The sequence below is a fragment of the Chionomys nivalis genome, chromosome 22, assembly GCF_950005125.1.
Source record: "Chionomys nivalis chromosome 22, mChiNiv1.1, whole genome shotgun sequence".
NCBI lineage: Eukaryota > Metazoa > Chordata > Mammalia > Rodentia > Cricetidae > Chionomys > Chionomys nivalis.
In genome coordinates, this window is record NC_080107.1 from 5,197,592 (window position 1) to 5,341,770 (window position 144,179).

The window sequence follows — 144,179 nt, forward strand, 5'->3', positions numbered from 1 at the left end:
TATTTCAGATAATTTTCTCTGTTTATTTGTTGTTTGCCTATGTAAAACCATAGCCAAGAAACCTTGTAAATATTACAGAATCATTTCAGGTAAAATCTCCGTGTATGCAAAACAGTATTTTACTAGAATGATAGGATGTGTCTCTTCCCTTACTCAAATTACCCACTCTATACCCAGCCCTTGGCCAAATGCTCACACAAGTGTGGTTAGTATCTCCTCCTCCTCTTTCAACCGTGTTGCTTTCTGAGAAGGCTCCCCTAAAGCCCACTGTGAAATCCTAGTGCTCCCACTTTCTGTGACCAGTTTGTTGAACATTTGGGGCTGCCTAGGGTTTGACTTTTTCCAACAACCCCTCCCATGTTTCTCTCTTTTCTTCCTTTTTTTTTTTTTTTTGTTCTTTTTCTTTGTTTCTCTTGGCTAGTATAGAAATGCTAGATAAGACCCTATCTCCTCTTGTTTGCCGACTATGTGTCTTCTGGTGCAATTATGAATTTGCATGTTTCTTTTTGCCACTTCCTTCTTTCTCAAATCACTTCCTGGAGTTCAAATCACTTTACCACCCATGTTTTCAGCTCAAGCTTCCTTAACTAACTGTATTTATATGAAATAAAAGACACCTCTGGGAGCAAACCACACCTTCTACATGCCTAGTTCCATTTATTTGCTCATTTCTGTGCGACCTGGATAGCTAGGGTCATCTCTGAAACCTAGAAGGCATGTTTGTTCAACAACAAATTCAAGGACTAGGTATGCACCGTCCAGATAGTCTTGACATGGCGATCCTGCTCCAGTTTGTAATACATTTATTTGAGGAACACTTCTCATAAAAACGTACATCAGCTTGTGGTTGGCAGTCATTGGCCAGTATAGAAAAGCTGGGGGCAATGACATTTGAGAATGGAATCTCAGCAAGGATGAATTCTCTTGGTCTGAAGCCAGGGCTTCAACATTCATGCCATATTAACTTCCTGCACAGCTTAAAGTGAACCAACGTAAATTAAAATGAAATGTACAACCAACATCACAGATGTGTGCTTAAGTCTAGAGAAACTCTGTCTGTGGTACTTTTCTGTTGCAGAGGAAACCAGGTTCAAATTCCGACCCTTACATTATATACTTCCTGGGCAAGAGCAAAGGTTTAGCTACAGTTAGGTTCATTTTAGTGCCCGAGAATTAGAAATGCTTTGTCCACGTAGATGCGGCTTATGGAAGAATAGGGATTTTTTTTCAGAGCACCAAAATTATTCACTCATCAAGTTCTTTATCTAGATCAAAATTTGTAATAAACATGTGTTACCTGTAGCCATGCATTACATAAGTTTGTAACTGATAAACATGTATCATCTGTAGCCATGCATAAGTTTATAACTGATAAACATGTATCATCTGTAGCCATGCATAAGTTTATAACTGATAAACATGTGTCATCTGTAGCCATGCATAAATTTATAACTGATAAACATGTATCATCTGTAGCCATGCATTACATAAGTTTATAACTGATAAACATGTATCATCTGTAGCCATGCATAAGTTTATAACTGATAAACATGTATCATCTGTAGCCATCCATAAGTTTATTACTGATAAACATGTATCATCTGTAGCCATGCATAAGTTTATTACTGATAAAAATGTATCATCTGTAGCCATGCTTTACATGTTTAGCCTTCATAGGGCAACTGTGAAGAAAAGCTTTCTTTGCACTTTCTGCACAACATATTAGCACATGTAGCTGTAGTGTTCTAAAACTGTATGTGAACCTCGATTTCTAACTTTCTTCTGAGATATTCCATGCTTGCATTTAGCAAAGAAGAGGGTAGGTTTGAATGTTGACTGAGACAGAAAAAGGCAAACGAAACTGGGATTAAGTGATGGCAGAGAATAGTTTTCCAAACTACTTTATCATGTTAGATAACGAATATACGGGTTGCACTGTAAAACAGCAAAAGGTTTCCTACACGTAGATTTCAAGAGATGCATTTTCAAATGTTTCGCTTTAAAAGATTTCTCCACTCAGTTGTAAAGAACATTTCTAGTAACATGCATGTTTGTCTTAACTTTTGAGTTTGGTGATGCTTTTCATAACTGAACTCACTTGGCGGGCGTCTCAGTGAAACTGCCCTCCTGGCCCTCTTGTTCTAACTCTCTTGGCACCTGTTCCTAGTTATCAACCAGCAGATACCATCAGTACACAGGCACAGTTTACAGAGAAACTCGTTCTACTCCGTCTTCGATAAAGCCTGCATAAACGGAATCCACATTTGCGAAGTTCTATCACATGAATAGAAAATGATAAATCCCAGGGGAGTGACTGCAAGGTTGGTAGGTCAGCAGCATCTGTAAGGAGCATTGTCTTAGCCTGCTGCCCATCAGTGAGCTCTGAGAGCACTGTGTGGCGGGAACGCTTAAACACAGGACAAGAAAGGGCCCTTAAAGTCTTTATCTCGATTACTGAAAGTCCCTAGCTGTGACCTGAGGCATACATGATGAAAGTTCATTGTCATTGCTCAGATTTTCCTAGCACCGACTTTCTCTGCTAATAAGATTGAAGTACATGATTTGTGTTTAAAGTCTGAAAAGATTGCAAAAGAGTAAACATATTAGAATTTGCAATTAAGCAAAACACTAGGGTGTTGAAGCAAAACCCTAGACTCTAAAATTTTTAATTAACTTTTTAAAAAGAAGTCTCTTCAAAAGTTAGAGTTGAGATCTAATATCTGTACTGCCTTCTTCAGAACACACTCAAATTACAATCGCAAATTCATAACGAAAGCAAGTTTCACCTTTGCTCAACAGGCGCGAACTTTCCCCTTGAGTCTAATCTGTAGGTTTTCAGTAAGCTGACATAATTTCAGAAGTCTAAGTTTGGAATGATACTGCTACCACAAGCATACAGCACAACCATTCTGCCTCCGAAGGCAGAGGACACAGGGCAAAGCCTCAGCCTGTGGAAGGGCCGCCATGATCGGATGCTGCCTGAGCCTTTCAATCCAATTGAAAACAAATTAAAGGATAACGAAGAAGGATTCTTCAGTTCACATTTCTTGAGCTACCCAAGTTCACATAATCAAGAGACGACACCCTAAACAAATGATTGTCAAAGCCTAGCATTTACCATGAAAGGAAACAAGTACGATTTGCTGCTGCTTAACAGTTAGAACGCATGCACGTCACAAACACAGAATCCTTTTGTTATTTTAATTTGTAACTCCCACCCCATTTTTCTTGTGCATATTATGTGTATTCTTGAGAAAATGATAAAATTTGGACTTGTAATTGTTTTGATAGGGGAAATTATTTTTTTAAAAAAATAAGTCTCAGGAAATGAACTCCAAATTTATTCTGCACAATTTCAGAACGCAAACAACTTAGCAAAATAATGCTAAACTAATTTTATAGTGTCCCAAATGAGTCAGGACACAAATGGCTCTGTTTTATTGTTCTTTTCCAAGTCATGTCATTTATATTCCCCCTTTTAAATAGTAGTAAGCTGTAAATCCTATAATGTCTGCATCGTAGCAAAACTAGTATGTTTTCTCAAATCAAAATCACCATGAAATGTGATTTTCAGGAAACTTAAAGGTAGAAGTAGCTTTCTGAATTATTCTATTTAAAGTGTATATGTCTGCCAAAACATCATCATCAACGTCGATGAAGAAGAGCTGGCAGAGAACGCAACCACGAGGTCATCGGGAGCAATGATAAAAGGGGTGTCTCATACCATGAAATATGGGTTTTCTGCCTACAAGTTATATTCTTAATTGCTCAAAGCATTTATTTTGCCTCATTCTTTTCACGTGTTTAAGACAGTGCCGTTTTCGTTTCAGAAGTTTGTGGAACACAGTACCACGGACTCAGTGCTATCTTCCTCTCAGACACTTCCCGAGCTCCAGATTGCCTTGTGTAGAATGACTCTGCCGGTCTCAAATGCCCCCCGGAAGAGCAGGTGACGGCTGTAACAGCACTAAGGACTCTTGACATCAGAGTAAGGATAAAGCACATCAGTAAACAACAAGGGTCCCCTAACCTCCCTAGAGAGTTCAGAGAGATTCCAAATGATAAACACAGAACACTGAACACGCTGTCGGGAACCATGATTCAGCAGAGCAGAGATTCTCGTGGAACCCCAGAGATGCATTAATAGTGAGCCGAAGCTGAACACACCAGTCACAGGAACAGTGGGGAAGGAGGAATGTCAGCCTGTAATTGCTGTAAAGTTCTGCGTTGGCCAGACCTATTATATCTACTTCTGTATCCCTGCTTCTTCCTCACTAAGCTTTGGAGATGTCAAGCTAATAACATCCTTCTCAACTGCATATGCTCATGTCGTTGTTAGACTTCACCTAAGTATCCTTGTATAGCTAATACTAGTTCGTTCTCTCTCTCTCTCTCTCTCTCTCTCTCTCTCTCTCTCTCTCCCTCCCTCCCTCCCTCCCTCCCTCCCTCTTCCCTCTCCCTCCCCTCCTCCCTTTCTTGTCTCTCTCCTCTTCCTCTCTCTCCCCTTCCTCTTTCTCCTCTCTCTTTTGTTTTTTCTTCTTTCCTTTCTCCTTTCCTTCTTCCTTTGTTTTATTTAGCCTTGTTTTTTGCTGCTGCTGCTATTCATTTGCTACTAAAAACCATACCTATGTTTAATGTTCTTTTCTTGCATGTTTAACTCCTGGTCAGCACAAAGCCCCTACACTCTTTAGATCCTAGTGGATGGGACAGGTACCATTTTACTAAGCAACAGGATGATAAATTTTTATGAAGCTAAAGGAGAGGATGGTAAGTTACAAGAAAGTTGTTACAATAGACGGTGTGATGAAGAAAGTTGTGTTTGATAAAATACAAGATCAGAAGCCTGAAAAACTCGAGAAGTAAAAGCCACAAGAAGTTCCACAGGGTTGACGAAATGGTTTGAAAAGCGGGCATATACAGGGTGATAATAATGAATGGGGACGCCATTGTGAGTGATGTGCCCTGAGACAGAGGCTGAGAAGGTGTCAGACTTTAGCCAGGGACGCAGCTTGGTAAGTGCTTCAGGAATTGCTGCAGCAACATTTGCAGGTATTGCTAGGTCAGTCTCTCACAGGGGCGCTCATTCACCAACCTTCGGTCCATGAAAACAGGCTGAGTGGCTATGCCCAGTTGGGTTGAGCATCTACAAAGCTGTCTGCCAGCCATTTGAGTTTGTTTTTGAACATCTACTCATACCTTGGATACTATTATAAAAGCTGTAGGAATGTAAATATTTCCTAGAGTCTGCTCAGTATATCGGGATATTAGATCCACCACCAGGAAGCAGGACAGTTTCACAAGCCAAGAAATTCTAGTATGATCTCAAATCCAGTAACGCCTGGAAAAATAATTGCCAAGGCTAATTCAGATTAGCTTAGCCAACGAAAAGCTATTGGACAAAATACATTGCTGAAAGTTCCACTGTAAATCGGTAAGATAAAATTTTCTATGTTTATGGTAGATGGAAATGGTCTTGCAAATAACTTATGTTTCTCAGTTTACAATGGAGTTACTTCCTCATGGACCATGTTCAAAAAACTGAATTATTTATGGGAATGCTTGGAAAAAGGAAAGGGAGTGGTGAATAATATAATATAAAAAAACTAAAAATATTGACTATATTTGACATAGTTACTTTTATATACAATGCATACAATATATAGGAAGCCTCTTAGTTTATTGCATGCATATTGAAAATGTATTTAGTTTATACGCCTGCCCCTCCAAGCACCTCAGCTTAACAACATAGTGCTTTGTTTGGACCAATGCATGGCTCATCCTCTTCATCTGATGGCTATTTCCGGTAGCTCCAGCCACTACCAGCGCCATGAACATCCTGCCACAGGTCACTAGGCTGAGAAATGCAAAACGGTCACGATCCCAAGCACACTTCTACTCAATGGGCGCTGCTTTTGTAAGGCTTCCTGATAAATTGTTGAACTTCAACTATAATCATTATAAAGCAATTTAAATCAGCAAATACACCCACAACAAGAAAAAGGAGGAGTTTGTGTTCGTAGTGGCCATGAAACTTGCTTCAAACCCAGAGAACTTCCTCCAGTCTAGTCAAGAGAGCCTGCTCCCATTTCGCATGGGATACTTCAGAACCCCAGGATCCGCCTCATGTCACGCACACCCTACGGGATGCCACATAAGCCAGACTGGCATGTCCCTAGCACACCCCACAGAGGGCCCCTGCAAGGCTCTTCCTATCTGTGAGCCAATGCCTTCACCAGATCCCACTTGAAGATACCTTCCGCCCTGCTTCCTTTTCACTTACCCTTGTGAGGTCTCATCATCCCCGTGACCCTGGCAGTGGCTTTGGGTGTTGGCTGAAGAGAGAGCAGCAGCAGTTAGGAGGTGATTTCCTGTAAAGCAAGCAATTAAACACAGGTCACCGTACACTCAAACTGAGAAGTCATCGGCGGGGCAAGTCAGGCTGATGAACTTTTTTGCACCTGCAGTGGAACCTCTGACTGCGTCCCTTCCTACTCACTTTTCAAACCCTATTTTCCAATTGCAAATCTTTTCTGAGAGACTGCTTTCTGTCCATTACCCAGGAATCGCTACTTGTGCCGCTCGCAACAGAACGGACATTTAGCGAAAGGGTGATATCAACTATGAAAGATAACTCATGGTTTTTGGCCGGGAGACTTCAAACATACCCTGGGCTAGGAAAGGTGGGGACATTCTTTGGTTCTTACTTGTGCTTACTAATTAGATGAAGGAGAAGGGAGGGTATCATTTATCTTACTCAGATGAGGAAAATACGCTGAGCTTAGTGAGTTAGAAAATGCCGTTCAGTTTCAAAATTCTAAGTGCCAATCTTATTGACCGTCAGGATTTGGGGCACTTAGTTTAGGTTTTCAGTCCTTTGTAGAATCACACTAAAATCTAAATAAATCATCTTAGGCTTCAACACCCTGCCTATTGAGGATGGTAGTCCAGAGAAAACAGGAATGGATGTAGTCTAACGTATGGGTTTGGATTTGTCAGGACAGGAGCACCAAAGCAAGTCTATTGCAGGGGATTCAATGGATAAGGAAAATGTGGTACATTTACATAGTGTAGTACTACACAGCAGAAAAAATAATGACATCTTGAATTTTGCAGGCAAATGGATGGAGCTAGAAAACATCATTTTGTGTGAGGTAACCCAGACCCAGAAAGACAATTATTGCATGTACTCACTCATAAGTGTTTTTTAAAACATAAAGCAAAGAAAAACAGCCTACAAATCACAATCCCAGAGAGACTAGACAACAATGAGGATTTTAAGATCTAATCTACATGGGATACATAGATCTCTACATAGATCTAGTCTACACAGGAAGTAGAAAAAGACAAGATATCCTGAGTAAATTGGGAGCACGAGGACCTTGGGAGAGGGTTGAAGGGAAGGGGAGAGGCAGGGAGGGGAGCAGAGAAAAATGTAGAGCTCAATAAAAGTCAATATTTTTTTTAATCCAGAAAAGTGTTCGTGCCACTTGTTAAAAAGTTCTATCTAGCTGGGCGGTGGTGGCGCACGCCTTTAATCCCAGCACTTGGGAGGCAGAGGCAGGCGGATCTCTGTGAGTTCGAGACCAGCCTGGTCTACAAGAGCTAGTTCCAGGACAGGCTCCAAAACCACAGAGAAACCCTGTCTCGAAAAAAACAAAAAAAAAAAAACAAAAAAAAAAGTTCTATCTAGTCAGACTGGATGAAGACATGCCCACTCCCACCTTCAGCTTTATATATGATACATTTGTACATACCATTCAAGAACACCGAGTTGCAAACAAGCATTTGAAACAAAACCTGATTTGCTAGAGATGGCTTGCAGCCACTGTATCTAGCAAGTTCAATGCTTTTTGACTTGTTTGTACTTGTGGGTACATTTTCAAATGTAGATTTTGAATGTATCTCTAGCCTTATTTTCATGAGTCCCACAAGAAATAACAGAGTTTGATTAGTATCAGTTCAAAACTTCTCTAGGAGTTGTCTTTTATTCTCTTAGGAAAAAATAAATTGAAGTAGGTCTAAGCCTACCTTTTTCCTGACACAAATCCCACACCCACCGAGAGGTGACACTTCCAGATCTATGAGTATTCTTTGCAATGTCAGCCTTATTTATGTTCATTTCTGAATTGACGTTAAAAACTCCCTTAGTTCACCGTGAACTAAATCACCACATCTGGAAACAGTCCTGCAAGTTTTTTAACGTTTAGTACTTTATTCTTAGCTAGAATTATCTGTTGTCTGAACTTCTCCAGGGATGAAGCAAACAGATCCCTTCTTACAACAAACAAGGGGACTGAGGACAGACCAAGTCCAGCGAGGCAAACCAGTGAGCTTATCACACTTATGGAAGAGGACATGTCGGTTTGCTTACAGGAGCATGGGTAACCCCTAAGCATCCCAACTACACTAAAAGGCTCCACCTTTTGGCCCAGAAACTGGGCACAAGGCTCCAGTGCTCCCTCTACTCTTTACTCGGAGCCTACCCTCTGTGTGTGCCAATGCTAGAACTGTTATTCAAACCCATTTAATGAAAATCTGTACATCGTTTCTGTTTGCTTAGATGGTGTGTTAGCAAACAGAATCATGTATTAAACACACAAAACAAAGAGAAGGTTTGTGATTCAGTCTGACCGTAATAAAATGTTAACCCAAAGTATTCTTCTAATTTCTTTGTTTCAAGCAAAGAAAGATTTAGTTTTCAAACAGCAAATAAAGTCCTTTTCCCAGGGTGGTGGTTAAAAACAATGGCTAATTAAAAACTATAATAATAATAACAATGAAAGTAGAACCAGATAAACACACTGACTTATTTCTATCCCAGATCACAGCTACTTCATCTTAGTGTGGGAAGATTATGTGAGCATACATCCCCCTGAATTTCTCTTCATTACTGGCTGAGTGAATGGGAACAGAAACCCTCTTGCCTGCTCTTCCCGCCGGCCTGCTCAGACACAATTCTTGCAGAATACTCTGTAAGGCAAGAGAGTGGGTGGCTTGCCAATCCTGTTTTACTATGGAAACAGTAGATGTTGCCACATTTTTTGGCCATTCCTGACAGTGCTGTGAGGAATTAAACAATGACATTAATGGACTACAGTTAGACTAGGGAGACCTGCTCACCAGTTTAGGCCCCCCGTCCTCCAGAAGGCGGCAGGTAGAGATGCCCTACACTAATGGCCTGAGAGAGCTGGAGGCTCTGGCCGGTAGACCAGCATTTACAGGGCTTTTGTTTTTTCTTTAATTCACCAGGCCATATGCTGCCAGGCTTTTATGCAAATAGATAAAATTATAAATAATAAAGAAGAACCAACTGTTTTAGTGGTCAGCTGTTTTCTGTCCTCATTGCCATCCATGTGAGAGGTCAGTTAATGAACGAGGGGTCTTGGACTTCCAGGACACCAACGTAAAGGGATAAATGCTTCAAAAGCCAAGCCTCATTCACAGCATGTTAAACCTCTGCCCTGGAGTACAACCATGCCAAGTGTCTATTTGGCTGGGAAGCAAAGATCCCGGCCCTCCAGCTGGCCTGGACACGGGGCACGAGACTCAAACGCTCCCTGCAGCTGAGGCCCATTGTCCACTGATGTGGGAAAAGAGAAGAGGTTAAGTTTCATTCAGGCAGGGTTGAGGCTCATGGGTTTATCAGATGTATGCATTTCAAATAATTGTCTTTAGAAACCGAAAGGATTAGCCAATGCCATTCCCAGTTCTAAAACTACAAGAAATTCAGCAATTATGGACTTTTTCGAAATCTCCAACTCTTTAGTAGCAAAGTCTGCAAGAAAATCTCTCCAGGCAGACTCTAAACCCTTTCCTGAAACACTTGCATTTAAAACTAAAATGTTGTTAAACTTTTGAATAATTTCTGCTATCTCTCTCCTTATTACCACGTCTCCCAGTCTGTACAAATGGAGAGTTTCACACCCTTGATAGAATTCACACATTTGTTTCCCATTTTAAAGCAGTAAACCTCTAACCGAAAAAAAAAAAAAAAAGCAGACCAACTGAATTCCTATCTATGTGTGTTTATTTAAAATAGAGCCATTCCAGAGATGTTATGCTAACGTTCATTTACACCTCAATCGGGTCACTTTGAGACAATAATTTACACCTTTTAAAAGATGCTCCAAAGCCAGTTGGAGTCAATTAGTGTGCAACATGTTGCAGTTTGAGAATTGTCAAAATAAAGGGATCAGAGAAATACATTCAGATGCACGTGTGTCTCCTGCAGCAAAGAGCGGGTATGCCTAGGAGAACCCCAGCCTGCAGAAGCCAAGGCAGACAAATGGTCGCTACACTGTCCACTGTACCATGCCACCAGACTTTGGTGTCTTCTCAGGTTTGATTTGCTCTGCTGGCTGACTGTCATCTAGCCAGGAAGGTCAACTGAGCTTGGCTCTGTTGCCAAGAATGGTGACTAAGTCCGCCAGGCACATACCATCATAGGTGATTAGAACTTAGCCCTCACCGGGTCCTCATTCACACGCCACCAAAATGATTTCAATGAGGAAAATCCGTTAGTACATAGAGGAAATTAACGTTCCCAAGGAAAACTAATCCACACTGGAGATGAAGGAGGAGCAGAATAAATTCCCAAGAAACTGTCTTAGAGGCTCCCACAACTGGAAGTAGAGTCTTTCACTGTTACTGACACTCATGAGCCTGTGTTCCTCGTGAATTGAAAATTTCTCCCAATGTCCAAGGGCTTGCTGCGCTGGGAAAGGGGGCTCCTCCATGACGCCTGCTGCACACAGAATGGCCTGACTCTCTACTTCAAAGTTGAAAAAAACAGAACCCAAATTGACTCCTACTCAAGTGGATGTGAAAGTCAGAAGTATTATCATAGTTCCCAAGGATAAGACAAAAATTTCAGATATTTTTATGTTATGGGAAACCAAGCAAGCCAGGCGTGGGAGACCAGACAATGATCTCCTGTGTCATGGGGGCACTTCAAAGTCTAGTACTTTTGACACGCGGAACTTACAGTTTGCTTTTAAAAGGGGTAAAAATCCTTCTGTTACAGGGCAATCCATGTCAGTAATAGGCAAGTTTATTTACATGGTGTGAACTAGATACTACTGTCTACTAAAGTACAATGGTACTCACATGTGGACACATGAGTGTTGTGTGATGTTTTACCCTTTTGACATTTGAGGGGGCCACCACCCAGCTCCCAAATAAAATCACACACACAGGCTTATTCTTAGTTATGAATGTCCGGCCTTAGCTTGCTTGTTTCTTGCCAGCTATTTTTAAATTATCCCGACTACCTGTTGACTCTGGGCTTTTATCTTTCTGTATACCTTTCTTCTTTCTCTGTGGCTTGCTGTGTAGCTGGGTGGCTGGCCCCTGACACCCTCCTCTCCTTGTTCTTTTTCTTCCTCATTTCTTCTACTTATCCTCTCTGCCTGCTGGCTCTGCTATCCTTGCTCCTGCCTTGCTCTTAGACATTCATCTCTTTATTAGACCATCAGGTGTTTTAGACAGGCAAAGAATCACAGCTGCAGTTAAACACATGCAGCGTAAACAAAAGCAACACACCTGAAAATAATATTCCCCAACACGTGAGTAACCATGCATGCACACAAAGAACAACTGCTTGAGAAGTTAGGAATTGTCTCAGATATGTGAAGCTGATACCATTCTTGTGAAAAGCACAGACTCATTGACTTATGAAACACTCCTCGATTCACAGTCTTCACCCAGCCAAACTGGGCCCTTAGAAACCATTCGACATTGTTGCCTCTTCGGGTCTGTGATGGAACTGAAGTCTGAGTGGATCATGTGGCTTATCTGATGTACCACAGCTCAGTAGGCAAACCGCTGTCACTACTGAGAAGCAGCAAACATTGTGTACGTGAATCTGCTTTCTAACTCATGTTAGTGGAACCTGCATCTAAATGCCACTAGGAAGTCTTTCAGTCCACTTCAGATGGGAAGTAAATGTAAATAATGGCCTATTTAATGAGACCACTCAAAACGCTACATGGTAAACTCACTAAATCCCTGCCTTCAAGTTCCCACTCTCAAAACATAGTTTTCTCTTTCCAGAGTCAAGAAAAGTCAATTCCCGGAGTACTATACATATATGCACATGTGTAGAAAATTGGTAACCATGTTTTGGACATTACAAGATGGATCACCGCGACAGCATAAATCTATATGACTAGGCTCTATATTTAATTAGCCACACTAGAGAAATTAAAAACCACATAAATACCTGCAAAGCACTGTGACTGTTTCCATAATCCAATTTGTTCTTCAGATAAATTAGAATGGTATGAGTAGAAAAGCTATTATAACTCTTTTAGGGATAAAAAATAGGTTTAGAAAATGTGAGGGGCCTTGTCTAAGGTGACAAAGACAGCACCAACGACAAATGAAATCCTTGCTTCTCATCTCAGCCTGTGTGTTTTCTCATGAACGTCTGACCCTCCACACAGAGTCAGTCATTGGGTTCTTAAGCTATTGACGCCATCAGTGAAGCCATGAAGAAAAAACCTCATTCATTGCTCTTTAGAATTTTTAACATAACTGTAAACATGACTGTGTTCACACACACACACACACAGAGAGAGATGGTTAACTTACACAAGGAATGAAAGAAGCATGTCCCTCTGTCCCTCTGTAGCTGGTCTTTCTGCACAGTGTCTCCCTTTCAAAATGTTACTTCAGTATATTCCCAGCCCTTTCAGCTTCCAGTGTTGGACGCTGGCTGGCTTAGCTGGTGTGGGATATTACTGTAACTATGGAAAGGTGTGTTACATTTGTTTACGTTGTGGAATATTACCGTAACTAAGAAATGTGTGTTACATTTGTTTACGCTGTGAAATATTACTGTAAGTATGGAAAGGTGTGTTACATTTGTTTACATTGTGGAATATTACTGTACCTATGGAAAGGAGTGTTACATTTGTTTATGCTGTGGAATATTTAACTATGTAAAGGAGTGTTACATTTGTTTATGCTGCATTTGTTTAACTAGGCAAAGATGTGTTGCTGCTTTACCTTGCCTGCCTATTAGACACCTGATTGGTCTAATAAAAAACCGAATGGCCAGTGTCCAGGCAGTACAGCAGTAGGCAGGGCTGGCAGGCAGAGAGGGTAAGTAGTAGAGGGATGCTAGACTTGGGGAGAAAATGAGGAGTAGAGAGAATGAGCGAGAAAGAGAGGAAGACACCCAGGGCCAACCTGGCAGGTGGCAGCCAGGCAGACACAGAGCAGGACATGCAGAATGAAAGGCAATAGCCCTGAAGCGAAGCACAGCTGAAGAGAAACTAATATAAGTCATAAGAGCTAGCAAGAAATGAGCCTAAACTAAGGCTGAGTATTCATAACAAACAATACATCTCTGTGTCGTGATTTGAAAATCGGGTAGTGGCCCCAAGTGTGACAAAAGCCTGCCACACTTCTTTTTTTGCTTCTTACAGATACTCCAAAAAAGTCCATGAGCGTAGTTACAACAGAACAATTTGCTTCAGGTGGAAATCTAAGTGGAATGTATTTAAAGTATTACAGATAACCAGAGGCAATAGGAAATAGGCAGATGCCCTGGGCATCCAAACTGTTTCATTAACCAGAAAATTTGCACTACTGTGGAAAAGAAGTTCATGACTTGTAGCTAACATCACTAATAGGTGAGGTTGGCTCAGCTCAAGTCCTGACACAAAGAACTTTACCCTGGGATTGCCCGTGACTTCTCATAGACTTGTATACAAGCTCCACTCTGTTAAGTCAGATGGTTCAGAAGCCTTCATAACCCTGACTTCTAGACAAAGCATGGATAAATAATTAGGCTGACAAACCCCATTATTTTTATACTCAACCGTATCATACTAAGTTAACAGGCAGAGAACATGTGTGGTGCCACGCAGTTCCCACTGATAAGCGTTCATGCAACATTACTCCCACTCCCACGTCCTTGCCTTCCATGGGCTGGACTCCAGTGACTAGCCACTGGCCCGCCATTCCATCAGCCCTCGGGTTCTTGTTTGTTTTTCCCTAACTGGGAAAGTTATTTCTAGCCATTCTCACTGGTGTGCTCTGATGTGCTGGGAAAGAAGCTGGAAGGAAAAGGAAATATTAGCAGGAAGGAGACAAGACACAGAGCTGATACCCTGCATGCCCAAGGATGCTCAGTGTGTGTAGGAGGAAGTACCATGTTGGCGGAAGGTGGAATAGGAATTTTCACTGTACCCCGTGTTTTCAGAAGGGCTGTTGTAGCTTATAACACACTGATGGTAAAGCAGGTACCCTTTAGGGAAGAACCAAGAACATTCTTCCTTGGTCTCTGCATTCTAATTAATTGATCTATGCATTCTCACGTTGATACACTGAAAAAAAAATCAAGCTTAGAAGTTCCCTTATCAGTAGTGTTTAGTATTGACACGTACAGTGCAACTTGCACTACTGAAATCACAACTGGAAGCAGCTGTTTACACTAAGCAGCTGGTAAACAAAGCCTCCAGAACAATGCCCCGTATTGGGACATATTCCCAGGGGAGCAGGTTTTCAGATGTCTGATGCTATCAGTTTGGGGAAGAAATCATAAAGACATAAATGGCTGTGGCCATTTGCAACTTAAATACAGAATTTGGCAGTTTGGTTAATTTGAATATTTGTAAGGCAAAAATTTTTTCCTACAAAACTAGAAATAGCAATAAAAGAAAATCTTGTCTCCATAATACTTTATAATGATTTATTTCTAGGACAGCTACTAATCCATTGTATGAGAGGCCATTTTCTGTTGCTGTGTAGAAAAAGTTCATCCCAAATTATGGTCTGTCTAAATTATACCAAAATAGTTCCCTTTTGAAAATGCCCTTCTACTGATTAGATAACTCAGCTTGCAATTATGTGGACCCTGCTCCAGATAGCAAGTGTTTCTTGCAAATCTCTGTGTGGCCCCACCTCCTTCTCCAGTTTCCTGTGATGCTGATTTACAAATAGATCAACCCTTGGTTTGCCAACAGACGTTCCACGCCTAGACCAGCACCAGCTTTGTGTGCCCAGTGTGGGCCAGCGCTGCTGAAATCATCCGAGGGTTCCCTCCGATCCGTTTAAGGCAACTGCCCGAGACACCGCTCTAGGCTCTGTCTTGCTGATTAACTCTGTCGTTTACTGGAAAGCCACAGGCTTCTCCCTGTCAACTCGGGTTTGTATACAGATAAGTCATGTGTTGAAAGCACACGGAATGCCACCCTAGCAGATGTCCAGAGCATGGAAAATATAGAGGTCAGTTTTTAAAAGCATCTGGGGAATGAAGTCATTTACTATGACTGTCTTAGGGGCCTACTGAGGAATGCAAACTTCCTTTGTTTGCAGAGCTGACTGAGTTTGTCAGAACTGGACTCCCAAATTATTTCAAATGTATCACTAGAAGAATCCCCATGTGGAGGGCTGACCTCTTAAGACAGCAGAAATGACTTGACATAGTGACATAAAAAGATTCATTTGAGGTCGCCAGTCACTCAAGATTGCCTTTTACTGACTTAGAGAATAAAGGTGCATTCAGCAAATTTTCGTGTAACAGAGGATACGGGAAAGATTATGCAGCAAGGATGGGGGCCACAGGCAAGCTCCATTTTACATATTAGGGCTGGCCTCTGGTTATAAAGAGGAAACTGTGTAAATTAAGATGTAAACATTTTCCCCACATTAACACTCTTGAAGCAAGATTACTGGTCCAGATCATCTGTAATGCTCATTTTCTCCCCTCCCATTTAAGTTCTCATAAATTAGATGTGCTTGGGAAAAATCAGTCTACATAAGAATATTATACTTTGATTTGCATCTTCCTATGGACTTTCACTATTATTGTAAAATAAAAGAAAAAAAACTGTTTCTCCATTTAAAGATCACCTGGAAAATGCTAACGTTGGCCTTCTCCTGCCTGAGATAAGAAATTCCAGTCTCCGGCTGGGGTGTCACCACTGCTGCCAATTGCTGCTTCTCTCTTTACCCTGCACTGTTTCCTGTCCTCCCAGCTTTGACTTTCAGCCTACAGGATCTACCAGCTCCCTCTCTGCCTGCAAGGCACCAGCCCACTTCCTTCTTCTGCTGTTGTTTTGTAGAAATATTCCTAGTTAGATCCCCAAACCTTGTTGCTGAGTCAGAGTTTAGGTTCCCTAACTTACCTAGATTTATCTTTGTTCCCCTTTTAATGAAATTTGGCGATTCCCATTTGTGCGTGTGTACGTGCGTGCGTGTGTGCGTGCATGCGCGCGCGTGCGCGTTGTCCACCAAGCGCTCCGTGTTCCTCCAGTACTTTGAGTCACTTGAATACCTTGTTACCATACAGCTGCTGCCCAGTGAAGCTGGATGGGTCGGAAGCCGTGTATAGCCATTAAGCTTCTCAGTGGTGCTCCAGGTCTTCAGATCGGTCCAACCAACAGGCCATGGTGTCCACTCGCTCTAAATTCCTCCAGGTCAGGCACCATGCACGGTTTTCGCAAGTTTCTATCTCCAATGACACTCAGACTGCTGAGCATATCACAACACACGATAAATGCTTCTTAAGTGATTGGCTGGATGAATCAATAGGTTACCGGTGTGCCCCGGCATTTAGAGACGTCTACTTCAAGAGGTTATTTTTAGGCCTCCACACTGTTTTTGTTCTTAACTGAAACTGAGTTGAAGACAGATATCCCATTATATTTTATCTCCCCACAGAATCATGCGTGCCCTGTGTCCACAGGAAATGGACACTGAATATAAATAGTAAATAAAAACTAATAAATAAACGAGTTGATTTAAAAAAGAGATGTATCCGGGATAGTTTGTATGTGGGGTATCAGGAAAACCAGCCATGTTTTTGGGTGGAAAACCTCAAGTCCAATGAAGGAAGATGGAAAGGATAGGAATATTCAAATGAGCAACCAGGAAAAATGGTCTTTTGTAGACACAGACACTGTCTAATGAGAAAAGTGCTTCGGTTAGTTGAAATGCCAAGCCAGTGGTTGATATGCTTGGGAATAAAACCAAGCATTATCACAGGGGTAGGCAGATGGCACATTTTCCCTTAATTCAAAGCTTCACTTTTGTAAATAACAATGGAAATTGAACAACTGGCACATTCCGAGCTTTGCAGACTACATTAAGAGTTCTCAGGAAACAAACCTTCTCAGCCATTTCTGCCTTTGGAACATGTAATTACGTGATAGCCTGCAGGGCTCTTGAGCCAGCGTGTTCAACTATGTGGGCTAGATCTGTTCCCATGCAGGCTGTAGCCAGGGGCAGAGACCTTAGCTATGTATGTGCTAAGTGTACAGGGATGCTTGTTAAATAAGGAGCAGAACTTGGTTCCTGATATGGCTCTGAAATCGAGGAGAGAAGAGTACAGATGGGCCAGCAAACAGAAGTCGGGGCACGGCACATGAATGGATTCTCAGACTAGAGATGGGAAGCCACAGACAACAGCTATCGATTTCTTTCTTTCTGGCCTTTTCTTTGTTTTGTTCCACTATATTTATAGAAGGTGAATCAGCTTTCAGTTCTATCACGGCTGGCTCTTTAGAAGACTATCTGGGAACGGTGGAAACTGCCATTTCTGAGGCTTTCATAGCCATTTCACCAAGTATTGAGTCTATCACCAGATTATTATAAGTAAGCTAGATGAAAATAATTTATCAATAGAGGCAATAAGCTTTTGCCTTTTAACTATATTATATTTGGCAGGAAAGTAACAAAGGCATACATAGTCTATTTACATATAGAGAGTCATACACATATGAATGGTACGGTAACTATACAGTTTGAAAAAGATGGTCGATATGATGATATTAATCTATTAACTACCTACCTATTATATAATTACTGAAAGGATTATGCTTTGATTTTTGTCTGAAGCATGAATTCTTGCAGGAACATAAGAACTTCTTATATGTAGAATATTTAAAACAGAATGAAATTAGCAGTCTGTAACTTAAAATTATACATAACATTTAGCTTCATTTAAAATTAAAGCAGTAGAAGGAACAGATTTTCATGGCATTTCCATTATGCAGAGAGGTAAACAACAAACAAATATGCCACACATGAATATGAAATTCACAGCGCGGTAATTGCTGTACTCGGTTGGCGTGTACAATATTAAATTCTCAAATAAACACTTACTTAACCTCATTCTCACACACGCCTATTGCATTTCTCAGAGGCAGAACCAACTGAAACATTCACACTAACACAACATCCCCCAGTGAGGTACAAAGTCGACAGGAATCACTGCGGTTCCCCAGAAATTTCAGAAGTATGTCTCCACCAGCTTTAATATGGCCAGGATTTCTAAGAACCAGGGGCAGGAGGAGTGGAAGTCAGTTTGAAAAATGCAGCTCTCCCGTGATTTTTTTGCCTGTCCCACCATCCTTAACTCCTCTGCTGATGTTCAAAAGCCTTAGGCAAATCATCAGCCTTACCGCCATACCAAGAACCTCTGCCTTCCTGCGGAGACCACACCCCAGCGCTCTCTTTCTCTAGCACGCATTTTATCATATTTGTCCTGAAAACTGTAAGCCCCATTTTCTACAGAGAGCAGAAACTCTTTTATATGCTTTCAATAATAGCTAACGTCTATCTTGTACTCTGGCCCCAAACTTGCCCTAAGTTTAACCCTAAGCGATGGTTCTCTGTTTTACTCACAGCCTCGAACTGACTCATTTATGAAGAGGCCTCTGCTAACCCTGGAGTTTTTTAGCAGGCAAGGGTTAAAAGGTCAACCATGGTGTCATTTCTGTCTTTATGAGTAGACAACTGGCCAAATTCAGTTATGTGGAGGTAGCATGCTAAAGATGTCATCATTTTCCGCAGTGTGACCAACGGTAAGGTTCAGAAGAGATGCATAGTTTGGGTATGCGTCTCTCAGCAGGAGACATGAGTGACTTCTTTAGAGGCTAGGAACCAGAACACAAATTGATTAAACTCAATTTTAAAATAGAAGCCAGAGAAGTATGAAATCCAAAGAAAGGAACTGTGTTGCTCCACATAAATACCTTTAGAATTCATCAATTTTCATTGTCCTGGTGATGAAATTAATACATCTTTGTTGATCGAAACTTAAATTTGACTCGATGGGTAAATTCAAGCCTGAGGCTTTTATGCCATTATCAGAGGCTCTGTCAGTGAGAGCTTTAACCTAATTACATTGGATGCAGCAAATCAAGAAAACCACTGCTGGTTATGACCTCTGCCAAGAGCACTCACGAGCTAGACAAATGGAGCTTAAGATGTTATTAGTTGTTCGTTGCAGAGTTCCAGATACAGCCCGACAGGAGGCTGCTGCCTGATGTGGGCATGCACCCTCCAGATGGTACTCTGCACTGGCTTGTGGCAAGGCTCTCGGGGATGCTGGCACATTTTCTCTGTCAAAATGAAAGTTTTCCAATTACAAGGAGATAATGTGAGGAGATGCAAACTTAATCTCTTGAACAAAAGGTTGCAAGCTGTGTAGCAGCCATTTCGGGGGGGGGGGGATTTCACTAGAGTTCAGTTGATTTAAACATTGCAGATCACAACATGGGCTTTCTTTCCTAAGAAAACCAAGACCCAGCCGCAGTGGACCTACTTCGTGGAGCAGGGTGCCAGTGGGCTCATCATCTTAGGGACTGCTTCTCTTAACTCAGTGTTGTACTCCTGAATTCTAGCCAGTGATTACCTTTGTCTTCTCTTATGTGTGAAGGAGTAACAGGAAGCCATTTCCTTTTAGTTAAAGAGCAAATGTCTAAATGAAGGCTTCCAGGTGTAACAGTGTAATACCGCTACGAGATAGCAGATCACAGAGTTTCATCAAGACATATTAGGGTTAAGAAAGGATCATTATTATCAAAACCCTTCAGACAATTAAAACGATGGTCTTTTTTTTCTAAGTCAGGCAACCCTGATACAAATGGGGTGATAGGCCTCAACACTTGCTCCTGAATAACTGACTCGTTGAAGAAAGTAAGCCCAAACTTGAGTAGAAGGATACCTCTCAGGAAGACGTGCACTTGACAATTGACAGGAACAAACTGTCACAAAACAAGAAGGCATCATATACCCGTCCCCACAAGCCAAACAGGGACACTGCCAAACAGGAGAATGAATGTGCTCCCTCTGCACAGAACATTCACGGTGTGTGTTGTGTGCCGAGAGCCCGGGCCTGTGCTGAATGCATTGAGCTGATTTCCTAAAGTTAAAATGCTTGGTTTATCATGTAGTTCTAATATAAGCAAGATTCCTTTCTTCTGTGATTTAAGAAGAATTTACCAATACAAACTTTCACAGCACAAATTTCATATATTCTCACAGGGAAAACACATAGCCCTAAAAATTAAGGCAATTTGCATGCAAAAAAAATGCTCCTACAATAAATTCCAAAATATTAAAAACTACATTTTAGACATTGAGATGATGGATTAAACATATTTGTATAAATCTCTGAACTGCAGCTGATCAGGCAAACCATAGCAAGGAGCTGCCTTCTGTCATTTTAGGGATAGCACAGAACTGCCACTTCTTCACTGGAATTCAGTCAACTGAATAAAGCAGGACTGGAAATTCTTAGTAGTCTCAACTGCAGCATTACAGAACCTGTAAACCAGTCAAGAATGTAAGCAAGCCCTCCAACTCACTCAGGAAACTTAACAGCTTCCCACTGAAGAGTTAATATATGCAGGCAATGAGCGTTTTCAAAAAGTCTCCCCATCAGCATCAACTGGTCCACAGCAGGTGCTGTGGAACTCAACATCCGTGTTATGTTGGCTCAACTACTAAGCAGCGATCACAATGATGTCCCTTAGGAGGCATTTAAGGGCCCAAGGGTATAGCAATTTAAAAACTAAGCAGGAAATCAAAACTAATACCTAGTCTGTTTACCAAATATTTCTCCCTGTGTGCTCGTACCACCATCTAGTGGCTGCGTCTAGGGTCTCAGTCTGATCGTTAATAGGAAAGTGATCCGGAGGAAGAGGAAGAGAGAGAAATGAAAAAGAAAACCAGGAGAGAAAAGAAGAAAGCAAAAACCCCAAAATGCGGGTGTACATAATTTCCAGATCTTAAAATCTAACTCATAAAACACACAGGGCCTTGCCAATTAAAACTAAGACATTATGTAAAACCGTTTGCTTTGTGTATTTATCTAGATATGAAAATTCCATAGTTGATATAACAGATGCCTTATATTTAAAAATACAGCTGAATTCCCAAGGACTTGTCCAACAACATAGAACCTACAGGAATGTTTGCCTGTGCATCTACCGATATGAATACAAGATCATGTGACTGTTAGTAGACTCTTTGCATAAAGTATGGTACTTTACATCCTGCTTTCCAGAGTGGTGGAAGCATTTCACTCTCCGATGAACACTGTGGATTGATCAGTTTCTCTGAACTCTTGCCATCATATGGTGGTGTCACATGTCCAGCTATTGATTTTTCTTTAAAGTATTGCATTTTAGGGTTCTTAGAAATATGAAGAACATATAATTATCAGATATGCTTGCAACTGCTTTCTGACACATAGATGGATGTGCATACACACATGTGAATCACATATGAACATGCACATGACACACACCAAGAGACATTTAGCAGTCTAGCAAACAGCTTGGAAGTGTATTAACAATAAGAACATAGAAAACTAAAGTCAAAATCAGTGAATTTTAGAAAGACAAAGTTGAAAAGGAAAGGAAATGCAATTAGTATTCTATATTGCTTTGCTTTAGGTTTTTTAATTGTCATAATAATGCAACATTGCATGCATTTTTTTCCACCAAATGTGACATGATTTGAGAGGAATATGATGAGGGAAGATGGGAGAAGGTATGGTAAGGGGCACAACAGAGGCCTGGGCAGTGTCTCACAAGATCGCTAGTTCTGCTGCACTGTAAATAAACACTGGTGTTAATTTGTTTATTAATTTGAAAAATAATGGCACTCACAATTCTTTTTGAAGATATTTGACCAAGAAAGTGCAATGCTGCTCAAAACACAAGCGCCTCCTGCTGCTTTCTTCCCTCATAAAGGAACCTCTTCAGTAAAGAGTCTAATCTGTACACTTGCATGTATTTGTACACAAGATGGATGTCTAAGTAGTGTAAGCAGCTCAACAGTAAGTAGCTATGGTGGTTAAATGTATGCAGCGATAATGTTAGATTACTCTTTCCAGAACTTCGATCAAATACAATTTTGATGCTCTCTGAAGCTAATTTTGTGATAGGATTAACATTTAAATCAGTAGATTCTGAGTGAGGCAGATTACCCTGTATCACGAGATAAGCCTCTCTCATCAGTTCAACACATTCAGAAACAACAGAAGGAAGTGTCCCCAAGAAAGGTGGAATTCCGCTTCCAAAGTGTCCTCAAGCTCAAGCCACACCTGTTCTCTGGGTGTCCAGTCTGCAGGATGTGCTGAACTTGCCAGCCCCGTAATCGCATAAGACAAAGCCTTGTAATTAAATTATAATTCACGATCACAAGGGTGTTGAAGAGAGAAGAGAAAAGAGAGGGCAAGGGGTTCAATTTCCCTTCCATAGTATGTAAGGACACACAGAGAATAGATTCAGACTTTAAAATGGATGAATATGAGTTTTCAGTAAGTTAACTAGAGCAGGCTGGTACAAAGGCCTTAGAAATGGAAAAATCAGCTGGCAAAGGTGCTTTCCATGAGCACAAATGCATATGGCTTAATTATCAAGGCATGCTTGTTGAAAGTCTTAAATGTCAATGGTATCATGAGAGATGCTATACGGGTAAACCTCACAATAATCTAGTTGTAAAAAAAAAAAAAAAAAAAAAACTTGAGACACGTAAGTTGTAGAAAATAGGAAGGAGGCCTGGAGGGATGGCTCAGCCGTTAAAGGCTAGGCTCACAACCAAAAATATAAGAAAATAGGAAGGAATCACACTAGCCTACTTTCAAACTTCGGAAAACAGCTTCAAATCCCTACTGTCCTGAATTTGCTGTCTTATCTTGGATGCGTTATTTCATTCTTCCAGTGCTGCGTTCCTACAGCTCTCACAATGGGGACAATTACGCCTCTCATATGGCTATGAGGATAATTAAGTAAGAGGATGTATGTGAATATAAAACCCACATTACGCTGGACAAGAAGCCATTAAAGAGTAATGAGTATTAGTTGCTTCCAGGGAGCAGTTTAAAGGACATCAGGCTTTAAAGTGACTCTTCCTGACAGAGTGAGTTTAATCTATCCCCATCTCAGAGGAGAGGGGAGGGAGAAAGGAGAAAGAAAGACAAGGTACTGATCTCTGAGAAAGAAAACAGCTACCATGGGGGTGAGGATGTAGCTGGAGCATCCTCTTCAGTGCAAGGTCCACCCACAGGAGCAAGACAGGGGAAACTGGAAAAATAGATTTGTTTCTCATCGACTGTGCAATAGGGTTAGATGTTTAATATTTCAATACTTGGCACCAGAATTCCTATTAGGAAGGAATTGTCTTCATTTAGGAGTAAACTTTGGTCACTCTCCCCACCATGGTGCAGAGCATAGAGGCCCGTGACAAGCACGGCATCATAAAGACAGAATGCTCCTTTGTACAAGGGAGGGATTTCTTTTTCTTGTCTGTTTTTGCTTTGTTCCGTAGTTGCTGGATAAAAGAGGTAGACATGTGTAAAAATTGAAGAAAAAGATGAAAGATGAGAAAGAAAACAGAAAACAAAGCTGCCTGGAAAGAGATCAGATGAAGAATCAGGCGAGTCCTCTTGTCTCAAGGCGTTGACAAAACACAGTGTTGATATTCTGTAACCTCGCCCTGGCTCACCACGGCTGGGCACACCCTGAGGCTTTCCTATGTGTGAGGTACTTTCTAATATGTTCCCCTAGGACAGAGGTGTCATCTACAAGTCCCAAGGAATCTACAAGTTATCAATGCATTTACTCTCTAATCTTATTTCTTCTCAAATCACACACCCCTGTCACCATCTTAAGCAGAGCTGCCAAACACTGTATCTTTATCATCAGAGGCGCTGCCACCGTCTCCTCCACCTCCTGCTCCTGGGTTCAATCTCATCCAAGATTTGGCTCAGGATCCTTCTTCTAGGAAGCCATCTTTGATTACTCCAGACCAAAGCTACTGCCTAGCCCCAACTTTAAATATTAGAATATGCATATATCATAAAGCTGACAATTCTTTTTTTTCCAATTGGAGTGAGCTTTATTTATGGGGTGCACCTGGGACTGGCCATTGTGGCTCCCTTTCCCTAGGTCAGGATGTCAGAGAGCAGCCCCTTCCAGCTGCTTGAGGTCTGTTTATAGGAGAGATAGTGTTCACAGGGGCGAGAGAGTCGACTGTCATCCATTGTTAGGAAGATACAATGAGAGGGAAGGGACAAGGGTAAAAATATACATCATAGGAAAGGGTCACAAGTACAGTGTAGGTTCAAAAACATGCTTTGCCGTTTCCCTCAGACCTAAGAAACAAGAACTTATTCTTAGTTACAAATAGAAACCTTAACAAGCAAGAACTTGGCCCAGGACAAGCAGCAACTTATTCTTTAGCTACAAACAGAAACTTTAATCTGCATAGGACAGAGTTCGGGGATAGTCAGAGCTATGCAGAGAAATCCTGTCTTGAAAAAAAAAAGCATGGTGGAAAGTGACTGATGGGAACACCTGACATCAGCTCCTGACCTCCATATGCATTTAAGGGCATGCACATGTGTGCACTCACGTGTACACACACACACACACACACATGATGGGAACACCTGACATCAGTGCCTGACTTCCATATGCATTTGAGGGCACGCACATGCGTGCGCTCACGTGCACAAACAAACAAACACACACACACACACACACGCATACACACATGACCAGGTACACAGACACATAAAATTCATTTTAGAAGAGTTTGACAACGAAAAAGTAACATAATTAGTATAATAGTATTATAATAAATATTGAAACTACTGAAAAATTCAGAGAGGAATAAAACATTACAAATGTTTAATATTAAGAAATACAAACTGTGAGACCAAAACAGGAACGATATGATTTGCAGGTTAAGGTTTGTATTTGCAATTAAGACAGCGAAGAACTTGATGACATTTTAATCTTCTCATACGAATCTGTTTTAATGATTGTGTGACGTGACAGTTTACACATGTAAGTGATATGTTCTGGTTGTTCTCTCCCCGGCACCCTCTTGTCTCTGTCCCATCCCTGTCAATCCACACCCACCCTAACCCCTATCAATCCCTTTCTGGGATTCATGACTCCTGGTTTTGTGATCCATTTAGTTTCACCAGGGCCGTCTGAGTGTCAATTGGTGAAAACTATCTACTGGAGACCAATGGAGCAGTGTAACAAGGACAATGATTTCCCTCTCCTTAAAACTATGAGTGACTAACAGTTCATCATGAGGAATGGTCCCCGAGTTCCTCTTCCCTGCCTGCCTGAATATTCTAGATCAGACCCAGTGCAGGCATCCACATTAGAAGGGCTGCGAAATACTATATGTGTGTGACCTTTGACCTCTAAAAGAGTCTAAGCTTCTTTGGAGGAAAGGACTAGTTAATTCAATAATTCACTAGTTAATTCAGTAATTCACTAGTTAATGAAAAAGTTGTTTGATATGGCTGAGGTAAATAGCAAAGGATGTGTCTATGGCTTTCACCTTTCTATATTTAAATCGGAGGAATTTTTGCTGAAAATCATAAAACATGGTTACTTCTTTGAAATTATATACTAATTATGAACCACAGTGGATATAAACACTAATTCAATTTCATTATAAACTACAAACAATTTAACATTAGAGCCATAAGGTAGTCTCCGCCAGTGAGTAAAACTAGCTATTGTGATTATGTATTAAAGATTATGACTAGTTCTTCCTAAATATTTCCTGCTTGCAGAGGAAATATGAAAACAACATATTTTTGAATGGGTTCTCCATGCAATGACAGCTTACTCTTTAACTACATGAAATGAATCAATTATTACACTGATTTCTACAAATAGTAAGGTCACTGGATTCAACAAACCAATCCCTATAAATAATTCACTCTACTTCTTATTGGTCGTTCACTTTCTGTTTCCAATGACACTGGTCAAGAGAGCAGAATGTTCAGTGCACATGTTTTCCTACAAGACACTCTCCTGTTTTCATTGACCAAATATTGTATTGGGACACTAGCTAGCAGCTGAACAGTACACGGTTTGGGAGAAAAATGCTGTTGGCTGACTCCATCAGAAATTACTGCACTTTACCACTACAAACATTCAGAAAGCATAAAACCACGAAAATTTGAACCCTTGTTTTGTATGAAATAATTCTTACTGACTTCTAACCCCCAGGAGAAATCAGTTCATAAGGTTATCACTATGGTGTGTTAACTGCTGCTGGATTCTTTTTTTTTTTTTTTTTTTTTTGGTTTTTCAAGACAGGGTTTCTCTGTGGTTTTGGAGCCTGTCCTGGAACTAGCTCTTGTAGACCAGGCTGGTCTCGAACTCACAGAGATCCGCCTGCCTCTGCCTCCCGAGTGCTGGGATTAAAGGCGTGCGCCACCACCGCCCGGCAGCTGCTGGATTCTTAGTAAGTGAAAATGATGATTTTTTTCTAGTATCCTGATCTCAAGATACACAGAATAAAAATAAACCACCAAGGATGGTTCTTGTCTGTAACCCTGTAAGAAAAACCTCTGTATTTTTGCATTGTGCTGCAAAAATAACTTGTCTGTATGTCAACCAATTGTTTAAATATTAGTGTGTGTGGAAATCATATTGGGTGTTTATTAAAAGTAGATCTTGGGGTAGGAGAGAAGGCTTCGGCTTAAAAATACTTTGCCACACAAAGGATTTGAATGTGGATCCCCAGAACTCATACAAGTAAGACATGTAGCCTGGGCACATGTAATCTCAGAACTCCTATGGGAGATGGGAGGTAGAGGCAGGAGAATCCCTGGAAACTCATGGGCCAGCTGGACAAGAGATTGCCTCAGAAAAGGTGGAAAACAAGGAAAACACCCAATGTTATCCTTTGACCTCCACGTGCACGCCACAAATGTGTGTATATGCAGGCATAATCACACACACAAAGTAGATTCCTGAATTATTTTATAATGCTGTTAAAATATATTTTTGAGTGGGGCCCAAACATTTATATATTAGCTAGCAACTTAAAAGATGAGTGGTTGGATCATGTTCTAAGAAACACTGCTTTGATCTTCCATGGTGTAGGTTTCATTGTCTCTGCAATGGGAGGAAGAAAAGATGCTGATGAGCATCCCCCACAGGACCAGAGCCAATCTGGGCCCCAAGGCAGCCAATCACATCCCGAACAGCTAGGTCAAAAGGGACATATGATTTTAAAATCCCAACGATGTGGGTTATGCCTGGCATCTACCACAGCATTAGGGAAGGTTGATATTCGGCTTCTATGTGATCAAATTTAAAATGAACAAGACAACAAATCAAGGCTGTACTTTCAGTATAGAGTAGGTGAAATGCCTAAGTTCCTCTTTAAATATTCAGAATTTGGCCGAATGTGTCTGGGTAGGCTGCTGTAGACATGGCGTCCTTACCGTGACAGTCAGGTTTTGGTGCAGCTGATCTAGGAGATTCTGCCTGGTCTCATCTCAGGGCACAGCACTGACAGTGTAGACCGTGTCCTTACCTAGAGAGTGTTTATGAGTCTGGTCACCAGAATGTTGTAACAAAAGGCTGCTGATTTTGCATTTATGGCCCAGGTCTTAAATTCCAGTTTTGTCACTTTAGTTTTATAACCTACAGTGTCAAAACCGTTTATAGTGGGACTTTGGAAGGACGAGCGGGAACCCCACACATAGACGGCCAGACACAGTGGTAGCAAGTTCTCTCTCTGCCTCTGGCTCTTACTCGCTTCCCAGTGATGATTCCTCCATGGACTCATTACTCAGAATAACTTTGAGCCTCATCCCCATCTTCGTGGCCCTGCTTCAGTAAATCCCAAGCTGACACACTCCACTCCCACAAGCCTCCCTAGGTGCCACCCACCTCATCAGGCCTGTACCTTCGTGAAATTCTGGATTAGAATTCCCTCTCCTGATCCTCCACATTCCTGAAAGGGTCTCCTGCCTCAGAATGTCCTTTGACTATGCAGTGCTGCACACTTCCTCACAGGAACAAGCTAGTCGCTGACATATGTGAGAATCCAGGAAACGACCATGTTCCTTTATGTCCCTTGCGGTCTAGTATGAGCATCAATAATCCTTTGCCCACTAAGACCACAGATATACTTTAAAGGAAAAAAAAAAGGAAAAAGGAAAAAGAAAGTCCATTACTTATTACTCCCCAAAGATCAAAGATCACAATTATCTCTTTTACAGGCAGGAGACATTAGATGGAATCACTGTTTAAATGTATTTCAGCATGTTTAGAACTGAAACCCAGACAGAAAGAGGAACTGCATATGTTAGAAATGTGCTTAGGGAGGGGGCTCATTCAGTAGAATGCTTGCCAAGCATTCATGAGGATAAGTGTGATCCCCAGAAATTATGGAAAGAGTCAGGCACTGTGGTATGTGCTTCCAGTTCCAGTCCTGGGAGGCAGACCGGCAGATCAAGTATGTTTAGGACTCACTAATGATTTGGCTTATTAGATACAATCTCTGAGACGCAGACAGGCCTAGCTGAAGAGCGGCAAGAAGGCTTTTCAGGACAGATGTGAGACTCCACCTGCTCTTACCTTAAACTTCCCACAGCACGTCTTCAAAAGTCCATCAGGGCTGGAAATCCATTGGCCCAACAAAAGGCACTAGGTATAGATTCAGTTAAGCAAGAGGCTAGAGCAATGGAATGAACTTGATGAGTTAGACAGCCAAAGAAGTAGGGCATTTTCCTGAAAATAAAGACTACAAGGATCTATCTTCAATCTTTTATGTTTGGTACAACCAATATCTCATTCCATTCTACACGGTAACTGCTATTGATGTTTGCATTTTACAAAGGGAAATTTAAAGTACAGAGTTGAGCAATTTAGCCATGGCTAAACAGCTGGTATGGCTTTCAAGCCCGTGGTGGCAATTAGCATACTGCATAGCAATCTTCCTATCAGAAATTCCACCTCAGCAAATATGGTCTGTTTGTGAGAAACCAGAGAGAACTTTTTGGAAGCGTAAAGATATCTATCAAGCCATTCTTCCTCTCTCTTGAGCACAAAAGTGAAGTACGAGTCCAGTTAGTTTTTTTTTTAAAGCACTACAAAATACTAGGTTCTTATTGTCTCATAACAGGCTATTATGCTCAAAAGAAATATATATATATATATATAGTACAAATGATTCAAGATGGTATGAGTGTCAAACGTGATTAAGACATCTTTTTGTGTTAAAGTCACTAAAACATATTTCAACTACAACCCCAAAGAATAACAATATGAAATGTAGGAATAAGTTTGATGCAAAACATTTGCTTCCCTATATTCCCTTGATGCCCCATTTTAAGAAATGAATTAATGCTTTCATGGGAACCTATGCCAAGGAGTGCACAGAACCAAGAGCACATGAAGAGGACAGAGTCCTAATCCTGTCAGGTTTGGGTGGAGAGCAGAAACAAAGACCTCAGAGGCAGTAGCTCCTGGATGATCCTTGGGTTAAGAAGAGAAAAAACACAGCTGGAACTCTCAAAATCCTGGCACCAAAACAAAGCATCCTTCAAACACATGTTGTTAGACAGAATTTATAAAGAACGAGAGCCAGTCATGAGGTTGGACACATGAAAATGACAATCTTATTTTTGACTTGATATCTAAGGTAGACAAACAGGAGGGTCTGCAGCAGTCCCAAGAGAACAGTGGCTCCTGGGCTTATTGGGAAATGGAACCAGAAGTGTTTCAGGATATAGAGAAGTTGCACGCTAACCTTCAGCTGCCACCACCTCCATAGCCAGGCAGGCAGTTCTGTGTTCAAGGCGGAAAGTACAGGGTGGAGCTGGGAGGCAGCTCTCAGGGCTCCCTGGAAAGTCAGTGAGAGGCAGTCAAAATAGAGACAACGCAACAGAAGATGGCAGTTGGGAGATTTCAAAGCAATCACTCGCTTCTTCGCTAAAGTAAGAAAGGGAAATTTGAGGGACAAAAGCAGAAGAAAACAATTGGTGCATTTTCTGGTTGGCCCCTAGGCTGTTGGTATAGGACAGTGCTGCTGCTGTAAAGAAATACAGAGAAACCCTTGATACCAAATGCCTACCAAGCCTTTACCGAGCTCCCAAGACCTCTGGGCTCCTGTGGTCATATACTTCAGAAGGTAACCAGGAAGACAACTTAACTGGTCATCCCAGTTACAAGGAGGACCTGGCTATCGTTTAACTAAGGAAACTGGCCGAAGTGGGGGGGGTGATGTAAGTGGTTTCCCAGGGAGAGATCCTTGCTGGTGGTGACAGAGCAGCTTGGCCCATCACTGAACTACTACGCTTAAAGGTAGCTAGGGAACCCTCCACTGCAGTAAGAGATCTCTGCTGGGAGAGGAGCTGCTCAGGACAGTACTGACAAGCACACCAGTTCGCAGAGATGAATGTTTGGTAAATAGTGCAGTTTTCTTTTCTTTTGTTTTCAACTTGTAAGGCCAAACAGCTTTAGCCTTTTTGGATACAGGCTTATTAACATTTGTAGAAAATATTGGTTATTATGCTTTAAAGGAATAAACATTTTATTTTTTAATTTTTTTCATGTTTTGGTCATGTTTTCCCCTCCCCTAACCCCTTTAAATCCTCCCTACCTCCCTATCCACAGAACCTCATGTTCTTCCTCTCCCCTTCCACAAAACAAAACACATAAAACAAAAATCAAAACAGACAACAAATTAGAAACAGCCTATGTGTTGATCAACTGAGGGATCATGAAATGTGGCATACTTACACAATGGCATACTATTCAGCTGTTAAGAAAATCTCTCCTCATTGGCTCTGGAGGCTTCTCCAGTGCATTTTCAAGTTCTTAAGATATCTCAAAGCAAGCCTTGAGAAGATTTTATAAAGAAAAGCCTGCAATATTTAGTACTGATGCTGTCTTTTGTCGAACAGCTCTAAGTGTGAAATGTCTAACAATACATCCTACTACGGAAAGGAATCGAATTTCCAAGTAATTTTGAGACCTTGTGCCTACGAATATTTTTAATCCTCTTGACAGTATGACAAGCAAGCAACACAGGACTTCTAAACTTGCAAAGATGAGAAGATACTTTGAGAGGTTGAACGAGAAGCTTCTCCGGCTAACACTTTTGGCAAAAACGGAAATGCTGGCTTATCTTTGCAGCCTGTCAATAGCTCTAAATTCAAAATACAGGTCTCTGCCACCTACTGAGGTCCTGGTCAGGACTGCAGCTGCCTAGGCTGCGCTGTTCCTCACTTGGAGCCGAGCAGCCAAGCATCAGGTTAGGAATACAGATTTGTAAGCCTTTCCAACTTTGCCGAACTTTGCCTATTTTAACAAGCCAGTCTAAGTCATGTTCCAGAATTTCTCAAGATCCTAGGTGATGAGGACAGGACTTGAAATTGAAACAGATGTCTGTCCCCGCGCACCAGAATTATGGACTCCCCTGGAAGCTCAGTGGACAAGCAGATTCTGCCTTCCAAGCCACACAGATCAATGTGTACATTTTACCAAGCTCCCCAGGGAATTCCCTCAGAAGTTCAAGTTGGAGGCTGAAAGGGGCTGACATGCCCTGTTCTCCTAGAGGACTTTTCCATGAGCAGTCAGTTCCTTGGGGGCCTGTTGTATCAGGCAGAAGCTGAAATGCTTTGAGCACCTTTTCACGCTCTCAGTCAAAATCCCTACTGCTTGCTTCAAAGCAGATAAGGGCAGTGAGAGTTTTATGAGCGAATGAGCTGTAGAGTCACTAATAAAACTCAACTGTGACCAATTTCCGTTACAGCCACATTAAAAAGACACTGGGCAATGACTGGATTTTAAGCTATAGAATCTCTAATGACGAAATTCTAGGAACAATGAAAGAGGCATACAAAGGCCTGTGAGGTTTGGGGCTGTAAACAGATCAGAATCAGAAACGCCACTGACTGGCTTTGTTTGGTCTCAACTGAATCCTTTCCCTCCAGATTTAACAAGAATTGACTGGATAAAGAATCTGCCTAGAATGACTTGTCACTTAGATTTGCTTCAACCACGCACCTGCAGACTAGCCTGAATTTAGACGTCTGTACGCAAGCCAGTACTACTTCACTGGCTTGATCAGTCTAAGAAATAAATCTGATCTGGGTATAATATATCTGGTGGGTTAGAGTCAGGAGTTGATGTCAAAGTCATAATACACCTTACAGCCCCTAACCACTCCCAGTGTACCACTCTAACTCCATGCCCACTCCTACAAGTCAGGAAACCCAGGATTACAAACATCACAGGACAGAGAGGATGGTTAAAGATCACAGAAATATAGCTTTTAAATTTTCTAACCAATTCGGATTCACATACCCAACTTCCTGAACTGACAGTCACTAACCAGCGGATTTTACACATAATCCTATGGGAGCTACCCTGTCAGTACTTGAATGAGACACACTTTCACAGTTTTCTTTCATACATACATACACAACGTTATTATGTGCCTTAATTTGATGAATGCAGTATTTGCTACATACAACTTCTGAATCAAAACATATCTTTATGTGAAAGTCAATAGTAATTTCAACTTTGCTAACTTTTCTACTTTTTTAGCCATACACCATCTTCCACTTTAAACACACCCTTGCCAATATTTACATAATCCCAAGGCACTGAACATTACTGCAACATTTTCTTGGATCCAAATAACCTCTATTCGAAATTGACATTGCTTGAAAACCTGACCCTGAACTTCTTCCTGTTAAATAATAATTACAATTATTTAAAATAGACAAACTACATTAATGCCATCTCCTTGGTACAATCCTATTCAATACAACTGACTGATACGAATAAGACCTTTCATGGGTGAGGCTGTGCCACATTTCTGTAACATGCACAAAAGACGTTTCTGTCTGTTTATACATTAAAAAATACTTAATTCTCCAATCACTTTATCAATCAATCAACCAATCATTCTTACAAGCAAACTACATAGCTGCAAGTTATGTTATACAGCAAGGGAAAAATTAGTATTCAAGTTGTAATATTAGAATTAAAGATGAATTCTTTTAAGAAACTATTGTAAACATACAATATATAATAGGCACAACAATTCATCAAATACCCACCAGTTTGAGCCTTCATCCCAAATTACAATTTCCTTTTCCATTTCTCTTAAATGAATTAAGAGGATACTCTTGTTGGCCTGCATTCACTATCTATAAAAATACTATAGATGTTTTTTTCATAGATGCTTTGCATTCTATGTGGTCATGGTTAAAATTTAAGTTTGGGGTATAAATATTCCCAGGTTGTCCTCAATCTGACTGATATTCTTATGCCAATCTTATTGTTTAGTCCAAAGGACTAGGCATGGATGCAATGCAGACACCAAGAGATACATAAGTCTTAGGGGACCAACCAGGTTCTGCTGTACGGCAACTTTACCATCTCAGGTCAGACAGGGTGCATCGAAGCAACTTGTTACTATACTGTGAAGTGAACATGTTTAGTTTCTTTGGTCCTATTATATATATATAAAAATGAGTGTATGCAAGCCTCTGAAGTTTTCAAATAAAAGGTAGAAGATCCCTTATTTGAAAACAGAATAAGAACCATTAGAAAAACAGCACTTCTTATTAACCAGCTTCAGTAAAATGCTTTTGTATCATTCTGAATGAGTTCACCCTTACAGGTTTCGGCAACAGTTCTGGAAGGCTGGCCTGGATTCCTTTGGTCACACACTGACATCTAGTGGAGATTTATAGTGAGCCTTGGGCCACCTTACACCCTAAAAACAGTTCTCAACCTTCCTAACGCTATGACCCTTCAATACAGTTCCTCATGTTGTGGTGACTCTTAACCACAAAAATATTTTTGCTGCTACTTCATAACTGTAATTTTGTTGTTAGGAATCGTAGTGTAAATGCCTGATAGGTAGTATATCTGATGTGCAACCCTTGAGGAAGGGTTGTTCAACACCCAAAGGTGTCATGGCCCACAGGCTGAGAACCACTGCCCTAAAAGAACTCAATCTGATAGGAGCAGACAAAAGCAAAACCACAAGTTTTTATTCAAAGCATCAAGAACAAACACAAAAAGATTAAGTAAAGGTATATCTTCTTCAAGTCTTGATTTTGATATTGGCCAGTACACAAGGCAGAAAAGCAGTTAGGAGAGTGGAGGTGAGGGTGCTGAAGACCTGTTTGGTACGAGATGTTGGAGAGTTCCACCAACCATCCTTTAGCTTATAACTCGAAAGGACACATAACTCTACTCAGCTGCTCTTTTCAAGAGTGGAAACCAGCAAGCAAATTTGCTTAACAACACAGGTAAAGGAAAATGGAGAGAAGGTGAGAAGCATCCCCAGGCTTCCTACCACATCCCATGAGTTAAAATTCCCCATGGTTAGATTTTATTAATTCCAAACAAGCACATGTTATGTGTATGCTTACACTATATCACTAAGTATTTATCTAAACCTATTTACTCACCACACTCTGAAATAAAATATATACAACATTTATTCTACTTTCCCAAGCTTTCAAAGTATGCAGCACTATCAATAAAAGCATGGCATTTTCCCTAAGAAATAAAACTGAGGGTCCAGGAGGAAGTTGATAAAACACCTTCATACTTTATTTAATATACAAGTATCCAAATCAAGTAAAATTAATATTTAAAGATTGTTATAATCACACTTGTATCTGTTACACACTAAATTTAAACCATGTCCCCTCCACCACCTTGGTGAAGCTGGAAAGGACCGAGTAAATGGTCTGATCCACATCAGGCTACCTCCTTGTTCTCCATTTGCTTCAACCATGGGACGGGCTTCCTGGTTCCAATGGACAGGAGAAGTTGAAGAAGAGGCATTCTGGAAGCTGGAATAAAGAATATATATCTACATGGCTGTGTGCTTAGTGTCTGTCTGCTCGTGACAGACTTTCCATCACATCACTTCTGGGGGGGAAAAAACAAGAAACATAGAACCAGAAAAGTGAAAACCTCCCACTGTTGTTCTGGAAGGAACAGTACTAAGACAAATCCTCAAAAACTATGCATGGCACAGATTTCCTCCTGAGAAGAATGTAGATGAGCTTGCTGCTGCTACATCCAAAATAATTCTAATTCCTAAAATGTTTCCCCTCTCTCATTGCTTCTGTGACTCTGAATTTTCTAGAGACGACTGGCAAGACCAGCACTAGAGTGTAACAATCCTATGTGAGCCTTAAGGCAGCCACGTTACATACATAAACTATCCATCCTTAAACAGACATAATTGTTGGCACTCTTGAAGTGTGAAAGAAATAACAAGGCAGAAAGAAGTTCGGGGAGAGTGGCTGTGTGGGTGGTGAAGAGCTGTTTGGTGCTGGGATGTTGGAGAGCTCCCCCAAACATTGCTTTAACTCAGTTCTAAAGGACACATGCCATGCTCAGTTGCTCTGAGTACAACATCCCAAACTGATATGCAGGTCTTCAGCAATTAACAGAGAATTCCAATGTTGAAAGCTGAGACAAAAACCAAGCGAGCAAGCAAGCAAACAAGCAAACAAAACAAAGAAAAAACAGGACACAGCCAGAGACCAAGCAAAACCATACTCTATAGGGAGGTGTCATACTGCATAGAACTTAATGGTATTTTCTTAACGTTTATTCTCCAAGTAATTCACAATGCACATTGTTTTGCCACTAAATGTTCTCTGTCACTACATTTTGCAGGGTTGTTCATTGAAATTAGCCCAATTATGTAACTGAAAAAAGAATTCAGATTCTAAAAAGTAGGGGAAAAAATTCCAGTTACAGAACAAGATAGCAAATAAAACCAGTGGTGATTGCTTGGCTGTGAAGTTCAGCTTACGAACCCAGCAATCTGAACTTAGATATCAGTTATCATTAGAATATTTTATTCACTAGCTATTAAGATAATTACTTAGCTGGTTTACTGAGAACACACTGAAATTTTTAAGTTGTGATTCCCATATTTGTTCTTTTTAAAGGAAAATGTCAAAAAAAATGATAATTTTATCAATGTATATTTTGACTTTATGATGGTAGGTTTTGATAGCAGTATTTAGAGTCATGGGCAGGATTCCAGCTTTGAAACTAAGGCTACTATCCCTATTTGATAAAAGAGCAGATTCTGGTCATTTTCAGAAGCTGTAAATCATTGGGAGGGGGCAAATTCCCCACCAAGCTGGTTTCCCAGCTCCAGTCTCTGGGGATACTGTGTTATGGAACGGCTTTCCAGATGGGCTCAGAGCTGTAAATACTAAAGGAGGTAGCTGTTAGAAGACCAGACCATAGGATGTTCTATGAGAGGCATCTATGTGGGGTCACAGCACCTGTGCACAATGTATTTAATCTCATAAAAGGAATCTGCAGTAGCAGCATAGAACGGATAACTAACACTTTCCAGAACCGCGACCCTTTGGGACCTGGGCTTCCCTGGACATCAAGAAAATACAAAGTCTGACGTGGAGAAGCAGAGAAAACTTTATTGATCTCTTTAACCTTCCAGCAATGAGAACAAGCAAGACAGTATTTCTAACTCAAGCTCAAAAGAGTACACCTTTTTCCAGAATGTAAATGGGTTGGGTGGTTTTCCCGGTGTAGTGCCTCCCTAAATCACACCGTCTGGTCCACCATCACCAAGGCAACACACACACCTTAGTGCCAAGGGGACTGTGTCTGTACTTTCTCTCTAGGAGGCCCCACTGGAGCACTGTAACTTCCTGTGGGCTTTTGGAATTCCATGGCAATTTATACCTAGTATTCCTGAACGATAAACAGGGTTATGTAAATTCTGCTTTTAAAATACATGAGGGAAAAAAGATACATTGAGAAGGATGTAACAAGCTGCCAGTCAAAATACAAAACCAATTTCCAACTTTAGTTAGCAAGATACAGGACTTCAGAAATGCTAATGGATTTGTGGCATGCCCTTCTATAAATAAAGACTTTTTTAATTGCGATCCTTCAGCCCAGGCATGGACGGGAAGGGCAGTGTAAGCAAAGCATTTGAGAAGAGGCACTGAAGGGAATAAACCGGAATAGAGGGTGACCACTGCGCTCCTTCCCATCACTGCAGGGTTATGTGATGATTCCAGATTGCCATGAGCTTCTTGAACGGTTCACTTTAAGTCTGGGAGATTTTGTGTGCACAATGAGATACAACCAAGTACTAGCCAGTCTTACTAGAAACATCACTATGATGTCAAAACAAGTGACACATGCCAAACTGCTATGTAGGACATCCACCGTTAAGAGCTTGCCTACTCGCAAAGCCTCATTTTATGAAGGTGCCCACACATAGTTAAATGTGGTTATATGTAGTTTGCATCTTTGGAAGCTAAGATTTCCAAATACTCAAATTCTGAGGGAAGGAAAGTACAAAGTAGCCCACTCATCACTGAATTATTTTGGACTAAACAGAAAGCTCAATTTTAGCACTGCCAAATGCTCTTAGGTTCAGACAGCAATGTGCCACCTCACCATCTGTCTTGAAGCATCAAGTCCACATTTAAAACATGAATGTGCCCAGCAAAGGATCTTAAGCAATGCTAGCATTTGTGCTTAACCGAAACTTAAACATGGTCAGGTCACAGGGCTGCATGTATCAACGTCTAACTACTACAGGGGAAGTATAGAAAGATGTCAGAGTATCCAGAATTGCAGTGTGATGAGCAGAAGAAAGCCTTGAAGAATCCACAGATTAGGAAGCTACCATGTGCCACTATCATTATTTCTCTAAGTATTTACGATGGATGGTGGGTAGGCTGCTGTTGGCAAGAGTGGCCCTTGAGTTTCACTGCCAACAACCACCTGCAGTGGCTGACACGGCCACTGCTTCATTAGAGCAGCACAGTGAAAGAAAGCCGCAGAATGCGAACCTGCATCTATCTGTTCAGTAACAGGCAGCCGCTAAAGTCCTATGAGCAGGAACTGCAAGATGGAGCTTGCATGGGAGAGAGCTATGTGCTCAGAACTGTGAAGAACGGCCTGGAGTCTGCCTATGCACAGGAAGGCATTCTCTTAAAGTTCATGCGGATAAGGGACAGCCAAGCACTGGATTTAAACAATAAGGCTAGAAAGGAAAGCAAATTGACCCTAAGGCCTTCAAAAATAAGGAAAATAAAGCAATTATCAAGTTGCCTCTACATGAAATATGTTAAAGAATATTACAATTAATTTAATAATACCTGGGGAAATAGGCATAGCCTATTTTAAGTTCAGAAAAAAATTTACATGAAGTTGTACATGAACAATTACAGCCAAGTGTTTTTGTTTTTGTCCTATGGTGTCTTCTACAAGCTTCAAGCTTGGACCTAATCAGTCTTGAACAAAACCAAACCTGTAAAAGTCATCAATGCAAAGCATTGATAGCTAATGAAAATGACCATTCGAGTTTTTACTTGATTCCTGAAACGCCATCTGATGCAGGAGCCTTTCTGCCATCCCTTACTCCTCACGTCTTTTCCAGGTCCTTCCATTCTCCTGGGTTCCTCTTCTGGGGTTTCCTGTGATACAGACCTGAGTCCTGGCAGCAGGCACTGCTGGACAGATAAACTGAGGCCTCTTTACAGTGCAAATGCTTCATCCTCACAAACACACAAGCCTAGTCCAGACCTGATTGCAACCCAGATTTACACACCCATGGTCTCGAAACACCCACTGCAGTGTTTAGTTGGACACTTCAAAACCCAGGCTGTCAAAAACAAAGCTTTTAGCCTTCCCCTGACCCGGGTCCATCTGGATTCCCCCATATATTCTTCTTGTTTCTCAAGTCCCACGCACTGGTTATTTTCCCATAATGCCTGGTCAGACTTCATCAAATAGCTCTATCTTCAGTCCAGGCACAGGCAATTCTTATGAATAACACTTTCCCCAGGTGGGTCATTGACATCACTTCCCTGGACTACTGAATGACTCTGATGATCATGTTCTCAGATTTCCATACACTTGTTCTCTTCCGAATTTACAACCTCAGTCGGCGGCCGGGAGGTGGTGGCACATGCCTTTAATCCCAGCACTCGGGAGGCAGAGGCAGGTGGATCTCTGTGAGTTCGAGACCAGCCTGGTCTACAAGAGCTAGTTCCAGGACAGGCTCCAAAACCACAGAGAAACCCTTTCTCGAAAAACCAAAAACCAAAAGCCAAAAAAAAAAAAAAAAAAAAAAAAAAAAAAAAAAACCAACCTCAGTCGGCCCTTTTTCTTTCCCCTAACAGTAATCAGAGATCCTAACAAAACCTGCCACGCCCTGTAACTTTGGGGAAAAAATGCCCTTAAAGAGCGTCCCTTAAAAGCTGAGGCAAGACCCCCAGATCATGCCATCCTCATCATGACCTGGCCCCCTACTCCTGGTCTAGGGCTCACCCTACTTGTCTCACACGTTGATCCCTCTTAAACTTGAGTGCTCTCCTGCTACGGAGTCTTCCCGCCTGCCTTTCCTCTATCCTTCAAGTTCAGCTCTTTCCAGCTCTTATTTTTCTGTCCATGTCTTTCCTGGCTACCCTAAACTGAGCTGCTGGGCTTCTAAAGGGGCAGGTTTTGGGGGAAAATGAAGACAACACACAATCTTAAATAATTAAGATGTACAAGGATCAGAAAATTCTACCTCCATGTCTTTGAAGAATTCAGACCATGTTACAGGATACTACCTGCTTCATATGTGAATCCCGACTTCCCTTCTCCCTCCTACACCCACTCCCTCTTTCCTTCTTCTGCTTCAGTTTGCTTCACACTACCTACAATATAACACTTTTCTTTAGGACTCCCAGAATTTTAAAGTACTTAAGGATAAGGATTTTTTTTTTTTCTGAGTTCTAGTCTCTGCTACTACTCAGCATCCAGGACAGTATTAATTTGCCCAAGTACACAAATAATAAAGTACTGACGGAGTAAGATAATTTGATACATTATTTCTGGAAGTCTCATTAATGGAGATGATATATACACATACAAACAGAATGCAATATGCATTTTAAATGTGCCATTTAAAACCAATAGAAAACTTTCTCATATATCCTTCATCATTGTGTTAAGATATAGATATATTACAACCCTCACTGTTTGATCAGAACAAATTCAGACAATGAAGGAAGCCACTAACGGGAGTCGGTAGCTCAGTCTCTTTTCTCCCCTTAGCTCTTTATAGTCCACAAAAAATTATTTCCCTCACTTCATAGATAATAACATGAAGCCGAACATCAGTCTCCCAAACTCAAATCACTAGAAACTGCTAAACTTCCTGCTGTGGGACAATGTTCTTATACACTGTAAAGATTTGTCACCCGTCTTGGCTTAATAAAACTCTGACTAGCCAGTAGCCAGGCAGGAAGTATAGGTGGGCCAACCAGACTAGGAGAGATCTGGGAAGACGAAAGGCAGAGATGCAATCAGCAGCGAGATGTAGAGGAAGATGCGAAGGCCCTACTGAGAAAAGGTAAAAAGCCACGTGGCTGACCACAGATAAGAATTATGGGCTACACCAAGGCCAGCTGGTCTGGGACTGAATAAGCATGGGTTGAAACTGGACTCTCTGAGCATGGCGGACAATGAAGGCTGATGAGAAGCCAAGGACAATGGCACTAGGTTTCGATCCTAATACATGAACTGGCTTTGTGGGAGCTTAGCCTGTTTAGACGCTCACCTTCCTGGACGTAGATAGAAGACCTTCGTCTTCCCGCAGCGCAGGGAATTTTGACTGCTCTTCAGTATCGAGAGGGAGAGGGAATGGTGTGGGGGGGGGAGGAGAAGAGGAGTGGGGATAGGGGGAGGGGAGTGGGGGGGGGCAATACTTGGGAGGAGGGGAGGGAAATGGGAAACGGGGAGCAGGTGGAAATTTTAATTAAAAAATAAAAATTAAAATTAAAAAAAAGAATCATGGGCTAATTTAAGTTGTGAGAGCTAGTTAATAATAAGCCTGATTTAAGAGGCCAAACAGTTTATAATTAATATAAGCCTCTGTGTTCCTTTGGGACTGAACTGCTACGGGACAGAAACTCCCATCTACAACTTACCCTGGGTTCTTCACTGTCAGGCTTCTGGTACCAGCTCTGTTCAACCAACCATTCCTCAGAGGGTTTCCTTCCATCCCTTATCACACTGAGGTGGGCTCAGTTTGCTCAGCAGATTTAAATATTCATAAGTGAGATAACTGGAATTAGACTTTCCAATTAGACTTATTAGGAAAATAACTGAGCAAGAGTAAAAAGCAGGCTTTTGATCTGCATGTTACCCCATCTCCTCTTTTCAGACCCTGCACATAGGAATCTCACTAAGGACTTTCCATGTGCCTGGGCAGCTTCCTACTACAGAGCAGCACACAGCACATTATAAACTTCTACCTAGTTCTTCCCCTCAAAGCACTTTTTGTTAAAATGATTCTCTCAAAGACCCCCCCCCCCCACTTTCCTAAATACTGGTACACAGTCATTACGACTCTTACAGAGGGAATATCCTTTGAGAAATGTGGCTCTTGCCCTTCCTCATCGTAAAAACATCAGAGCACACTAGGCTACACAGAGCCCAAGAAACACCTCTGTGTAATGCAGCCATCGAGGTGCTGGCACCCAGTACACAAAGTCTACATCCGCCTCTTTGTGACGCTTTCTCTTTACCAATGAAAGGGGTTAAGAACGTACGCATGATGGGAACCTGTGCAGTCACAGCAAAGAACGACTTCTGGTGGACTGGTAAACTTCTAAAATCTGAAGATTAACTCATCCTTCATTCTAAGTCACTGGCAAGTGCTATTACTTGGCCCATTTAAACATGAATAATCTAAGCAGCATTTACCATGTACAAAGCACTGCAATCAGTGTGCTAGGAATTAAAGAAGACATGCTTTTTATGTAGACAAACGCCATATGGTGTGGGATAGCCTTAAGCTGAAGATTTACCTCCATGATAAAATAATCATCCCATCAGCACTCACATTAGATACCAGGCCAGGTATTAGACAGAGGAGGATATGTCTTCCCAGGGCACCAGATATGGTGTTAAATTGAACTGGGTAAAATGTCAAAATAATAAGAGTAACCTTAAAGACTACTTTTCTCATTTTGTGTATATGTATATTATCGAGGAGGAGGGGCAAGAAATGGAGTGTGTTTTGTGTGTATGTATAATGTCTAGGAGGAAGGACAAGAGACGGAGTGTGTTTTTGTGTGTATGTATAATGTCTAGGAGGAAGGACAAGAAATGGAGTGTGTTTTTGTGTGTATGTATAATGTCTAGGAGGAGGGACAAGAGATAGAGTGTTTTTGTGTGTATGTATAATGTCGAGGAGAAGGGGCAGGAAATGGAATATGTTTTCTCTTTCTACCTTTAATGTGTGTTCTGGGCTCACTCAGATGGTCATATTTGCATGGCAAGCACTTTTATCTGATTAGCCATTTTTCTAGCCTAAGAATATTTAAAATGTCAGCTAGTACTAAGTATATTGAGTATTATATAGATTGAGTAAATTTATTAAACATTATGCAATTGATTTTATTGATATATCAGCAGGGACATCTGTTTAGCTTCTTATTCAGCAGAAAACTTTTTTTTTTTTTTTTTTTTTTTTTTTTTTTTTTTTTTTTTTTAACCAAGACATGTTTTTCTTTTGCTATGGAGAAAAACCTATCTGGACAGGAAAGTGATAAACTACCTAATAAGGATGTGTAAATGTATTCATCTCTGTATGTTTCATATTCTAAACAAACTAAGCAATTATCAAGCATTTAAACTTTGAAGAACAAACTCTCAATGTACATCAGTTAATGGGTTATACAGTATATGTGTCTTCTAACCACTACCTGCCCACCCACTCCCTGTGTTTCCCAAAAAGAGAAAGATAAAAAGGAGTTCTTGACCTTTAGAGAGGACACCAGGCTTGCTGCTGAAAGTGGAAGACAAATGCTCGCTTCTCTGAGATGCAGACGGTGTCTGAGGAAAACAGACGGACAAACTAACAGGTAAATGAGAGCGGTGCGACATCAGTGTTCAAAGGGTGGACGTGAAATAAACTGAGGAGACCTGCGGGGAACACCTTTCAGTGACCTGTGTGAGACAGATCCACGATTACGGTACTGTCTACATGCCAAGCTTATTTATTTTGTTATGTTCTGCTCTACCTTAGAATACACCCAGGACTAAGCTCCAGCGCTCTGTTGCCTAACCTACACCTAATGACAAAGACTAAAGGATGTCTGTAACGACACACACACACACACACTTCGGCTTCTTGGCATTTATGTATGTTGACATTGGGAGTTCTTACTTAAAATTCACTCTGGACTTCCAGTGCACACACAAGCAGTTGCAAACACAGCAGGTGGCAAACTGGAAGATGCTGGTTCCAGGGCATTCCCTGCAGGGAGCTGCCTGTGAGTTCAACAGTCAGAAAGGAAAGAAAACTGCAAAAACAGATGTGCGCATGCCTGGGACAGATGTGCATAGGTCTCAGTTCTAGGATAACAGGGTGGACGCTGTCTGACAGTGAGCAAGGCTTTAACACTCATTACTACTGATAGCCAGTTACATAAGCCACTCAGCAATGTACCCTGTAACCATTCTGGAAGCACTAACAGTCCACTGTGCGGAAATGCTCCACTGCACACTGGAGACAAACAATGAAGAACTTCCGAAGGAGAAACTGAGGAGCTAGTGAGATTTGACTTAAATAATTGGTATGTACTAAAGTGTAATTATTATTACTGGAGTATTGCTTGAAAAAAACTAATGAGACTTGATATAAAACAAAGAGGCTTGTACATTTACTTACTCTGAATAAGGAACATTAAATGAAGTATAACAATAATGCAATTACTGTAGGATTAGTTTCTTAAGGTGGATTGACAAAACATAATTGATGTTTCAGCGCATACTTAAATGATCTGTCCAAAGCCCACAACTTAAACTGCAACTAGCAATGTGTTAATAATCTATACATTACCATGATGCTAATCGCAGTCTCGGGACTAAACGGCCTCTCATACTTATGCCAGTCATTCTTCTATTACTTGTGAACACCACTGAAAACCAGTGGACTGACTAACGTTCTTTTACAAATCAGAGACAAAACTCAAAGCTCTTCTGAGAAAAGGTAGCATGGTAAAAATACAAATTTTTATTCCCACAATTAGTTAAGATTTCCTAGTTCAAAAGAAAAGGTCATGTCCATGTAATTAAAATAACATATCTGATACGCTTATCAGTACAAACTTTTAGATGTGGTTATGTCAAACGCTTATCAGAACAAACTAACTTTTAGATGTGGTATGTAAGGTGGTTTTTAGTATTACTCATCTCATTTTCAAGTTTTTAAACAAAGGGAACTATCCTAAGTGTTCTGGTAACGAATACTAATAAACTACCTTGTATTCATTAGAAATAAATTTAAAACTAAAATTGGTTCTTCAACATCTACTCAAATAATTTATCTAATTTTAGAAATTATAATAATCGATGAATAATTCTTTTACAGGCAACAATTACAACAGGTATGCATATCAGACACAGCCCATGGGGCTCCTCAGAGAGGGTGCGATCATTACGCCACCACAGGTCTGACAGGATACATGGTGGCTCGGCCACTCTCACACATTCACAAATTACAATTGGAAGGGCAACACAATAACACCCCAAGGCTCGGGATGAAAGCTTCCGAGACCAAAAGAAGCTTATTACTCTAGGGTAGAATGACCGATCTCAGCAGTGGGATGAAGTCCTTTCCACAGCTTACCATGATTAATGAAAATGATTTTAACTATCATGCACAGCCTCCACTCTCATTATATTGACTTGAACTGCGGATTTTTAATTTGTTTAAAATAAGAATCAGAAGTCTTCTGAAATAAAGCTTAAATCTTCTAACATCAACATGTTGTTCACTGTGTGTGTGTGTGTGTGTAGCACTTGTAGAAATTAGAAACCTGTTAAATTTAAGTTTTTCCCTGATTTAGTATTTCTATCATCAAATCTTTGAGCAGAAGCCCATATTTTAATAGTGGTAGTCTATGTAACTAACATGACTCACTTCCCTAAAGAAATGTCTGTGTCTATGTACGTGTGTGGTGCTTGGGATGCCAAGGTAGCCTTAACCACTGAGCTAGCATTCCCCAGCCCAAAGCAATACTTACTCTTAAATTTCTATAAATTTTATGATGGTACTGTATTACCATATTCAGGATCGGAAAAGAAACTGACCACAGATAATTTATTCCAGGCACAGGGGAAAAAAAATAGTACAATCATATTGTTTACAATTCTCTTAAGAAAGCTTAATAATTACAAGCTAAATAGTACACTTCATAATTACAGTTAGAAGTTATTTAAGCTCTACATCCTTACAACAGTATGTCTTCAACCAAGAGTGCCACATCTGCACATGAACACACCTTCTACCTTAAGGGAAACAGGGCCTTTGCGCCTCTGGCTACACTTGCTGGCCATGGATTACAGTAACAGTAATGCACCATAAAAATTCAAGATCAGGATTAAAGGGAAAAGCACCATAGAAAAGCAGTCACAGAATAGCAATTATCTGACAGTATTGCCCAATTGTTAATAGACATCACCAATTTGGAAACAAAATGCTCTGTAAGACATGGAGAGGATCATGAATAACTCAGGACTTCATTTTCAACTCAAATATTACATCATCAATGTAGAATTCATGTTTTTTTTTTTTAAAGACCAATGGTTTAAATCCAGCTTCACATTTAAGCCCACTATATGCTCTCCTTAAAGGAAAAAACTCTACACACTTAAGATTTTTAAATGCTTTCAATTTAATAATTCATCCATTTGTACTAGTCCTTAATAATCAATCTTCATAGCCACATCTTTATTTCATCAACAATCATCTCAGACACACCTTCTGACAAGACTTTCAACATTACGACAAGAAACTATGCCTTCAGGAGCATGTTTATTGTGTTTGAGATGATACATCAGTGCTCTCTGAGCTACAAAGGGTAAAAGGAAATCCTCTCATTACAAACTGACAAAGGGGGAAGGTAAAACATCTTCACAACAGCATGAACCACATACTCGGAAATAGATCTGGGCTTAATACAAATGACATAATTCCTAGTCATCTACAGCTACTTTTATAACTTCATACAGATAATGAATTAGGCTAAAATGCACTATAATATTTGGTAGACTTCAGGACCAGTATCCTTAGTACATCACAAAATACATTTTGATATCCCAAAGAAGCAAGACTTGCAAGTAGGCATTTTAAACGTAACTAATCTACAGCTACAAAGTTCTACTCTTGATAGCATTTACCTTTTGGGGGAGTCTCCCAGTCTCCAAAGGATAAAGGCAGAGAGTAGAATCAGTATAACATATACACAGAAGTCCGTATTGTAAAGGCTATAAAGATCCGAAGCACAGTGGGAAGAGGCCTTCTGCTCCTTCACACTGCATACAAATTATGAGAATTATGTTGCGTATCTCTTGGTCCACTGTCTGGCTATCCTGTCATGTTCTGCTCTGTTGGTCAAATACTGAGTGGCTATGCTTCCAACCAAAGGATCCGCTGGAAAAGTGAAAACAACATTAAGACATCATGTGTGCTTTACATGTACAGTTCTAACATGGTATTACAGTATAAGTTATATTTTAATACAGTATGCTTTGATTTTTCCAAAGAAAATAATCTACGATGATATAAGCCCCTTTTACTGAAAAAATCAATGGTAAATTAACAAAAATTTTAAATTTTATTGGGAATCATATATGACTACTGTATTTACATTATTTTTACTTGCATCTCTCCCTGAATCATTCACTCAAATTCAAAACATCTGTTATTATCATTGTTACACGTATGTATACCCTCCCCCACTCGTAGGTTCATGTGTTTAGGGTCGACCACTTAGGGGCTCATCTCTAGAAAAGACATATTCTTGCTCCTCAGCAGCCACTGATTGTAGTTCTCTCTCTCTCTCTCTCTCTCTCTCTCTCTCTCTCTCTCTCTCTGTCTCACTCCTCTCCTCTCCGTCACACACACACACACACACACACACACACACACACACACACACACACACAGCATGTCAATCGCTAATGTCACTGTGCAGGTCTTCCTTCTGCAGCCTAAGATATTCTGTTGCGATATTATAGATGCAGCTTCTCTGTCACGTTATTCTTGACATTTTGTTCAACTATGAAAGTGGAATAGAAGGTGTATTTTTGTCTTGTTATGCATCTTAACATAAGTTTTACATAAAGCTTCCATCTTATAATGCTATTCAGAATGAAATGTTCCCTGACAGTCATACAGTTATGTCTCTAATTGTAAACACAAGCCACACAAAAAAAAACCTTACCTGTCATTTCATTTTAAATATAATTTTAAAGTAAAAGTGAATCTGAGATAAAAACAACTTTCTTAAGCAAAGTATGTGCACATCGTGCAGGAAGTGTTCCAAACACAGCATACTGAAGAGTAAAGGCTTTCCCTTTTAGACTCCAAGACGCACAACCCTCTCCCTGGCAAACAACTACTAACACCTTTAAATTATTTTTTTGAGATATTCTATATATGCCTTAGATCTAAAATAACAGTATTTGTGAAGTATGGATATATCTTTTCAAAAATCTCTGTATCTTGATATACTAGATCTAAAAGACTAAAGTTCAGAACTGTTCCATTCTTCAATAGCTACAGTCTCTTTGTGGACACTCAGGTTATTTCCACTTGTTAACTTAAACAAATGCACAATTATCTCTTCTCCTCTTTCTCCTTGAACACTCTCAGTCTAATAAACAAGCCCTCATAGTAGCGACTTGTAGGTCTAAACATGACTCTAACAGGTTTGCTACCCATGTTCAATTTCTTAGGAGGCATTTCAGAAGTCATTAACTATACACTAATAACTGAGTTTCTACATAACAATCTAGACTGACTGAGTAATAACTGCAATATCCGTTACTGCTCTATTTAACAGTTAAGTTTTAATACAAAAAGGGAGAAACCCCCAGTTCCCGGGTGAGTACATAAAGCACATGGCAACATGGAAGGATGGAAAAGGAATCATGGACACTGCTCAGTTCTGACAGAAATGATCTGTACAGTCCCAGTTTAGGAAGTAGAGGTTCCATAGCTGATAGTACAAAAATCATCATGGAGGGGTATGACACTGTTGTGGAATTTAACTATGTAAAGATATGTTACATTTGTTTATGTTGTAGATTTTTTTTTAAGGAAAAATGTGTTACATTTGTTTTGCTGTCTTTTTAACACTGCAAAGACTTGCTACATTTGTTTGTGTTGCATTTGTTTAATTATGTAAAGATGTGCTGCTGTTTCATCTGCTTGCATAAGGCACTTGACCGGCCTGATAAAAACCCGACCTAGGTAGTAAAAAGTGACTAGGCAGTAGAGGGATAGGTGGGGCTGGTGGACAGAAAGAGTAGGAGGAAGAATCTAGGTGAGAGAGCGAGCAGAGAGGGGAAAAGAACAAGGGAGAAAGAGAGGTCCATGCCCAGGGCTAGCCAGAGACACACAAGAAGCAGTGAAAACAAGATGTACAAAAAGAAAGGTAAAAAGCCCCAGGGAAAATGTAAATAAAGAGAAACATTCAAATAAGAGCTAAGGCCGAGCATTCCTAGCCAATAATTTCTCCATGTCATGATTCAGAAGCTGGTTGGTGGCCTAAATGAGATTCTGCTACATGACAATAATAAACTAAATGAATATTAAGAAACTTTTGACTGAGTGTCTAATTGACATGATATTGGTTTCTTCATAAGTCTTTGGTGATTTTAAGAAAGGGTTTTACCAGATAGCCCCAGCTAACTCAGAAGTATGCATGAGAAGTCAGCCTCAGATTCACTATTCCGCTGACTCAACCTCCATGATTATCCCTCAAAACAAATCTTATGCTGATCATCTAACATTTATTTCCTGATCAACATTAAACTAAGAAGCCTTATTTATAGATTTAAAAAGATTTGCTTACCAGGGTTGCAGTCTGTCAAAAGGGAACAAATAGAGAGCAAAACCTTTGAAATAGTCAAAGCAGGACTCCAGTTGTCTTTTAGAATATCCAGGCAGATGACTCCCTGACTGTTGATGTTGCAGTGATAGATTCTGGTGCGGAAGGTAACCTATACACAGTCACATAGAAACAGAAGAAAATAGGCCGTGTCACCAATTCATCTCAGCAGTCCCATGTACCACATGATGCTGACAACAAATAATAACCAGGTGTAACAACAAAATTGAATAGTTTAATTTGATTTAGTTAAAAATACTAGTTTGGTTTTGACTTAGTATAGAAAGAACTATATTTGGCTTAGGTTTTGTTAAGTTTGTTTTGGTTTTAGTTGCTATTGTTGTTTGGTTTTAGACATGAGGTGTCTAGATATGTAGCTCTGGCTGGCTAGGTTTGTTTCAAACTTACTGCAATCCTCCTGTCTCTGTAGTGCATGCCTATAATCCCAGTTGTCAAGAAACAGAGCAGGAGGGATCACAAAGACCAAAGTGGAAAGCATGAGGCCTGCATGAATCTGAATCAGATCCTCTCTCTATATGCTATGGCTGTTAGCTTGGTGTTTTTATGGAACTCCTATACTTGAAGCAGGCGTGTCCCTGACTCTTTCCCCCTATTGGGTTGCCTTGTTCAGCCTCTGTAAGAGCTTTTACCTTTACTTACTGCATCTTGTTTTGTCATTTTTGGCTGTCTTCTCTTGAGAAGCCTGCTCTTTTCTGAAGAGGACTGGAAAGAGAGTGGGAAAGATGGAGGGAGGGGGGATTGGGAGGAGTTGAGTGAGGGAAACTGAGATCTGAATGTAGTGTATGTATGAGAGAAGATTCTATTTTCAATTGAAAAGGAAGGGACAGAGGGAGACACAGATCATCCTGTTTTTAATTTGAGGTGGGACTTTGTTGGAATGTGTTTGAGAATACTTTTCAGAAAATGTCGAATGTCCTTTCTAAAAGCCAAGTAAGTCTTTACAGATACAGAGAGATGACAGGACAGACAGACACACGGAGAGAGCGCTGAAAGATGGCCAATGGATGGATAGATGAGACAGATAAACCGATATATATGTACATACATGTATCACTGAATCATTACATATTTTTAAAGTTTTAAAATTTAAAAAGAAAAGCAATTCATACAAAGAAATACCATTTTTTTTAAAAGAAAGAACAGATTTTCTTAGCTTTTTCTACTTGTTTATCTAATTTTATTATTTTAGATGCCTGTTTGAATTTCAGGGAGAAAGGGTGTGGATGTGGGTTGGTAGGGAAGTAAGGCAGATCTGGAAGGAGTTGGGGGAGGGGAAACGATAATCAGAATGTATTACATTAAAAAAAAGTATTCAGCCGGGCGGTGGTGGCGCATGCCTTTAATCCCAGCACTCGGGAGGCAGAGGCAGGTGGATCTCTGTGAGTTCGAGACCAGCCTGGTCTACAAGAGCTAGTTCCAGGACAGGCTCCAAAACCACAGAGAAACCCTGTCTCGAAAAACCAAAAAAAAAAAAAAAAAAAAAAAAAAAAAAAGGATTCAATTAAAAAAAAGGAAAAGCACTTTCCTAGCTGGTGGCCATGGTCCTGACAACCTTCCGGCACACTGGAGTCCTCTGTGACAGACTCAGCACAAAGGCTAAGCTCCAGGGTTATTAGATGAGCACAGTGAGAAGCCAGAGGAAGAAACCCTTCAAGTCAGTATATGTTTTCTGTTAGCTACCCAGCCAGACACTCAGCTTAAACAAATTAAGGAAGCAGGTAAAAGTGAGCTTGCCATTCTTAATCTTATATTACACTCAGAGAAGGCACAAAATGAATGTGCAAGTCATAGTTTTTCCTTTTTTGTTAATTTTCTAGTTTTTGCTTACCTATAAATAAAGATAAAATCTTTTAACCTATTTCTGAAAGCTGTCAATAAGGTTTATTTCACAGAGGGAGTTTTGCATAAGTTCATATTTATGTTTTATTCAATTTAGTTTTATTTGCTACTAGCAAACTATACTGAATACAAAATTATTTTTAAAAGGCACAAGTCAACAACTTTTTGGTTTCAAAATAATTGGTTCCGAATTTTCATATTAATTCATGAACAATGATGAAATAATAGTTATTACATTAATATATGTATAAAATTTAAAATACCTGGGTTTGGGAGAAGGATATTTAATCAATGTATATACAGGTTCTTACCTTTGGTGGCTTAAATGGATAATCTGAAGAAAACGTGATATCCAGAAAAAAAACACCACCTTCATATACAGAACCTGGTGGACCAAGTATAGTCGACCTCCATTCATAAATGTTATCTCCTTTAGGCCCAGCACTAGTTAAAAGAAATCAAAAGTCAATATACAGATTTATAAATACCTATATAAACACCTGTATACACATCTATAAAAATTTAGGTCAACATCTTAAGATGAATGCAATTCATTAATTAGAATAAAATTAAACAAGCAATCTAAAGCAACAAGTCTAACCAGATGTACTCAAGCACACGGGCATACACTTTGAAATATTCCAAATGAAACACAAACACTATATAACTTTACCCAATGCCTCCTGACATTTGTTATACCCCCTCCCCTACCACACACACACACAAAGTTAATACTGTGATCCTTTCCATGTGCTCCTCCAAAAAATAATTTACAAGTCAATACTTACAATTCCAGTAACTATGTCAACCACAGTAGTCTATAATCTGCATGATAAAATTTTCAACTAATCTGTAATAACCCCCATCAATAAGACCAAGCCTTGGGGTCATGAAAACTTTATTATCTTATATACTTATAATCTATTTCTTATAGGAATTTATTATGTAACCCCAGGCTGGCGTAGAACTTGCAATACTATTGCCTTCCCAACTGTATCACTGTAACTGCAGGCATAATCCACCATGTGCACCTCATCAAATCTATTTATGCTGTATGCTTTAACGTTCCTTTATTTAATATTTCTAACTTTTATTTGACAGAATATAGTCCCTTAAAAAAACGTGCTGTACTTTTGAGTCTGTCTGTGGTTCTTTCATAATAAGACTCAAATAAACACACTTCTCACCGGAGAAGTAAGTGATGTGCCATTGGAGGTCATGACAGTTTGAAGGCCAGGATATGATGTCCTGCTCCTCACCAGTGATGTAAGCTTCAGTCATAAACGTGTGCTCCAGATTTCCTACTGCTTAGTTACTGTCTTTTCCTGCAGCCAGTAGGTATTCTTTGGTCAGACTACAACCATGCACATAAGCTACTCTTCATTCAAATTTCTTCTCTAGATTTAACACTCACTTGGAATCCTCTGAACTTTACTATGACACATTGGCATAATCATGAATTTTCAACTCACATTTGACATCTGTCTTGAGCTCCCTCTTGCCCTATGTGTTTATATGAATGCTATGTTATTGATATGGTCTCATAAATTACTATTTCTTTCCAATGCTTTACAATTTACTACTGTTTGTAATCATTTTGCTGTTGGAATCATCCTAGATTTGCCCAGTGGGAGAGCCTACAAAACAGCTCTGACATGCTTCTAACATGCTGGCATCATTTTAGAATATATTCTCCCTTTTTGGCATGAGAAACGCTCAACTCTTCTAGCCTGGACTCAGTCTCAGGATTGATTCTGGGTCCTTGTAGGGGAATGTTAAGAAATCAAGACTTGAATTCTGTTGAACCACATTAGCATTTCAAGACAATGTGCTCAACATCAGTACCACATATGTAATAAAAATATAACAGTTCAGTATAACCTAAACTCACAATTTGTGGCTAGCACGGGAACTCTAAAATTCTTGTAAACACTGCACACCTGTTACAAACTGTCATTCTCTATTGGTTTAAATTTTCACTTTTATTTTTAATCATGTGTATATGGGTTGGGGTAGGCAGGGAGGACATGTGCACATGAGTGAAGGTGCCCACATAGTCTAGGAGACAGTTTCAGATCCTCTGGAGGCTAGGGCAGCTGATATAGGTGCTGGGAATCAAATTCAGGACCTCTGCTAAGGCAGCACATGTCCTTAATAGCTGAGACATGTCGCCCACCCATTTGCCTCTAAGTTTTTACATCACAAATTATCCTGGATTTTTAAATGTAAGTATGCAAATACTTTTGTTTTTTAAACTACCCATCAATGTAGAAATGATCTGGAGGTCCTATTTAAATAATAATGGTGAAACAGTACTGCAGCCATATTAATAACACAGGCGTCATTTTAACATGTTATTAATTCTGCAAAAATGACACTACAAAATTAGAAAGCTTAAGAGACAAAATCTCAACAAAGGCTATTCTATACTCCCAAATGCTTTCTTTGTTTCTGTAACTTCACTGCGACTACTTCTGCTCTACTGACAGACGTTGCAAATACTTACTTGTGTAAGTACCCAAATATATATAACCAACTTTCAAAGAACAATTACCTCAGAACACTTATATTTCAGATGACTGAATAGAAAGTAAGTTGAGGTCAATGCGTTTTAATGGACTGTACAATTACAGACTGAAAAGATGGTTCTTTGGACAAATCCACCAACCCTGAGGAAATAAAGATGGACAAGGTGAAGAATCCATCTTAAATCCTGTTATTTGGTAGAAGGCCAAAGATTCCCACTGTGAAACTAAATTCTCCCCCTCTTATGCTGCATGAGAAGGAGCTCATTTAACCCTATTCCAGCAGGACATTAAATGTAACAGAAGCACCTGGCCTACAGGTTCTCTATTTACATTAAGGCATCACTTGGAAAAGAGGCTGAAGCAGACCCACCAGGAGGTATGAAAGAGGAGCTTCCGAACTAAGTCCATTAACTCAAAGCATCTCATAGGACAGCAGGAGACCTGCCACAGAGGACTCAGCTGAGCAGGAAGTGGGGGAGGGTGGTAAGAACCAACCATTTTTCCTGACTGATCTCCATTCTTTCTGCTTCTGTCCCTTCCACAGTGCAGAACTCCACAAACATCCACTTTGCCTTACACTGTACCAGTTCCCTCTCAGGTGAACAACATCCACAAGAATCCAGCAATGCCATTTTCCGAAACTTGATTAAAAAACAAACTTCTGTTTCTCTAACCCTTCCAGCTTTCACCTTAAACTACTGTTCTCTTAATAGAAAACCCTCCTTCAAAGCTCTGTCTTTATCAGTGTCTCCAATTTCTCTCTGTTTTAAGAGTTTCAAACTGAGCTCCTTTCCTCATTTTTCTATAGAAACAACTGTTATCTAAGGTCAACAATGACATCACTTGTGGGCCCAATGGTCATTTATCATGTATCAATTAGCTAAATTTAAAAGTAGAAAGTCAACTGAAAACCCAAGAAAGCAGAGGAGGGAAGAATCAACAAAATAAAGTATATATGAAAATCCCATATGAAAAAGCTGTTGATAAGTTAATATAAAAAAATAAAAGTAAAATATTAATAAAACAGGCAGTTTGAGACTCAGCAGTTGAGAGCACTGGCTGCTCTGCTGAGGACCCAGGTTCAGTTCCCAGCAACAGATGGTGACACAGTAACCATTTGTGATTCCAGTTTCTCAAGTGTCAATGCTCTCTCTTCAGGCCTTACTACATGCACATAGTACATACACATAAATGCAGGAAAAACATTTGCTTAAAAAATAAAAGGTGAGCATCCAATCAGCCTAGGCTGCCACAAAGGCAGTACGTGCAGTAGGATCAAAACTCAGTGCCATTGATCTTGACTTCTCAGCAGCCCTCATTATCCATTATGTTCAGCGAGTCCGGTTTTATCCCATGCTTCTTCAGACCCAGTCCAGCTGGTCTTGGTGAGTTCCCGATAGAACATCCCCATTGTCTCAGTGTGTGGGTGCACCCCTGACTGCTCTTTGGGCTGCCAAGGGACGGGGAGTTGATTGGGGGAGGGGGAGGGAAGTAAGAGGTGGTGGAGGGGAGGAGGCAGAAATCTTTAACAAATAAATAAATATAAAAAAATTTAAAAATTAAAAAAATAAAAGTAAATAAATGTTTTAAAAGATAAAACCATGAAACTAATTAAATAGATACTCTGCATATCAAATTCATAGGGAGACTAGTGCCAAATATAAATTTTTCCAACTTCATCTATGGATCAATGCTGCTCCTGCCCCCCCCCCAAATTGTAGCAAATTATTCTGTGGGTATCAATAAACTGATTCTAATGTTTATGTTGAGAAGAACCCAGAATCTTTACTCAGGAAGGTGAAAACAAAGAGGGAAATTACCCAACTTGAAGATTGACAACACAGCTACTGAGAGACAGAAAAGGATGTCAGTGTGCACAGTGAAAGAGAAGAGCAAGAGAACAGAACAGAAACCCAGTGTCCCTAACTTCAGTTAATCTCATTCGATGCAAAGGCACAAAGGTAACAATCGGTACAGAGCTGCTATAGGAAAGCAAACTGACAGAGGCAATGCAAAATGTGTGCATTTTCCCCCACTTTGCCTGTGGATAATTTACTTTGGAAGACACTTTGACAGTTTCTTACTAAGCACATCTTAGCAAATGATCCAGCAATCACATTGTTTTTATTTAACCAGGAAACTGGAAACTCAACACAAAAAAAACCTGCGCATGGCAGGTATATTCAAAATGGTCTAACGTGGAAAGCAACCAAGATGATCTCAATAGATTAATATATGTAAAATCTGTAACAAAAGGGGGGGGAATGGATGGGATAATAGGCAGATTAGTGTGAGCTTACTCACGCTAATAATAATAGTGAGTAATAGTGTGATTACTTGTGAGCTATTATTCATAGACAATTTATACTGGTGTAGATTCTTATATATTGATACAAATTCAGATTATATTTATTATACTGAATATGCACCCATTTCTGTTAACAATATTTGTGCACATATGCAGACTTATTTTGTCATACTGTATGCATGCATGCTTCTACCTCTGCTAAGACATTTTGGATATTGATGCAATTTTAGGATATATTTGTCATATTGCAATATACATTCCTACCTCTGATCAAGATACTTATACACTGTTTACATTTTGAGGTCATTGTCCTCATTTGCTGCACATTTGTTTAAAGACTATTTCATTTTTTTTAATATGAAGTCTTAGTCTTTAAGCTATATATGTATTAAGAATTATAGGCCAATAGTCACCCATGTTTTCCATACTTAATCAGGTTCTTTAAGTGCACAGAGATTGTATTTCACATAGACAGATAATTTTCAAACATTCCAAACATCTGTAGGATATGACATTTAAATAATTTAGGATTCTGTTGACGTGAGACACAGTTGCTACTGGCAACACCCATCTATTTCCTAGGGAATGTTGGGCACCAAAGACAGCCCACTTGGAGCTTGTTTTCTTCTTGGCAAAACTGGCCTTTGGGCAAAGATCTGCCCCTGCCTCAACTACTGACAAAATGCACGATGGCCAGACTGGATGAGCAGTAAAAAGACTGCCAAGCCTTGCCAAGACACGGTCAGACTGTTTTGAAAACTTTCCTGCCTCTGAAAATGGTCTGTCAGTCACTCTAGGCCTTAGCCAAAGTTGGCTGCTCCAATGTTGCAAATGAGACTTTGGGTGATTGCCCAGGTAGCCAGCTGTCTTTGTCATCTACTGCACATTTTGGAAGCTCCTTGATTGCACTTCCTGTCTACTAAAGTAATATTATCTCCTTTCTCAGGCCTTTGATGGGGTTGAAGACTAGATAGTCATAATTACTTTCCTCTTATGACTTAGCCAAGCCATTTTTAATTTAAGATTTAGACTCCTTAGGATAGGATAACTATCAAAACACTTAGCATCTGTTTCTTGTTTCATTTTTGTACATGCTGGTTGTAATTCTAATTTTTATGTATATTTTTGCCTCTTCTTTCCCCTGGACAATACTTGATATTTGTTTGTCTTATATATAGTTTTGTATTAGGCTTAGAACTCTCTTATTTAGACAAAAGGGGGAGGTGCTGTGGGAATTCCTTCAGCCAATAGCCTTTAAGATACTGGCCCATTTTGGGTGTAGTCTCATGTACTATAAATGCAGACAAAAAGCATGTGTGGTTCTCTTAACTGCTGGCTTTAGTTCCAGTTCCCAAAGCATGCAGAAGACTGCGGATCACTACCTTTACTGTTTGTCCCCAAATAAATGAAGCTATGTTATACTCCATTCCAGGCTATCGTGGAACTCTTTTGTATGCCAACAGTTACATATAGATGATGAAATACTACTTCGTACAAAAGAGTTATCAAGCCATAAAAAGACAGAGATGTACCTTAAATCCACATTACTTGGTCAAGAGAAGACAATTTCAAATCTATATACTGCCACACACTTCAAGATTCCTAACATACATCCTAAAACAGACAAAACTATGGAGGAAGTAAAAAAAGTTAGAAGGTGCCATAGATAGAGACTGATTTGACAAGCTAGATGTATCACTACATATTTGTCAAAATCCATATAGCAGCAAGAATGAGGGACGTAAACTAGGGACTTTATGTGGCAATGAATGTTCAAAGCAAGTTCATGAACTGAAGTATACAACACTCACACCACTGTGGTGCGGATGCCAATGAGGGTTGCATGAAGGAGGCAAGAAGCAAAGGACTACATGGTAAAGCTGTAGTTTCTATAAATTTTGCTGAGTCTAAAGTTGCTGTAGGAATAAAGTAAAACATATTAATTCAGAAGACAAACTATGAAACATAAAAATTTGCATGCTAATGCGGTAAGTAGTAAATATTTTTCAAGTCTTGGCTTATATAAAGGGTTTCTAAATTACAAACAGATGTACTCCAAAATTATGTCTTAAACCTAGGTATTTTGGACTCCGGAAACATTTTAACCAAAATACTATAAATGAAGCTCTCCACACCTGGCCATCAATATTAATGTGAACCACTTACCCCCACAATAGTAAATGAATAAATGCACGTAATTTTTTTTTTAGTAAGTAACACTAAAATTCAATGTTTACTGTGCCATCAGGTTAGGCATTCAAAACTACATTATGTACACTACCTCAGTTTAACCAGCATAGCTTCAAGTTCACGTAGTTGGCAAATATGCACTTTGGCCTCTGAGATTTTGTACTCTTCCAAACACAACTTTACAGCCCAGAACCAAAGAGACAAAAAGATCCTAGTCATAAAGAATAAAAGCCCAAAAGAAAAGATTATTCTTATTCAATGATTAGAAAATGAAAGGCAGAGGACACAACATTGTCAGAGGGACATGCGGGCTGTGAAGAGGGAAGGAAACGAGCCTATCAATCGGCCTAAGACGGGAAAGTGGTCAAGGAAAAGGGACAGACCAGCAAACATGTCGAAGGAGTTTTTCTACTGTCACTCTGTGACGGTAGAAGAGATAAAGGAAGCAGGAAAAGACAATAATGAAGGAACAGACCCTGGCAAAGAGCAGGCACATCCTTTGCGACTAAGATGAGGACTGAGTCTTGGGAAGACTGTAAACTGAGACCTGGGTTATAGTCAGGAAGGAAACATCTATAGCTATTAGTCAACCAGTAAAAAATTATCAGCCAATGTTACTGTTCTGTGTGGAAAGTTGATATAATGTGTGAAAAAATACATACTCTTACTGCTGACTGTTTCTAAAAGCACTCAGACCATTTTCAGATATCCTTTTAAATTAAAACATTTCTAGAAGTAAGTTAGCATATAACCTAGCAGTTTAATCAATGCTTCGAAGTTAAGGCAAATCCGTCTTTGTTTCTTACGTGTTGAGATTATAGGAGTATGCTACCACACTAGGCTTTATTTTATGGGGGGATTAAACCTTGATGGTAGCCTACACTGGCCTCAAGACCACAGCAATTTTCCTCAGTTTTGAGATAGGATTTTAATGAGGTGTTACCACTTCCAGCTTAATCTGTTCTTGATATCACCAAGATTCTGTTAGTGTCATTTAAAAAATCAAATTTCAGCAAGGCATTTCAACTTCAAGCTTAGTTATCTTAATGGGTATTTTATAGTTTTGAATATTGCATTCATTTTCATGTGGAATGTGGCTTGTTCTCAACTACCTTTCTACATCTTAAAAATCAGGTATAATTTAGTAATAATCATAAATAGCTAAAGAAAAAAAGCACGCTTCACAGCTATAAATTGGCCTTACCTAGGTTTAGAATCACATAATTTATACACTGCCCATAATTACACAGAATTAAACTAGTGATGTGGAACTATACCTACAGTTTGTACCATACCTGAAAAAAATTTTACTTAGAAGATGTATAAGCTTCAAAATAAATAACTGAGCGTGTGGCTAATTCCCTGAAAAACAAGTTCAGAGAAGGATCATTAAGGCTATCTCATCTACTCATTACAAATAAATACTTCATATATATATATATAATGTATAGGAATATATGAATATAATGTATAGGAATAAAATGTATAGGAATAAAAATGTATCTGTCATTCATTTCAGAATTAGCTCTCTAGTGGCTTCATTGCTTTGTTTTTCTGATTTTCAGGTTGAACCCCAATATCTATTTCTGAGTTTTTATTATTAGTGCTACATCTGGCACCGAATGTTTGGGGTGCAATTCATGAAAAAGTTTTTTGCCTGAGACTTTTTAGCCACCGGCACAGGCTGGAGCTATACTTGGGGTTCCAGCTCCACCCAGCAAGGTTTTCTTTATTTTGCTCCCCAAGACTCTGAGAAAGTTTGGGATGTTCCTGTTGTAGCCTCTCTGAAATAGTCTCCAGCTGCCACCCACATTTTTTAATGTGGGGTAAAACTCTTCTTTTAAATAATTCCCCCCCCCCCTCTCTCCTCCACTGTGAGTTGCGGCTCTCACTGAACCTCCTTCTTGGGCTGCTGCCAAGCTAGACAGGTGCCTTCAATCCAGCCAGGCTTCTACTGTTCTACACAGCAGCAGTAAGCCTCACATTCATCAACATCAGCAGCAGGATTTATTAATACAACTAGGAATTTTTAAAGGGAGGAATTTAAAAGAAGAGTTTTACCCCACATTAAAAAATGGGAAAAACCATTACAAAGGAGGAATTTGGTCTCTGTATGATGATATACTAGACAGCTTGAAAATGGAATGATTAAGTGAGAGGGTATCTAATTTAGATGGGATTTATGTAATGTCAATTGTAAACATTATCAGCTTTATTATCTTTGTCTTACCACTAAAAAAGTAGGTTAATCTGAGTGCTAAGATACAAGCCTTAGAAAAACCTAATAAAACAGATCACAGATATATTCAAATAAGAGACAGCAAAAAAATTTAATGGAGAATGAATTTTAGCATTGCATTTTAAGAATAGAGAGAAACAGCCTAAGCTTTTCAAACAACCAACCTTATTATATCTACTACACTTACAGGAATTGACAAATGGCAGAGGCTCTGTTAACAGCTAACTGGACTCCTGTGCCAATGTTAGATTTAAGGAGATTCAAGGAAGCAATAGTCTCATATATGGCATGCACTCACCTTTTCTGAAGCAAATGTTAAACTCATGGTCAGTTTGTAATAGAATTATCCCTAAAACTGGATAGAACTGGATAATGGTGTTTTACAGCCCAGTTCACAATTACAAAGGAGTACCTGCTTCAGAGAAGAGGCTAAGATTAACGGACTAAAGCTAAAGGTAGGAAATCTCCCAAGATCACATTCTTGCAGAAGGAGATTATGCTACTATAGAAGGGCAAGCTATATATGAGGACCACACCCTGGCTTTATGCCACACAGCAGCTTTCCGTGTTTGGGACTGTTGCGGGAGGTCCTCCAGCTCCTCCAGCCAATAGCCGCTGAGATACCAGCCCATTGGGGCGTGGTCTCTTTCCCTTTAAAACAGCGGCTACTTCCCTCCTCGCTCTCTTTACTTCCTTTTCCAGGTTCCGGTGACTAGACTTCTTCCTAATTGCGCAGAGGGCTGTTGTCTGGGACAGTGATCTGTAAGTTTTTCCCCCTTTAAATAAATACCACCCTATTAATCATAATTCCAAACTGGTGTGGGATTGTTTATGACTTACGCCATCATCTGGCACCCAACGTTTGGTTTTAGGACTCCTCCTTCCCCCGCTCGGCTGCCTGCTGCCAGTTCGGCCGCGGCCTGTGCCTGTGCGTGGAGCCAGCAGTTTAACATAAATCATCATGCAGTGGCTTTTCTTGCTGCAGTTCTTTATATTTTCCCTTTAGACACCTCAGATTGACTTCAAGTCCCCACGCAGCCTATCGTTTGCCTCCCTACGTGAATTTAAACTCCACAGGCCCGCGTAGTCTCTGCCCACGTGGTTTGCTCTGCTCTTTTCTGAGTCATTTTCAAATCTCCCTTGCAAGCGCAGCTCTTAAGCAGCGAACCAGAGCACGCGGTTACCAGTTGCCGAAAGCTGCAACCCCTTGGGATGACTCTGTCACGTGGAGGCATACACGGCTTCCGGGTTACTCTTCTCTACCCCTGGATTCTGGGTTTATGGTTCCGTGTACGGAATTGATTTAATTACATTTACTTTGTTGAGCAACTTGCATTTCCCAGTTTTTAACAAATACTAGGCAGAAACTGAAACAGGACCCCGTTTTTGTCGCGACTTGGCAACAGCGCCACCTGCTGGATAATAGGTAATATGGCAGTTTTCATTTCCAACACGAATTTTACTGTTTTGGTTACCAAAACAATGGGCTATATCATGCAAGGTTTATATGACTATGGGGATAACTTAATTTACTGGTTACTAGGTTTCAGTATTCTTTTGAATATTCTATCATTTAGGAAGAATATGGCACTCCTAAGAACCATACAATCTTTACTAGAAACTGAAGAAGTAGGAAAGAAGATTGAATCATTTTCTAAAGTCATACAGGGCCCAAAAGACTAACGAATGTAGGTCAATAAGGACTATTCAAGATATCCTTTGCCATCGGGAAACTCTGTAAGGGGCCTCTGTAGGAGCTTATGTCAAATCTGGTTCAGTTGTTTCCTGCCATCATAGAGAAAACTCCTTCCCAGAGCGATTAAAGAACCTAATGTCTACTGTAAGAAACCATATTGCTCTGAATAATAGAACAGCTATAGAAGAGAGAACAAAAAATTCAAGAGAAACCATAAAGTGAGTATTTTGGCAAACTTCTATAAATGAACAAAAGAGCAAATAAATGGTATTGTCGTTCAAGGTCTGGTAGACACAGATGAGAATTAACAATAATTTCATCAGAATCTTGACATCTAAATTGGCCTCTTCAGGATGCAAATGTTCACCTTTTAGGGATCGGAACTTTATCTCAGGTAAAGCAGAGCACCATATGGGTCAAATGTACAGGACCAGAAGGACAGAGAGGAATATTAAAACCATGTGTGGCTAACAGAGCAATGAATTTGTGGGGGAAATGATTTATTACAGCAATGGAATGCTCGTATTAACATTCCCACAATCTTAGAAACAAGCCATAATTTAATATATGCTTTTGGAAAAACTATTTTAAGATATTATAAAGAACAGACACTGACCATTCAGGTTGTAAAAGAATAGGGCACAACAGCTGCTGATATTTCAAAGGCACCAACAGCTCTACCTTTAAAGTGTTTCACAGACAAATCAGTATAGGTGAAGCAATGGCCTTTAACAATAGAAAAACTGCAGGCTTAGAACAGCGGTACAGAAGCAACTAGATACCCAGCATACTGAAGAATCAACCAGCCCTTGGAATTCTGTTCTATTTGCTGTTAAAAAGAAATATGGAAAAAAGGAGAATGTTAACAGATCTAGGAACTGATTCAGCCAATGGGACCTCTACAGTCTTGAATTTCTTTGCTTTAACGATTGCCTAAAGGATGGTCTCTATTATTATTATTATTATTATTATTATTATTATTATTATTATTATTATTATTATTGATTTAAAAGACTGTTTCTTCACTATATCTTTATAAGAGAAAGAAAAATTGCTTTCACGGTGCCTACTTATAATAATTCTCAGCCTGATAAGAGATTATCAAGGGAAGATTCTCTTGTTAAAAAGTCGCACCCCCTGCCTATATTTTGTAGGTCAGCCATTGGAAATTATATATAAGCAATTTCCTGAATCTAAAGTTTACTATTACATGGACATTTTGCTATCTGATTCAAATGTAGATACTTTAGAAAGAAAAAAAGTAAAGAAAATTTTGCCTTCTTGAAGACTACAAATTGCTTCTGAAGAAAAAAATACAAAGAGGAGATTCTATTAATTATTTATGTTATAAAATAAGTTTACAAAAAAATTAGACCCCAAAAGGTCAAAATTAAAAGAGATTGATTGCAGACTCTTAATGACTTCCAAAGATTGCTAGAAGACATTTCACATGTATGGTGCACTATTGGGATAAAACCTGATGACCTGATTAATTTAAACATAACCGTAGATGGTGAGAAGAACTTAAATAGCCCCAGGGAATTATCAGCTGAAGCTCAAAGAGAATTTGGCTTTGATTGAAGAGAAATTACATGTGGATTACATGAGGGCACATGCGAATTGTGTGGATTCGAATCTTTACTGCATTCCGGTCATATTACCTGCCAAACATTTCTCTACACGAATTTTAATGCAAAGGGAAAATATTATCTTAGAATGGATCTTTTTAATCACATAAACCAAGTAAAAAATTAAAACTTATGTGGAAAAGCTTTAATTCTAAAAGGAAAATTGAGACTTTGTCAATTAGCAGAAATAGACCCAGCAGAGATTATAGTACCTTTAGTGATGATATTGACAAATTATTAAGGAAAAAGTGACAAAGAGATTAACAGCAACTATCCCAAAGGCAAGAGAATTCAACTTATAAAGAGAACTAACTGGATATTTCCTTGCACTGTGAGGGAATATACCAATAAAATGGAACCCCTACAATCCATACCGATGCAAATAAATCAGGAAAGCCAGAATATCAAGTAAATATTAAATAAAGTGAATCAAAACCCGTATGATTCTGTCCAAAAGTCAGAATTATATGCTATTCTCCTGGTACTAAGGGACTTTAAAGAACCTCTCAACAGTTACTGATTCATAATATGCAGAGAGAGTTCTTCTGCAAATTGAAAATACTGAATTTACACCAGATGATACAGAACTGACTATTATTTATTCAGTTACAAGATACAACCAGCAATAGGAATTATCCCATACATAACACATATCTGATCCCATACGGGTCTTAGAGGTACTCTAGCACAAGGTAACACGGAAATCGACCAATTATTGGTTGGAAATGTGCTAGAGGACTAAGAATTTCATTAAAAAAAAATCAGGTCGGCCGGGCGGTGGTGGCGCACGCCTTTAATCCCAGCACTCAGGAGGCAGAGGCAGGCAGATCTCTGGGAGTTCGAGGCCAGCCTGGTCTACAAAGCTAGTTCTGGGACAGGCTCCAAAACCACAGAGAAACCCTGTCTCGAAAAACCAAAAAAAAAAAAAAAAAACCAAAAAAAAAAAACAAACAAAAAAAAAAAGTCAGGTCAAGAGCAAATATTTTAAAAAAGACTTTTCCACCACATGGCAACAACCGAAGGAAATTATAAGGAAATGTCCTACTTGTTCTTTATATAACCAAATACCACTACCTGCAAGAAGTTACCCAAAGAGTACTCAAAGGAATGGAAACCCTGTAGACGGATGTGTTCCATTTTGTAGAATTTGGAAAACTAAAGTATGTACATAACACTATTGATACCGATTCAAATTTTCAATGGGGAACTGCTTTGAGTTTGGAACAGGTTGATTCAGTAATCATACATTTGCCAGAAGCTATGACCATCATGGGTATACGTCCACAAATAAAGACAGACAATGCTCCAGCGTATGTCTCTAAGAAAATGAAGCAGTTTTTTTTTTTTTTTTTTTTTTTTGCTTATTATAATATAAAGCATATTACAGGTATTCCACAAAATCCTACAGGGCAGGCAGTTATAAAAAGGTCAAATCGAACTCTAAAGAATATGTTAAATAAACAGAAAGTGATGATAAATACCCCCAGAAATCGAATGCATAATGCTAATGAGAAAGGAACAACAGCTGCTGAGAGACACTGGACAGTAGAAAAAAACTACAGAATCAAATCACCAGATATATCTTAAAGATGTACTGACCTCAGAATGGAAACCAGGACATTTGTTATATTGGGAAATGGGTTTTGCTTTTGTTTCCACAAGAAAAGAAAAACTATGGATACCATCAAAATTGATGAACATTTGATTAGCACAAGAGACACCTCTTAATTAGAAGAGATGATAGTTCATTAAACAACATGGTCATCTAATCTGAACTAACCTGGAAAACTAACAAGTGCTTTTCATTTGATCAAATATAAGCTGCCAAAGAGAATCTACCCAAAATTAGGGTTGGGGAAGGGTTTTGTTTCTGTCTTTCCAGGAAAATGAAGGCATCCAGCTGAAGAATCTGATGACCACTGGATAAAGAAGACATCTGAAGGAAAAGGATTTCATCCAGAAAAATATCTCAAGAACGAGTGTAAATTGGCCTATTGGTATATCAAATTTCCAACAGGGTAAAATTTCATAAATCTCCCCAAATGTTTGTTTCTGTTCTCTACAGACATATAAAACAAATAGTCTTTTTGTAGTAGCAGTCTAAAAATTAAAGCTGGCTTTGGATTTGGAATGTGGCTCTCTCCTTCTCTACACCCAAGCATGCTTATTAAAGTGAACTCCACAATCTCTGTCTCATGTCAGAAGAGCCACCCCTTCGCTCCTAAGAAGCATTTCACCTTTGGGACCCTGGGTAGGGGCTGGAGCCAGTCTCTTAGCCCCTACAAACCAGAATCTCTTTCAACTGAGGAGTGGATAATAAAAATATGATAGATATACATAATGGAATTCTTTTCATTTATAATAGAAAAATGAAACCACAAAATGTTCAAGTAAGTTGGGGTGACTAAGAAGTACTACACTGAGCAAGGTAATCCAAACCCAGGACAAATGTCATGGGCTCTCACCTTAGATGCTTAGATTTGAATATATAACCTGATAGATCTGAAGAAGTCAGGAAGGAAAGGAACCATGGTGAAGGAGGTGCTTAGGGCAGAAGGAGCTCTGGAAATGGGAATAGGAGACAGATGCCAGAAAGGGGCAATGTGCAAAATGTGGGGAGGACATAAAACGGAGGAGCAGGAATATAATAAAGGGAGAGGAGGACAGAGAAAAGTAATACCAAGGATATTTGAAAAGGCCATGGAAACATTTCATAACACGCATACCCATTTAAATGGCGTTATGTGACATGGCGTAATGGTGCTTCCCAAGAACAAGTTTTTAAAGAAAAATTCAAAGAGCAAACAATTTAATTCTCCTACGCTCCAAGCCTATATATGTACTCTCTTCTGAAACATGTTTTTCAATTTCAGTAACTACGATTTAATATACCATCCTGTAGGAAGAGTGGCCTCTTCTGTAAGATGCATGTTAGGCACCATCTAACTACTGCTAGGCCAGCACATAAGCACAGACCTTCCTGAAGCATCCTGCACGTGCAATATGTTTTTACACAAATTACTGCAAAACAGCCAGATAAACATGTTATGGAATCTCCTGGCTCTTTCATAAATTATTATAACACATGAGAAGTAGTTATATTGTTTTGAGACCTAGTCTATTTTCATGTATCAAGAGTAAGGCATACACAACACTGTTTTCCTCCTGGTCCTGACAATGTTGTTCAGTGGTTTATAAGGGGAAAAATAGTATTTGTTTTCGTGGTGTTATTTTTTTCTTAAAGTGATTAGATTCAACATGTTTTAAACACACACACACTCAGTTTTCAAGATCATGTTTATAAAGAAATTAGTATTTCTGGTAGTTAGATGTACACCTAAGAGAACTGACAGATTCAAAAAGTACCTATAGCACCTGCCTAAAGACACTCCAAATAATGCAAACCTTTGTTCTTGGGCCAGTATCAGTAGTATATAGTCTTTGTTGTAGACTATTACAAAGCTTATGCGTTGTCTATTTAGATATTCATCATCCAAATACAGTAGTGTGTAGTAAGGAGAAACATTTTAGAAGATAGTTAACAATGCCCAGTCCAGACACAACTCACTACACAGTACACTTGTAAAGGTGAAATATTTCTAAAACTTGTCTTACATAAGTTGTAAGCAATTTTTAAGACCAAACTCACTTAGTTTAATGATATTTCGATGTCTAAGAGATGATACTAGAAGAACAACTTATAAAAACAGTAAAATCAAATTATCAACATGTGTAAGAACATGCTTAAATCTCTCACAATCACTGTAGCATGTAATACTAAATTTAAATATTTACCTGGAAAAAAGCTGCTTTAGATACCCCCAGCTTTTCTTACTAAATAGAGATACCAAAAATCCCTTCTTTCATTTAAGTCTCCCCGTCCATCACCTACCCTCCCCCATTTCTAAGATGAAGCCTATATAGTTCTAGCTTTATCAAAACACAGGAAGAAGGGAAGGCGACTTTTGTTAGCTATGAGTTATTCACTTTTATCAATAACGGCTGACAGTTGGAGTCTGGAATATCCCTAGAACGTTAGCCAGACAGACTACACTAACATTAACTACAGCAAATACTTACATGGATGCAAGTGACCTCTACTGGAAACCTAGGCAAAACTTCCCCCCACATTTTTCTAAGGAAAAACCATGTGTCTGTCTCTATTTCTTCCCGTACTACACGTGTTTAAGTGGATGGTTACTATTGTGGGGGTTGTAGGAAAAGCTGCCTTTATCTCAGCTGAAAGTGAATCAAAATTTCATGATTATTAAGTGCAGGCAACTGCAGAGGAGGAAGATAAATAAATGACACAGGAAAATAAGCTTACTAAAGAGGAAGACCTAGACATTTGCTGGTCTGTCTAATTCTCCTTCACAGAATGCCTTTTTTAAAAAAAAGGGGGGGGGGGGGGGAGAGGAAGCAATTAGAACACTCAGTGTTAAAGAAGCATTCAGAAGACTAAGCCATAAAAATATCAAACAAAATTAACTTTAAATTTAATTTAAATGCTTTAAAATTCTTAATACTAAATCTAAAAAAAAATCCTTAACAATAAAATACTACAGCTTGCTAGGAGGTTTGTAGGCATCTTGATGCTGGTAAGCATGCCAAGCTCTAGTGCTGCTTGTAATGAAATCAATGGTGGTTTGACTGAGATGTCCCCTCATTGTCTTGAGCATTTGTTCCCCAACCAATGGCACCAATAGAAGGTTTAAGAGGCGTGGCCTTGCTGGAGAAAGTATGTCACTGAGGGGAGTTCTGAGAGTTTAAAGACGCAAGCCAATTCAAGTCTGCTCTATTTGTTTCCTGCTTGCAGTTCAAGATGTGAACCCTTAGCTTCTGCTCCAGCAATCATGCTGCTACTTGCTGCCACACCTCCTCTCCATGACTTTGGAACCATAAGTTAAATCAACCCATACGTTTGTGAATGGCCTTGGCATGGTGTTTTCTCACAGCAACAGAAAAGTAACTATACAAAGCCTAAACAAACTCTCAATAGTACCTATTTTAGCTCATTATTTTCACTTTGTCAACTTGTTTGATTCATGAAGACCAAGTTTGAAAATGTGGCTTCGAACAAAACACTGTGTCAGGTACTAACTTTTGTTTAAATATGATGCTTAAATAAAATTCCTGAAATACAAAAAATTTTCAAACTTTAATACATTTGTTTCCTGCTTATTGCATGCTTTATTAACGACCATCTTCTTCCATGGGAAGTTAGACTACAATAATAAAATTTATTTGAAATAGCATGCACTATAAGACTTAAGCAATGGTACTCAGAAAACTCAGTGTTAATGATCAGTCTCAGAAACATTTACTGAATGCCTACCATGTGACAGATACCTTTAGATATTTAAAAGTAAGGCTATATTGTCATCAATACTTGTTCATTCAAGTAACAAGGGGATAATAGGTGAAAAATCAGCACAGAAAATATTCCAGAACTTAGTTTATTAATGGTGCTAATATAGGTCCCAACCTACTGATACTGGTCCCAATGCCACTAATACTGGCTACCAGCTGGAAACAAACAGAATGCTAAGATTCACCAGTCCCAATCCCTGCCACACCAGTTCCAGTAATTCTGATGTAAGGTTCTGAGGTGAAGCTGTATGATTCAGCACTGAGGAACGGAGATGAACTAAATCAAAGCATGTCACTGCTCAGAAACAATTAACCCAAGCTTTGTAATTGTGCAGGTAAGTGTAACATGCTATGTTAACTTTTTGCCAAACCTCATTACATCTGTGTACTATCAAGGTAATATTAAGTCTCAGCCAGAGGCATGCCAGTTATCCTAAAAAACTTCCCTGTCATGACCTCAAAAGCTTAGGATCTTTTCTGTGAAGAGACCAGATGTGAAAATGTTCCCGTTTTTGCTTACATAATGCATTGCGTGAGTTTTGCGCCTCCATTTGTCGTTAAAGCACGTATTAGGACATTTCAGGGTCCTCGCCTTTTCTGCTTTCATACATTCTGTTTTCCTCTCTACTTATAAGTCCAAAACAGACTTAAAAGCCTAAACACTGGGTAAAATTATTAGATCATACATGTAAGTACTTCAATTAAGGACCTTTAACATCTGACTTTTAATTCAAATATTTAAAAATACACACAATGGAGAAATATAATAAAGTTTAATCATGCACAATTAATTCTAAAACAGTAACCAAAAATGAACCAGTAGACAACACATTAACTGATATGTTAGAAATACTTTGAATGTTACATAATGAAAACTTGTAACTCTGGAAGGGTTGAGCAAATAGTATCAGAATGAGGGGTAACAACATTTAACATACTGGTTAAGATAAATTTATTTAAGAACTTTAGGAGTATGCATATAATAAAAAAGATTTGCTAAGAAAATCAAGTTTATGCCTATGTGACATAAGTTCTATGGGCACAGTAGTGAAATTAAGGCAGAAAATGTTAAACTGTAAAAGTGTTGCTACGATAAGCTGAATATTCATCAGTCTGAGGCCTTATGAAGAACTCAAGAGACTCATATTAATGAAAATCTGTATGTTGCCCAAAAACTGTAGCACATAACAATACCAAGCATATCGAGGTCCAGTAGCACTTAGATAATACTGGTGGGGTATAAAGTAATACAACTCCTAAGAACTCCTACTCACATGGATCAAGAGTCATTTGATCAAGCAATACTATTTTCAGAAAACTGTTCTACAATATAACAGAGGTGTAAGTAAATGTTGAAAGCTGAAGTCCATAATAACGTCAATGTCCTACAAAATAGTTACAGCTGAACTGCTCACTGCTATTAAGTATGATACATCTACAACAGATCAAGATTTTGAAAACTAGTGTTTTTAGGGGAAAGTTAACAAGAGATTAAGGAGAAATAGCAGAACATAAAACTGTATATAGCACTAATTAAACTGTAGAAATATGTATATATAATTTAAAGTAGAAATTATTAGTGGTTGTGTCTACTTTTATATGGTTCATATTTAATTTTTCCTTTTTATCTTAAGAAATATCCTAAGACAATTATACATTATTTTAAAAATTATCTTTAAATATTTTACTACATCCTACTATGTGTGGATACAGTTGCAGGTGCATGCTAAGTCATTTTTGAGGGAGGCAAAGGACATCTTTCTAGAATTGGCTCCCTCCTTCCATCTGTTACCACTCTCTGGCTGGCGTGCTCTAAGTACCAACCCCCTTTACTCACCAGCCCTGCTGCAAACTGCTCTGCTAGCCCTACTTTCTCCTTTCCCTTTTTCTCTTTTCTTTTCTTTCTTTCTTTTTTTCTTTTTCTGGCAGATGTAACAAGAAAGAAAAAAAATAAGAGAACAAGACTAAACTGCAAAGCCTAGGAAACACATTCTAAAACGTGGTCCTATTTAAACACCGTCATGTTAAGTCATTGTCACCTGTATGTGTGTTGTAGAACTTATCTGTCTGGTTATTTTGAAGACGGTGAATTCTCAGCACATTCTCTTTTATTTTCGTTATTAATTTGTTTATTTTTATTTTATGCGCATTTGTGTTTTGCCATGGGTGTCAGGCCCCCTGGAACTGAAATTACAAACAGTTGTGAACTGCCATGTGGGTGCTAGGAATTGAACCTGGGTCCTTTGGAAGAACAACCAGTGCTCTTAACCACTGGGCCATCTCTCCAGCCCCAGCACATTCTATTTTAAGCACTGGATCTAGGAATGAATTATGGATGTCTAGACTTGAAAGGTGATTGCAGATCACAGTGCCTACCACTTGTTCTATAAATGAAATAAATGACTGTTCAAAGACACAGAGCTGATGTCTGGAAGAATCTGAATTCCACCATTTTGTATAACCAATTTCAGTATTATTTTCTCAGAACTTTGGGGATTTCTTCAAGTTTTTTTTTTTCTGATTTGTTTTGTTTTTCTACCTCTTCAACCATTCCTGACTCTTCCTTTGAATTCAAGAAATAACTGGAAGGTCCTACACAACGCCGAGACTGACTTCTCCCTCGTTCTGATTTACTAATACATAGTTAGACCTCACTGATGGAAAACCAAACAGAACACAACAATGTGAAGTCAGAAAATGTTAGCCGCATAAACAGTTGCTGAAGACCCAGATGAACAAGTGAAATTTTACAGCAGCTCTGAGGCTAAGAGCAAACTGAATAACCCAATATTCACTGTATCTTTATTAACAGAGGCAAATATACCAATCTCTAAACAACCCAAAAGCTTAGAATATTAGTAGGCTACATGACAGAGATAAGACACAAGGTGGTTAGTGGATCGCATAATAAAAACAATTGAAAAACCTAAAAAAAAAAAAAAATCTGAGCATGTCCCAGACTTTAATTATAATTTACCAACATTAACTTTTATTGACAAATGTAAGAACAGAAATAAGATCTCTACTATTTCTCACACACACTGGCTTCCTAAATGTCTTGGGCGAGTAACACTAAAGTATTTACATTCTATAGATACACAAATAGAAGGTTTGCTTCTACCCTGTGATGGGCATGAGTTCTTTTCATATGCCAATGTTCTTCCAAATCATACTATCTGTAGCAAGGAAGCTGTCACTTAATCCACCGAAAGAATTCTACCATCTGTGCTATTAAAATTTCTTGCATGACACAGCAGTCTTAGAAAGACTCCCAACGCCCATTCTAACGATTAGAAGCACAGTGAGTCTGTAAAAACGTTATAATCGAAGCTTTTATTACCGTACATTGCCTCTGTGAGGAGACAAAGGTTTTAACTCAAGTGTTGACACTCCAGTATGAAAACTAAAATGTACTTGAGAAAGCGAAAGGGCTATGACTCTGAGAAGCATTACACTCCATCTCATGCCAAAGCATCAGTGAAAAGCTTCCAGAACATATTATGAAGCCTCAAGTATCTGTCCCTCTCGGTAGTCGGTGCACTAACTGCATAGTCTAACTAACTAGCTCTACCTAACAATATGACAGAAGGAGAAAGATTTAATTTAAAGATAAAATTTCAAGTGTTTTGTTCTGTGACATTTTAAACAATAGTTGTTTTAGTTTTACAGGGACTTTGTAATGAGACAGAGCAGTTTCTCTACTTTTAAGCCACAATCCACCTGAATGTCTGGTGACTACCCACCCACATCTATAGTGGTATATTATCTGTATTTTAATAAATAAATCAACCCGAAAAGCAGAAAAGCAAAGCACGCAAGCCTCTAGAGAAGTCTTACCTCTACCAAGGCTGGGCGACCACAAACTAAAACAGACTAAGCCTCTCTCTCCTCCCATTTTATATTCCCTCTATTGTTGGGATTAAAAGCATGACTCCCTAGGACTGGGATTAAAGGTGTAAATCACCACCACCTGGATTTGTTTCTGCACTGATCTTGTGTAGCCCAGGGTGGCCTTGAACTCACAGAGATTCATCTGACTGTCCCCACAAATCCTGAGATTAAGGGTATGTGTCACCACTGCCTGACCTCTAGTGGCTTTAGCTTTGCCTCTGGTCTTCAGGTAAAATTTATTTATTGGAATACAAATGATATATCACTACACACATCCTTTTTATTTCACCTTGTATTAAATAGGAATTACATTTTATTCTAGCTTGTATATATGTTACAGCATCTTACACATCCGCAAATGCTTACAAAACGTTCACCACTTAACACATTACTGAATGAATGCTATTGAATAAATATCAAACATGATAAAAATACCTCATGACCCAAAATTAATTCTAACAAAACCCAAAACATTTCCTATCTACTACTTATTACAAATTCATCTTAAGCCCAAAATTTTAGCTGTGACAAAAAAAAAAAAATCAAGGTCAACTGATTAAATTTACAGGTATGAAAACGGCCAAATGTAATACAGTATAACAAACAGAACCAAAGATAGCTCTAACAGCTCACTGGACTATGAAGGTGTTCAGCATTACTAAACACAGTGGTTCTCAACCAGTGAGTCATGACCCCAGGAGAGGAACGACCCTTTCACGGGGTCACCTAAGACCATCTGAAAATACAGATACTTACATACGATTCATAACAATCTCAAAATTACAGTAATGAAGCAGCAACAACAGCAATGCTACGGCTGAGGAACACAACAACATGGGGAGTGACGTAAGGTCCCAGGTCAGGAAGGTGGAGGACTGCTCCGGAGCACACACTGAAGTTTATGAGTGCATGACTACGAGGCAATTTTTTCCAACAAGTATGTTTTTTTAAAAGCACCGTCCTCAGTTAATCACATAAATGATTAGAGCTGTCAAGTAAATAATACAGATATGTCTAAACAAAGCATTATGCTAAATGAAGAAACTCAGTCACTGTATTAATACAGTCCTGGGTGACCTACCTACAGAACATTCTAGAAGAGGCAAAACTAGTACCAGAAACAGAACAGTAATTACCAAGTAGAGGGTAGAGAAACTAACACAGCCATGTAAAATATTTACTGGTTTAGCTAGAGTGTTCAAAAATCACCAAACCAGTAAGTTATTTTAGAACTATTTTTTTTCTCCATATTCTTCTTTCACAAAAATCCTACCCAATTAACCTTTACATTACTAATATAACCCTTTTAATTTTGCTATGGCCATTATTAAGAAATTTTATGACTTCTAAAATTAGTATCGATACAATCTTAAACAAATGATTTCTCATTCTATCGTCAATGCAAGCATTTATTCATGATTTTAAAAATGTTTTAATCACCTTTGTAGTGTTGCGATTTATTTAAAGTTTGCCATTTTAAAGTAAACAATATTATAAATTTTGACAAATGCATACAGCCCGGCAACACTGAGAAAATTAGGTTACAGAGCCATTCACCATTTCAAGAACATTTCCTCAGGTTCCTGAGTCAACCTCTCCTTCCCATCCCAGGCTTCTGGAAACAATTAGCCTGCTCCCTGAAACTTCTGGTGGAAACACACAATGTATATGTTTTTGTGACTGCTAATGTAATCAATCACATTCTATTACCAAGACATCCACTTTCAGAGACTGAGTTCCACTGGTAAATAAAAACACACCAGGTTAAACTTACAAAGAAAAAAAAAGAGTTAAGAGGTCCGAGGTTGTTTTGCTGTGACATTTGGCTCCAAGCTGACAGGTTTGGATGACCCCTAGAATAAAGAGAAAGTTAGCTAGGCCTTATTCATGTCCCTGGGTCACTTGCTCCACTCCTCTCTCCCCAGGCCTCACCCCTTGTCACCGCTTTATGCAGGAACTGGGCCCGTTACTTCTGCTACATTTCCCTCTGTCTCCATGTTATATGAGATTGCAGGTGCTTGAGGCCATTCATCTTATTATTTAACATTTATCATTTCATCCTTAATAAAATTTTTTTTTTTAATTCATGGATTTCTTTTACTCATTAGGTTCTCAAACACAACAACTCAGTTTCAGGTCCAGAAGCCCCTATTAATAAAAATTAAAACTTGAAAAACTTAAGTTGAAAAGGTATTCTGTTAGGCTTTCATTTCCTGTGCTCCTTTTAATACAGTTTTGGCCAAGTCATCTAAAAAGTCTCAAACAACTAATAAAAAGGGTTATATTACGGTAGCAACTGATGCCAATAAAATCTAAAGAATAATACAGAGGTTCTGTCCCTCATGGAAGAATTTGTTCTGCTAATGTACAGTAAATACACATACATGCTGTGGGAACTTCTTCAGCCAGGAGCCTTTAAGATACCATTCCACTTGGACGTGGTCTCTTCTACTACAAATGCAACCAAAAGGCTTGTGCATGTTCACTCTCTCAACGGCTAGATTCGGTTACTCCTAAATAAAGAACCCTCATTATACTCAATTCTGAGCTAATGAGGGACTACTTTATAATGCCCATCTATACATACACCTATGTTTAGACAGGTGGTTAAAATTCCCAGATAGATACATAGGTATAGTAGATGTAGAATGAATAGGATTATTTACCATGTACTTATCTGTACTGGTTTCTCAATGTATGTATGTAGTTGTGCAAACTTTCCAATTTAGTTATGTTTTTAACTCTGCTTTTATCCTAAAGGATCCAGGAAAATTTAGAAAAAACAATAATTATTTCAGTGGTAGAGATAACTGGTAAAGAGATAAACCAACTATGGTGACTTGTACATATAGCTATGAGATAGTTTTACTACAAAAAAGATATTAATCCTGGTGATATTTAACATCTTGAAATAAATCATTTAAGTTGTATTTCTGTTCATATCCAAGATTTAAAAATTACCCAAAAAAATGAATCTCTCCCACCCTCTGACTTAAATTTCACTTCTGTGGTTATGGAACCAAGTACAGTAATTTGGCTCTGTTTGGTAGATGGTGTGATGCTATTTTTATGACTATTAGCTAGTTGTATGTTTATTAGTTTTCATTCCATTTTTTTTCTTTTTTTCAAGACAAATGCCTGAAAATAATTGAGTAGCTACTTATATTTATCTTTACTCTGTCATTAATACTTATTTTTAGAAAGGTAATTTGATATAGTTTGGCTTTAACTGAAAATTACATACTCTAGGAAATAAAGTAATACAAATAATTTGTTATTAGGTAATTTTACTTGAATTCTAACATTTCAGCTGTAGTAAATAGGCTTCTAAATTATTTTGTGTTCCACTTTAAGTTTATTAATAAAATAATTTTCATGATTTCCTTATCAGGATAGTCAATTTAAAAGAAATTATGTTTTTTTAAACATTTTTTTTTTAAAACTCACAGCCTTTCTTGTGGCTTCAGTCCTTTGTTGGAGGACTCTGGGGCCTGAGACAGAAGAAGCTAAATGCTCCTATCCTGAAAAGTTCACATTTCATTGTTTTTCTGTTGCAAGGAGGCCGTGTGTTGGTTCCTGGCTGCTCGGCCCCGAAATAATCACACAGAAACTATATTATTTAAATCACTGCTTGGCCCACTAGCTCTTTTGGCCCAGTAGCTAACTCTTTCACATTAATTTAACCCATTTCTAGTAATCCATGTGGTTGTGGCTTACCGGTTAAAGTTCTGACATCCGTCTCTGGCTGGGCTTCTCTCTCAACTCCGCCTTCCTTCTCCCAGCATTCTGTTTAGTTTTCCCCACCTAGCTAAGTTCTGCCCTATTAACAGGCCAAGGCAGTTTCTTTATTCACCAATGGTATTCACAGCATACAGAGGGGACTCCCACATCATTTTTCAAAATCTGAAACTTTTGATTGAGAGTAGAGTTTCACAGGTCAAAAACTCTACACCATGTCCTCCAAAATAGTTGCATTTACAACCTAGGAGAACTAAAATATTTACAAAATTACCTTCTGGCTAGGTTTAAAATTATATTCATACCATAATTGAGTTTGTGTTTATACTTGAGTCTCATCCCCAATAATATCCTGTTAAATATATGAAATATTCTAAAATTGAAAAATATGTGATTTCAAACACTTATGCCATGCCTCTGGAATCAAAGCTCCTTGTCTGTACTGTCAAGTTAAAACATCAAGTGTTTCTAACAGCGCTAGAGTTCTGGGGCACAGGTCCTGCGTTCAGTGGGTTTGGAATTTGTTCAGAAATTCGATATTTTAAATGGAAATTATATTCTTAAGAGGCAGAGAGTTGTGAATGGAAGGGTGACCCAGACTTGCTTTCTAAGAACACTTTTATTGCTTCTCAGTATTTTATTTGCAAATATGACATCCAGTGTCTAATGTTGACTCTGACACTAAAAGTATTACCTATTTTCAATTCTGAGATACTAAAGTGAATATGGTTTTGTTAGATAACCGATTTTCCTTCTTCATTTATTTAAAACACGTAATTTCCTGAGATAAAAGCCACTTGCAGCTATTCCTTTTTACAATTGTTTCAAATATCTAACTGTAGTTGTTAAATATGTCACTTTCTTCAACATTTTAATGACCACCATGCTGTATCGTAAGTGAGAAGTGGAGGGCTATTTATTCTGGATTAGAATCACAGTATTGGCTATTAACAACCTGCCGAAGATCTCCATATAGTAGCAGTGAATAGCCAATTGAGCGACAGTCTCTTATGTTTAAAAGAAAAACTGATGACATAAGGGGGTATAACCAGGCAGGTGCGTGGGTGACCTCCTCCACATGACAGCCAGAAAGCCAATAAGAAAGGGAAATATGAGGTGAAATGCGGACTCTGCTATGCCATTCCATTCATTAAACTATGGTAAGACATTTTAAATGTCTGTCCCTTTCTAAAGCCACCTTAACCTCAGGGATAAGCAATGGCTGCAGCACAAACCACACTCATATGCCAGCTTTATTGCTCACGCCCTACAGCGACTGAGTCACTGATAAACTGAATGAAGTAACAAAATTAAGACATAAAAGTTATATACCAGCCAGGTGGTAGTAATGCACACCTTTAATCCCAGCACTCAGGAGGTAGAGACAAGTGGATCTCCGTGAGTTCAAGGCCAGCGTGGTCTACAAGAGCTAATTTCAGAACAGCCAGACCTGTTATACAAAGAAACCCGGGGGGGGGGGGGGGGGGCACCGAACACAAGTCCTGCTAAAGCATAAGTGAAAACAACGAAGGGTAAATACAACAAGCCTAGAGCCAGCATTATACTAAGCAGCCGCACTCTTTGCCTGCTCTTATTCAACATAGTGCTCTAAGGCTTGGCTAGAACAATTAGACAAGACAAAGACACAGGATAAAAAAAGGAATGAAGGCAGTCAAACTATTCTCATTTGTAGATGGTGTGATCGTATAATTAAAAGACTAGAGTCTACTGAAAAAGACTTTGTGGAAGCTACTAATAAACATAGTAGTTGCAGGATACAACAATTTAAAAGAGCAGCCTGCATATACAGCAATTAACCATCAAAAAAATTAGGAAAGAAATCTCATGCACATTAACTCAAAGAAACAAAAACAAAAACACCCTATATGAATCTCAGAATACACTTAGTAAAAGCAAAAGACTTTAAGGCACTAAAAAAGAAAATCAAAGATTAAATTAGATGATGGAAAACCTTTTCATACTCCTGGACTGGCAGAATTAATGTTGTGAAAATAGCTACTACAAAAAAAAATCTATAGACTAAATGATATAACCTAAATTCTGATGTCATACTTGACACACACACACCAAAAAAAAAAAAAAAAAAAAAAAAAAAAAACAGAAACAAAAAACACCAACTAAAGCAATCGTAAGGAGTAAGAATCCAGCTGGAGTTAATCCAGCATTTGACCTCAAATTATACTACAAGAATCTATAGTGACAAAAATATCCTGGTGTTAGTAATGGCATAAAAAATCAGACTAATGAAGCAAAATACAGGACTTGGCAACAAACAGACAAAGTTAATGGTCACCTCATCTATGACAAAGGTATTAAAAAATACAATTCAAAAAACAGTCTATTCAACAAATGATGCAGACAAAACTGGATAACCACCTTCAGGAAAAGGAAGGAAATCCATATCTTTCACCTTACACAAAAATGAGTAGAACTGGATCACAGGCCTGAATTTAAACCCTGAAACTAAGAGACAAACACTGGGAGTTTTGGAGGTCGGCAAACTTTCCCAGCAGAAGTATAAGGGCACAAGCAAGTTCCTAGTCAATGGACAGGACCCCATAAAATTAAAGTCTCTGCACAGCAAGACGAAGAGCTATCAGCTGATTGCACACAGGCAGACCAGGGTGTGAGAAATCTTTATCAGCTGCATTTCAGATAATAAAAGGCTAACAATCCCAATTTAACAATAACTCCACAACTAAAACACAGAGAAGATAAAACAGCAAATCATCAAATGAACTGATGAAATAAACAGCTCTAATAAAAAAATAATAGCTATTATTATTACAAAGATAAGCAACAATAAATAACACTAATTATGCGATAAACGAACAAACTTTCTTAAAAGGTCCAGGTAAAGAGTCAACACAAGTGAAAGTAACTAATCTGAAGGATGAAGCTATTTTACACACATAAAAAGGTGTGTTTAAAACAGGGGTTAATGAACGGAAAGAAGTCTGTACAATTTGAAGGTAATGAAATACTGATGGCCAAACAGACCATGAACTTTTTAATTATGTGAGTCAGTCTGTTCTGAGTTAGCATGCCTGCAACAATGATTTCTGATACAAACACACTATTTTTAAAAGCAACTTACACAAAAATATACTGCTAAATTTGTCTCATCAACTGCCAGAATGCAATGACACACAAATACAAACTTAGATTTTATTAAAATCATTTGAAGGGTCTGGTGGAATGGCTCCCCAGGTAAAGTACATTCTGCATAAGATTAGCAAAGTAAATTCAATCCCTGGAGTCCATGTGAAGGTGGAAACAGACCACTGATTTCACAAACACACTGGACCCCAAACACAAACACACACACACAATCACGAATGGACACAATTTAAAAACGACTTAAAAGTATTTTCTTTAGCCAGGTGGTGGTGGCACATGCCTTTAATCCCAGCACTTAGGAGGCAGAGGTAGGTGGATCTCTGTGAGTTCGAGGCCAGCCTGGTCTACAAGAGCTAGTTCCAGGACAGGCACCAAAGCCACAGAGAAACCCTGTCTTGAAAAAAACCAAAAAAAAAAAGTATTTTCTTTGTCAAATATACTCTTTAGATTTGACACTAGTTTTCACAATGAGATCTGACAAAGGGCAGGAATGTCCCTTGGGACAGTCTTTTCACAGCTGTCTTAGTTTATTATTGCTATGGAGAGACACCACGACCAAAGCAACTCCTATAAATAAAAGCATTTAACTGGGGGTGTGCTTATAGTTTTAGAGAGTTAGTCTGTGATCATATTGATGGGACGCGTACAGATCTAACACTAGAGCCAATGGCATGGAGTTTAACATCCTTATCCACAGTCAAAGAAAGACGGGCCTCATGTAGGCTTTTGAAACCTCAAAGCCCCAGTGACAAGCACACTTCCTCCAACACATCTCCTAATCCTTACCAAACAGTTCCACTAAGTGGGGACCAAATATTCAAACATAAGGGTCTATGGGGCCCATACTCATCCAAGGCACAGCAGCATAAGGACTAAAATGACTCACTTTAAAAAGTGAAAAGCCCTAAATACGAGAACACAACCAAAATAAACTATTGAGTTTTACTGATGTTACTGATGTTAAGCTTATTAAACTCCAAATCAAGCGACTTAACACAAATGTATGAACAGATGAGGTTTAAAATATTAACATTATTTTTTTACAAGTAAACATACACGCAACAGTTTCAACCCCTAACTTCAAAAATGACTCTAAATTCTTAAAAGCCAGTAACTTTCAGATCGTAATACAAGTGGGAGTGGGGGAAAGTGCTGTGTTAAACTGATGAAGTTTACAGTATTAATCATCCTTTACGCTCCACCCCCAAACTTACACAAACATCCCATCACACGTTCACAATACCACTACTTCTGGGGGTTTGAATGAGAAGGGCCCCCATAGGCTCATATATTTGAATACTCGGTCCCCAGTTGATAAAAGTATGAAAAGTATGAGACATACTGGCTTTAAAGGACTTTTAAAATAAGAAAAGAAGGTACCAGAAGAGATTAAAAAATGAAAGGCACATTTTCCCATAATAGATGAAAATCCTATTAACATAGGTTTTCCTGTAAATAAAACTCACTAGTAAGAAGAAAAAAATATCAAAAGAATTCACAAAGTGGCATTTGTAGTTGTGTGTGTGTGTGTGTGTAATGCACAATAATTCCACGGCACTCTTCACAATGGAATAGGTGTAGAAAGTGAAATATTAAGGGAATAAAGTATTTTTACATAACAGACATATATACGCTATAAAAAGTCATGGAAATTTGGGCTCAGAGAATACAACATCCAAACATCAGAGTCGAGAGTTTGGATCCTAGGACCCACTTACGAAGACAAGAAGCATCAGCAGCCTATCATTGTGTAGAAAGATCTAGAGAGTCCGAGGTTCAGCTAGAGACACCGCCTCAGTACACAGTAATCAAGAACAGCACCCATCAACCTCCACAAGGATGTGCACAGTACACACATATGCACATGCACACAAAAATGAAACGACAAATTAATTCATGATAGATCTTACATAAAAAGTGTATTACAAATTATTTTGTGTTACTCCAAATAATGCTATACAAAATCACCCAACTATAGCTCTGCAGCTTCCCATCATTGCAATCTGTAATTTACACAAGCAATTTTCAAAAGTGAAAAGATGTACCCTTCCCATACTTGACATTTGCGGAGGAGAGTGTGGCAGACACAACACAGGGAAAACATGACTATCATTTAGTCACTAGGGTCTGAGGACGGCCAGTACCTTCCTAGGAATATGGCATAATCTAGCCCCAAATGCTGTAAGAAATACTAAGTATAGAAACAATGTTGCTTGTCTTGTAGATTTAGCTAGCAAGAAGATTCAATTCTCCCATAAATTAATTCAATTAAAGTAAAAGTGAGCCTATGGTTTAATTTAACAGCAGTTTAATTCAAAATTATTAAAAGTGGCTTGAAGATTGTTTGGTAGTGAAGGCACTTGCTACTCTTGCAGAAGACTGGGGTTCAGTTACCAGCACCCAAATGGCAATACATAACCTTCCACAACTCTACTAACAAGATCACACACCTTCTTCTGCTCCCCAAGGGCATCAGGTACATACATGATGAAGACATACATGCAGGCAAAGTACCCATGTACATAAAACAAAAACTAGCTCAAAAATTAAAACGAAAACTTAAAACAGAAAACCTATTCTCAATGGAGATATTTCTGCTATTCTATCGCTAGGACTCAATTATTTCTCCAGAAATAACAAGTGGCTAGGACAACACCATGCTGAAAAGAATAGCTTCTGATAACTTTTCAAAATGATACCACTGATTCTACATTTTCCTAAGACAAAGTCATTTTAGCCTGAAATGTGCTTACATCACATAGGGCTCAGGAGATAGGCTAAAGGGCTTCCTGCCCACGCACAGAGACAGAGTTCATACCCCCAGGACTCACAGCTGTGTGTTGTGGCCTGAATGCCGCAGAGGTCGCAGAGGTGAATGGAGAGAAGGAGTGGTTAGACACTCGGATTCTAGAGGTGCACTGGCTAGCTACAGTATTCAAAACAGCAATCTCTAGGTTCAGTGACAGATCCTGTCTCAAAAAATAAAGTAGGTCATTGCTGTAGGTCACAAGGATGAAACTGGTGAATACTTTTCTTCTCCAGTAGTGTGTATAATACCTTCCAGCACCATGATGTTAGTCAGTTGGGGAGAGGGGAGTTTACAGTTGGGCACCAGCTGGATCCCTCTATTTTTAATGGTGTTAGGTAGTATTTTGGCAAAAGAGCCTCACCCTCATGTTGGGGAGGAGAGGGAAAAGAAAATGACCAAAATATATTGCATGAAAAAAATTTAAAATAAAATGTCATAAAAATCAAATTTAAATTGTTATCAGTAAGTAAGAACATCTGCTGCTCTTGGAGAGGACCTGAATTTGGTCTCCAGCACCCTCATGGGGCAGGTGACAACTGTCTGTAACTCCAGCTCCTGGGAACACAACTTCTGGCCTCTGCAGGTAACAATACATAAGTACATGCACATACTCAAAGACATCTGCACACATGCAAACAGACACCTACACATAAATATTTTTTAAATTATCTCCTATTTTTGAGGCTATAATTATAACATTAAGAACTACCAGCCAACCTCTGTGGTTAAAGACTCACCACACAGTTCACTGCCCTTCATTAACTGCACTTTCCCTTTCACAACTTTATTACTCTGCATCTCCCAACTCTTTACCTAGATCTGGTTTGTAAAGCACACTTGATAAATAGGTGTTAATCGATGTGTGTTATCAGTGATAATCAAATTTGCTGTTTAAAACATTTTTATTCTGTTGCAAATAGTGCTCAACAAATAATCCTGTACAACTAAATCCTAAATTTCTTAAAGCCTAAACATTTTCAAAGGACAGCTTTTATAGGATTATACATAATATGTACCATAAAGACCACTAAAAGATCAAAACTGGAATCTGCATACCTCTGACTGAACAGGAGAAAGCATTCACTACCTCTGCTGTTTTTTTCCCAATTATACTGGCTATGACCCTATGTTTTTTATGATAGCTGACTGACTAAGCTCAGAGCTCAAGGAAAGTAGGTTTACATTTCACCTGTGAGTAGTAAGTCATATTCTTTTGACTTGAGCCATAATGCTGAATAAAAAATGTTAATCAGGTTTCAAAAAAAGAAATAAAGTAGCAATAAAAAGATATCCAAAGTCAATAGTGACCTTCATACACACAGACACACACACACACACACAGAGGCAAGTGTACTCTCACACATATGTGCATACATGAATATATGAATATACACAGGAAAAAAATCAATAAATTCTGTAAGTATGACAGCGATCTCCTAAAGCAGTTTAATTCATTGAAAGACCAATAGTAGTTAATGATTCCAAAAGGACAGTGGGAAGCTGACTTGGATACACTGCTAAAGCTGGGCTCCCGCACTTGCCCTGCTCTGACCACGCACCTTACACCAGTGGTGTGCTGACTTCTCTTACAGATGTCCCTAAACACTTGGCATAAGCAACTTAAGGGGGAATGGGTTTACTTAGCTCATCATTTCAGGGGGTTTCAGTCCGCCAGGGCTCTACCTGGGGGAGCATCACTGCCCCTGGTGATGACACAGGGCTCTGCAACTAAAAGCAGAATACAGACACAGGACAGAAACAAGGACAGGTCACACAGTCTCAAGGTCTGGTCCTTTAGGAAAAATCTCTGTCAGCTAGGCCCTGCCGCCTGTAAGTTACAAACCCCCCTCGGTGTCACCACCTGTGACCAAGTGCTCAAAAGTATAAGCCTATGAGGGACCGTTCAGTGAGGAAACATCAAAATCGCTGTCGAGTCCTGACTATCTCCTGATACTGAATCACTCTGTCTGTGAAGCAGTTTTGTTTGAATGGAACACAAGAAAAGAGGGAGACAAAGCCTGAGTTAGGGCTTCTATCGCTGCAATGAAACAGCAGGACCAAACAACAAGCTGGGGAGGAAAGGGCTTATCTGCCTTACACTTCCACATCTCCGTTCATCATCGGAGAGAGTCAGGATAGGAACTCAAAGGGCAGGAACCCGGAGGCAGGAGCTGATGCAGAGGTCATGAAGGGCTGCTGCTTACTGGCTTGCTCATCATGGCTTGTTCAGCCTGCTTTCTTGTAGCACCCAGGATCCCCAGTCCAGGATGACATCACCCACAATGTGCTGGGCCCTGCCCCATCAATCACTAATTAAGAAAGGCCTTACAGCTGGATCTTATGGAGGTATTTTCTCAATTGAGGCTACCTCCTTTTAGGTAACTCTAGCTTACACCAAGCTAACATAACACTAGCCAGCACATAAAGAGGGCAGGGGTAGAATATTAACTCAGTTTGTCTCTGATCAAGTCTCTTGATCTAACTTGCAAATTTAAAAATACACCAACAAAATAAAAGATACTAAATTACTAATTACTAAATAGGAGTCTAATAAGTAAAATACAGATCACAGTAAATTCAGCTTAGTTTCTCTAATAAGTTGCAAAATGCAAAGATATGGAGAAATCTTGATCTCAGAAGACACTGAGTCAGGGGTTCTCAATCTTCCTAAAGCTCTGACCCAATAATAGTTCCTCCTGTTTTGGTGAACCAAACAATAAAATTATTTCACTGTCACTTCACAACTGTAATTTTGCTGTTATGAATCAGTGTAAGTATCTGATATGCAGGATATCTGATAAGTGACCCCTGAGAAAGGGTTGTTCAACACTCTCACAAGGGAGGAGAATCTTGAGAACCACACTAAAGTCTCATCAACCAATCTTGATCTACTGCTTTATTTGGATTCTGGCTCAAGTTAAGTCTGGGAGAAGCCAAGTCAGCCTCAGCACATTTGTAATTCTGAATGACTAAGGAGCTATGGCCTCTAGTTAAGAGTAGTCTCTATCTTTTGGAAGGAGTTCAACAATACCCAGTTTAAACGGGGAGACGAGCCAGTGCTGAGATCTGCTTGTGTAATAGTCAAAGGAACGGAGCATGCAGATGAAACAAGAGCCAGGGAAAGGCGACTACTGTGACCGGATGAAAACTGGTCGAGAGTTTATTATGCTGGTCTGTTTTCTTCTGCATGTTTGATATTTTCCATAAAAAGATGATTGAAAAAAATTAAGAGGCTTCAGCAAGAAGGAAAACTGATCATTTACAAAACAGATCAAGGTTCAAAGAAAAGAAAATGAATATAATTCAAACTAAGTTCTTTAACGGAAATGCTAATTATAAATATGAGAAAATTCAACAAAAAACGTTTTCTAAATTCTTTCAAAGACATATAAATAAAATGAATAAAACCTATCCCATAAATCACATGCATGCTTCAAATTGTGTTCGTAGTCCAAGTGGCAGATTTTGCCTCACTGTGGTACTAGGCAAACAGCACAAGCATGTATACCACAAATCCAACAAAGAGCAAAATGCCCTAGCATGAAGCAAGAATAAAATTATGAAGCCAGTGCCTTTCTGCGCCTCTACATTTTACTGTCACTACTTCTGCAAACTGAGAAAACTACAGAATGCATCAGAAGTCATAAAAAATATGCAACCACACACTTCTGAGATTTGTTCTCTTGGGGACTCTGAATAGATGGGATTCTCTACCTACTAAAGTTTAATGTGAAAAAAATGATACATTTGTAAGAGACCTATATGACTTTAAATAGCAAATCTATCTAGAAATAATCACCTTCAGAAGGGAAATAAATGGTGTTTATAAAAAGCGAGACATGGATGTAAAGGGGATCATCGTGATGACTCATAAGAAAAGGAAAATAAAATAAAGAGGTAACAAAATTCATGCTTCCCTAGGCATTTCATTCAGTCCAGAAGATGGAGCGACACTCCCAGAAGCAATTTCAGAACAGATATGTCTTTATTTTTCCCCAGACAAACTGGATGTTAAACAGAACGACCAAGTATATTTGCTCTGGGACACTGAAGGAGCAAAAAGACAAAAAAAAAGACAGGAAAACCTCTTGGTAAATGATATATATATAACTGGTCAAAATCCCTCCAAATAGGCTGACTAAACCTATGACAGTGAGTCCTGCAATACTGTGATTCCTTCCAATTCTCTCCAAAGTTTTGTTATAAAAATCCATAAAACTAAAACAAATCTTATACACAGTATAAGGAAACACAGGAGCAGCTCTTTAAAGTTTAGGAACACCTGCAGAGCCACCATCACTGACACTACTTTCCATCCAAACTGAGCGCCACACGTGTCATAAAGAAGCCTGAGCTGTTTTCTTAGAGACCCTTACAAACTGCTAAGACATTAAGAGATAAGACCTCAAGGTTTGGAATGTAATTTTGAATCAGCATCTAAAGAAACTACAAGGAACAGATTTGAGTGACAAAGCTTTGTACACCTGGCCTGTCACTCTAAGAACATTTTATCAATTCTGTTAAGAAAGAGTAGCTCCTAGACACATACTGGGGAAAAAAAAAAATCCCCATAAAATATCTGAGAACCATTTTGTACAAAATCATGTTTGGTAGAAACAAGTTTAAATAAATCACAACACTATTAAAAACAGAATTCTTAGGAATCTAATAAAAAGCCAGCATCCGTTAAAACCTGGATCCAGTAGCAGTATCACAAGATTTACATGCATGTTCACGCTGCTTTCAGTTTTAAACTTCCCTCAAAACCTTCTGTGCCTGGTAGCTCACCCTAATAAAGCACACAAACTCTTAACTGCCAAGAGCTTTTTATCAAGTTCCAAACAATCCATAAAAATGAACTGCTTTCACAATAACCCAAGGAAAAATGTTGATTCATCATCTGTCCACAAGAAAGGCATACACAGAAGACTACAAAGCAAAAACAAAAGTTTATTTTTTCCGTTATAAACACATTCAACTCTACCTCTGTTCTTACAAGGAGAGAACAGAGAGCTGACAACCTTGGGAATGCTTCCCAGGAACAAAATCCTTCAGAATGACACACCCTCCCCAAAAAGAGAAGGGTCAGCACCCCTAAGTTGAAAAAGGCAGCTTTCTTTTTTCCCCTTCACTTAAGCACTTGACCCTTACTGTGGACCAGATTCTAAAACCATACAGTACCAACATTTTGGATACTTCTGTAGAGGTGCAAAACACAGGAATACATTTATACTAAATACACACCCAACCTACAAGCTCTGAACAGTTTTCATCAGGTTTTTCAAACAGTGTTGTTTGAAAAAGAAAAAAATTGCTTACTTTCAAACTAAAGTAAACGGAGATGTGCACCTGAATGCCCATGTACCACAACTTCCAAATTTAACAACTCTTAGATTTAATTTTTAAATTTAAACCAAGAGATATTCACCCACTTTTTATGATTTAAACAAAACCCTGTATTAATAAGTCACTGAGCTGAAAAGCCTCCAACAGAACCAGGCTGCTACTCCACTCTTTCCTCTTTACTCTTAGAGAGAATCAGTCATACCCATCGAGATTATGTTTTTATGGCAGAGAAATTGGTTTCTCATGGAATGCCCATGAACTCCCTCACAGCCCTCAGTCACCTTACAGTTAGTCATGGCTGTGAAATCAATTTGTGTCTTATTTCCCAACCAAAGCACTCAAATCTGGCAAATGACAGCTTCAATTCTCTTGACTAGCTCTTGTTCCAAGTGGCAGAGTCGCAGGACAGAAGCACAGATGTAAATTTACATGGAAGAGCTTCACAGAGGTGCCCTGAGCTGGCCACACGGGTCTCTTCTGAATAGGACATGCACTTTATGTGCTGAGCCAGTAACTCTTCCAAGCTTCTTTGTAATCTCAGCACACAGCTAGCAGAATTTTGGTGTTTCTTTTCACAACCTAAATGCACTTAAATGCTTCCAGACAATACATATTTGAGAATGTCTCATTGTGTGTGTTAAAGGACAGGTTTTCTGTGTAACTTTGTATATAAGAATAAATAGAAAAATTAAAGATAGTATTCTGAAAGCAAAGTGGGAAAATAATTGAATATATACAAAACTTTAAAAGGAGACAAAAATTCACTTTAAGAGTGAAGAACTCTAAAATCAACAATCTAATTTTTTTCCTAGTAAACACCACACACACATATATATAAAACAGTGATCCAATTAACAACTGAGAAACTGGAATCTGCTACTAGGGACCAGGTGAGAGGGAATCAAGAGACCGCAGAACCTTCCTTGAACTCCTGGAGGCTATGACCACCTCCGGGAGAGCAGCTGAACCGGCTGCATGTGCTGGGTCCCAAGAACTCGGAAAACCCAAAACTTTAGTAAGTTTGGCACAAAATTATTTGGTAGCAAAACGAAATTATGACCTAATGTTAAATGACTTATATTTCTACTTATCCCACTTTGTGAATGCTCATAATGTCATTAGTGTGGAGACATTCATACTGTGAATATGGAGTGCTGTAGCAAGTATACACAACACAATGGTCACATAATGCAAACCTTTCCAAAACCTGAGAACTTATGCATCTTAAACACACCTGGGGGCAAAGGTCTGAAATAAAGGAATCTGAAACTGAGGCGACAGTATTGCAGCCCGGCGGACTAGGATTTTAACAATGAAAATAAAAAGCAAATGAAGACCATGGCTTTCTTCATCGTGTGTAATTCAGTGAGATTAAAAATGAACTTAGATGATTCATCAATGGTATTTTTTTCCTGTTTTGGTTTAGTTTGTGGTACTAAGAATTAAAACTTAGGGCCCCACACATGCTAAGCAAGCGCTCTACCACTGACCACTTATCTCCAGCTCTGCATACTTCTCCCTTACTGTCTCTTACTATTCCTTAGAACACCAGAGATAGAATCAGCTGGAAGCACACTGCGCCAAAGTACTGTTAACAATTACGAGACCTAAAAGGAACATTGCTGAAAGCATTTTTAAAAAGCGTAATTTAGCAGGTACTCGTGGTACCAATTCCTGTGGCTTCGTACATCATACTATAAGACACATGTAAACTCTCACAGAGGACTGGCAAGCGATGGGGACTTGTTAGGACAGAAGCGCCAATGCATGTATTAAAGCATATCAGCAGAGAAACAGTCAGAAGCAAACTCTCCCCAGCTTAGGAGGCAGAGCACAGGATCAAGCGTCTATAGCATTCCTCCCAGCATTACTGATGCTCTGTTCTGAGAAAGTCTGGGGGGAGGGGGAGATCTCTTATGTTTTACAGGGAATACAGCAGCATCTCTGACATTTACCCACCAAATCTAGTGCACTCCTTTTCCAACTCTCAAGAACAAGATGTCTCTGGGCATTTGCAACTATCCCCCAAGATTAGGAACAGAGTGCTCGTACCAAACCACTGATCACACAGCAAAAAAAAAGTATTAAAAAATTAATACAGTCCATTCTCTAGTACCTATGCCTCTAGTAAAATGGCCAAACATATTTCTCTGTTGAAAGACAAGGGAAGAAAGACAATAACCGTATTCTATTCACTAAACCTGTACCTAGTTTTCTGTTTTTCTCACACATTTGTAAAAAGCAAAAGGTCAGGTTCTGCCTTTTCAACTTGAACACCCAAACAAATCTTTCTGATTTTCCTGTAGCAATGCACCCATTACAGCGTCACACTCAGAAGATGAGAAAAAGGGACTACCAAACAGTTGCATATAGAGAAGAACACAATTTGCAGCGTACAAGTATTAAAAAGCACTTACTGTTCCCACACACCTGACATTCTTTGAACTGAGTGTTAACAGATCCTAATAAAACTAACTTTTGAGGGGGTACTGTTTTCAGATACTTCTCTGGGGGAAAAGAAGTCTTTAGCTTTACAACAGTCTCAAGTTCTTCTCCTATGCTGATTTGTAAGCAAAAAGTAAGATTACTATAAATATCAATTTCTTCTTATAATCAAGTAAAAATGACAATTTAGGATTATATTAGAATTATTACAACTGAAGTAATTATCATGACAAACATATATGATCTTTAATGTTTTCTCCAATCCAAAATAGTTATTTTCCTGGAATTCCAGGCTAATTAGAACTGAGAAAGTAGACGGATATAAATATAGCATAACTTGCTAACAGTGACATTCTACTAAGTAGCAGAGCAAGGGTCCAGACAGTCTTATTTCTACACTAGGACTTTCCAAACCTAACAAAAGAATCTTCAAATCTTGTTACATTCAATGTTCTGATTCCACATGTCTGGCAGGGGATGGAGGAGGGCGAAGAGAGCGTGGAGCAACATTCTGTACTTCCCACAATTCCACCTGTGGCACACAGACGATATCCACCCTATCAGTAGCAAGGGTTATCTACCAAGAAAATACCAGATTGAGCCTATGAACAAGGGAGAGGTTACCAGCTTCTCATTTAAAACTCAGCCTTCCAGTTTTACATTCTTCAGGGGTAACCTGCGAAACTTTGTAAGCACCTGATCTTGGGTTTTATCTGAAAAAACTACAAGCTTAAAACTCTAATACCTACCCCAATTAAGGCATTTCCCATATCCAAAAACTATCTCCCAATACCCTAACTGTCTGGATCACAATGCTAAGGAGTATTTTAGAAGCATACTTTGTACTTGTTTATATACACAGAAAAATAGGGCTAAGTTAGAAACCTGCAGTTTCTACAAGCAGCACCTGGAAGATGAGGTCCATCCTTTTAGCACATACACTCAGTGGTCATGTCAACAGGTTTCTATAAAAGCAGAGCAATGCCCACACAATTTTCTTCCAACTTTACCAGCATTATCAATTATTTATAGCCTAATCCGAGACCTGGGTGACAAGGCTATAAATTTGAACAAAAAATAATTGCATCTGTGATGGCTAATCTTCATGAGCAAGCTGCTGGGTTTGAACTCACCTAGGAATGCACCTCGGAGGCACCTCGGAGCATGTCTGTGAGGGTCTTTCCAAAGAGACTTAACTAAGATTGGAGCCCTATCCTGCCTGTGAGCAGCCACACCTCATAATTCCAGAACTGAAATACTGTCTATCACTAGAGATAACATCTTTATCAACGTTCTTAGTGCTAGGGAAAAAAAATTACACAATTCAACAACTAATTTCGATACCTGAGCACTGTGGATTAGACCTAACTTAATGCTAATTAAAAGAAGATATTTAAGAAAATCCTTCCTAATCTGAGTAATTTGGCTTTTTTTCTGAACTTTCCTGGATTTCATTTAACTTTTTTCTGAGATACATAGATACATTTCTACCCCCAAAAAGAATTAAATCTGTCACATCCTTTGACAAGTTTGCTGAAAGAAAGAAAAAGAGAGAAAGAGAAAAAAGAAAGAAAGAAAGAAAGAAAGAAAGTCACACCCAAAACCATAATCGTATTCTGATTAAATAACTATACACAAAAAGCCAAATGTATTAGGTTTCTTTTTACATTGCAGACAATATAAACCCACAAATCTTAAATGTACTTATGCATATGTAATTTCATTTGTCAAGGTAGTCTAAACAAAGGTTAAGTTTAAAGCATACAATCTCCACAGGCTTACAATGAACATTTATTTAAACACCTATGAATTTAAAGAACACTATGATGTTCTTTCCTAGATCTGATAAGAAGGCAAAAAATACAATACAAATTTAGACTTCTCTGTCAAAATTCTCTCCACTTCCGGCATGAAACACTCAATCTACAAAGTTCCTACCCTAGGTAAGGAGTAACCTTCCACACAGAACTAGACATGCCCATGTATCTGGTCTTTTTACATGTAAGACATACAAGAAAAAAAAGCCTAACTTCAAATGCCCAGAAACCATTTACAATGCCCACTTCTTGTCTAATTACTTATGCAGCTTCAAAGACACACAGATCCTAAAGGAGTAGAGAACTGAAAGACATCATCAAGCACAGCAAGGACAGCAGGCACAGACAGCTGCGCACACGCACACCCAAAGTCTCACCAGTCCACCCGTTCAGTGGTCAAATGCTAAGCTCTGTCTTATGGACTGGTTGGTACACAAGAGGGAAAATCCAGAACAAACTAAGCTCTCTGCCCCACACAAAGTGTCTACTTCCTCTAAGACAGTCCTCAGTGACCTTGTGGAAGCATCCCTGGGTTTTCTATGAAAGCTGGGTCCTTCATCACCGCAGACTGCTCTGAGGGCAATAGACACATGTCTACCACGTTCTGTAGGTTTATTCTGGTCCCCCGGATTGTGCTATTTGCAGAAAAGCCAACCACCTTTTAAAATGTTTGATCTTACATGAACCTTTAAATATCTGAGAGTTTTGTACTAATCTTTACATCTCTTATAACGGGAAAAATAATTACACATATTGCAAATTAAATGTTTCTTTCAGAGAGTAAACTTAACTTGACCTTTCCTAAGTGAACACAGATTTGACACACCATTTGGGAGGCTGGATTTCAATTTACTTATTTTCAAAGCAGCAAAAATGTAACATTGCTCACTCATAATTAGTTGTAAATTTTCTAGTAACTAGACTAAATGGAACATTTATTAAACATAATCACAATATTATCACTTCAACATAAGAGCAAAATTTTATGCTCTGCTAAGCTTTTAAAATGCAGTGCATATGCCACACTTTTAACATGTTTTAAAATGCAGTGCATATGCCACACTTTCAGCATGTCATTTTAAAATCCAGTGTACAAGTCACACTTTCAGCATGTCATTTTAAAATCCAGTGTACAAGTCACACTTTCAGCATGTCATTTTAAACTTGCCACAAGTAAAGCTGCGAATGGCCAGTGGCTACTGTATTGGGTAGCATGCCTCCTAAGTTAATACTGCGGTTGGACATACCACTTTCAATAAGCAAAACTTAATTGATTGAAAAATTCAGAATGAGGTCACTTTATCAACAGATCTAATTAATGTATAGTTAGAGGTCAGTGACACTTGCGTCCACAGCTGACTCCAGAAATGTGTCCGATCAACACAAGAATTTGTAGCAGAAACAGATTAAACACCAAAGCATTTTCCTACCAAACTATAACATCACCTCAACTGCACCAGACATACTCCATCATAAGCACCTATCCCTATGCAAACTATTTAAATTGATCTCAAAATGATAATTTCATAAGCCACATAATTACTGTTCAAAAACAGAAGTATAGTATATAAGATGAAATAAAAAACCTGACAGATTTTTTGTCATTGGCTACTTTCGATGCATCTTAACATTATTAAGCACAACCTTAAATTACTCTACCTAGGTTCCAGACAAATTCTTTCCACGATTACAATTTACTTTCTGCTTACTAAGAATTTTCAAGTAATTAGGACAATTGCTTAAAATGTAAATAATTCCAACAATGCACCCTCCAGAAAACAACAACTGAAACTATTAGTTTATCACACAAAATCTGTCCTGAAGGCGAGTGACCAACAGATCAAACAGAAGCAACTACATTCTTGTTTACTGCACTTATATTTTCTAACACTGCATTCAGCAGTTTCTAAATTTGGAAGGTCAGTTCATATTGCACACAAACAGCTCTTTAGAGCTGAAAATGTTAGAAATCACCGAAGTATAGCTGTGCACAGAAACGCTCTACAGACATGCAAGCAAAATCAGCACCGGTCACGCCAATTTCAGACGCCAAAATCCTGTGTTTGTAAGTTCACAATCTATATACATGCCAAAGAGTATCTTTTCTCCCATTTTTATTTATTTAAGCTAGATAATTTCACTTTAGTGCACTCCAAAAAACGGAAAACAAATGAAGTCAGTTTTTTAGGCTGCACATATATCCAGGCAAAATCATTACATTAATTTCTCAATGTTTTTCCACAACTCGAAATGCAAACAAAATGTTTCTTACCTGCAGTTGGGAGGAGGATCCAGAGTGATTTCAGCTAGTTCCTTCTGAATTCTGCCAGTGAAATGAGAACAAACAAAAAGGATCTGAGGCAGTCTACAGAATAACCGGGGAATTACACTGCCCTCTACCACCACACAGTTAAATGCAAGGCTGGCTTTGCCTTCAGTAATGCTAACATGGCTGCTTCCTCTTTGTTCTCAGAGGCATAGCCCAAATCCCTTAGCAGAAACTTTGCAGCTCTTTTTCTCACGTGCTACCGTAAATAAGTGTGTCATCTCCACCTGTTTGGAGAACTAGTCCTTTCTGACCACTAAGTGAAGGATACAGAATCTAATAAAAAACACATTTTACCAAAGAAATTCTCTGTTCAAGCTTATATGCAAATGAGACAAAAAGGGAGGAGGGAAAACACCAGAGAATTTGACAATGATTTCAAGTCACTTTTTAGTGAGCTAAAAATTAACAGGCTGCTACAAGAGCACAGTAACAGTTTCTGGAAATAAAATTTTATCTGTCAGAAAAGTTTAAAATTTCTAACCATCTTTGCCAAATGAAAAATTTCAAACTGGCACTCCCATTAACTGACTATCGTCCCTGATTTTTAGACATACCTTTAAAGTTCTATAAATTTTCATCAGGAAAGAAGATAAATATACAAATTCAAGCTACAGACAAAAGGCAACTCTGACATTCTTCGAAATTATGATGTTTTCAAAACTGGAGACGTGTTTAACACGTTCCTCCACAAGATGACAACCAACTGGGTACTTTAGATTATTTCAAAGACTGTTGCTGCTGGTCAATAAAATATTCTAAAGCTGTTAGCATTTGATTAGTGGTCAAAATCCACACAGAGAGTTTGAATCATGATAAGAATGTAACATTTCATCAGTTTTTACATTTTTCTTCCTTCATCTATGGCCAACAACAACAAAAACTCAGCAGAACACCTGTCCTGGGTGATGCTGTGAGCACGTTTCATTGAACTGCTAGTGTCTCTAGACACCCCAACACTACTACCGTTCAGTCCCACTGGCACAACTACTTGTCACCCCAGAATATAAAACTCAACAGAACACAGCTGATCTTTAGCTTGGACTCAGTCATTTTCCCCTACTGCTGAGTTAACCCGTCAAACATATCCACAAGTTTTATGAGTCAAGAGGAAGACCACAATGACATTTTCAGCCACCGAAAGACATCTAAAACTGTCACTGGCTACTTCTAAGTTTGATGTGTCCTCACACAATAATTAGCACAGTTACACCTGGGCAGTGAGATTTAAAGTCTTGTTCGTTCAAACTGTGGGCCAATTTAAAGCACACTGTAGGACCTGCTTTCCAAAAAAGCCAAGCCTGGTTATTTACCAATTCTCCAGCAAATATTACCATAACTGACCACTCGATTTATGGAGAGAGGCACTGCTGATCTTCAGCACTGCCAGTTTCACTGAAGCACGCCTCACAGAAGGAAACCTCTCCAATGCCCCATCTAATCTCCCTGGCCAATTCCTTCATCTGTCAGAACCAGCCTCAGCTCTGCTTTAGAGTGCAGAGAGGAGTCAACAGGAGTAGGGAGGCGGCTTCTGCACCACATGCAGAATGACAGCTCCTTCAAGTTCAACCACATGGGATGGAGAAGTATTTCCGAACTATGCCACTGCTGTTAAACCAAACCCAGCGGTGGGACAGAAGGCCACCTGCCCAGGCGTGCGCCCTGCCCTGTAGGCAGATGTTACCTTTTAGCACTCGTGGATAACTTAGCAGTCGTTTTGCTGGAAAGTTTGGTGTTTTTCTTCTGCTGGGTAGCAGAAGGCTTCCTCTCCTCCTGTTCCTCAGGCTCCGGAGCTGCAGGGTCCCGCTGGTCGGCATCTGAACTGCCGCTGCTGGTGCTGGGGCTCTCGTCGTCCGACCTCTGCCTATCACTGGACATCTTGGTGAAGTGATCTCTGGGAAAACTTCTAAGGAGAGAAGGGACCGTGGAGAAATGTTAAAATCTTCCATATAAAAATAACCCAGCAGCATGCTCCTCTTTCTGGAAGCCCCTAGGAGAGTCTTCTGTGGGAAGGGATTCGAAAGTCCCCATACTCAAGGTACAGCAAGGTTACAGAGGCTGATGTGTCTTCTGAGGCAGGCGTTGAGGGATTTACCAAACTCAAATTAGAAAACCCACTCACATTTTCCCCCATCCCTCCAACAATCTATCAATTGTCTACTTTCTCAGAAGGCATGAAACAGATTTGCCAGGGAACTTGGGCAACGGGCATTAATAACATATGACAACTGTAAATAACAGATCTCGCTGAGAATGTTCAGAAGTCACTAATATCGTCTAAATATTTACGGGCTGACACCGGTCTGAGCTCCCAAATCCTCCTTCCCAGAGGGAAACATACCCTGTTAGTCGCCCATATGCTTATTTACGGTGGCGGGTCCTCCCGTGCGCACCGAAAGCCTTTGAACACACCACTCAAATTAAAAAAAAAAAAAAAAATTCAACTGGCAGCCGCCCCAGCGCCGTCCCCACGGCCAGCGGCGAGGATTCACCCGGCCAAGCCGGAGCTACAACCCGGGGAAGGGCAGGATCCGAACTGCACCTTCTTCTGCAAAGCTCCTGGTGCCACCGACGTCCCCCGCTCAATTCCTCCCTCACCGACCGACATTTTGTTGGGGGGGGGGGGAGTAGAGAAGAAAAAAAAATCCGCAAAGCGGCCAAAAGCCCGAGGGCAAAACAAACAAACAAAAGCCCTCCCCCCACCCCCCACCCCCAGAAGTGCAACAAATTGGCGCGGCCCGCCCCGGGGCGAGCGCCGGGCCACGCAGCTCCGCGGTCCTTTGTGGGGAGGGCCGCGCAGGGGACCGCGCCACTGCGCCCGCCCGCTCGCCCGCCGGGGGATGCGGGACCCGCCGCCCCGCGCCGCCGCCTGACGAGCGCGGCGCCCGGCGCGAACAAAGCTGCCGCCCCCGCCCCCGCCGCCCCCCACGCGGGCCCCGGCCCCGCCGCCTTACCTCGGCCGCCCGCCCGGCCCGCTCGTGCGCCGCTACGCTGTGGGGGAGGGAGAGCGCCGTGGAGCCTTCCTTGAGGAAATGGAGGCAGCTGAGGAGGGGGGGAGAGAACCGAGGAGGGGGGGGAAGCGGGGAAAAAAAAAAAAGCCGCCGCCGCCGCCGCCGAGGCTCCGGCCCGGGAGTGTGGAACATCGAAAGTCGCAGGCGGCCGTGCAGTGCCGCGCTGCGGCCGGAGGGTGGCGCCGCCCCGCGCTCCGGGAGCCACGGTGGGGTGGGCGCTCCGCCGGCCGAGGCAGGGACGCGGGAGCCCCCCGCGCGCTCAGCCGCCCGCCCGCCCGCCCCGGCTGGGCTCCTCCCGGCCGGCCGCGCAGTCAGCAAGTTCCGAAGAGCGTGAGCGAGCGAGCGCGCGGGCCAGCGAACGCGTGCGCGCGGGGGAGGGGGGAGGGGCGGGCGCGGCGGCGCTCGTGCTCGCCGCTCGCCTGCCCGAGGGAGAAGAGGGGGGTGCGGGGAGCGAGCTGCTCCTGCGCGCTCCCGCGCGCGCGTCCCCGCCGCGCCTTCTTCCCACCGAGGGCGGGGTGGGTTGGGGGGGGCAGATGCGCACGCGTCCGCCTGCCCGCCTGCCTGCCTGCGCGCGGCCGGGACAAAGAGCGCGGCGGGGACCGGAGAGCTGGCCCCTGCGCCCTTGGCCGCCGAGCCTGGACTGCGTGGGGGGGGGGGGGCGCGGTCTCGCGGGGCCGCGGGTGGCTTCCGGCCTGGGCCCGCCTCCCGGGCAACGCTGCCCATCGGACTACACGCCCCTGAGGCTAGGGAACCCGGGGTGGCCAGGGAGATCCCGTACCCGAGCCAGGGCTCTGGCGCGGGCCCGGGACTTCCCCGGTGCCCCGGGAGACACGAAATGAATGTTGTTATTGGGGAGGCCAAGCACGCAGGTCAAGGAAAAGCTGCTGCCTGCTCCTCTGTGAGCTGAAGGAAGTGGCAAGGTGCAGAAGCCCAGGGCTCTCAGGGAGGTGGAGAGAATTTGGCAACCAGGGGACCAACCTCAGCTCATCCCTGGCTCCCATCCTGCAGTGTCGCTGCCAAAGGGGACTGCCTTCTGGACGCTTGGAAAACTTAGAAATCCCAAACTCTTTTTTAAATGTCCCGCTCAAGATGTACAAAGTCGATGAGGGAGTTGGGGGTGGGGGGTGCTGACATTTGTGGCACGCAGCAGGCTCTGCCTAGCACAAGAGACACCAGTTCTGGACAGAGAAGCCCTGGGTGGATCTGTGACAGTGTCCTCATAAAAAGTTTTAGATAGGGATCATGAAGGTTGCATTACTCTTGCGTTTCCTTCTGCACACACTCTAAAGTGGACACCAGTTTTGCCCCAAGCACAAAACAGACAGAAGTACAAAAACTTCCTGTTTGCAGCTCCTGAGAACGTGTTCCAGTGATGGAACCTCAAAGGAATTTGTGCATTCCTCTCCCAAATGTGTCCAGGGGCAGGGGTGCCGGGAGAATGAGTTCGCAGAGGAAGCAAGAATGGCAGCGAGAGCCAGGGCTCGAGAAAAGAAAAAACTGTGTGAACCAACACACTATTTTTCCTCCATATAGAGAAGTTTGGGTAAAAGAGCTACTCAAAACTATGAGTCGCATGTGTGACTTTCCAGAGACACACACTGGCGACCTTACACAAAGGGCTATATGGTGGTGTATGCTAGACGCACACTTCTTTCACGGTCTGTTTCCAAAGCCAAGTCTCCTTGCCTCCTGCCAGGAGTTCCACGACCGGAAGACCACCCCATTACTGAAGTTCGCCTGGATGGGAAGAAAGCAGGATATCCCAGTGAGGACAAAGTCCTGTCTCCAGAGGGATTGTGATCTGTCTGTGGATCAACACACTGCCACTCTGATTTGACTGACCGGGTACAGGTGGGCAGGGCCTGAATCCTCAGACTTCCAACTTTACATTATATGACACACTACAGCCGCAGCCAGCCAGTTTGGAGGTTGGGCATGGTTAGGATGCAGCGTTGGTTGTGTGTAAAGGTAACTTTCTGGGGGAAATTAAATACCCTAGAAATAGCCCAAAGACCCCAAGGCTAATGGTTAACAAAAATCCCATAAGTCTTTGGTGTGTTTGGATCCATGGAGTCCCAATCAGAATATTTAGGAACGACCACATCCATGCTTAGGCAACTGGAAATGCACCTGTAATCTTCAGTTTGTAGTTGGCCAGAAAGGGAAGAAAGAATGAGGAGTGCTGTCTTCCAGGAGGAAGGAAGTGAGGTGGGAGCACTATTAACTCTCAATTAAAATCCGTCAGAAGGATGTCTATATGTTTTTCTTTGGGTTCACCTTCTTAGTTAGCTTCTCTAGGATCACGAATTATAGGCTCAATGTCCTTTATCATCCTCCTGGATATTAACCTTCATCAGGCGATGAAAGGAGACAGAGACAGAGTCCCACATTGCAGCACCAGACTACAACCCCAAGGTTCAAACCAGGAGCAGAAGGAGAGAGAGCACGAGCAAGGAACTCAGGACCGCGAGGGGTGCACCCACATACTGAGACAATGGAGATGTTCTTTCGGGAACTCACCAAGGCCAGCTGACTGGGTCTGAAAAAGCATGGGATAAAACCGGACTTGCTGAACATAATGGACATTGAGGACTGCTGAGAAGTCAAGAACAATGGCACTGGGTTTTGATCCTACTGCACATACTGGCTTTGTGGGAACCTAGGCTGTTTGGATGTTCACCTTAATAGACCTGGAAGGAGGTGGGAGGTCCTTGGATTCCCCACAGGGCAGGGAACCCTGACTGCTCTTAGGGCTGATGAGAGAGGGGGAGTTGATTGGGGGACGGGGAGGGATATGGGAGGCGGTGGTGGGGAAGAGACAGAAATCTTTAATAAATAAATAAATTAATAAATAAAATAAAATCCGTCAGAGGTTCAGAGACAGCCTTTCCATGGACAGTGGGAATAACTGCGTACAAAACAGAAGCATCCAATTGTGTGGCGACTTAAAACAATAGGCATGGATCAAATAATACTTCACAAGTTGTTAAACCAACTAAGGCCAGTGAGATCTGTTAAGTTTAGAGAGAGGTGCCTGCCGACACAGCACTAAAAGACTGCTCTCTCTGCTCACTTTACTCACGGGGCTGCTCAGGTGCCTTTTCTAGCTGCCCTTCACGGTGTCATGACGTCACCACCCTGACCCAGTAGCCGCTCTTCAGTTAGGAACTGTTTGGGCATGAAATCCTTCCTCACAAGACACTCTGCTTTGCGCTTGATTTTCTTCTGATAGTTTTTGCTAAGTCTGTGTTTGAAATTGGGGAAGGTGATGAATAGGCACTTCAGGCTGTAGATAAATCTAATCTAATGCAAATCATCCCCTAAAAATACAGTAATTTCCCCCCAAAAGGTGCCAGAAAACAGTACCACGAAGCAGACATCAGCTATGTGATGATTTTCTCCACTCCATCTCTCTCTTTTGCTCTCTTCCTTGTTAGTATGGGATCCTGCCAGCCTCTTACAATCCTAAGAGAGTCAGATTGTAGAGCAAAGATTCTGAAGCCAGTCTTACCATTACTGTAATTACTCCCTCTCTTCTTCCACCAAATATTGCGACCCAATGGTTGTTTTTAATTATGAAAAAAGAGAAGGCTCACATCTCTTTAGTTTGGGGCACGCTTTCCATGGGCCTTCCAATGGATCTGTGTTACCTAATTATACACCCTTCATTTTTCAGTTGCTTAGGAAGTTTCCGAGTTGAGTTATTATGTAAGCTTGGGTGAGACAAAGCTAAACTCATAGGCAACAACCTAAAACACACACACACACTACATAAATATATTGCAAATGTATTAATCTATTCTGCGGATTTAGAACAGGAATTTTTTTGTTTTGTTTCACTCTATCTTTTCTCAGTGTTCCTATCTTCCCCTCTTTCCATCTTTTGCCTGTTTCTAATACTTTGTCATCACTTGCATCCTTCAGGCTTTAAACGTGTAAACATCCATGAGCTGGATGTGTTTACTGGAAAGCCAGGTCAAGCCCAGCCATACTTAACAAGGCTGTATCCGCCATAGTCTTTGTACAGCCAAAGTCCAGTGAGCTGCTTAGCGTCTGGGGGCCTCTCTAGGACTTACTGTGTGAACCCTGCTGCAGGGCTGAAGTTGCCAGGCTGGAACATCTGTAAGCCTGGGCTTGGCTTCTCCAGCTTTACAACAGTGATCATCATTTCTTGCTTTATTTCTTTGAGATCATTCTGAGGGTGGTTAAGCACCAACAGAGCTCTTTAAGGAATTCACATACGTGAAATGTGAGCGCCTCAAGAAGTGAGAAAGCCAAGAGCAGGAAAAAAATTTAAAGAACTGCAGTTTACTTATTAGAAAAAGAAACGAAACTTGCTGGTAGGAAAAAGGGGGAAGAGAAAAAAGGAAGAATGGGAAAAGAATCGGGAAGAGGAAGGAAATTTCCTGGACATGGTGGTTCACATTTGGGAAACAGAGTGCAGCCTGGTAGACATTGTGAGAACCTTTCTCAAGAAAACAAAAGAGACAAAAAGACAAAACTCCTAAACTGAGATAGCTCTCATAATTAGTAAAAAAAAAAAAAAAAAAAAAAAAAAAAAAAATAGTGATTGAGTGCGGGCAAGTTGATATTTCACATTCCCTTTATCCATTTTCAGAGGTGATAAAAGTTGGTAACCCCTTTAGAAAAACAGTTTTGAAGTTTCTGGGGTTTGTTTTAATTTTACCAGATTGTCGTACACAGCCCTGGCTGGCCTGGAACTCAAAGAGCTGTACCTGCTTCTACCCCCCGGGGGCTGAGTGACAAGGTCTGTACTACACACCCAGTTCAGTTTGGGGATTTTTACAGAAATCTTAGATATTCTCTTCAACCAAATTTCTCCGTTTTAAGAACTGCATCTTGCCGGGCATGGTGACCCTTGCACTGAGGGGGGCAGAGAAGGATTGATGGAGTTCATGGCTAGTCTGGACAACATAGCATGACTCTGGATCAAGAGAAGAAGGGAAGATGGGAGGAGGAGGAGGAGGAGGAGGAGGAGGAGGAGGAGGAGGAGGAGGAGGAGGAGGAGGAGGAGGAGGAGGAGGAGGAAAAAGGAGAAGACTACCGATTCACCATACCATGGGACTCGCTGCTGCCAGCAATGCTCCAGAGGAGTATGCGCAAACACAGAAGCGGTTTTGAACGAATGTCAGTGAAGGTGCTGTTTTGTCTCTCTTCTTCACTGTGACATAAAGCCTAGCAGCATGCTAGCACAAAAGCAACAAACACAGCTCAGTGGATATGGACCACATATTTTCATCTCCCAAGAGGAAAATGTCTGAGTGTTCCACAAGGTCAGTGCTCTGTGATGGGCGAGAATGAGCTTTTCCCCCGCCTCTTTCCTTGTTCATTCGTGAAAATGCTACCTTTACGGAAGGGAGGGCAACGTACGAGTAAACACAGATGTGAACTTAGTAAAAACAAGCTGTTTCCACATTCTCGAAGTTCTATTTGTAAATTACAATGTGAAGATTCTCATAATATTAAAGTTGATAAAAGAAAAAAACTGAAAGACCATTTTTCTAAATCATGAAAACCCTAATAACTAGTTATATTAGCATGGAACTTTGTCTAAATCACAACAAAAAGGATTCTATAATTAACTAAAAGCTGAGCCGTGGGTGGTGGCGCACGCCATTAATCCCAGCACTCAGGAGTAAGAGGCAGGCAGATCTCTGTGAGTTCGAGGCCAGACAGGTCTCCAGAGCGAGTTCTAGGATAGGCTCCAAAGCAGCAGAGAAACCCTGTCTCGAAGTGCCCCCCACACCAAAAAAAGTGAATTGAGATAACTACTCATGAACATGAAGGCAGATTACTTAGACATAATCTGTTTCTCATATCTGTAATTTTTGTTGATGTATGATGTAGACATATCTCTGAATTAAGTTTATTATTGAACGCTAAAGCAAGAGGATCTCCATGAATTCCAGGCCAGCCTGGGCTGCAAAGTGATACTACGAAAGTGGTTCTCACTGTGAAAAGGGATTCATACATGCCTCACGCCGTCCTGCATAGCTTCATAGCTTTATAAAAACATGAGGACATCATCCCATTAGAGGAAAACTAGACACAAGATCCACTAATGGCATATAAAAAGTATTTATATTTGCCTTAAAATACCTGAAGTGTATACCAAAATGAGGGTGTACGTGTTTGCACCCCAAATCTGAAAGCTATGATGCCGAGAACCTTTGGGAATACTGTGAGCAGGCCCTTCTCTGGATTACTGATGGCAGGGTAAATTAATATAACCTTTGTGGAAAGCCATATGGCAGTAGGTTTTAAAGCCCCAAAAACGTTCATACTCTTTAACCTAGTGATTTTTGCCTCTGGAAATCTACCCTAAGGAAATAATATGAAATATTTTTAAATGCCATATGCCTGACTATGTTTGTTCCCATGAAATCTGTTCCCTATAAAAAAATGAAAACCACTGAAATTGTCCAACATAAGGCTAGGCTTTAGTAAAATATGGTTCATTCACTTGATGGAAAATGATCTGTGAATGCAAAACTGTGGCTAATATGATTGCTACCAACTCCTTTCTGTGGCTAAGTCGATTTCTCTAAGGTCTGCTCTCAGACTACTCGAGAAGACTAACCAGATGTTGGGCATCCCATCTTTTTTAACTGATATCTTAACATTATCATGTAGCTTTTTCTAGGCTATTTTTACAGCATCTCCTATGTAAAATCAGAATAAATTTATGTCTCTGCTTCAGTCAATAACTGTATGCACAGTGATCGCCTGGGGACATGTATAAAAGAGATTCAGGGAAAATATGCAAAGAACTATTTTGGATTAAGGGGCCTGTTTACTTGCGGTTCTGGCTACCTTGTCTCTGTTGCACAAATGATACCTAATTGGCAAAGACTCAGTGTGGAGCAATATGCTTTCATTTGTAAATAAGGTGGTTTAATCTGACATAAGCATGTTTACATTTCTTGGGAATGTCTTTATAACTAAGGCAGAATAACAAAATATCATTTAAATGAGGATGTTTCTATACCAAGAGTTCTATCCTAAGTACCCATAATAACTCATTAAAGCTTTCAAAGGTATGCCTAGAAAAAATGTCAAGGTGCATATGATTTTTAATCTCTCTGGATTGGAATGTCCCAAAGTAACTCATATAAAGCGAACAGCGTGGAGTAACACCAGTGGATTAAAACAAGTGAAAGATAATGCCCTATAAGAATACTCAGCACATAAAGAGTTCACTACCAAGTACCAGTTCTAACATGCAAAAACAAAAAAAAGTTGACATACTAGATCTTTTCAGGCAAGGAAGTTAAGGGTCTGAGACACTAAATGACCTTCCCTAGATTGCTAGAGGTAGCTCCCAACAGAACAGCAGACAGAACGTGGGAAGCTAGGCGTGGTGTGTGGCAATGATCCCAGCACTTCGGATGCTGAGGTAGGGGAATTGACATGAGTTCAAGATCAGTCTGGGAGACAAAGCAAGTTCCAGGCTAGCCTAAGCTAAGAGTGATAAATGTTTCAAAAGCAAACAAAAATTTCAGAATTCTCCCCCCATCCTGTTAAACGTATCGTTGCCACCAAGGCATCGTCTGTTTCTTCTAACAGTTTTTGTTCCTCTCCATCTGTAAACAGGAGAGGCTCTGTTACAATAGCATAGATCAATCCTGTTACAGTCCCTCACCACAGACTGCTTTCATAATCTTATCATAGTTTATTGTATAATAATTTCCTTACTATTTCCCCACTAGCGTAAGGACAGACCCCATATGTACTTGGCATATAACGATTAGTAAATTACTCCTGAATAGTGAGCAGGTTACCTTGATACCCAAAGACAAGTAAAGAAAATACTATGGAATAATAAGGAAAATCTTAGTTTCCACAGTCTACAATAATTTTAATCAAAGTTAGCAGAGGTCAAGCATACAAGGGAAAAAGTATGTAAAGAAAGTAAAGGACAGTGGATTTGTGCCCCCAAATAAGTTAAGGGTGTTTAACATATGAGCCCCCCAACCTCTTAATAACACCTGCAGCTCCCTTTTCTCATAGCACTTTTCTTTTTTCTTTCTTTTTTTTTTTTTTTCTTTCGAGACAGGGTTTCTCTGTGGTTTTGGAGCCTGTCCTGGAACTAGCTCTTGTAGACCAGGCTGATCTCAAACTCACAGAGATCCGCCTGCCTCTGCCTCCCGAGTGCTGGGATTAAAGGCGTGCCCATAGCACTTCTAATAGAGCCCTAATCAGAGCGTGGATACTGAACTACAGGCTTGCTTTCGTTTCTAAAAACATAGTAGGACCATAAAACTTTCCTAACCTACTTCGTAAACTGTCTGAATAGGTGAGATTCAGTTTTGTGTTTCAAAGGCGTAAACGCTGTCAATTAAAGTTAAAATCAATCAGCCTCAATCAATCTCAGGCTCATTGAGGAGGATTTTTAAAAAGATGAATGGAGACAGAACTCGGGTTTATTTGGCCTACGTTTCTCTACCTCATCCTTGGCATCGTGCTCACACACACAGAAAGAAGCCGCAGTTACTAGGCTTCCAGATGTCACCCCTGACCGTGAAAGGAAGCAGTTTTGCCCCATAAGTCTTCCAGGAGCACCTGGCATTGGGGCAAACATCTGAGGAAGGCTTAGAGATCTCTTGGCATCTTCTGCAATGAGTCCCATGACTATGTGGGAGAAGAAAGCCTACTTCATGGCCTCTGACACCCAGACCTAAGCTCCAACAAGGTCTGACAACGGAAATCCAAAAACCTGGGGACCTCTAGCCATTCCTTCTTCCTTGAAGGTGCTGTCTCCCACAGACTGGGCACAAAGGTCCTTTCCTGTCCTGGAAAACCAATGATTTTTGTTCTTGCTTGAACAAAGCCATGTTGAACAAGCTGAATTAGTCTACATGGTTAGTAGCTTTAATACACACACACTTTTAAGAATGCTTTTAAGTGTTTTTAAGAATTAGACCAGCACAGTACGGTGGTGGTGTATGCCTTTAATCCTAGCACTTAGGAGGCAGAGACAGAGGGATATCTGTGAGTTCAAGGCCAGCCTGGTCTGCAGAACTAGTTCCAAGACATCTACGGCTATTACACAGAGAAACTCTGTCTCAAAAACCAAAACAAAAAAAGTCAGCAATGATTTAAGAATGTATGTGGCTTGATGTTTCCCCCTTGTTATTAGAATTTATCTTTTGGGGGCTGTAGAGATAACTCAGAGGTTAACAGCACTGCTGTTCTTCCAGAGGTCCTGAGTTCAATTCCCAGTAACTTCATGGTGGCTCACAACCATCTATATTAAGATCTGATGCCCTCTTCTGGTGTGCAGGCATGCATTCTATACACAATAAATAAATCTAAAATAAAAATACAAATGAATATATCTTTTTTTGAGACTGGACTTTTCTGTAGAGAAATTTAATCTTTTAAAAAAGCATATAATGAAAAAATTAAAAAAAAAGCATATAATGACCAGTCACGATCATTTGCAACTGTAAAGATAAAGAGATGATGCAATTTGCTGAGTTTTAGAAAGACTGAGGCAGGAGGACCATGAATTTGAAGATAGTCTGGACCACATAGTGAGACCTGGCCTGAAAAACAAAAGTCCACAGGAAGTCTGTGACTTACCTTATGGCCTTTGCTTTCACACACAGAGAAATCTCCACAAAGTGTATTTAGAAAATATAGTTATTTGCATATCTAAGATTGCATTCACTCAGCAAGCTCATTAAATGCCCCCTTTTAAAAGCACAAAGCACCATGCTAAGGGAGATGCACCCAAGGAAGACTATACTATCATCTCTGCTCTAGAGGGTGATAATCTGAGAGGGCGGTTTAGAAGGGGGTCCTCAAAATCCCCAAACAACTTCCTGCGTCATAAACAATGGCAGTTTCATTTATCTGTGCAGTATGAAATAAGTAGCCTCCAATGATTTTGCTCTTACCACCCTGAAGTGCATAAAATGTAAAAGGCAATTTGATGTGCTTATTCAACAAATACTGAGTGTTCACCAAATGAGGACATGATAGTTTTGTACACAGTTGACAAGTCCTACAAGTCCTTCAACACACACAGGCACACACATACACACACACACACAGAGAGAGAGAGAGAGAGAGAGAGAGAGAGAGAGAGAGAGAGAGAGAGAGAGAGAGAGAGAGAGAACAGGCATCAATGAGCTGAACACTGGTGGAGCAGATGAGAAACAAATTCTATCTTAGGCTAACTAACTATATGATTAAAAAGCAGCCGTTGATCTTTAATTTTGTTTTATTTTTGTGACAAGTTACCCTTCATTTTAAAGAAGAATTGACTGCCGAGAGCAACCTTCCTTCCAGTGGAACTGCTTTAGATGCTGGGCTCCTCTTCACTCCCTCCTGCCCCAGTTGAATCAGCAACGCTATGCATCCTGTTGATTCTCAGTAAACATTTCTTAAATAAATATGGGGAACGCATGTGTGTTAAGGACTACTACTAATTTGTGGACTATTCTCTCTCAATAACCCGGTGAGGCCTGTACTCAAACAGATTAATGTTGCCGATGAGGACACCCCCCAACACAGAAATAAAGCAACTTGCTCAGGTCCCCGAAAGCCTTACTCTTGGCGTCTGCAAGTTTTCACTGCTGAGGAGAGAAGTAAAACGGTGAGAGAGCCCCGCAAGATGGGGAAGATGTAATCATTACTGCTCTTGGCCCCATAACTAACAGTAAAATAGCGGGCATCCCAGAACCCACTGGAGATGCTGGCAGCTAGTGGAGAGGGTTAAAGTGCTGTGTCTTCGGGAGGCTGATGAGGGACAGTTTTGGATGGCCTTCATACGAGAGAGAAGCAAGTAAGTAAGCTCTTGAAAATAAACCAGAAATGGCTGTTGTCCTGGGCAATTTTGCTACCAGCGCCTGCCTCTGCAATTGGCTCTTTCTCCATGTTCTCTTCAGTCTCCCCCACGCTCGTCCCTTTAGCCTGTGATAATGCTGACCTAAATTGTAAATCATTTTGTTTGTTAAATCAAATGTACAAATCATCCCATTGTGTTCCACACTGCCGTTAAGAGAAAACAGCGGAACTTACTTCAAAAATGTGACTGTCTGGGTTTGGACATGTGGGTCAATGACTTTTAACAGAAAAAAAAAAATCCCTGTGTGTTGATTACAGAGTGTTTATTATAGCAAAATAAATCTTAGTGCTTTGTCCCTTCGATGTTAGAAGACACAGCCACATGTTAAGTACAAAGCATTTATTGCTGAAATTTAACAGTTTCTTCGGTGTTTTGAAAACATCTCCCCAGATCAGATTTGGGAGCATCTTAATATTAAGTAGGACCTTTATTTTATAAATAGATCAAAATGTTCACATATATCTGATCTGGGCTGAGAAACTGTTTATAGGACGATGACATTTCTTTCTCGACAGAAAACTAAATCTCTGCTTGTGAAATGAACTGTGGGGAACATAAAGATAATAGTCCTGAGAGTTGTTGTCTGGGGGGAAATTCCCATCATCACTAGGCAACCTGTGCCCAGTCTAGTACAATCTTTCAATTGATGGCTGGATTTGAGTGTACTTACTCTAGAAAAGCAGAACTTAGATACATGTGCATATATACACAGACCCAGAAAGACTGGATAACAAGGAGGAGGGCCCATGGGAGGGGCACCCAGATCTCCCTGGGAGGGAGAAATAAGGGATCTGTGAGTGGACTGAGGGCATGTGGGGATGGCAACATGAGTGATCAGGTTGTGGAGGAAGGCGGGGTTGCAGGGAGTACTGAAAGAGACTACTAGAAAGGGGGTGGTCATTTCAGGGTCAAGGAAAAATCTGGCACAAGGAAATCTCCCCATCAGTATACTGAACTGGTCATCTCCTTCAACCGGACCGGTGCCTAGTCCGACTGTAATCAGAGAACTGTCACCCAGCAACTGGTGGAAACAGAGGCAGAGCCACAGCCAAACATTAGACAGAGTTCAGGGGAACCCTGCAGAAGAGGAAGAGAAAGGATCACAGAAGCCAGAGGGGTCAAGGACTCCTCAAGAAAACTCAAAGAATCAACTAACCTGAGCTCATAGGTGCTCACAGACACTGAACTGACAGCCAGGGAGCCTGCATAGGACTGACCTAGGCACTCTGCATAAATGTTACAGTTGTGTAGCTTGGTTCTCTTGTGGTATTCCTAAAAGTGGGAGCAGGGACTGTCTCCGACTCTTACTAGCTTTTGGGACCCTACTCTTCATACTGGGAGGAGACGAAGGAGGGGAAACTGAGGCTGGGCTGTAAAATAAACCATAAATTTATATAAAAAAGTAAGGAGTTCCTGTATACATGCGCATATGTGTGTGTATATACAGAGATAATCGATGCTACAAGAGCAGGCATGTGTTGTATAAAGACACTACAAAGGATGATCAGCACTGCAATATTCCCGGCCATAGAACTTCATATACGCCTCAGTGGAGCCTTGTGAATGCTAAATAACTAGAGCCGGGATGAGAGGCCGGGATGAGAGACGGACACAGGGAGCTCTACTGCATGAGTCACGCGACTACAGTGTGCTTCCGCAGCCTGCGTGTGATGTAAAATCTACACCCAATGATGCCGTCACAAAGAGACTGATTCGAGGTGAGGGAAGGGGATATGATATTCATCTCTGTTCAGCTCCTTAACGCTAATTTACGGCTGTGGCTTGTGGAAGGAACAGATGTTTATTTGAATGAATATTCATTCCCTGCTATCAAGTCCCAGCAGATGACACTTTCCTCTTAAGAGGTCATATTTTCCTCTTAGACAGTGTTTGCTGTCGCAGTTGTCAATTGTCTATTTAGAAGACATAACATTAAGGAGCCGTGTAAAGTGGAGTATTGATGGATAATGGTGTAGAGTCTGAACCAGAGGTAAATATGCTAATTAGAAACAGCAATAATACCGGATATAAACATCACAGAGACGCCCCTTCTCTGCCTTGACAGCATCATGATCGCCTCTCGTCAACGACTTTTGAATTTTCTTTTAAATTACCTTTTTAGTACACTGCTTGAGCGCTAAAAAAAACATTTGTTTAAGAAAATACATTACCAAGAAGTGATATGACTTTAAATCACCATAGAAACCGAAAACAGAATTTTATTATGAAGATCATTTTTAATTATTAAATTCTCATGGCTAAAAATAATATTATTTGGAAACTTAGATACGTCCCTTGCACTTTCTATGCACAGTCTTGCTTTTTTCCACGGGTGGGTGTTTTACCAGCAAAGAGTCACAGCAGAAATTCAGATTTCTGTTACAATGGGGGTTTCATACGTCTGCAGTGCTGCAGTTTATCATACCTAAAGTTACTTTGGCTCTGCAAACGATTATTTTGGCAGAAGTTGTATTAGTGTGTCAAATTGTCTTTTAAGAGAGTTGGCTGGGAGAACTGCCCAAGATGGCAAGTTATAAATTTCAGACCTTGTTACTGCTGACTCTTATTCTCCCTCCCTCAAGACAGTAGCAGAACTTCTGTATTTCCGGGTGCTGAGATCCAAACGCAGATTTGTAACAGAATTCGAAAAACAATTGAGATAATTTTAAGAGCAGAGTTATAATGTGGTAATGGTACGGTTGTAATTTTGGGTCCATGAGCAGCCAGTAGCATACCTAAGTCTCCATTTTCTATGGTGTTTTGAGAACAGATAGAACAAATACATCAAAATCTGTAACTAATTCGGAAGTCTTATGGCTAGGCTATTTGAGTCAGCCTTCTTTTGCAAGCTCGCAGATGTGTTTCCTATTATCTAACTCTTTATGTCAGTGCTCCCCTACTTTGGTTGCATGGTATAGTCATCTGGGGATGATTTGGGGGCATCTAAAAAGTCTTGATACCGAGGCTACAGTCTACATCGCTTGAATCAGCAGCGGTGGGGAGAGCTGGCCAGAAGTTTGTTCAGTGTCTCTTTTTCAAAGCTCTTCCAGGTGATTAGATCAGATAGTCAGGTGTAAGGACTGCTGTTTTCTTTATCCGGCTGCTGGCAGACGTGCCAGCAATCAGTGAAGGAAAAAGCAGTCAGAACCGACGGTCTAGTTACAAAATTAGGGAAGAATGTTAGTGATTGTTCAAATTGCCATTGGCGAATGAAGCGTATAAAGAGATTGCTGAACTATTTTCCCTGAATCATTTGAAAAATCATAACTTCAGTTTCATCTAATGCATAAAAGCACATTTATAGATTATATAAATATATATTTATTTATGCTGAAATATGCCAGTGAATAAGTTACCCCAATATTTAATCTATAATAATTGCTTTAAATTTGTAAAAGTATCTTGAAAACTATTTTTACTTTATGGCACTTTTTTCTTTTTTTAATAATTTATTTAAATATCTTATGTGTATTGATGTAAAGGTGTCAGATCCCCTGGCACAGGAGTTACAGATAGTTCTGAGCTGCCCTGTGGGTGCTGAGAACCCAGGTCCTCTGGAAGAACAGTCAGTGATCTTAACTGCTGAGCCATCTCTCCAGCCCCTTATGGGCCTTTTTTTCCCAAAAACTTTGTTTTCAACATACATATTCCAGCTTAGTAACAACACAGAAGGGATGGTTTTCAAGGGGTAGTTGAGGGTTGCAGGCAGGCCTCCGTTAGAAGCTGGTTTTAGTTATTTAGAGAAAATGGTGAATCTTTAAATTATGATCTTTTTAATTAAGTATATTTCCTTCATAAGAATTTTACAGTAAGAATATAAACTATAGCACACACAAAAATCTCCTCTAAGGAGAATCACAACGCAAAACAAGAGCCATGAATGTGGGAAAGTTACCTGTAAGAAAGAGGGGGATAACACGGATGGGAGGAAAATAAAAGAAGGGGCGTGGGGGGAGAAGAAACAGAATACAGCAAGCACATGCATGAAATTGTCAAAGAACAAATTTAATCAATAAAAACATTCCCTCCAACTTAAGTTCAGTAAATTAGAAGCAGTTACTTATTTGCTTAGATATAACCCTACGCATATAGAAGCCTATCCAGTCCAGTATTTAGAGACAAATAAACCAGGGCTTAAAACCTATCTTGGCCTTTAAAGCTGTGCTTTCTAGACCATATCATTTACCAACCTCACAGACACTTATTTTTATATCTTTGCAGTGATTACTCTCTGTTATCAGTTTGACTGGACTTGGAATTGACCCATGAAACACACCTTTCTATGTGTCTACGAGGACACGGAGGAGGGAGCACCCTGCCTGAAAACAGACCATACCATCCCCTGGACAGAGATCCCAGACTGAATCAAAACGTGCAAAGGAGGAACCTGCTGGTCTCCGATGTCCCTGCTTCTTGCCTGCAGAGGCAATGTGGCAAGCGGCTTCATGATCCTGCCACTATTCCTTCCTGCTCGATCCACTGTAAACTGAAACCATGAGGCAAAATGAATGCGTCCTCCCTAAACAAGGCATTGGTCACAGCGTCAGGGAAGGTAATGGACGCCATATTCTGTGCAAAGTTGTTAGTGCTGGGAGATTTAATAGGGAAGTTTAGAGAAAGCCCTTATCATAGTGCGTGCACATAGCAGGCCCTGAATAGATGGCAGGTGGTTTTTAATTGTGCAAACAGCATTTTGTTTGTTTGTTTAATTTATGATGCTGACGCTGCTGAGAGCTACCGGATGACGTCATCTTGCATTTTGGCGGAGGGTGACCAGGTGGGTGTGAGTCTCTCCCTGCGCGGCTGCGCTCAAGGCTGTGTGAGTTGAGTTCCTAACCCACCAGGCTCATTAGGTGGCTGAGCAACCGTGTCCTGTGCACTAGATTTGAGACAGGAGCAATACGCGTTTCAGAAAAGCTCAAGTCACCCCCATCACAGCCCGTTTCAGGAGTCACTGAAGGGTGAGGGCTCCACATGGCTATGTCCTAATAGTCCTCTTGGCTTGTATTTGCCATTCACTGATTCTAGCCTGCGAATTTTTGCATCTCGGAGATCAAACTGTACCTTCTGACCAATGGTATCTTAGATCGCTCTCAGCCAGGCACCATTTGGGATGCAGTTTTCAGCCTGGACCGCATGACCTCATCTGCTGCTCTTCATACTGTTGTCAAATGTGATAAAAGAGAGGATCCTGGATTACTGATGTTGGACCAACTCTTCATAGTAATCATGGAAAGCAGCATAATGATATAGATGGACTTTTCTGTCCAGCCAGCCTCCTTGCAAATAACCAGACAAAGACGTATCATTAATTATAAATGCTCACCTGATAGTTTAAGCTTGTTACTAACTAGCTCTTTTAACTTAAATTAACCCATATTTTTTATCTACGATCTACCATGTCACAATCCCCTTTTTCCCAGCACATGGCTTGTTCATCTCCTGCTTCCTCTGCATCTTGCTGGTGACTCTACCCTTCTTCTTCCCAGCATTCTCTCAGTCTGGCTCTCCCACCCCACCTCTTCCTGCCTAACTATTGGCCAGTTGGCTCTTTATTAGACCAATGAGAGTAAAACATATTCACAGTATACAAAAGGATTATTCCATAGCGTAGTGAAGTCCGGGTAGAGAAGGAAATGCTGTGTGACCAGGACCTGAATTTGCTACTGTGTTACAAACCAGAGGATGCAGAAGCTGGAAAAGGCAAGGAGAGACTTTCTCCTCTAGCTGCCAGAGAGAAATATGACCTTCATTGAGACCCACACCAGATTTTAGCCTGCAAAATGATAAGATAATACATTGTCACTCTAGATATGTGGTAATGTGATAAAATATTAATAAAGACGTCACAGTTGATACTTATGACTGGTGTGTGTAAGTGGCTTGTAAGCTTTAGAATTTTGTAGACCAGTAGAATTTCCAAACAATATGTTAGTGCTAAATGCTAGCTGTTGAATTTCTTGCCTTATTATAAAAATTACTACTTAAATTTTATGGGAAGAATCAGCAGACTGTAATGTAGCTTTTCATAGGAAAGATAATATAAACATAGCATAGAGGAAGGAACTCAGTTTTGAGGAGACAAATGATGTGGGATTCCCCTCTGTATGTTGTGAATACCATTGGTTAATGAGGAAACTGTCTTAGGCCTGTGATAGGGCAGAGTAGATCTGGGCAGGGAAAACTAAACTGAATGCTGGAAGAAAGGAGGCAGAGGCAGTGAGAAGCCATGGATCTGCCACTGGAGACAGACACACCGGAACCTTGTTAGTAGGCCATGAGCCTCGTGGTAAAATATAAAATAATGGAAATGGGTTAAATTAAGATGTAAAAGCCAGCCAATAAGAATTTAGAGCAAATAGGCCAAGCAGTGATTTAATTAATACAGTTTCTGTGTGGTTATTTTGAGCATCCAGGAATAACCAAGCAGCCTCCTACTACAGACATATTACGCTAGTCTTATTGTTTTGTTTTAATCCAAGGACTGAGAATAAAAAAACTACTTAGTGACAGTTACAAGATGTAACCCAACATGGAGCTCACATGCTTCATGCATTTGACTGATTCTAGCATGTGAGCTTTGGAGTCACATAGAAAGAGGGACATTGGTATAAAAATAGCAACAGAATTCTTCCTATAATAAATGATTAATAATAGTATTCTTAGGGGGTTAGAATTTTAGTCTATAATTTCTTGAATGGTTTTTTTTGTTTTGTTTTGTTTTGTTTTTTTTTTTTTTTTTTTTGGCATGACCTAACTGTGTAGCCTACTGTTATTGAACATACAGATCTCTGGTTCATCTTCCCGATTGATGGGATTAAAGGCATATACCACCATGCCTGGCTGTAATTACTTTTGCTTTAGGTTTTTTTTTTTTTTACCACCCGCATCTTTCTTTACAATTACCTAAATGTGGGTTATTTGTCTTATATAGTTGCTATAACAAATCACTATAAACACTGTATCTTAAAGAAGCAAACATGTTCTTTTTTGCAGATGTGCTGGCTGAAATTAGTTCCATGGTATGAAGTTATCATTGGGTTGGGCTGTGGAGTGGACAGAGGATCTACTTTGCAGTCTCTAAGTAGTTTTGGAGATTGCATTTATATACGTAAGTATAAGCACTATCTAAGTGCTCCATTATTAACTTTGCAGTCAAATTATTAGATTTGAATATGGAAAAATCAAAATGATTAATGGATCATGGTCCTATGAGTCAAAAACAATAATTTAACAATTCTAAAATGTATGAAAGAATTGCAAGAAATATTAGAAATAAATACAACAAAATATGTGCAAAGTATTTGTGGAAATGTTCCTTATTTTTAGAAACAACAAATAAGGTCTAAAATAAAACAGCTTTACCATATTTCTGAATTATAGATTCAATAGTATAAAAATATCAACTCACTCCAAATTACCCTATAAATTCTTTGCAGTTCCAATAAAAATCCTGACTTTATCCTGGTATGCAACTTGACAAGTTAACCACACATCAGAAAAGAAGATAGGGTATAAAAGCAGCCAAAATAATTTTGAAGCGGAACAAATTGACAAAATGAGTTCTACCAATATGAAAACAGAAAGCTGTATTAAGGCAGCAAGGTGTCAGCATGCAAAGAGACAAATAGGCTTGCTTGACATAAACAGAGTAAAGGGGAACAAGCTAGCTGTTCAGATCAGTGTGGGGGGGGGGCAGACCTTAATAAACACATCCAGATCCCATCCAGTAAACAGGCTTATTTCCCAGGCATAGCAGCAAGCCAGATACCTATGCTACATAGTAACTTTTTAGAACACTGACATTTCACACCTGGGGAAAGCTTTAAGTCCCCCCCTACCTCATCTTCCCCACAAAACTAAGCTTTGGATGGATTGAAGACTATACATTTGTTTAAACTATTTAGAATTCTGTTCATACGATAGACATCATTTACTGAAACCTACAACAAAAACTGAGTAGATGACTCAAAGCCATGAAGAAGATATTTATAGAACATTGATATCCGTAGTATCTATGTTCACTGAGCTCATCCAGGAAATGACAGCACAATAGAAAATGGTTAGACGTAAAAGCAAGCAATGCACGAGGAAAGATCACTGGCTACGACATAAATGAAAAGGTTCATCTCACAGACATATGCGTGTCACACAGCAATCCAATGGCTATTACCTTTAAGGCATAGGTTTCTGTCAGTTCAGATAAACGATACAACACCACACACACACACACACACAAATGGTACAATCTGGCCCATTTTTCCTGTTTGAAGGGAGATGCAGTGGAAAGAATAAGAAAATAGATGTGCAAACATGGTAAAGGCTCATGAGCGCTGTACAGAAGCACTTGTTTAGTCTGTGTCGCATCAGAAATGAAATTTTTATTTGATTTTCATCTTAAAAGGATGTGTCTTGGGGTCAATCTCAACGTCCTACGCCAAGGCTAGCAGGAAGTCCACGAGAAAGAAGTCATTAATTGAAGACAAGAAGCGCTTGCTCTGATCAGCCTCCAGCCTTGCTTGCTGCTCACCGCCCTAGCTGACTTTTCTTTAAAAAAATGTAAAAGATTTTATTTCTCTTTCTGTTGTTCTCACAAGCATAAGTGCAGGTGTTTTAGGATGCCAGGGGCATAGGATGCCTTGGAGGCAGAACCACTGGGGGCTGTGAGCAACTGTCCTGGATTCTGGGAACAAAGCTAGGTACGGTCTTCCCTATCTTTCCAGCCCCAACACTAGTCAGCTTTCTATTTCATTTCAAGTTTACTTGAGACAAGGTTTCCCTCTGTAGCCCAGACTGGCTCTGACCCTTTGGTCCTCTTGTCTCATTCTGGAAGCTTGGAATCACAGGCTCTGCACACCACCACACCTCACACTAACCTAATTTATAATGAACTAAACTATAAAGGGCTAGCTCAGTTGATACTGAAGATGCTACTTTAACAGTAGACAGATTTTTAAATCGTATCGATGCTATTTTAAAACGGAGGAGGGTGCTCTGAAAATTCTTCATCAGATAGCATTTCCTTGATTCAGTCAAAAATGTGTTACACAGTGAGATCTATTTTTCATTTGCTTCCTCGCCTTCTGTTGTAACTTAACATCTTTGTATTACTCAGATTAAAATGATAGCAGCATAATATGCTTAGATTTGAAATACTTAAATAGTAGGTGGTCAGAGAAATGTGAATTGAAATCGCTAAGTCAGCTTACCAACTGAAACCAAGTAATTAAAAAACTTTAAAAACATGTTCACATTAAAATGATGCAATATAATAAAAGTTTTAGTCATTTTAATTGGTAATTGATTGCATTTCTGAGCATTAGCAAGCATCAGAAGGCCCAGAAATAAATGGGATCCTGAATAATTCCAGAATTTTGAATTTCCATGCAGAGATAATATCTTAATTGCTTGCTTTCTTTTTTTTCTTTTCAGTGTTCCCCCATTTTCCCCCCTTTGTTCTCACAATCCAACACAGAAGAAAAAAAAAGTAACTATTGCAGACCCGAGAGAAGCAGCAGTGCTAATTGAATGGTGTCACATTATTGATCATTCTGTCTCAAAAGACCCCATTTTCATGGGCATTAACAACTCCTGCTGCACACCCACCAGTGATTCTCGGGGTAATAAAACCAAGAGTCGTGCTTCCAGAGAGCCACGGCTTTTTCTGCGGTCACAAACGATATACTGCGCTTTATGGGCTTTCCCTTCCTGTACACATGCAAGGCTTATTACCAATTCACAGAGATGAAAACAAAATGAAAGATGCAAATTAGTCAACCTGCAGACTACAGAGCGTGCTGAAGCCCACCCTTGAGATGGACAGCCGTTGTAACATGCGGTGCTCCGCGGTCATTACGCCCAACCATGGCCTCTGTCTCACACATTTTCCCAGTAGAAACTCTAAAAGCACACTAGACCTCATTATTAATATTATGATCTAAAGAAAATTACTTGAAATTATTTTTAAATCCTGTACCGATGTTAAAATGTAACAGATTTTTTTTGAAATAAAATTAATCAGTGTAGATGCCCTGAGAATCTGCCTCAAAAGGAGCACTCTGAATAATTAACAATTTGGTGACTACACATTTTTCTCTTTGTGGAATAATGGCGACTCGTGGCCGCAGCTAACAATTATATGCTGATGAACTCCAAATCCTTAACCGTAACAACGACTTCTCTGCACGCCTTTCTCGTTATACAATTGTGTCGCAGCCACTTTTCTAAGGGGACATACCACACTTGTTAAAAAGTTATTAAAAAATACTTATTATTTATTATTATTACATACAAATCCTGTTATAATCTCCTACATCTTAATCTGGTGCCCACTTCCCCTTTCTCTTTAACACTATTTGCAGCCCAATTTAGAGCAGTTGATAATCCAATCTTTATGGACGCGTGCATTTTTCTCCACCTCTAAAGAGTTAGTAAAAACAGATCAGGGATCATGTTTATTCTGCTCTCACATTCTCCCTAGAATATAGAATAGTGAGCGACCAACTTGGCCTATAGAGAGACCACCGCCATCCCTGTGGGTCCAGGCTAGAAACCGAAACCAGTCCGACTTTGCTCCTCCAGGTCTGAGTTCACCATTTCCCTTCACTCTTCAGTGGTGTTGGACTCCATGCTCCCGTTTTATGCTTTATTGCTGCCTTGCGGTTCTGCTGGGACCTTTCTTAAAGACGCTGGTCAGACTCTTCAACTCGTAACTTCCCAGGCTGTTTTTTCCCCTTCCCTTCTGTTCCGTCCCACAAAGACCTTACCAAGCTTCGCTTTCTGCTGATTATATCGCCAAAAAGGCTCTTCAAGATTTTAGCATAGCCTCCTTGAGAACTAGTATTATTCTTAATATGCCTGTCCTTAGAAGTTGCACGATGACTTCCTCTAGACTGTCCATCTTTGGGTTTCAGATTGGAACATGCTGTGTGCTCATCTTCACAGGTCTGGAAGTGCCCTTACAGTTTTGAACACCTTTGCTCCTCTGTTCTTTGACATGCATTTACCTTCTGCTTGAGGCATTTCCATCAAGTTTTCTTATATTTGACCAAATCCTACTTATTCCTCTAAAGGGTTCCTATAGAAAGCCTCCCTTATCCTCCTGAGCTTCTCTTTGGTAAATGCAGGGCCAACTGCTATTTCCATCACTGATTTCTGTCTATCAAAATAGTTTTTCGTCTGTCTGCCCTGTTTCTTAAGTTTGGGAGTGCAAGATGAACACTAGTCTACTAGATACCCTAGTTCCCAGTGTAAGGCCTGCCCATAATAGGGGCTAAACAGATGCTTGGTATGTGGATTAATGAGAACTTGAATGAACCATATAAGATATTCCAAAACACGTGAAATTCTTGGCATTTTATAAAATGTGAATCTAGGCCTGATGTCATGGCTCGTATACTTACTTGGTACTTTTTATTATATACTTAATTTGCATTATTAGGAATTTCACCAAGATTTAAAAAAACAAATTTACAAATATCACAGAAATACAATGGGTGTAGTAGTTTACTGAAGTTGATTATAGAAATCTCCGCCAAAGAAAAATCCGTGTCATGGTGCACATTTTCCTCAGGAGATCAAATCAAAAGCAATTAATAATCCCAATTCCAACCCTCAAAATAAAATTAGACCAAAATTTAACACAGAAAGAAAACTGGTGAATATAATGTTATAATACTTGTTCATCATGTTGTAACAAATTAGCTCAAAACTTGGTGACTGAAACTAAAAGATATTTATTACCTCACATAGTTTCTGTGTGGTAGGAATCTCAAAGCGGCTTGGATGGATAACTAGCTGGAGGTCACTTATGGAGGTCAGCCCCACTGCTAGGCAGAGCCTCAGTCTCATTTGGAATAGACTTAGCAATCCTCAGAAGGTCCCCCTCCATTACCACGCACATGGGCCTTTCCACAGGACTGCTTACAATGTCCAAAGCCATTCAAGCATGGAAGAACAAGACACTGAGCAAGAGTGTCCAGGACAGAACAACGAACTTTTAACATTATACTATTAGAAGGAACAGAACACTATGTCTGTCCCACCGTAGTTCCTAAGAGTGCCTCACTGAGACCAGAATAAAAGTAAGGGGAAGTGATTGGTATTCAGGGTGTGAGCAGAGACAGTAGGGCTTACCGGAGAGCTCCTCGAGAGAGGTCTATCGGAAACATTTTCTCTGTTTCAGATCCAGACCTGGAACAGCGTACCAGATCATCATCCAGGTCTGGATGCTTGCAGGCATTTCCAACCTGTCGTGAAGGAAATGTGAGTTACTGTCCCCGTCTCCACTTTCTTCCATCAAATTTAATAGGCAGACTCGACTTATTATAGGAAAGGGACATGCCTATTGTTCGGTGAATGATTTTTAAATTTTTTTGAGGTGGTGGAAACATGACATGAGGGCCTAAGGGTAGAGAAGTAAATCATGGTGGCCCTGACCCCGCCATTACTTTGAAGGAATCGATGGCCATTTTCCAAAGGTGAGCAGCTCTTGTGTACCTCAATCAATTCTTCTAAGCTTGCTTTTTGTGTGAGGTACTTGGGTTAGACCTCTAAGACCTCACTCATATTAGGTAAGGGATCTGGTAATGAATTATATCCCTAGACCTTTGTTTACTTATGTATTAGTTTAGTTTAGCTTTTGAGATAGGATCTCATGAAATCCAGACTGGTCTTGAACTCATGACTTTCCTGCCTCAGTCCAAGGCCTGTGCCATCAGACATTGCTAAAAGAGCTGTTACAAAGTAGGGACATTTTACACGGTGGCCCCTTTCTGCGCTTGCTGTTTCCCTTCCTGCTTACTCTCCTGCCATGGCACAATCAGAAGCTCAATTAGGAGACAGTGGTGTCCTCCTCATTGGACTTTCCAATCAAAGAAAGTGTAGTGAATGTTTTCCTCTATAAAATATTAAACCTCCAGCATTTTATGAGTTACAAAACTCTCTCAGATGCTTGGGTTACTTATATTTTTATATTGAGTAGCGTTTAAAATCTATACATCTCAGAATCAAATTTTCTAACTCTATTTGAGGGAGACCTATATTGATTTAAAACTTTGATCCCATTGGAGTGAGGTGTTAGATGTTCTAACAGTTAGAGAGGATTATTGAAGGCCAATGGTCTGTTTCAGGCTTCTTTCTAAGATTCCCTAGTTTCTTGCCATGTGATAAAAACCAATCTTTGTCTGGCATCTTCTGTGTGTGTATACAGATTTCTCATTTTAAGGACGTAATCATCTAGATTAGCTGTATGTCTTCTGCCAGTGCAACCTTGACTTAACAACTCTGTTTCCAAATACGATCACAGTCTGAGAACCAAACTTTCATATAGAAATTTGGGAGACTATAATTCGATCTCTTGCAAAGACCGGCGAGACTCCTTGGGCTCACAGGCAGCAGTCAAGTACCATCAGGTTTGGATTTTGTTGCTGTTACCCATTTTCTTTTACTCAGGAAGTCAATGTGCATCCACAGATCTTTCAGAAAAAAATAAATCCTATTGGAATGGGTCAGAGCGATGGGAGAGCCTGCCCGAGAGCTGCAGGGGCCAATTTCAGACTAGCTGGGGGCTATAGTCTAGTACCAACCGACAGGAGGTGCCTAGTCAGACCACTCTCCTTCGCCTGCTCAAGAGAAAGCTGTTCTTCCTTTCTGCCTTTCACTGAAACTGGCTTTGCCTCATGGTCTGAAAGGCTCCAGTTTCTCCTCCTCAGTTTCTTTAAACACATCACTCTTCTTGCACAGATTTCTCCAACCTCACCCCACCTGCTTCCTGTAAGCTAATGCCACAGGGTCTGAGTTCCAGGTGAGCGCAATTCTTTAGAAACTCTTCACTTGAGCTCTTCAGACTTCGTCCTGCGACTGTGAAACATCATGGTCACTGTCATTACACGATGAACCACATGATCTGGCATTTTCTCTCTGTCTGCCTTGTTAGACTCCTGACTCCATGAAGAACTGACAGTGTCTTCATAATACCATGACCATGATATAATGCCTTGTGCAGAGGAATGGGTGCCCAGTATACGTGTTAAATAAAAGATGCAATAACCTGAATTAGGGTAGAGCTGTAGAATACAGATGTGATGACAGAGGACAGACTGACAGAATTTGAGGGTGTGGCAACCTACCGCAGTGCTCAAGAGGGAAAGTTCAAAAAACATGTGAGGAAAGATATTACCACCTCGAACAGAACATAAGAATGAGAGGGGTTATGTTGGAGGGTCACTTCTAATATGAGGTGCATACTGCCGCATTTGGTTTGAAACGTCTTCCAATCAGCTGAAAAAAGGAAGACAAAATGTTCTTTGGTCTATGGATATATCTCATGTTGGTTCTAGAGACTTCCAATGGTTGCTGCTGAGGGAAGGGAGGTTCCACTTTGTGTACTAATGTTGCTGATACTCTGTATTCAGACATCTGTCATATTTATTTATTTTTTATGACACTCATATTGAATGTAGGTACTTGGGGAGAAACAAGGAAGACTTAGCAAATGAGGTGTGTGTAGGTGAGACATTACTTTGCTTCTGATAGATTCATGTTATGCTCCTGAATAATTTTGTGTTTTGCTTTCCTTTTCTTTGCTTAAATTTGCAGCTTTGAGACAGAGTCTCTATATGGTGTTCATGCTGTTCTCGAACTCCTGGGCTGGGAGGATTCTTTTGCCTCAGCCTTCAGAGTACGTGAGACTAAAGCGTATGTCACCGCTCCTGGCTGGATGACTCAGTGAAAATATGATAGGAGACACTAAAATCAGAACATGCCTCGTGCTTGATCATGTTTATACTTAGGCAGGCATTCAAAGTGATTAACTGGGAATGTATTCATGATTTCCTTAAAAGGCTGTAGTATCTATCTTCATGGTGGGATTTACTTTCAGTAATTTTCTGTGTTGGATCTTATAATTTCAAAATTCAGGATATATATATATATATATATATATATATATATATATATACCATCTTTGACCTTAACCATATATTAGACTATATACCAAAATCTAATAATTCAGGTTACATATTTTTTTTTGTTTTTTTAAGGCAGGGTTTCCCAGTAGCTATGGAGCAATTTTTGAAAATAAATATGCTCTGATAAACATCTCTCTCTATACAAAGTTACTGCATCCAAAAGAGGTAATCAGATGTATGCCTTTTTTCCCTGGCTTTTTTTAGACAGGTTTTCTCTGTGTAGTCCTGGTTGTTATGAAATTCTCTCTTTAGATCAGGCTACCTGAAACTCACAGAGATCCACTTGCCTCTGCCTCCCAAGTGCTGAGATTAATGATATGAGTCTCCATTGCCCTGTGATTCAGTATGCCTTTTTAAGATTCTTAATACGTCACCAAATGATCTTTGTCGTTGTTAAGACAAATTGAATTCTCATTAGTAGGATAAGACACTGCAGTGTCACTAAATTTGGCTAAATTTAAAGCTATCTCTGATTAGATGTATGTGACTTACCAGATCCAATCAATGACTAACAGGCATTTGCATTGGCTTTGAGAAAAGAAGAAAAAGAGGTCATGCTCACACACCTGTCATTAGTGACATAAATTGCAGGGTAAATGGACTTAAACTCACGTAATAAGCATTCCAGTCTACACTGAGTTGATTTGAGATGCACACATGTAGCGCCTAAATATAGAATTCTCATCTGCCCTACAATTGTCCTGTTATCCTTCCTCCCCCTCCCAATCCCCCCAGGATCTGTTTTGTTTTTGTCCAGCCACTAGGATGCTCTGGGTGCTGCACTGAGCTATCAGCTGAGTGGTCTCTACCCGGCTCCAATCGGCTCGGAGTGCTGAAGTGAGGGACCAGCAGCCGCAGCACCAGCCATCAGAAGGAAACTATTCTAAGAACGGTCCTTTGCCAGTCCTGGGATTCAGATTAAACAAGCCGGTGCTCAAACATTAGCCGCACGGGTTATTTTCCCAGTGACCTCTTATATATTATTTCAGCACAGCTGTTTTTCATCCTTGAACAGAATTCATTGCTTTGCTTTGGCTTCGTGTGGAATTTATGAAAAGCGTCTTTGCAGACAGATGAGTATCCCATCTTCTTGCACAGTTATTCAGAATAGAAGGCAATTTAGAGAGAAACCTCTCCACGGTCCTTATTAAAGCAACGCTCTGAATAGAAGGGAGGAACAATTAAACACAAGGAAGACAGAAGGGAAAGTAAAGACTGCCTTCAAAAAGAAGCAGAATCAGAAAGAACAAAAGGACTTATCTCGAAGTGACAGAAAATTGAAATGACTAAGTTTCAAGTTGAAAATCTCCTTATAGTTGATTACCTCATCTAAATAGTTTTAAGTTTTGAAAATTGGGCCCTTTCCTATCTTTGAATCTTGTATTCAGGAAAGGCATTATGTAATCATCAATGAGGAGTGTTTTTATTTTGCTTTCTCCATTGATGGAGAAATTTGGCTTAGAGATTTCATTAGTTATATTTGCTTGGAAATGGCTTGTAAGAAACATGGCAGATTCCTCTTAAGCATGAGGTGATTATTACATACAGCTTTGCATATGCAGAAATTAAATATAAAATTGACCAAGTGATACGATTCTCTATATTTTAACCCAAAGCAGGCTGAACTTATAATTTGTTATCTTAAGACTTTTTCTTCTTAAATAAGACAAAGCCTTCAGTGGTAAAGTCAATTTTGAGTGTGGTGTTATCTAACCGGGTTTGGGTGGCTGTAACACAATACTGCAGACTGATGACTTCGAGCGCAGATATATTCTCACAGTTCTGGATGCTGTGAACCCAAGTGCAGCTTTTAGCCAAGAGCCTCTCCTACGTGGCAGACTGTTGTCTTCTCATTAGATCCATTGATGGCAGAAAAGACAGTGAGCTCACTTTCTGGCCTCTTCTTATTGATGTATTAATTATAGTTATAAAAGTAGTTCCCAAAGCTCCAAGCTCATGGTTATCAGAATAAAAGCAAATTCCAACATGGGAACTTTAGGAGTGGTGGAGTGGCAAGACGGACCAACAGGTAAAAGCACTGTTACACAAACCTGACGACCTGAGTTCAATCCCCGGGATCCACAGTAGAAGAGAACCAACTCCTGAAAGTTATTCTCTGAAAGCTAATCTCCCCCATGGCACTCCCCCCCCCCAAATGGTAATGAATAAGACACTTTTTAAAAGGTTTTCAGTGGAACATAAACTTACCACAAGTGGATCTATGGTAATGAATAAGACACTTTTTAAAAGGTTTTCAGTGGAACATAAACTTACCACACGTGGAAGGGACCCACTGTTTTCTACGCAAGCAATTCTCATTTGCTCTTCACTCTTGTAGACAAATCCTCCTTTTCTTCAGGCAAACACATATTACTGAAATTGCTTGCGTTCCTAATGCCACCTGCCCTTTGAGTTAGCCTTGTGACACACAACTGTAAAAGGGCGACTGGAAGCCTGCTGGGGAGGAGTCAGGATCCTTATCTGTCCTAAACTACCCACATATTCCTTTCTTCTTCTATCTTATTCTTTCCCAAAATTCAGATGTGTATTGTGGGGGCAAAGGTTACAAGAATCGCCTGGTAAGCGAGAATGAAAAGCATCATAAGAAAGACTAGAGGGGCGGGAGACAGAGATGGAAAGAACCTGGCTTCTTGACGACATCAGGTGCGGCTGTGTAAACCCTGAGCTGTGCACATCTAGTTTTCTGTGTGAGCTACAGTGGTGGTTTCCCGCTGTTCTGTCTCTAGTGCCATGCTCCCAGCTTACATCATGACCTCACGTGTTAACACCTCTTAGCCTTGTGTATTTGGATGAACAGTGCTTTCATATAGTTTTAACTCTAACTACATAGGCTGCATACGTATTGCCCATTTACTCTTTTTCTCCTAAAAAACTTCACAAATTTGTCATCTTCTACAGTATGTGGCAAAAATATTACAAACCATTAATACTTTTCTGATTTAGGTTCCAAAGTTATTTAATCCCAATCTCCAGTGACCAGTCCACCAGTGACCAGTCCACCAGTGACCAGTTCACCAGTGACCAGTCCACCAGGAGCCTCTAGCTTTCTGCTTTGCACCCCTCTGTCTTAACCTGGGATGGAGACTCGGAGACTTGATCCAGAAAGGCCCCCAGCATCTGTGCTTAATACACTCCTTATCATATATCAGGTGTGTCTTACTCTAACTCAGATCTACCTACGAGAAGTTCAACCAAGGAACATTTGACTTCCTTCCCTTTTCCATGCAGATGTTCTGAGAAGGCAGACCTAAGGCCTAGGTTTCCTTTTTTCTTGTTCTTCTGTTTAAACATTGCAAGTCTTTATGGTTACAGAAAAGCAATTACTTTAAAGAAAAAAAAAACTTTATCAATAGCTTACCCCTGGACATTATTTTTTTGTAATAAAATACAAGGAAACTATTGTCTTATATTAATGAAATTCTTGTCCAGAAAGGACAAAGCTAGGGAGAACTTACTAAGTACAACGAAATTCTATGTTCAATAATAAAAACTTATTAAAACTTATTTATAGCATATGATAATGTGTATGTGTTAAAGAGCAGAACTTCCCATGAAAAGATAAAATCATGATGCTCATAAATTGTAAAATGAATACATGAAAGGACTTTAAACCCCTTTATCAGAGAGCTAGTGGATGTTACAGCCATTACCAGACAACCTACAGCCAGAGGAGAGAAGCTGAAATCAGAGATTTGTGGATGGAACTCTGTCAAAGAATCAGGGGTGGTGGTGGGGTGCCTGTCATTATTTACAGGGAAACAGTCAATTGCATCCTACCATCATATATAGTTATGTAGATAGGAGGTATATACATTATTGTTGGTTTCCTACATGCTACAAACATGGTTTTCACATAACCAGATCATTTCAAAGTTTTCCACCTTTTTCTCCCCATATCTGTAACCTGGGAAAGTATAACTGAAAGGCTGTGTGCTTTTCTGATCTCCAGTCTGGGACTGGCTTTAGGGGAACTGGATTAATGACGTTTGCCATAGGAAACAGTTAAAATTGACCATTCAGATGTGGATGAAGGAAAGGCAGCAAGGCAAAATGTCTTCTTTCACCTCATTCAGGAAGATGTCAAGAACTTGGACCCTAGAGCCACAACACATTTCTGTTGCTGACCGTGTGTGTGGCTACTGGATAAGCTGTATTTAGTCTCCTCAGACTCCAGTTTATTTATCTGTATAATGAAGTCATTAGTAGTACCAAACTGGTGTGCCTGTTGAAGGGGATAAAATGAGATGACCTAAGTAAGATACTTTGCATAATCACTGGCTTTGCAAAGTGACAATTAAATGTTAATTGTCGTCATTAACATTTTATCAATATTACAATTGTCTTTTAAATGAAACTGATATGTTAAAGTGAAATCAGCCCCTAAGTGTGTCATACCATCACATTATTTCCTTAAATAGCATGACTGAGGTATAACTGGCATTTAATAAACTCATATTTAAAGCACACTGCTTGGGAAGTTTTAGGCATATTTATTGTGAAACCATGCCTATAACGAACAGACACATCACCCCTAAAATTCCCTATGACATTATAATACCCCTCTTATTATCCCCATTTCCTGTACCCATATTTAACAACCACTTGTTTCAACTTTGATCCTACACCTTATAAATAGAGGATATTGTATACATCCTTCTTCTTTCATTCAACGTAAGTATTCTGAGCTGCATTCATGCTGGAGAACACTTACTACTTTGTTCTTTCCTACTGCAATGTAGCATTCCACTGTCTCCACACAATCACTTCCTCTTCCGTATATCGGTCTAGATATTTTGGCTGTTTCCCGTTGTTGATGATTACAAATAAAGGTACTATAAAGGCTCATGGACAAGTATCTCTATAACCAGATGCATTCATTTTACTTGCAGAGTAGGATTATTGATCAGAAGGTAGGCATATATCTAACTTTACAGGAGGCAGTTATTCTCGTCAAACCATGTGGGTTTTCATTCTTGCCTGCAGTGTACAATCCCCTACTGCTCCAAGTTATCATCTTCATTTCAAATGATCAGCTTTAATTTTGACTAATCTAATAGCTGTGTGATTGTATCGCATTATAAATTGAACTTATATTTCCCCAGTGACTAATGAGATTAAGCCTCTATTTATATATTTGTAACATGAACTTCTGATTTAATATAAGATGCTTTGCTAAACTATTATGGGACTCTGGTCAATCAGGTGATAAACTCAAGCCTAATTCACTCTGTAGTCCAGGCTGGACTCGAACTCAGAGATCTGCTTGCCTCTGCCCTGAGTGCTGGGACTAAAGATATCTGCCATCATGCCCGTCTCAATTTTTGAATGAATCTTATGAAAAAAGCAACAATAAAATCACAACTAATTGAGAAGAGTAAAAAGAACTTAGAAGAAAATAATGACAGTGAGGAAACAAAAAAATTAACATCTGGGCGGTGGTAACACACGCTTTTAATCCCAGCACTCTGGGAGGCAGAGGCAGGCGGATCTCTGTGAGCTCGAGAATAGCCTGGTCTACAAGAGCTAGTTCCAGGACAGGCTCCAAGGCTACAGAGAAACCCTGTCTCCAAAACCAAATAACAACAACAACAAGCACTACTGTAGTAACTAGTGTGTCGTTAGCACTTTACACACTAAGAACAACAAAGTCACCAGTCTAGTCAACCGTCTACACACAGATTTACCCTAGATGAGATCAGTTTTCTGGTACAACTGAGTAGGGTTTTTTGTTTTTTGTTTTTGTTTTTTTTTTAATGGAATGGGATGACAGAGCACAAAATATGTGTAAAATACACAGAAATATGTTTAACCAGCAATAAAACTATAAATAAATAAAACACTGAGGGTATAATATATGGAAGATGGATGAAATCTAGCCAACTCCAGTAAATAATAACTGTATGGTTTTATAGTTCCTTCCATCAAATAAAAAGTGGCTTATTTTTTGTTCCTTAAATTCGGGTTAGACAATGTATCTGTTTCTGTCAGTGGATCACTGGCAAAAGTAATGCAAGTTTCAAAACCACTTGAGAGCCAAGAACACAGCTCGGTTGTAGAGCACGTGCTAACCAAGAGGGAGGACTTAGGTTGGAGCCTCAGCACTGAGGCGGGGAGGCAGGTCCTGAGTGCATTTGCTGTCGTGAACACTAAAGCCATCTGTCCTTGTGAGTTTTATATAAATGATGCAATTTAGAGACATTTGGGTACAAAGATGCTCAACTGAGAAATGCTTCCATTAGATTGGCCTTAGGTAGGTTTGCAGTGAATTTTCTTAATAATTGACATGAGAGGATCCAATCCACTGTGAGTGGTGCCACTCTGGAGCAGGTGATCCTGGGATGTAGGTGACCAGGCTAAGTGAACCATGACCAGCAATCCAGTAAGTAGTGCCCTCCATGATCTCTGCTTTAGTTCCTGCTTCCAGGTTCCTGCCTTGAGTTCCTGTCCTGACTTTCTTCCATGATGGACTGCCATCTAGAAGTATAAGCAAAGTAAACCTCTTTCTTCCTTGATGATGATGTTTCTATCACAGCAACAGACACAATAACTAAGACAGAATTATAGTAAAAACAAAACCACAAAATACTGAGTGCACTTTCCCAGACCCGTTGGCCCCTGATAAAAATATTCATTTAATTTCTGGTTCTGTGAGTTTAACTTTGGTTCCACATATAAGTGACATCATACCATGCCTGTATTTCTGTGTCAGGCTTATTTCATTTAACATAATGTCTAAATATTTTTAAATTTTTTCCTTTTTGAAAGCTATATATAAAGATATAATATATTTGAAGTTTGCTGAAAGTAGATCATAAGCGGCCTCCATGAACAAACAAACGGAACCTATATTAAAAACGAGGGAAGCTGCTGAGAGGGACGTGCATTTTGTAACGCACATTCACGTCCACACAGATCTTAGCTGTATATGTTTTCATTTCTCAGTTATTATTTAATAGAAATGGGGAAAACAGCAACAGAACAAAAGAAAGCCCACTTAGTATCAGGATAAAGAGTTTGTTAAAGTCTGAAAGTTATGGAAATCAAAGCAAAACAAAACAGAAAAACCTAAAGTGAAGTCTGCTATTCAAAACCCCCAACAAAATGCTAGTGTGGGATTGTGTGTCCAGATGCTGAGGACATCAGTAGGGCCTGCGTGTCCGGTGGTAATCATGAGAGTTTGTAAGACTCTTCAGCATGTTACAGGTGAGTGAGTAAAAGCATTGTTTTTATAGTGTCCACTTCATAAAACAAGAAAGTGGCAAATGTGAATGTATATTATTTAAAGGAATAAACAAGTGTATTTTCCCACAAGGACTTGGGACTTTACTTCATTTGCTGGATTTGGAAGGCTTGGGACTGTATTTATATTTCTTACATTGTTTTACCTTGCAGAAAAGAACATTCCAGAGTCCCATGCTGGTAGAAAGTGTTTTTCTTTTCTTGTTATTCTATGTAATATTTTAAATTTTATCTGCAGAAAATTATTTTATGTAGCTCATGGTACACCTCTTTTTCACAAGGGAACTCTTTCTCCTGGCAGTTTTTTTTATGTGAAATATTGACTGGATTATTTGGAGTCACAAAAAGATCAGAAGATAATTATTTTGGTAGTGAAAATTAAAACAGAAAAAGGCTTCCCCATCTTCTCTTTTGGACATTTGCTGAATTATAAGACTTTTATTTATGAAAACCAAGTTAACATATTAGGAAATAAGAGGGTGAGATAAAGCCTGGGATTCCCAATTAGCTGTCTACCCAGCTAAAGAACTTAATTGTTGTTTGGTTCTGCCTCTTCTAATGGGGAGTAAATTTCCTCTCGAGTGTTGATGGCTCTGCCCGATTGCTTCCAATGCAGCCTCTGCCTCACAAAGAATCCTATCTTGCTTTTATCCACCCTGAGCTGTTAACATGCTGTGTTGCTTATATTGGGCAAACACATGCCTTTTAGCAATTTATACTATTGAATGTAAAACATTTCATTTACTGTTTCTCTAGGTGTCTTCTTAATCTCCTGAAGACAGTAGGAGTGCCTTTGTGTGTCTTGGTTGTTTTTAAAGTTTCTTAATTTTCTGCAGAGCTCTCCATCTCTCTCTCTCTCTCTCTCTCTCTCTCTCTCTCTGTGTGTGTGTGTGTGTGTGTGTACATGTTTATGCATGTGTGCATCTGTGTGTGTGCATGAGCATATGTGTGTGTGAATACATGTGTGTGTACATCTGATATATTTACATGGGTGTCCATCTCTATAGCTCTGCACCTTATTCTCTTAAGACAGGCTACCTCACCGAACCTGGAGTCAAACCAGAAGTCAACAATCCCCAATTATTTTCCTGCCTTTCCTGCTCCACCCCCACACAACCCTGGAGTCACAGGCCCATGGGACAGCACCTGGCTGTTTAAGAAGGAGCTGAGGATTTAACCCAGGTTTCCATCGTTGCCTAGCAAAGCACTCTTGTCTGCTGAGCCGTCTTTCCAGCCCCCTTAGTTATCTTTTTAAAAATATATAAAATGGAAAGAAGCTTACCTTTCAACTCTTTCTATCATTTCATCCCTTCCATCTTTCTATATTTATTTGTAGTTTGGTCCCAATGCTCTAGAATGAAGCTGAGCCTGAGGGAGGTGTGTATGGAGAGGAGTGGACGCATTTGCCCCAGTATGATAGGAGTCTTGTGAAGACACTCAGGGCTGGTTGGAGACACATGAGCAAGGATGTACTTTCATGTACTATCAACCTGGCTATTTCAACTCTAGCTTTACTTCAAACAAATGTTTGAGACCTGACTTTCATCCTTAAGCCAGAGGTAAGCCGTATGCCCACGCCCGAGTGTCTGTCACTGTTTTGACTTTTATTAAAATTGTGGGCATAGTTTTTATATATATATAGTTGCTCTGTGACTTTTCATCAATTTGCCTAAAACCAATCTTAAAAAAATCTTTCTATATTAGGAAATATTCTTTTAGAAAATCATTGTGATGGACACAACATACACATTTAATTTAACAGTGTTTCTCTTTCTAATCTTTTTGTGCTGCTGGGACCCAACCCAGGGCTTCAGGATACATTATACAGGTGTGTACTATGTGCTGGGGCCCCAACAGAACTAGACATTAGGGCATAGAAGATCTTTTCATACACAGGGAAGAGTTTCCTTACACATAACTCATGCAGGTATTTTCCTAGGATACAAGTCTAAACGTAGGAGTTTAGGGCAAACAACATGGTTGGTTTTAGGATAGACAGACATTCCTCATTTGCCATTTAATGACCACCCCATGATGGTTCTTGCCAATCTGCTCCCCATTGCCTAGGATCTCTTTATTATTAGCAGCAAGAAACAGAACGCTCCTTGCACACATGGCTGCTGCCCAGAACAGTGTTCTTCAGCTCTGCCTGCTGCTTCTCATTATGCTGTATGCATTTTAAGCAATGCTAGGATTCATACCTTGGTGTTGTCCTTTCCCTTGTCTCCAGGGCTCATCTGAGTGAAAACACACACACACACATACACAACCGGACTTATGGTTTGCCACTTTGCAGAGTCTGTTAGAAATGATGTTGGAAGGAGCTGGGCGGTGGTGGCTCACGCCTTTAATCCCAGCACTCGGGAGGCAGAGGCAGGCAGATCTCTGGGAGTTCGAGACCAGCCTGGTCTACAGAGCTAGTTCCAGGACAGGCTCCAAAGCTACAGAGAAACTGTCTCGAAAAACCAAAAAAAAAAAAAAAAAAAAAAAAAAAAAAAAAAAAAAAGAAATGATGTTGGAATTTCTGCTCCTCTCTCTCTCTCTCTCTCTCTCTCGCCCTCCCCCCCCCACCTACTCTGTTGGAAGCCAGTTGCCATACTATAAGACAATGACATATGAAGGAGAAATCAAAGTTTTCAGTTAACTAGCAAGCCACTGAGACTGTTGTAAGGAAGACTGCTTATTCGTCCCTGGCTACTAAACCCCAAAATAACCACACAAAAACTATATTATTTAAATCACTGATTGGCCCATTAGCTCTAGCCTCCCATTTGCTAACTCTTACATCTTAATTCAACCCATCTCCACTAATCTGTACATCACCACGAGGTTGTGGCCTACCAGCAAAGTTCCGGCATGTCTGACTCTGGCAGCAGCTCCATGGCTTCTCTCTGACTCTGCGTCCTTTCTCCCAGCATTCAGTTTAGTTTTCCCTGCCTACCTAACTTCTGTCTTATCAGTAAACCAAGGCATTTTCTTTATTCACTAATGGTATTCACAGCATACAGAGGGGAATCCTACATCTTGAAACCTTCCAAGTTTAGTGTGACTGAACTTCAAATGGATTACTTTTCCAGTTTAGCTCTTTAAGAACTGTAGCGTCTGCTGGTAGCTTGGTTAAAACTTCCTGAGACACTTGGGGCTAAACATATTCAGCACATTGTAAACAGCTACAAGATTCCTAACTCACAGAAATTAAGAAGCAATGTATGTTTGTTCTCTTAAGCAGTTAAACTTTTAAAGATAATTTTTCCATTTAGCAATAGAAATCTAATACCCCCATACTGTTACAAAAATTGAGTTTTTAATAAAAACATTCTCCACAGTGGAATCCAGATGGCTCTACACGTAAGTCCTATCAAACATTTAATTAAGAAATAAGATCAGACTTACAGACCCTCTTTCAGGAGAGGCAAACAGACAAGTCACCATTAATTTTATGAGATCAGCATAATGATATTACCCAAACTAGACAACATGATTACAAAAGAAAATTGCAAACCAATTACATCTCCTAATCACAGATAAAAATAATCTTAACAAAATATTGGCACATCAAATTGAGTAATATATTAAAACCACGCCACATTCCAATCACATTACATTTAGAAGATAACTGCAAGATATTCTTTTGTTTTATAGAGATAGGGTCTCACTATGTCGCTGATGTTATCTTCTCTTGCCTCAGCCTTCAGAGTGATGGGATGACAGCCATACACTATGATGCTCAGAAAAATCATTTCAAGTATCAAAAATCAATATGTACAGAGGATATAAGTTCAGGGATAGAATGCTGGCCTAGTACATTCAGTTTTAATCTCCAGCTTCACAATAAATAAAAGTAAATAATGAAGAATTCAGATTGCACTGCAACCGAGTGGGAAAACCCACAATGATTTCAAGAGTTCCAGAAATAGAATTAGACAAAGATGAGCCCCTGTGTGTAGCAAATCAATGGAAAGCACGTGGGAGGAGATTACTGCTTAGTGTTGAGCTACTAGACTCCTACCACCATCCCTTCTGACCAGCATTGTTGGAGGAAGATATTCTAACCAGTCTACTGAGGAACAAAGAGGAGACTGGAAGGAAAGTATTTTGAAATCTGGTTTCATGTTGCATAACTATATACCTAAAATGGTTTAAAAGCCTCCTATACGTAAGAAATTTAATTGGTTGAGAATCTCAGTCAGCATATAAAAGGCAGCTGCTTTTTCTCTTCACTAGCAATGTACAGTTGAAACAGAAACTGTACAAAAGAAATCATTCGCATTAGCACCGTGAAAACTTACAGTTCCTAGAAATGAAGTCATAGAAGGACTTGTAGGCAGCAAACAGTCAAGTGTGGCTGAGGGCAGCTAATGCAAATGGACAAAAAAAAATGGGTACCTTGTTCTCTGTGGGGAAACAGAAAGAAAGACAGAAATGTTTTCCCCTCATATCTATATATCCAGTTCTATCTCAAGAAACATCACTGCAAAACATTTGGGGAAATTGGTAGGTCATTTTTTTTTTCATAATTGACATGAAAAATTCAAAGAAGCACAGCAAACAAAATAAAATGAGAAGGAGAATTTCTTACACTACTTATTTTCAACACATAAAAAAATTTAGTGATCCAAACAACAGTATGGTATTGCTCAAAAAAGAGACAGTCAGATCAATAGCATAGAGAAGGAGATTGTGAAAACACACCTGATTTTGGTCAAATGATTTGTCACCAAGTTGCCAAAGCAATTCTATTGTGAAGGAAAATGTATAGCCAATATTGTGGGAACATTAGGATATCCATATGGAAGAAAAATAAACCTGCCAACTGCTTCCTATGTGGTAATATCCACAGTGGATTTGAAGGCACACGAGCTCAAATGTAAAAGCTACATACATAAAACTTTAGAACTTATGATGCAGAAGTCTTTCATCCTTGGGTAAAATGAAAATTTCCTACCTACAATACAAAATGCACAAACCGTAAGGTGAAATTGGTCATTGTAATTAATCAAAATAAAAATTTCTATTGTTCCAAAGGCATCGGTAGGATATGACTAGTCAAGTAACATGCTGAGATAATATATTTGTAATATACTGGTCTGATAAGAACTTTTATATAGGAAGAAGACCTAAAATCCAGCCAAAAGAAAAATCCAAGTTTAAAATGGACAAAGAAAAATATATTTGTTGCTAATGATATAATAAAAGGATTAAAATATTCATTACTTTGAGGCACCAGGAATACAAATCAAAACTCTAATTTAAACATAAGGAAGATGTTCCAGTCCTAAATTAGAGTTTTAAATAGAAAAGCGGTGTCACCAGTGTCAGGGACGTGACGCTTCAAAGGATCCATTATGCTCATGGGGAGTAAAATGTAAAACACACTTGGAAAATAGCTCGACAGTTTCTTATGAAGAAAAATAAACATTAATTTGTCCAGCACTGTACTTTTTCTGTTTAACTGAGAGAAGTGAAAACATAAACGAAAGAAACCTAACAGAAGATTGACTACAGTTGCTATCCTCACAAAAGCATAAAACTGAAGACTGTCAGGGGTCTTTGTCGATCCATAGGAGAATAAATCAGCTATTGTTACATTCACACAGAAAAATTTTACTCAGCAATGAATTACAAAATATTACAACTTGAATGTAATTTTAAAAGCACATGTCTGTCTCCACATAAATGAAACTCCAGACCAAGCACAATTATTCCACAAGGATAGAAATCAAAATCTTCCCAGCAGGGAGAGAGCAGTCAGTAGGAGAGGCCCTGGGAACATCTTGAATGGTGTGGGTGAGATGAACGCATGCACTAAGAATAAATGGTGCTTTTAAAAATCTGTGCATTTCATTGTTTTCAATTACATATTGATAAATTCTAAAACACATAGCTTTAGCTCTTAATTAGAGTCTCTTCTTTACCAATTCATTAGCACACGTTAGATCTGGTGGCTGAACTGCCCATGAATATATATCTGAATCTTTTTTTTTGTTGTTTGGATTTTTGGAGACAGGGTTTCTCCGTGGCTTTTGGTTCCTGTCCTGGAACTAGCTCTTCTAGACCAGGCTGGCCTCGAACTCACAGAGATCCGCCTGCCTCTGGGGAGTGCTGGGATTAAAGGCGTGCGCCACCACCGCCGGGCCTGAATCTTTTTTTAATTATTAAATTTATTTCTTTTATATCCTGACTCCATTTTCCTCTCCCTTCTCCTCCCATACTTTCCCCCACCTCCCTTCTGCCCCCTCGACCCATTTCTCCTCATTTCTGTTCAGAAAAGGGCAGGCCTCCCTCCGATGGATATCAGTAAAATATGGCATATCAAGTTGCAGCAAGACTAAGCTCCTCCCCTTGTTAAGTCTGGTAAAGCAACCAAGGCTGAGGACTAGGTTCACAAAAGCCAGCCAAAGAGTAACAGCCCCCGCTTCCTCTGTTAGGAGTACCACAGGAAGACTGAGCTATACAACTATCACATATATGTAGAGGGGCTAGGTCAGTCCTATGCAGGCTCCTTGGTTGTCAGTTCAGACTCTGAGCCCCTATGAGTCTAAGTTAGCTTTTTTCTACTCCTACGGTCCTTCCTCACCCTTCAGCAGGATTCCGTGAGCTCAGCCTAACGTTTGGCTGCGGGTCTTTTTATCTGTTCTCATCAATTACTGGATGAAGCCTCTCTGATAACAACTGGGGTAGTACCAATCTATGAGTAGAGCACAATGTCATTAGGCATCATTACATTGACTTTTTTTTTCTCTAATCATTTTTGGCTCTATCCTAGGTTTCTGGGCTATCCAGCCTCTGGGGACTAGAGCTTTAGACAGTGTCAAGAGTAGTGTCACTCTCAGACTGGACCAGTCATGGGTTGGCCTCTCCCACAATGTCTGCACCACCCTGACCCAGCACATCCCATATGCTGAACAGACTGTAGGTAGGTGATGTGCCAGGGTTTGATGATGGCCAGTTCAGGCTACACGTCCCCTGTCGCTAGAAGGCTTAGCTGTGGTCATCCTTGTAGTTTCCCTTGCACCGGGTTTTTCCCCCCCGACGCCAAAACGCCACCCCATGCTGCTTTCCAGCTGTCTCTTTCAGTGCCCTCCTCCTCCAACCTGATCTCTCATATTCACATCCCCACATGCCCCAGTTCACCAATGAAATCCCTTCTATTTCCTCTTCCCAGAGGGATCTAAACATCCTCCTTGTTACCTAGCTGTAGATAAGTTCCTCTCGAGCCCAGTCCCAAAGCTGTTCAGTCCCAAAGAAATACACAGCAGTTTATATTAATTATAAACTGTTTGTTCTATTAACTCAGGGTTATTATTAACTAGCTCTTGTATACACCTTAATACCTTTTCTCAGTAAGGCATTTTCATCTTGCTTCCTCTGCTTCTGGCTTACGACTGACTCTGCATTTCTTCTTCCCAGAATTCTCCTGGTCTGGTTCCCCTGCCTACCTCTTGCCTGGCTACTTGCCAATCAGTGTTTTATTAAACTAATATGAGTGATGAATCTTTACAGTGTATGAGAGCATTATCCCATAGCACCTAGCCTCTCTGAGTCTGTGGATGCTAACATGGTTACCCTTTATTTTATACTTAATATCCATTTACAAGTGAGTTCAAATTATGTTTGCAAATTTGTCTTTTTAGGTCTGTGTTACCTCACTCAGGATGACTTTTTTCTAGTTTCGTTTGCCTGCACATTTCATGATGTCATTATTTTCAACAGCTGAGTATACTTCATTGTGTAAATGAACCACATTATCTTTATTCATTCTTAGGTTGAGGGACATCTAAGCTGTTTCCAGGTTCTGGCTATTACACATATACACGCTATGAATATAGCTGAGCAAGTGTCCTTGTGGTGTTATTGAGAATCCTTTAGGTATATGCCGAAGAATGGTACAGCTGGGTCGTGAAGTAGATTGCGTCCCAATTTTCTAAAACCACCACATTGATTTCCAAAGTGACTGTTCAAGTTTTCATGTCCACCACTGAGGAAGGAATGCTCCCCTTGCTCCACATCGTCTCCAGTGAGAGCTGTCATTTTATTTTTAATCTTAACCATCCCAACAGATGTAAGATGGTTGGAGTCTCAGAGTCATTTTGATTTTCATTTTCCTGATGGCTAAAGGATGTTGAACATATCCTTAAGTGTTTCTTGGCCATTCAAGGATCTTCTGTTGAGAATTCTCTGTTTAGTTCTGTACCCCATTTTTAATTTGACCATTTGGGTTTGTTGATGTCTAGTTTCTTGTGTTCTTTATATATTTTGGAAATCAGCCCTCTGTCAGATATGGGGGTTGGTGAAGATCTTTCCCCACTGCTGCTCTGTCCTGTTGATGGTATCCTTTGCCTTACAGAAACTTTTCTGTTGAATGAAGTCCCATTTATTGTCTACCTCACTGTCTGTGCTATTGATGCTATATTCAGTAATTTGTTTCCTGTTCCAATTTGTTCAAGGCTATTACCCATTTTCTTTACTATTAGGTTCAATGTCTCTGGAATGATATTGAGGTTTTGATCCACTTGGACTTGAGTTTTCTGCAGGGTAATAAATATGAATCTATTTGCATTCTTCTATATTCTGACATCTAGTTAGATCAGCACCATTTGCTGAAGATGCTTTTTTTCTGTTTTATAATTTTCTCTTCTTTGTCAAAAATCACAGGTCCATACGTGTGTGGACTTACTTCAGGGTCTTCGATTCAATTCCATTGATCCACCTTTCTGTTTTTTATAACAATACCACATGATGATGATACCTCTGAAAGTTTTTTATTGTACAGGATTGTTTTGGCTATCCTTGGATGTTTTTGATTTCTCAGTATGAGGTACCCAATCTCTTTTGCAGATGGGTATAGCTATGTTGCTCATTGTCTGCGATGATAGTATGCATTTCTGATAATGCCTGTGTAAACTTTGGTGTGTCTATGACAGTCTTAAGTGTGTTGCTGTAGTAATTCTGTCACTGAAGAAAAAAGATATGGAAGTCAGTTTTTTAAGTTTTATAATTCGGCTCTTGGTCTTTTTAATTTTCTTCTTTTTATGTATTTGTGTGTGTGAGTGTAGATGTGTATGTGTGTGTACTTTATTTTTACCCATTTGTTTTAGTATCTGGTGTTATGCTTATTTAGCATCTTGTAATATTTAGCTCCCTCAGAAATCATACAGTTTCTTTTATTTCTTGGCAACTTGGGTTTTGTTACAAAATGTCAAATACAAAGTATATAGAGATGAAAAAGTAAGAAGAACAGGAGTAAACTTCAAATTTTCTAACTTGAGTAAGGGTGTGAGTAGATGTGAAATGGGGGATTTTTTTTTTTTTTTTTGGTTTTTCGAGACAGGGTTTCTCTGTAGCTTTGGTGCCCGTCCCGGAACTAGCTCTTGTAGACCAGGCTGGCCTCGAACTCACAGAGATCCGCCTGCCTCTGCCTCCCGAGTGCTGGGATTAAAGGCGTGTGCCACCACCACCCGGCGAAATGGGGGATTTTTTTACAAGGGAAGGAGAATTCTACCTTATTATTGTTACACAGGTTTCATTGCCATAATAGTAAAAAGCCTTTGTTATCACCAGCATCCTTCAATACTCAGGTCAAAGAAACTTGTGCAATCCATGTCGATGCTATTCAGGACTTAAGATTGTATGTTATTTTAGAATCTTGTTTTTGATGGTGATGATAGTGGTAGATAATACGTCTTGAATTCTTAAACTGGGTCTGTTAGCATCCAGCTTGCTTCTGAGAGTTTATGTAAATAAATAATCACAACACTAGGATATAATAGTGTTATTATTTCTACTTTAGAGATGAGAGAGGAGATACTCAATATTGTATAATACACATCCAAGACTGCTCATCTGATAATGACTGAGCCTGAAGTATCTCTCTTAGCCATTATGCCGTGATCTGAATGTCAATCTGCATGCAACTGAGTACTTAAACAAATGCTTCTTTCTTCTAAAATATTCTACGCACAATGTAGTGTTAGGTTTGCCATTCTTTTTTTCCTTAGGGTTTATTGTTTACAGCCACAGCCTTATATTTGTGTTCCTCAATTCTAAACCAAAGCTTTTACTCAGCATGAAAACATTAATACAATTTTCCCAGAGAGATGGATTAGTAGTGAAAACAAATGACAACACTCTCCAGCAATAAAAAAAATAACAAGAGCAACACAACAAAAGTAATGACATCTTCTAGAATAATCTTTGAAGAAAATGAGCAAATCACCTTGAAGGAGATAGAGTGTTGCAGAAGACCATTGTCTAATATGGATTGACAGGGTTGACAGGATCCTTCCAGAGAATGACAACCCACAGGTCCACGAGCTTTAAAGGACCAAAGGGAGTGACATGCTTATAGTTCCATCTAGGTGGGAAGCAGTCAGATTTTTCTCTAGGCACATATCTCTTCTAAAATATTACTTCCTAGGAAACAATAGATTATTTGGGAAGATGACAGGGGAGTGGTGGGGGTGATGCAGCTTGTTCTTCCAACTTGCGTAGGTTATAACTGTCAATGAGACTTCTATTTATCCTGTAATTTATCATTTTGTATTTACTAAAAATCTAGAATTTTATTGGATTGCATAATTTCTACATATTTTCCACTATTAAGAAAGTAAAATCTATAATCCGATGGTCTAGAGAATTATTTATGTTCTGTCAATTTTATCAATAATGTGCTCTACAGAATGTGTATATGGCTGTACTCATTGTCTTGTCCTTCTAGGTCAATCTGGGAATAGCTTCTTTCTTTCTGTAGATGCTACGGCAGTGATATTTTTGAAAGTAGCAAGGTAGAATTCTCCTCATTTGTGTTAATCTGGTGTTGTCTCACAATTATGTTCATGACAAACACTGTTTGCAAAACCACCCCAGAAGTCCCATGAGCTCATTCTGGGTCTATCATGTCTTAGCTTCTTTATTTCAGTTCTGTCCCCTGAATAGTAACATCATATGTGACCAGCTAGTTAAAGCACTACTTACCAGTTTTTTTTTTTGAAATATGCCATTTATCTTTTTACAGTTTAAAAGGAATTTGTGAATATATGTTTTCAGGATTACAGGACTGTTTGGATACTCCTTAACTTCAAACTGCTCAAAACGATTCATCTCTAAATGAATTTTTAATGTTATTTAACAAATTGTTTTCTAATTGAATTATCTCTTCACATCTGCTTTTCACTGTCAGGAAATTTCACTTTTACTTGTTCATTTATTTATTTTTATATCAGAATTTAATAATAGAATTTAATTTTACTCAATAAAGTAGTATGTGTAACGGTTTATTAACATCCAATATTGACAATACAATTCATCTTAAGAACTCTCCTCCACGTGTGGGTGTTCTAACTGTGCTTACAAGGACTAGTAAACCATGCTTGTTTCAAGCTAACAACTATGTTAGACTCCTCCTGATCACTTTTATAACACATTTCTAGTTTCTTGCCCAGCATGATGTTCATGACAGAGACTATTTACAAAAACATCCTGTCTTATTCCACTTTTTCTAGCCCTGAAATCAAGGAATTGCCCTGCTTATTGTCCATCTCTTCAGTTTTCTGGAAAGTCCTGGTTCCACTGAGTGGGAAATAACATTCATAAGCAAGGATCTGCACATACAGTGTACAGTAAACTTTTGAATCATTCTGAAGACTTTTGCACATTATCTTCAATAGTAAAAAAAGTAGAAACAATATTAACATTTTTCAAAAACAAATGAAAGATTCTAATGCATAATATTCAGAGAACTCACACCACGGAATACCAGATAAACACTGAACATATCAGAAGATCTATTATATTGGTGAGGAAGAAAGCCTAATATATAGTGTATTTTTTTTTTAAAAAAAGAAAAAGAAGTATATTGCTGCTTGGCATTGTTTATTGTAATCAGTATATTCTTTGTTATGATTTCAAGAAGAAGAAAATGTAAAATTGGAAGTCTGCATACTTTATTAGAATACTTTTATGACAAAAATACCTGACACAAAAATTTAATGAAGTATTTATTTTGGCTCAACATTCAAGGAAATATAGTTCATCATGATATGGCAGCACTAGAGGTCACACTTTATAGACTGTCAGGAATTAGACAGATGAACATGGATGCTAATGTCTTCCCCTCTTCTCCATGCTCAGTACAGAGCCCTGTTGATGGAAAAGCTCTCCTTACATTCAGGGCGGGATTTCCTTCTCCATTACATCTCCCAGAGGTATCTCCAGGTAACTGTAGATCCAGTCAAGTTGACAATGAAAACTAAACTATATACTAAACCATTATTTTCAACTTCTGGCTGGAATAAGAAAGTGAAAGTTTTATGTATTTGTAGTTTTGGCATGAATTTTATCTAATTTTAAATCTAAGTATGAATTTGAAATCAATGACTACAGAGTCAAAAAACCAAAGTAATTTGAACATTAATTGCACTCAAGAAGATAAGATAATGTCTAGGAGAATTAGGGAACTGGACCACATTGAACATCAGTCAAATTCTAAGATTATAACTCACTAATCAGTTTGTGATAATTCTCTCAAATGGAGTCAATTTTGTTCAAGTTTTACTTAGTATCAAATAAATGCTTTCTTGGGCAGGTTAACCTTAATTTAACTTGGAAGAACTTAAACTATGACTAAGTAGGACGAGTAGTTACCTCTGGGATGTATTTCCCATCTATTTGATTAATGGATTTTAATCCATTCTTGATTTCTGTTGGACCTCCAAGGACAGTTATGCTATCACAGATATACTGTATAATGACACTGACCAGCCTAGGTCACATGCAGCCAGCTTCCATACTTCTCCCGGAGGGTTGGATACTATTTTTTATGGTATGCATATTAAGTGGAATTTGATTTAAACTTGAAGGTAACTGAGAGGCAGACCCTTCCAGGCAGAACAACCACAGTGCATGTCCTAAGATGGCAGTGTACCCTCTAACTGAAGATCAGGTGGAGGCCTGTGTGGAGAGCAGTGGCTGAGGGCAATAAGACTGAGTGACACATGGATCACAATTAATAAAAACCCAGAGACAGATGTTGAGGTTCAACCTGAAGGTCAGAAAAGCAAAACAGCCAGCCACTGACTCCTACCTCTAATGCAGTCTGAAAATAGCAATCCTGTCTCTAGGAATCTCAGAATGAGACTGTGTCTGAGAGTTGTCTCCTCGTGTCTTTTATTCCTCTCTAGGGCTGATATTAAAGGGGTGCACCACTACCGTCTGATTTCTATTGCAAACTAGTGTGGCTACTGGGATTAAAGGTGTGTGTCATCACTGCCTGGTCTGTAAGCCTGACCAGTGGGGCTGTTTTACTCTCTGATCTTCAGGCAAACTTTGTTTGTTAAAATACAAATGAAATATCACTACAGACAAAAACTTAGAAGAAGGATAATCTATAAAAGGGAAAGGATATTTTGGCAAGGGCAGGATAGGAAACAAGGATTTTACTAAAAAGGTTCAGATAAAGGAGGTGATCTGGTTTCTGCTTTAAAGTCCCATACACTTCCATGGATGGAGAAGACCACTGTGGGGAAGCCAGTCAGGGAAGGGCTTTCAATAGGACACCACGACAATAATGCAGATGAGAGATGGAGGGGAGTTTGGGAAGATGGAGGTGATGTCTTCAGAACTGATAGACTTTACGTGCAGAATAGATGAGAGGCTGGGATGGGGCGTGGATAATTTTTAGATTTTATTCTGATCATGGAAGTGATGTCT

The 144,179-nt window shown here is 39.8% G+C and overlaps 1 protein-coding gene across 2 annotated transcripts; it reads right to left on the reverse strand.

The window, feature by feature from the left end:
• Window positions 1-45,214: 45,214 nt before the first annotated feature.
• Ube2e3 (ubiquitin conjugating enzyme E2 E3) lies at window positions 45,215-97,662 on the reverse strand. 2 transcript variants are annotated; one of them, XM_057755445.1, is made up of 6 exons: window positions 97,311-97,662; window positions 96,041-96,262; window positions 94,303-94,353; window positions 51,196-51,328; window positions 48,989-49,136; window positions 45,215-46,560 (listed from the first exon to the last, which is right to left on the reverse strand). In XM_057755445.1, the coding sequence occupies exons 2-6, from the start codon at window positions 96,232-96,234 to the stop codon at window positions 46,463-46,465; spliced, it is 624 nt and encodes a 207-aa protein (XP_057611428.1). In that variant the 5' UTR covers window positions 96,235-96,262; window positions 97,311-97,662; the 3' UTR covers window positions 45,215-46,462. The 2 variants fall into 2 exon arrangements, with proteins under 2 accessions (XP_057611428.1, XP_057611429.1); XM_057755446.1 differs by lacking the exon at window positions 97,311-97,662 and adding an exon at window positions 96,698-96,967.
• Window positions 97,663-144,179: the final 46,517 nt, after the last annotated feature.

What these genes read in the sequence shown, in the direction of transcription:
- Ube2e3 (XM_057755445.1), bottom strand. Translation starts at nt 96,234, where the DNA reads ATGTCCAGTGATAGGCAGAGGTCGGACGACGAGAGCCCCAGCACCAGC. An exon ending in ATCCATTTAAGCCACCAAAG is followed by an intron (nt 49,137 to 51,195) that starts GTAAGAACCTGT and finishes GACTGTGTATAG; the next exon opens with GTTACCTTCCGCACCAGAAT. An exon ending in TTTGACAGACTGCAACCCTG is followed by an intron (nt 46,561 to 48,988) that starts GTAAGCAAATCT and finishes TCACTTTTCCAG; the next exon opens with CGGATCCTTTGGTTGGAAGC.